Source organism: Haliotis cracherodii, unplaced genomic scaffold (genome assembly GCF_022045235.1).
Source record: "Haliotis cracherodii isolate W230 unplaced genomic scaffold, xgHalCrac1.p SCAF_7, whole genome shotgun sequence".
NCBI classification, from domain to species: Eukaryota; Metazoa; Mollusca; class Gastropoda; order Lepetellida; family Haliotidae; genus Haliotis; species Haliotis cracherodii.
In genome coordinates, this window is record NW_027266330.1 from 40,018,105 (window position 1) to 40,162,101 (window position 143,997).

The 143,997-nt window shown below is 41.8% G+C and overlaps 8 protein-coding genes across 8 annotated transcripts; 3 read left to right on the forward strand and 5 right to left on the reverse strand.

The window, feature by feature from the left end:
• Positions 1-14,106: 14,106 nt before the first annotated feature.
• Positions 14,107-49,829, reverse strand: LOC139448595 (adhesion G-protein coupled receptor D1-like). The gene is made up of 20 exons (XM_071230161.1): positions 49,760-49,829; positions 43,345-43,518; positions 27,632-27,838; positions 25,651-25,913; positions 25,085-25,294; positions 23,324-23,410; positions 22,029-22,110; positions 21,804-21,908; positions 19,948-20,135; positions 19,574-19,738; positions 19,246-19,349; positions 18,962-19,064; positions 18,402-18,628; positions 17,991-18,075; positions 17,159-17,244; positions 16,631-16,751; positions 16,065-16,106; positions 15,694-15,795; positions 14,946-14,994; positions 14,107-14,172 (listed from the first exon to the last, which is right to left on the reverse strand). The coding sequence occupies exons 1-20, from the start codon at positions 49,827-49,829 to the stop codon at positions 14,150-14,152; spliced, it is 2,493 nt and encodes an 830-aa protein (XP_071086262.1). The 3' UTR covers positions 14,107-14,149.
• A 4,026-nt stretch (positions 49,830-53,855) lies between these two features.
• LOC139447260 (ubiquitin-associated domain-containing protein 2-like) lies at positions 53,856-76,487 on the reverse strand. Its single transcript, XM_071228526.1, has 10 exons — positions 76,404-76,487; positions 73,584-73,711; positions 72,924-73,043; positions 71,208-71,311; positions 65,340-65,460; positions 63,987-64,034; positions 63,518-63,784; positions 62,512-62,590; positions 59,844-59,908; positions 53,856-56,667 (listed from the first exon to the last, which is right to left on the reverse strand). Exons 1-10 carry the CDS (start codon positions 76,432-76,434, stop codon positions 56,557-56,559), a joined length of 1,074 nt encoding a protein of 357 aa, XP_071084627.1. The 5' UTR covers positions 76,435-76,487; the 3' UTR covers positions 53,856-56,556.
• A 2,776-nt stretch (positions 76,488-79,263) lies between these two features.
• LOC139448009 (rab3 GTPase-activating protein catalytic subunit-like) lies at positions 79,264-83,355 on the forward strand. The gene has a single exon (XM_071229509.1). It carries the CDS (start codon positions 79,366-79,368, stop codon positions 82,486-82,488), a length of 3,123 nt encoding a protein of 1,040 aa, XP_071085610.1. The 5' UTR covers positions 79,264-79,365; the 3' UTR covers positions 82,489-83,355.
• A 3,699-nt stretch (positions 83,356-87,054) lies between these two features.
• On the reverse strand, positions 87,055-92,470 carry LOC139448030 (thialysine N-epsilon-acetyltransferase-like). Its single transcript, XM_071229531.1, has 5 exons — positions 92,398-92,470; positions 91,597-91,648; positions 90,340-90,411; positions 89,591-89,736; positions 87,055-88,428 (listed from the first exon to the last, which is right to left on the reverse strand). Exons 1-5 carry the CDS (start codon positions 92,461-92,463, stop codon positions 88,252-88,254), a joined length of 513 nt encoding a protein of 170 aa, XP_071085632.1. The 5' UTR covers positions 92,464-92,470; the 3' UTR covers positions 87,055-88,251.
• A 7,777-nt stretch (positions 92,471-100,247) lies between these two features.
• On the forward strand, positions 100,248-112,058 carry LOC139448613 (myosin-14-like). Its single transcript, XM_071230178.1, has 13 exons — positions 100,248-100,319; positions 101,651-101,972; positions 102,470-102,567; positions 102,851-102,980; positions 103,217-103,287; positions 103,668-103,767; positions 104,250-105,329; positions 105,593-105,645; positions 105,840-105,891; positions 106,089-106,180; positions 106,533-106,587; positions 107,503-107,559; positions 111,300-112,058. Exons 2-13 carry the CDS (start codon positions 101,699-101,701, stop codon positions 111,977-111,979), a joined length of 2,742 nt encoding a protein of 913 aa, XP_071086279.1. The 5' UTR covers positions 100,248-100,319; positions 101,651-101,698; the 3' UTR covers positions 111,980-112,058.
• A 3,132-nt stretch (positions 112,059-115,190) lies between these two features.
• On the reverse strand, positions 115,191-117,339 carry LOC139448883 (thialysine N-epsilon-acetyltransferase-like). The gene is made up of 3 exons (XM_071230403.1): positions 117,270-117,339; positions 115,888-116,033; positions 115,191-115,307 (listed from the first exon to the last, which is right to left on the reverse strand). Exons 1-3 carry the CDS (start codon positions 117,337-117,339, stop codon positions 115,191-115,193), a joined length of 333 nt encoding a protein of 110 aa, XP_071086504.1.
• LOC139448884 (thialysine N-epsilon-acetyltransferase-like) lies at positions 117,151-133,134 on the reverse strand. The gene is made up of 5 exons (XM_071230404.1): positions 133,129-133,134; positions 120,903-120,954; positions 119,814-119,885; positions 119,069-119,214; positions 117,151-117,885 (listed from the first exon to the last, which is right to left on the reverse strand). The coding sequence occupies exons 1-5, from the start codon at positions 133,132-133,134 to the stop codon at positions 117,709-117,711; spliced, it is 453 nt and encodes a 150-aa protein (XP_071086505.1). The 3' UTR covers positions 117,151-117,708.
• A 34-nt stretch (positions 133,135-133,168) lies between these two features.
• On the forward strand, positions 133,169-142,882 carry LOC139448612 (myosin-14-like). Its single transcript, XM_071230177.1, has 12 exons — positions 133,169-133,442; positions 133,940-134,037; positions 134,321-134,450; positions 134,687-134,757; positions 135,139-135,238; positions 135,731-136,810; positions 137,066-137,118; positions 137,313-137,364; positions 137,562-137,653; positions 138,006-138,063; positions 138,978-139,040; positions 142,188-142,882. Exons 1-12 carry the CDS (start codon positions 133,169-133,171, stop codon positions 142,880-142,882), a joined length of 2,766 nt encoding a protein of 921 aa, XP_071086278.1.
• Positions 142,883-143,997: the final 1,115 nt, after the last annotated feature.

Here is a 143,997-nt window from a genome sequence, read left to right on the forward strand (position 1 = left end):
GACACGCAGTTACAGCATGCGAAAAAGGGAAATTTGTCTGTTTAAGGAAAAACACCCTTCAGCAAGTTTGGAAACCATCAGTAAGCATTATGGCACTGAATTTGGACATACCATAGGAAAATCAACAATTGGTGACTTTTAAAAGACAAACAGAAGTGGCTTAATCTCCCGGAAAATTCAAATAACTTATAACGATCCCGTGTAGGAAAACACCAGAAGATGGAAGATGCATTATATCTTTGGTTGTGTGACATGACAAGTCGTAATGTGCCCGTTAATGATGAAATGCTGATAGAAAAAGCTCGCGATTTTGGTGGAAAAATGGACATTTCTGACTTTGCATATTCTCGTAGGTGGCTCACTCGATTCAAATCCAGACATAGTGTATCATGTAGAAAATTTCAAGGGGAGGCTGCTAGTGCGGACAAGGACGCTGTTGTGAGAGGAAGGGAAGATCTTGGAAAAGTACTGCAAGAAAACGAGGTGCAAGACATTTTTAACATTGATGAAACTGGATTAAAAGGATGTATCTGTTTGCTCTATCATCTGTCATGAGTTGCATAATTGAAGGGAAGTAACTCTTCCAGTAAGAAGCTGGTTTCAGTTATACGAAATTCGTTCATACGGACGAATTGAGAAATGACGCAAGTGTCCGTATAAACGAGGCACGACTGTATTGTGAACCGACTCTTGTAACACTATTTGTGATGGGCATTTTGTGAGCTGTACCAACTACACTGTTTAGTCGATGGACATAGCAAAGGGTCCAAAGTACATGAACAGTGAGAAACAGAAGACCAATTCGGTGTACTCCACGAGTTTGGATGGCCAGCATAATTGCTGACAGTGCGAATATTTAGTTAATCAGAACTGACCAGCTCAGCGGAATAATAATCGGTCAGCTGACATACTTACATGTAGATAACCAGCATAATTGCTGACATTACAAATATTAAGTTAGTCAGAATTGACCAGCTCAGCAGAATAATAATCTGCTGCCTTTAAAAGCAGGCAGGTTGGGGTAACAAGACAGAGCCGGCAACCATCGAAGAAGCGCATTCACAGCAGCAGAAAGGCAAACCAGGGACAAGGAGAGACGAACACAGACCAGCCAGTCCAGCCCATCAGCTGCCCAAGAGTCAACTTGCCTTCGCCGCCTTCCTTTGTCCGACTCTGACTCTGACACTGTTGATTGCCCGGTTCTGTGGGTTACTTTGCCACCACCACGACTTGGTGTTCAAGTGCACAGAGGTGTTCCACTCTTTGGGGTGTTTTTTTCGATTGTCTTTATTTTGGTGCTTTGGAATATGTCCAATTTCTCATGTCTAATTCATGTTCCGTCCTACCTTGTGGTCATTGACATCCAACAATAGTTTGCGTGTGTTATTCAGTAAGACTATGGTACTTGTCAAGGTCTCATCGCCAGCCTTAATGTAACAATTCTCTTTACAGTTTGCATTGACGATGCCGGTTGATAATAATCAGTACAGGCTGGCGGTGGCCGTGAGCTTTTGAATTGTTGTACTCGATAACCACATGCGTGAAATGAAAAACATTACTCGCTTCTTTGGAACGCTATGTCTTTTTATTAGCTTGTCTACTTTGTTGTGGTGAGGTTCATTCTAACCCAGGACCTATGTATCCTGCCGTCTCATATTACGATTTATTCCTTCAACAATGCCATTGATATAAGTAATAAACAATAAATGATCCAAAGTTATTGATAAAAATAGCAATATCCATTGAATTATCATACAACCTATCCCCAAATACAACTGGGAGAAATTGTGTCTAGCAGTTCAAAATTTAAGAATTCTTTTACTAAACGCCACCAAGCCACCGTACCTTCAGAACTATTAATTACAGTATCACTTTTAGATGCGCATGTTTTCTTTGCCTTACGGACATAGTAAATTACTTTATTTCTTAACAACCTAAACTTTGTCCAATCAGCTGAAGTAATACGTTTTTCTCATGTTGGAGATTTCGTTTTTCTTATTAAGGAGCGTATTTCATTATAGATCCACTGTGGATCCTTTGATCGTATGGTGATAGTTTAATTAGGTATATGTTTATCATAAACCTGTATTTTATCATTTGAAATGTAAGTTCATCGGTATTCACATCTCCCGAGGAAAAATAATAAACCACTATCAATATTCAGCAAGTCAGTGTTTAAACACTCTAGGTCTGCTAAGGTGAGGTGAGGTGAGATGAAATTGGGTTTAACGTCGCGTCCAAGATTATTGCACTTATATAGCGACGTGCATGCTTGTGTGTATGGCTGCTTGTACTAGTCCGGACTGATGCCGATTTATAGTGCTAGCTCACTGAGATACCATGCTGCAGTTTAACAGAAATACCCCACTCAGACACAGTATACTGACTCCGAGCCGACAAGTCCTTGTTTTAGCCCCTTAATGCCGAGGGCCAGACATTGTAACCATCTTTAAACGTCTTTGGTATGACGCGGCCGGGGATCGAACCCCATACTTTCCGCTCCCCGGGCGGACGCCCTACCACTAGACCACGGAGGCGGTCAGGTCTGGTAAGGAATAATTATACGCTTTACGTTTAAAGGAATGACATTTAGAGATTCTGTATTTTATGATTGCTCAAATTGGACAGTGGCCACTACAAACTGGATGAAGTACAACCGAGTCCCGTACACTATTGAGGTAGCTTGGTTTGGGACCGTTTTGCCTTGTCTGGGCGTGGTCCCGATTGCTACGCCACAATGACTAAGATAGTGGGGGAATTAACTTGGTAGAGCTGATTATTCGTCTATCACCTTAAAACAGAGAGAAGGCTGCTGCGTCCCTTAAAGTCTTTATTCATGGCCACTGGACTCCGTATATATATATATATTATATATATATATATATATATATATATATATATATATATATATAGGGACTCAGGCCTTCTGTAGAATGCGTTAGTTACCTAATGTTGCAGCTATAATCTAAATCTGTCAAATGTCAGGTGTATTAATTACAATTATTCGTTAGTTACGGAGTGTACTGACCCTGTAATATACTTATATTCCTAACCTGATATTAAATCTGATATTAAAATGATTGGGCGTCCGGTTATGCACAGCATGTTACAGCCTGGGGCATAACCCTAGAGTTTGGTAACCCAGCCTCACTGGCTTGTGTCGGTCAGTTACGTGGACGGCAGCTGACCAGCATTATCTGAAGAAGTATATTTAGGTTTCGCTAGTTGTAAGATACGATATTTGGGAAAATACAAAACTTATTATTGACATATGGCCACAATAATTATGGATTAAATATAGTGATTTTAGAACTATGACACTATCAACGTCTGTCATAAAAAGTAAATCTATGAACGTACTGGAATGTTGGGTGATCCTCGTAGGTTCTCTAATAATTTGTGAAAGTCCATCCATCATGTGCAAATATTCAATTTTTGGATTATTTTAATTGCGTGAGTGACTGGCATTTTGATCGAAATAGAATAGCATGTTTTAGGCTTTCAATGGGTATCGCGTGGGTGGAAGAGTCGTTAGTTTTAACTAATAATTTATACAGCGCTTAAGCGAAAATATATACAATGGGTATCTGCCACATTCCCCAAGTCCAACACCATTTGGGTGGAGGATCGAACGCCAAATACACGTTTACATGCATAAAGATGAACTTTTTATATACACTCATATTTCTGATCCATAATGTAAAATTGGCATTATCTTTGTATAAAAAATTTGGAAGTATAAATTACAGGGCAGATTATCATATGTTAACAAACTTTTTAACAATTGACATCAACACTTTCCTAGCTTTAACAGATGTAGATTCTAGATATGTATTCCAGCTCAAAGTCCTAGTAAACAATATTCCAAGGTAAGTATAAGATGAAACTACCTCTATATATGCATATTTCTATTTCCCACCGCTTTTAAAAACAAAAACTTTAGTTTTATTCAGATTGACGGACAGTCACCACTTGTCACAATAATGTTCCAAAATATTGATTTGACGTTGAAGACCAATTACCGAATCAGAGAAAAGGACAACATCGTCAGCAAAAAGTAAAAGGAATATTTCTATTAGATCTGGATATAACTGTATACCACTGAAAGAGAACAAGAATGGACGCAACCCTGACCCACTCCCAAAGGGCAATCAAACATACTTGTATTGTCCATTGTGGAATATCGAGCTCTTAATCCTGCCTGTTCTTGATATATGTTTCCCATTGCATCTGACCAAAACGTTAATCTGCCATTAAGAATCATGGTATATTATTTTCCAAAACAATTTAGTACAGACATTCCCCGATAGTTATCAACATTATCCTTATCACCCTGTTTATGCAATGGAACAATGATTGCTTCTGACCATTCTGAAGGAAAACCATATCATATAGAGCATTGAACCATACAAGTAAATATGGAACAAGGATATTATCTGAGCATTGAAACATTTCACTAATGACATAGTTTGTTCCAGCTGCTTTATTATATTTCAATATATCATTAAATATATCATCAGTGACAGACTTAACCCAATTAGTACCAGTATAGTCATCCGTAAGTACACTTTCAGTATTCAAGGTGGGTGTATCGTCTTCATAAAAAGTAGATATGTCTGGCTCTGCAAAACTGAACAGGTCTTTAAAATACTCGTACCAAGTCTGAATTTATTTTATTTTATCCTAAGTGGTACCTGATAAGCTTGAACTTTGTGCCAAAATGTTTTGGAATCCTTCATTTATTCTATCAATTCAGATTGACGTTTAATCTCGAAAGAGCTTTTAGCATTCCTACATACAGCTTTGTACTTATTTCTTGCAGCAAGATGGTGCTGAAGAGACACTTTGTCTTTTTATTTACGAAATACATTGCGATAATGACATCTTTGTTTTTTAAATCATTCACATTTAGCATCATACCAATCTTTAAACCTGAAAATGATCTTGCACAACGCTTCATACAATCAGCTGATCGCAAAAGGATATCTGTGAGTACCTTAATCCCGTAATTAATGTCTGTTAAGGCCATGTGTACCACATCCTCAAATTCTTCATTGAGCAATGCTAACATTTCAATGAATATATACCTCTTATCCTCATTCAATGAATACGTAGTAGTACTAGTCATATGGTCACCTGTAAACGGACCTCTGTTGTAGTCTCTGATAAATCAATATTCGTAGAGTGATTAAATGCTATATGGAGATGTTCTGATTCACTTCTTTAAACAATTTTCAAAGACAGAACTTTCTCAAATAACCAGCATGATCCAATGATATAATCAATTACACTGCATTCATTATGTCCAACAAATGTATAATCGCCTTTTCTTTGTCAGCATCACATAGACCATTTAGAATGTGCAAATCCAAAAATCGACACTCAACAATTACAGATTTTCCTCCTGGTCAGAGGAGAACCTAGGTCTGTCAAAACCATCTGATACTAGTTCCGTTATTAAATCATCATCATCTGTTAAATGTCTGAAATTATCATCAGCGTAATCATCAAGTCGTTCAGTTCTAGCATCACAAAGTATAGTTTCAACAGGTGGCAAGTTAGCTGTAAAATCAATATGAGTGTCTAAGACGAGGCCAAATCCATTTTCGAACGCTTATCGTCATACCATCTTGATCCTTCTGGTTGAACATATGTAAAGTGTGAGTGAATTGTGTTTAACGCCGCTTTTAACAGTATTCCAGTTATATCACGGCGTGTCAGCTTAATGTTGGAAGAAAGCCCGAAGTGGTGCAGATATCAGACGTTTACCACTTCGGTGAAACCCACGAGCACGGGTATGGTGCTGACAAACCTAGAAACATGATCGGGGCGAACCGGGATTCGAACCCACAATCATAGGTTTCTGGCGTGTCCGAGGGACGCAACTCTGCACAGCGAATTGTGGACCCATAGACGACTGGGCCATCCGTACCGCCGAACATATGTTAAGATACACAATACATGTGCATGTATTTCACATGAGAAATTATAGTCAAACAGCGTGAAAATAGCATTTTCAAAGTACCGGACACAATTGATATATTTTGACATAAACAATATTATACCTCCCGAGGCGCGTCCAAATTGTGATAGATTAATACCGGGTAAATGAAAGCATTTATATCCTGGAAGTGTGACCATGTTTCTGATAAGTGGATTTCATTGTATTGTGCAGACCAGAAATATTCCATGCCAAAGTCGACACATTGTTGACAGGTTTAATGTGCACCGCTGGTGACATAAGTCGGGCCCGGGCGTATCCCTATGGATGAGCAGATCTCTGTCGTGTCGTTCTGAAGAGTTGTGTTCCCTTATTGGCAAGGAGCATAACCACAACTTTAAGTTTCCCAGTTTTGTAGCAACCCCCTATATCTATCAAATCTCCTGCAATTACAGTGTACATATTCGTAACTGACGTTTCCTATTGACTGACCAATTAGTTCCCAATACGCTTCACTTTTATCTGCAAGATAAACGGATAAGATGAACATCTTCACAGCACAAGGGCAGTAATGAAAGGAAAATTACAAGATTACGACTAAACTATGTGCAATAGCCAACTGAAACAGCATTAGTTTATAAAATCTGAACGTACAAGTATGTATCAACTTGTAGATGTTTGATATCATGATTGCTAATTTTAGTTCGTTATAACCGTAGTTCGTTACACGTATATATACATCATATAAACAGCAAATGGACGGGACCCCCAAACAGTTCGTTATATATGTCAGTTTGTTATAAGCGTGTTCGTTATAAACGTAGTTAACTGTAATCAATACTGCTTTAAATTTCTCTTATCTATTCATAATCTAATGATTGTATTCTTGCTTAACTGATATTATTGAAGTGGAATCTGGTTTTAGCAAATAATATATATTTAAATTAATTGTTTACATTTGGTATGTCATGCAATATGTTTTCAAGTTTGTTTAATAAGAGCGGCATCAAGATAATTCATTTCATTATGAAATATATATGTTTAAAACACATTACAAAGGTTTATAAAAATATCAATATATTAATTATTTAAGGTATAATGTATCATTTATGTATAATATTACAAGGGAGATAATTTTTCTTGTGTAGTTTTTCTCACTAAATGTACCAAATGAATGTTATTTCGAAATATATTAATCTTCAAATGTGACAATTCATACATATGGGAAAACATCTTCGGGACGTCATCAAAATTATCACTGATTACAATTCAACAAAGTGGATAAACTTTGACATATTTCTTACTTTCCTCAAAGAAAACCAAACAGAAACTGATAAGCTGAAAGAAATAAGAAGATTTAACATTTTGAGGAACATTCAGACACAACCTAACAGTATTCGCACTATTAAACAGAAGCATTGTTGGTAAGGATGGATTAGAAAGAGTCTGTGAAGACGTTCAGATAACGTCTGTCGCCTTCATGAGATTTTGTTGTGATATACTTGATATACTTGAATGTTTCCAGATAATATTTTGCTTTTGTACCACCAGTGGTTGTTTATGGAGAAATGACACGTTCTGAAAGGTTGCCGGGGACATATTCTAACCTGGACTTCCCACGGAGCCTTTTGAAAACAAGTGAAAACGGATGATAGCGAAAACAGGTCCTCGTTGATACCTATTTGGCAAGCCACTGGACCAGTGAAGGTAATTCTTCCCATGCTTGTTTCCACCATTGAAAAGCCACAAAGTGTTCAAGAGGTTCCAGTCTCATTTTCTATTTGGCCACATGTCAGCTAAATGAAAACAACTCTTTAAGATCGTAATGAAGTCATTTTGTGTTCAAAATATAATGAAATTTGGAATATACTGGGAGTCACCACATATGTCCTGTTTATCGCAAAATCTTCTCTGAAATATGCCAGACCCAGGAAGTTGAACTTTGGCATGCATTGGACTTCTTTTGATCACGTCAAAAGTTTGTTCGATTCTAATTTAGTATTTGTGTTAGTCCTCAATACTTATGATGATTTTTTTTTAGATCTTAATGCTGACACCAACTTTTGTTAATTGTCCAATATGAAGATATTAGAATCTGGTACTGCCTGGAACTTCCTTGCTATCTGTAGTTCGGGATGACGCCACGTTGGCGTTAGCACAGTTCGTAATTGGAACAATGTACACAGTCGTATTTCATCACATTAGCGATGAGCCGTTAACCTTAGCCTGCTGAATTGTTTTCATGCTTCTTGCCCTGTCTGCTGGATAAATGTTAGCGTAAGGCGCTGCAAAGAGGGTGGGTGATTTTTAAACAGTCGAGGCTTCATTAAACATGACACGAATGAATCAATTTCGCACATTTGTTCCCGACATATCCTGACAGTTTCAAACACACACAGGTTAAGACCTATGCGATCATCAACGTGTAATTTTCTTGAACTTTCCCGAGCTACGTTTTGGGAAAGCGTTTCATATTAGGAACCTGTTAAAATCGTTAAATTTGTGCAATTTGATTTCGATAATCATATCTCCGACATTACAGTTTTGACATAGTATAAATTCCGTATTTGTTTATCGGCAAATAACAGCGCGACAATAAATTTTCAACCATTTCAGTAAATGTATCATGCAAACGTTATATACCTAGACAGAATAAAAACTCGTCCCAGTTGGCGATGTTGTAAATAGAGCAACACTTCTGAAAGGCTTTCTGGCCTGGCGACATCTACACCTTTGCCGCAAATGTCATGGGCGTTTGAAGCGACCCTGTGCTGGCGTTGTGCACACAATCATACCCTGCCTGCAACTCATTTGTTTCCTGTCGTCCGACGATGTCACTCGTTTTCTTACACACACATGGGTGAGAAATCTACTGGAGATAACTGCTGTCATTATTAATTGTGAGATCGAATTCCAGGTCTGTGATTGTCTACTTCAAGATCAGTCAATGACGAACTTCGTGATTGTAATTCAAATGATAAATTTCTCGTGCCCCAGTCGAATTCACCTCTACGTCTGTGTCGAAACATTATGAATTTCGAGTGTTTAATTTATGTTCTTTATCTTGTTTGCGTTATCACCATCGCCTTGATAATCCTCAGATATAGCTGCAACACTAGGTATGAGTAATAAGCAGTAAGATGGATGACGTCATTCATGACTCTTGTGTTTATATTAATACGTCACTGCGATCATGAGATTAGACAAAATATGCATCCATTAGATGCACTTGTTCCCGTAACACACCATTATCTTAAAACGAGTTGTTTCAAAGCGCATCTAACGTGCGACAGACACTCGTTTAGCGATCTCTTTACCCCGAAGTTTTGCAGAGTGTACAGAAACGTGTTCCGTGCGTACGTCACGTTTTATTTCTAGGTCATTTGCTATACAGGATTTGTTTTTCAAATTTATTTTGTTGGACTTTAAATTTTCAATTTCCAATTTCTTTTATATATTTTGTATACACATCAGGCAAATGCTAAACAGGTACATTTTTGCATTCAGTTTTGTGTTTTGCTCAGATTTCGTGTTTCTAAGGCAATAACAGTTTGACTAAGGTTCAAATTTAAGGTTCGTATTGGGGAGCATAACTCATATATTTCTCAAAGAAACTTTGTAAGCAGATGTACATCATACCTGTTAGCGCTTGAGAATTGGTCGTATTTTGTCTGGTGTTTAATGCTAAAATTGAATTAAGAAATTCGGTCCCCTTTTATTTTATTAATACTGTCCCATGATAATGATGTTAATCGACAGACGGTTGACATGTAATTATCAAGTCACGACTAGTTGTGACGTGACGCAAGGTTTCACGTGTGACGACACGATGATTTCTGTAGCTGCCATGTGTGGCAAAACCGACTAGATCAATGACATGGATCTGATCATCATCACTTATTTCTATTTATGTCTGGTATGTATTCCAATCAAACACCAGACTACGCCCTAGATCATGTTTACACGACTGTGTCATGTATGGGAACACTAGAAAGCCTTTTACGACAAGCACAGTCGCCTTTTACGGCAAGCATGGGTTGCTGAAGACCTATTCTACCCCGGATCTTCATGGATGTTGCAGTAAGTACACACGGCATGAAGGCTAAGAATTATTATATGCTGTATGTGTACAAAGTGAGACGGTATTATAAAGGTATTGAGTGAAGGGAGATAACTTATGCTGTCTGTGCTCCTCCATTCCACCTTGTGCACTATACGATGATTTCTGTTCCCGCCATGTTGGGCGAAACCGAATCAATCAATGCCACGGATCTGATCATCATTGCTTATTATTATTTTTTCGTTTCGGTCGGTGTAACATACTAGCTCGGGTTTTCGGGTTACAACAGGCGCCCAGTTACCTGTTCTTGTTTGGGGGGGCAACTGAATGGATCAGGGGGTCAAGCTTTGTAACTTCGTTGACTCTGTGACGACCATAGAGTGGGACGTTACTAATTATGCAGTGTTCATTGTAAAAAAAAAACCAAGAAGAACATCATACATCAATTCAGGAATTATTTAAGTTTTTGCTATTTTATAACAGAATTACGATTTTGAGTTTTGTTGAAAATATAACATGTAATATTAATATCATATGAGTGAGTGAGTGAGTTGGGTTTAACGCCGCTTTTAACAGTATTCCAGTTATATCAAGGCGTGTCAGCTTAATGTGGGAGGAAAGCCCGAAGTGAGGTTTCGGTGAAACCCACGAGCACGGGTATGGTGCTGACAAACCTAGAAACATAATCGGGGCGAACCGGGATTCGAACCCACAATCATAGGTTTCTGGCGTGCCCAAGGGACGCAACTATGCACAGCGAATCGCGGCGCCTTAGACGACTGGGCCACCCGTGCCCCCTAATATCATATGAAAAGTTCTGTGTGTTGAAAAGCACCATTACTTATCTATGTCCTTGGAGGGTATTGCAAAGAATAGATATAATCATTTGGTTTAGTCATCAAACATGATGCAAGTTGTAATCACAAGCTTTAGATTAACAATTTTATAATGGGAGGGCGTGGTATGATTAACGGGGACCTCTTCATGACAGGATTTATTTTATTGTCCACTCACACGTTTTTTTGTGTCTAATTATACTCTTGTGAAGCATGTCAAGACTCATGATGAAACCAAGACTTTCGCAAATTTCTCAAAAGAGCCAAGGATGTGGGACATAATCTCAATGTCAATGTTGATTTAGTTGATGGTTCTGTACTACTGGGCGGTACAGACATTAGTGTCAACCAAGTGACGTGCCATATCATATCAGCCCAGAGGAGAGGCTATCTGAACGCCCATGCATCGAGTTTATGTGCAATGTGTTAAGAATATCAGCAACTCTGCGGAGTCCTTTGAAGTCGGCTGGCCTGAACAGTGAAACAAAAGGTTTTATGTTTGCTGATGAGGACCAGTCTAGTTGATTTTGCATCCAAATGTAAATATGAAATGTAGATCATGCAATTAATTTAATGAGATTGTCCAACACATTGTCAGTGCCTGTCCAGCTTTTGCTCGAACACAGAATCTTAAGCGACGTGATGGAGTGGCTTGATCCTTTTATTACCTTCTTCGCCATTATGTGTTTTTTACACAGAGGTCCATCCATGGTGCGACCCAGAATATGTAGAGGGTGTCGTAGAAAATGATGAATACAAAATTGTTTGAAATAGGCCCGAATACAGCCTCAGACTTATCCAGGCCAATAAACCTGACGTCGTCCTTTTTTATAAATTTAATGAAATCATTTATATTATTGAACTTTCTGTCCCTTTTGACACTAAATGTGATTGGCAAGATTCAGGAAAAACATGGCAAATATGCGTACTTTGCTTTCGAAATGTCACGCTTGCATCCCAAGTACCAAGTTGTGCGACTCCCCATTGCTCTCGGTATCTCAGGTTTGGTACCTCCAAATCTTTTTGTCTGACATTAGGAGAAAACCCGGGCTTGCTGCCAGAAATACATCTCTTCTTACAATCTGGGTAATGCAGAAGGCTGCAGTGTTGGGGAGTCTTCACATTCTCCGAAAAGTTATTGGTTTGTTCGACTGGGCAGCACTTCCTGTGAGACGTCTCATTCGCTGTCTGGGCTGCGTGTAGAGTGGGCAAGGGCTCTGAGCTGATGATGTGTCTAAGGTATTTTCGAGTGTTAATAAATCGTAATTGGAAGGTGACTTTGCGTACATCCGGTAAACCCTCGTTCCGGGTCCTGACAACTTTGGAATCAGCGAGAGGTACTTTGTCAGTACCAAAGGCACCTTGGATCTTTGTTACCGTAGTTCACGCAACAATCATCAAAGGAAGTTCTCCTTCAACAGCTTTTATTCACACTTTGTGTAGCTGGTCAACCCACTCTACTAGTCACTCAATTAAGAGACTTCGGCCACAAGGCTTCAGTCTCAGCACAAAAGTCTGGTGTCTGAATATTATTGTTTCAGAGTACGAGTTTAGTGACTGTAAGGCAAGAGCGGACGCGCACCAGACTGCAGAGGGTCTTCCCTCACCTTAAAACCCGGTTCCTACTTCACAATATGTTATTTCTAACCTTATTATTCTTACCACGATACCTGATAGACCCCTTGACCTCGTGGCCTAGTGCTGCTTTCACCTCGAGTATCAACGGTAGGTGAATATCAACTCAAGCTATGTATTCCCTCATGTTTAATAACTTCATGATTTAGCTTCCCTTTAATTATCTAATTACATATTACAATGTCATGCCAATAATAGATGAGCCGAACCAGCCTGACTGCCAGGATCACCCAAACCTTTAAATGAAACACTGTATTCATTTATTTTCATTTGAATGTTGTTACAGTTATCCCCATTATTCCCAAATAGATTTATTACGTTTGCATTAATAAGAAATAAAATAGAGATCTACATAACTTGAAACATCATCCTCATTTTGTTAAGCACCAAAAATATACATTAATATGGGCTCATTAAACAGTGATATATATTGTTTCATAGTGGTATAAATTCTAAAGGTAGGCCGATATTTACCATGTCAACATAAAAACATCGACCTGTGTGTAAACAAACCGGCAAGATGGCGAGTGACGCCCCTTTTCTCTACTTATGTATAGGGGGTATATATTTTTATTTACTGACAAATAACGAGGATCTGTGATCCAAAGACTCTCAATGACCGACGTTTCTTAACTTCGCCTGATTTGTGACCTGTCCGCTCTGCACAGGACCATGTGCCACCACGTTTCAACATCGCCACACTTCGCTTACGCTCATCATTGTGGTGATTCATATGCACTGCACATTAAACCTGTTGACGCCGTGCTAGCGCGGATGGTATTTTGCATTCACTTAATAAATAATACAAAAGAATTCCAATTTCCAGTCGTGACTTGAATGGTCCGGGAACGTATTTGCACTGTGCAAGCGGAAACTAATCCGATAATATCAAAATCGCACAATAATATGTGCAACAGTGAACTGTTGATACTATTACAAAGATACTATTATTGGAGTACCCAGGTAATTAGATTAGTATGTTGTGAACGTGCGTAGGTGGCATTAGGGGTTGAACGCAGACATTGTGTGTTAAACATATCTCCTCGGTCGTTTTCAACCCACATGCACGTGACATACATTTCACGAAATCGTGTAATCGGTCAATGTGGCAAATATTCACTGATAATGGGGTTTTTAAAACTCTAAATACCTTACCTTGACTAAGTGAAATATGCTATGTCTATCCTGTGCGCTGTGAAGTGTGAATCGCTGCACAGGTCCGTCATGAGAGTGGTCTGTTTTGTTAGAGCTTTGAGTCCCAAGGGAAAGTTAGACTGATAGACTGCTTGACACGTAAACATGACAGCCAATGGGCTGTGCACGATGAATGCAGATCTAGGTGTACAGTTTCATACATACATACATTGCCGAGTTGGGGACGATCAATTTCCTAGTCGCCAAGTACAACGTTTCAATGCTCTAATCATAAACGATAGATGTTTTAATTGATATACGTAAATCATGTTGTGTTCGTAATGAGTTTTATTCCTTTATGAATGACACACATGTATGCGTGTAGCCTGTCAATATCCTTCAGTCCGACATTGAATCCACAACAATGGCATGGTCACTTGACGTAACCAGATAAGCCGCTACACACAAGAGTCAACATGTGAGTGGGTGAGACACTACATGTACGTAAGCACAATCCTTGGTGGTCGCTTAGTGTCTTTACGTTCATGTCCATGCGTGTCGGCGACCTACAACAAGAAAGACCCAGTTTTTGAATGGGACCTTGGTCAGGCAGTTCGTGATTCAAGTCCAAATCCAAATTCAAAATTGCCTCTGCTGACGCGCACTATAGTGATAAACGACTAACCTTTGCCCTTTGCCTTGACTGGAGGTGTGAGACTCCTTTAACTGAACGGAATTTCGAAGTTGGCGATACAAAATAGTGTTAACCCCCCACGCTTGATCACACATAGGTTCGAGGGGCGTTCAATAAGTTTTGCAACTTCAATATAAGACCAAGTCGCAGAATATCTTTTGCACTTGTATTTTTTCAATATAATCTCCATTCACCTCAATACACTTATTCCATTTGTCCTTCAAGCTATTAATACCAATTTTATAGAAATCCGCAGATTGGCCCTCTATCCACGCCTCTGTGGCAGCCTTTATGTCCTCGTTATCCTGGAAGTGTCTTCCACGTAGGGCTGATTTCATTTGCCGGAACAGGAATTAGTCTCTGGGGGCTAAGTATGGACTGTAGGGTGGGTGATTTAACTGTACAGCCCAGACTTAGCCCCCAGTGACTATTTCCTGTTCCGGCAAATGAAATTATATTGAAAAATACAAGTGCAAAAGATATTCTGCGACTTGGTCTTATATTGAAGTTGCAAAACTTATTGAACGCCCCTCGTATCTATAATGAAGTGCCTGTTCACTTGTTGTAAAACCACAACGAATTCCGTATTCTGACACTGAAACAACGAGTTCAGAAATAAGTGAGTCACATCATTTCAATATTCACCTGGTGGGTTGGGTTGACATCTGGACTGTACATCATCAAAGCTGAGAGCCTGAAACCGAATATTGAAACAGCCATGGGACATGTAATGATGTGCATTGTACGCGTATATAAATATGTAGGTTATTACCCGTATTGGTGACTTAAGGCGAGGTGTGTGCAGTTAAGAGATCTCGCATGACTGCCGTTCATGTGAATGATGAGATCCCATCTTCTTTCATAAACCTGTCGGTTCACTGAGGTCGATTCAACGAGTTTGTAGATGTAAAATACACATACGTATCCACTTTGGAAAAACAGTAGTTGTAAAGCTTGCAACATAGTTGTGAAGCGTTGAATTTTATATGTCTGTTTGTTGTTTCTTTGGGAATGTGCAAACTACATGTGTGACTACGCGTCTAGGTTTGCAACAGTGTCTGATATTTTGACCAACGCCCCATGTCGTCGAGGTACGATGACATGCAATAGGTCAGACACCGATCCCGACCACCCGACCCCTTTTGTCGTATCAAATGACAAGCAGAGATTGCTGGGGGACTTATTCTGAATGCGAGTCCCTGCGACAGGATTACATGCGCCTATTCCAGGCAACAGAGTGATTGAGAACATTTGTGTTGCTCTGTATCGACCTATCTGGGGACGGACGAACGTAGATTTAACAATACTATCAAACAAGCGATTGGTTCTCACCACACTGATGTTCAAACGTTCAAGTATAGAACAGTCTAGCGAGCTATATTATCTACCCTACCGCCGCCGACCGTCGACGTCTCCAAAATGCGCTATCGTCGATGTCGGAGGTGGCCGTCCCCATGGTGGGTGTGGCTCGCTTGGCAGCAAGGAATTTCCGTACCTGAATATATACAACGTCAAAAAGTTAGATTTCCTTTGGTGCCAGTTTATTAAGATTTACAATTCTGAACTAATTTTGTATTGTTAGAATTAGAACTGTATTAAACGTATTTGGTATTTGTTGTAACTGTCATAAATTGTGCTTGGGGTGGTTTTTTATTTACCTGCACCTTCATTGTAGTCATCAGAAAAACATATAATACAATACTATTTCCTGGGTGCACGATAACTGACATATAAGGTAAAGTCACAAGCCATGGAGGAACTCACCTCTTCATTGCAGAGACAGTGCAGGAAGAAAATCAACAACCCCTGAAACGAAATATCCAGTCTGTACAGTGATAGATAGTCATATATTTATAACCCTGATACATTTTATGGATGAGGTAATTTATGGAAACGTCGGCATTTGAGAAGTCATACTTCTTAAATTTTATGCAACCACGTTTCGTTAGGAGCAGTGTTCTATAATTAGACGGATGTGGTAAACGAGCATGTTCTAGTTGTTCTATTAACGATTACTTCACACTGATTCGCGTGCGAATTTAACGCCCTGCTGTACCTGGAATACTGGCGTAACACAACAAACAAAGCATAATATGCTTTTAGTTTACGATTTAATATATCTACATGGGCAGGTGCTGAAGTGTTCACCGGCAAAGAGATTCATATTTTTCTTAAGATTAGATTGAAAGCCTATCCGCATATAAACACTGTTACACCAGGGGAATTCATGACCCCGGCAACAAGCAAACACTGGCGATCTTATCCAAATATACTGTCGTTGTTGTTTATACTATATTTGACACTGGGCCAAGATATGTGTGTGTGTCTACCTGTAGAGAGTTGCCGATGACGAACAGATAGTGGAAGATGGTGCTGTAGGGAACGAGGATGCTGAGCAGCCACGTGACGCCTAACAGTGGCAGCAGCATGGACATGGCTCTCAGGCTGGCTCTGGGGATGACAAAGCGAGTTGGGCGTTGCTGCGTTGAACAGTAATTATCGTCAGTTTAATGTGTGAGTATTGCCTGACGTGATAACCGGTTTGCTCTGAGATGAACACAACCCAAGGATCAATTTCAGGGCAAGCCTTGGATTTCAACATTGCGTCAAAGGATCCGGGGACACTTGATTGAAACAATATATGACCTTGTGAAAAGTATGACACCTCATCTTCCCATGGCGTCGCAAATGATAACGTTACGTTATACACGTTTGTCACGTCCATGTTTCTTTCTGACTATGGGAAAGATGAGTACAGTCACAAATCGAAATTAAGGATCTCTGTCTGACTAAAAGACTCAGAACTAAGGAATTTGTAATTCCATGCAACACACTGGCGGGTAGTTTACTACGTATACCTGATCCGAGCAGCCTCTGACTTCTGAGAATTGGCCTTGAGAGTCAGAAACACCTTGATGACCAGACCCAGGATGATCAGGTTGAACTACAACAGCAGACACACAGATCACAGAGAGTAGAAGCCGATGGCAGATTTAATGTTCAGACTGGCTCTCGCTTCTTTGGCCGACACATATTATACAAGCAACATAAAACGCAGACGATTGTAAAGGAATAAAAGTCAGTTCACTGTCTGTTTTGGGGGAGTACCAGGAAGATGTTGTATTTGCTATTTGTCACATGGCATCAGCATCAATGCTCTTCGGTTTTATCCATTTGGCAGATCGTTGAGATTTGTTCCACCAAAACCTGCCACCAAATCAACTGCTACACTGACATATACTATCTCCAAATAGAAACAAATACGGGGATGTAATAAAGAAAAACTAGAGAGGTCTGGTAGGGCTTTGCAAGACACATTGAAATATCAAGACCACATGTTCTTTTTCACTGACAATTTTCACGTGTATACTACTGCACCGTGGGAATTCGGACATCTCCAGTGGTTCAATAACATCTTCAGTTTTCACAGCAGAACTATTGAACACGGCCATGTCAAGAATGGAGGATAACGTAGAAAATCAAGATATACGTCAATTCGAATATAGTGTAGCATAATCGTAGAAAAAACAGTTTAATGTAAGGATATGGTGTTGCGAAATGCCTAAAGACTAAAGATTGTAAAATGACCTGGTGAACATGAACACTAAAATAGTTGCAAATGCATTGATCAAGTCATTGATGGGATATGATTTGCTGCAGTGTAAGATAAGCAGAGTTCATCACACTTACGATGACGATGAGAAGCATGGGCGCCATGAAGGCCCAGATGAGTCCGTGTTCCGCAGACAGCCAACAGCTGATTGGTAATGAAGGGCTGGATTAGTAGAAGTCATGGAGGTAGATATTGATGGATCCGTATGTTGACGGTCACAGTACAACGATCTGGGAGTTGTGAGCTAAAACATCTCTATCGAGTTTCAGAACTCTGCACTTCAGCAACTGTGTACCCATTTCTATTCAATCCAACATTATTAGACGCTGCCATAAATTACATATCATCACATACCATACGCTTAACCATATTAAATCACACACACAAATTAAAAATCATCATTCAACGACACAACCTACCATTCACAATGAACAGCACACTGCATTCAACACTATGCATACTAAGCACCGTAATCTCGTATCACCCACCTGTCCCCGGGGCCGTCGCCGTAGTGAGGGAACTGTATACCTACGGAGAGGATGACAATGATAATCGGGACACCCCAGCCGATGACTGCGTATTTGAGGCGCATGTCACCGTAGATGTGGTGACTTCGCAGACAGCTGAGATAAAGACAAAGTCCTTCAAGCATCATCCACGTAAAGCCGGCCATGAAGAAGAAGTGCATCAAAATCGCCACCACCTTGCACAGAACCTACAGTGCGGGAGGAACAACGTAGCAATGCAATGACTTGATCAGATGAAGCAATGGTACAATTCTGTAAAAGCACATGTTAAGCATTCGTAGTCTAATGAAATGATGCTTGGACAGGGCAACCGTCAATTCCCTATCGGTATTCTTATTCATATGTCTGTCACAAAAAAGGAAGTGACAAATTCAAGACCATACACAAAGTACTCTTTTGTACCAGGAAAATGTGTAGTCAAGAGCTTAGAATGGCAAAGTCATCCTTAGACCGTTGATGATAACAGATACATGACAGTCATGCTGTAGGTAGTCAAGAACGAAGGGTGGAAGAAGGCTTACCTGACTCTTGTGGGCGTCACTTGAAGCAACGAAGATAATCTGAGCAAACATCAGAGAACCTGCAAGATTTGCATGGATCAAGATCCGCTCCCGATGCAGCATCCTGTATTACAGGCAGCTTGTTAGTTACAATGTTTGAAGTATGCATTTGTAGTGTTAATAATCAATCTGTCGATGCTTATGATGCAATGTATTTTAGAGAGGCATGTGTTACGTCCTGCACGGACATCAGATAAACATGCAGATTACATTACATGCGAGGGAGGGTTCTTGCACACCAGTACCTGAGATAGGTGAAGCTGAAGAGGGTCATGGCCAGCCCCAGGATGGACAAACTACATCCTACCGCTGACAGGATGTACAGCACTCGCTCGTTGATGTCAGATAACTAAAGACAGAGGTCGATCTCATTTATCAGTTCGTAAAGCAAGTTCAAAACTGTGAATATGTGAATATGTTTCGTGTCGCAAGACCAGAAATTATTATTTGGAAGTAGGATAGCTCCATGTCTAATTTACCATTGTGTTCCAAGCAGTGCAAGGAATTCTTTGTAGTTGAGTGATTTATTTCAATTTTGTGCCATATATCATATATTTGACACAAATAACTTACTTTATCATCATTGTAGTACAGGACAAGAACAGCGAAGCTTGTGAGATGGTCGCACGCGCAGGTCGTGTGGGTATTATTCTGACTCAGTAGATGACACCCGACATCTGACCATTCAGCCTCGTGGGTGTTCCAGAAGGCACAGATGCGCGTTTTCTCCTCCTCGCTCTGCCAGACACATATATATATTATGCAACAGACAAATATACACATAGATTTCACATATAATGAGTTTTCACACTGACAAACACGTCTGTATTTCCCAAGCAATTACTTTTTTGAGTGTCATCAACATGGCTAAAAGGGTATATTCTAGATTTCTGCATTAGGAATATGTGTTGGTACTTTTTTACGTATACACATAAGCCATTGGCAACCTTTCTGTCAACTCGTGCAACTGTGAAGTTGATTGCGTTTGGTGTTTCTACTTTCGTCTTGTGAGGGGACTTCGCATCTTGCACAGACACAGAGATGACCTTGCTCCCCAGCTTGGCCTTTCGGTACTTCCGGCTCCTTTTTGACATCTTCCGGTGCAGGTTCTGGTATACAACAGTGGATACTCGCCCTGGTCAAAATCACGGAAGCAGTCAACAAGGGGGGACGTGAGAAGTGTGATGGTGGTCATCGCCGTCCCTATACGATAGTCATGTGTTTGATTGCATAAGTTAAGAGTCGCTAATGAACTATTATTTACAGTAGATACATAATAAACGGTACAAGTGAGGTTACATTCTATACACATACTCTGCAAAAAATAAAGAAGAAAAAAAAGTAGTAAAATCATTAATATCTGACTTGGTGTTACCGACATAGATACAAAAATAATACCAAACACGAATTGGTCATCTCTGCATGGATTGGGATTCATTTGTGTAGAAAGAACGAGGTACCGCAGAAATTTGGTGAAAAGATGGGAAAATCACAAGAATATAACCACGTTAGAGCCTGGCGCCGAAACACACAAACATGACATGCACGTACAACATATCTTGTTTGAATCATCATTTGCATGCCATCACAATCTTACAGCAAGAGAACGGCGAAAACATTCCACAACTGACGAAAGGAAGCCCAACGCAACAACGCCATCGGTCGACTGCAAACGAGAGTCACTTTCAGCTGTAGCAAGGATTTTCCACTCAGCAAACGTTTTCCAGTCATTACAAAACTGTGGAACCGTTTTCAGACGCACGGGACCTTCCCAGATCCGGTCGACCACGTATCACTACTACAGCATAGGACAGATTCAAAAGGCTACGTCATGTACGTGAAAGAATCACCACGGCAACTTCTACAACAACAGAAATACCAGGATTGCGTAGAATATCACCCCAGACAATAAGGAACCGTTTAAACGCTGTAAGTATTCGCGCTAGACGACCAGTTCGAGATGTCATTTTGATGGACCCGTGATCTCGGCTGCAGCGTCAATGGTGTCAAGGTCACAGAGTGACAAATGCGAGGGAGACCAGTTTTATGCTTCACCGTGCGGATGGTAGCCGTCGTGTTTACAGGCGTCGCGGGGAATGTTATGCACGAAACTGCATACAGAAAGTGGACAGATTTGGTGGTGGCAGTGTGATGATGTGGGCGGTAATCTCCTATCCTGGTAGAACAGACGTTTTGCAAGTTCTGGGGAATTTAACGGCACAACGTTAAACAGGTGAGATTTTTCGGCCACACGTTCTTCCCATTATGCAACAAGCGAACGCCATTTTCCAACAAAACAACGCCCGGCCTCACACGGCAAGACTGACAACAGTCTTTTTCAGGAATCGCAACATCAAGGTCCTGTCATGGCCCTCCAAGTATTAAACCCAATCAAACATTTATAGGATGTACTTGATCAACGACTGCGAGCACGTTAGCAACAACCAAAGAACCTCCGACAGTTGGCACAAGCACTGCAGGCAGAGTGGGTGAACATTCCTCATGCCACAATTCGGGATCTGATTGCTTCCATTGGACGACTATGACAGTCACTCTTAGACTCTAATAGTGGGCCATACAAGATATTGAGAACAGATGACCTTCACCTTGACAATCTACTGTTCCATCTGTGCCATATGAAACCTGAGTCAATGACAATGATGTGTGCCAATTGTGAACAATCGATTACCATCTGTTGATTACTTATATGATATATTAAATATACATCTAAAATCACTTTTGCTTTTCTTTTAATGCAGAGTATATATATGTAAGGCTCATTTCAGATGTCAGGTCTATTTACCATATCCGGCAGTGACCGAGGATGACAGTTGTATGTGATCAGAGTAGTTCCCCTCATGGATGTCCAGTTCGTCCTGGCTGCCATTCAATGATACGATCTGGATACCTGCGTACATCCAAAACTAACTCACTGATACATATCTAATGAAAAGGGTATTTTTTCAATGTTTGGGAAAGCATATAGCTAAATTGTCTACCTGTATATGACACATTGGATACTACTTACAGAAGCTGTCATATATCTCCTCCATTGATAATATCCTCGTCGCGAACAGCACATGCTCCATGGCTTCCAGAATTGCATCAGGCTAAATAGATTGCATAACGTTAGCATAAGTGTAAGTGGTACAATCATGATAACATGACACATCCATCGTACACATTTACGCCCACACTCCTAATACACTTCCACATGACAATTAACCTCCACCTTCACAATCTTATCCACCAGTCATCTCACAGTTATACATCCACATCCATACCCACTTCCACAACACATCAACGTCTACATCCACGGACACATTCACCTACATATCAACATCCACCAACACATCAACGTCTGCAAGAACCGACACAACCACATTCATCCACACTTCCACAACACATCAACGTCTACATTCACCGACACATTCACCTACACATCCACATACATCCACACTTCCACAACACATCCACGTCTACATCCACGGACACATTCATCCACACTTCCACAACACATCCACGTCTACATTCACCTACACATCCACATTCATCCACACTTCCACAACACATCCACGTCTACATTCACCAACACATCCACATTCACCTACAGATCCATATCCACCAACACCTCCACGTCTATATTCACCTACATATTCACCGACACATCCACATCCATCCACACTTCCACAACACATCCACGTCTACATTCACCAACACATCCACATTCACCTACAGATCCATATCCACCAACACATCCACGTCTACATTCACCGACATATTCACCTACACATCCACATACATCCACACTTCCACAACACATCCACGTCTACATGCACCTACAGAACCACATTCGCCAACACATCCACGTCTACATTCACCGACATATTCACCGACACATCCACATCCATCCACACTTCCACCAACACATCCACCTATACATCCCAATTCACCTACACATCAGCATCCACATATTCATTCATATCCACCTATACATCCGCCTTCACCTATACATCCCCATCCACCGAAACATCAACATCCACCGAAACATCCACCTCTAAATCCACATCCATCCATACATCCACATACACTTGCACATCCACCCACACATATCCATACAAATACGCAATCACAACCACTCACACATCAACATCAGTATACACATCCACATTCACATTCACCTCCAACTACATCCATACATGCACACTTCCAAATGAAGTACATAAATCTATGCACACACCTCCTTTCACAATTGTTCGACCTCTCACACTATCATGAAACACATCCCCAAACCTCCACTGTGTGGACCACACGTTGCCTGACCTGTCCGTCCCGTGCCACACCGCCATTGTCCTGCTCCTGATGTGGCTCCATCATGGTCAGGACGGTCGACACGCTCGTGGCATACATCTGAACACAAGTCCAACAGTGTACACGGAGGTTGCACTGTACACCTTAATGCGTACGATGCTGATACAAATGTGAGCAAATAACGGGACAGTATAGTTTCCGTGACCAATTGAATACCTTATAAGTTGACATACCTCTTATGTAGATACTTTCCTTTAGTCCCGGCATCCTCACAATATAATTATCAAGTCTTTAAAAGGCATTTAGAAGTGATACACATAAGGAAGAGAATTATTGAATGTCAACATATTTATTATGGGGAACACAACAACAACATCCACTTGCCAACCTGATGCCCACAGCAGTGAACTGGACCATCTCAAGGAAACCTTCACTTCCCTCAACATTCACCCTGCCCTCCTAGTTTCTACAAAACCCTCATCCGCAAAACCCTCAAGAACTCCGATCCCAGGCCCAAACCTTCCCCATCGCCCATCAGAATCACCATACCCCACAACGGCCCTGTCATTCATCAGATTTCCCACCTCATCAAGAGCAATGCCAACATAATATCACCTTTTCCAAGTCCATCAAGACCAACCAATAGCAGAGGCACAAGCAGCGCAAGTCCCTAGAGGATGTATGTACTAGATCCCCTGCAACTGTGGCCACCAATACATTGGAGAAACCCTTAGACCGCTCAACACCAGATTCAAAGAACATCAGACCTCTGTCAACAAAGTAGACCAGAAGTCCGCTATTTCCGACCACATCATCAAGACACCAACCTTCATGTAGGAAACCACCTAAGTCCTGTCTACCAACAACAACAACAAGCCATTGACATCAGGAGTCACCATCCAGCCATGAACCGTGACAAGGGATCACATCTGCCCATTGCTTGGGTTTTGTTGCTTTGATCATTGTCGGTGCTAATTATCTAGATGTGTCCCTCGTGATAAAGAAGTTGATATCCATAACTTCTCTTCGTTTTATACAATTATCATTATTTTAAATCTGGTGTCGAAACGCTTGATATCTAGCTACATTCCCTTGGTCCCCAGAGACACGTTACGTAGTAAATTCGACATGATAAGTTGAATAGCTGTCAGTGTGGTTGTAAATTCACTTCTGACTAAGCCGTCAATACTCCATTGAATAATAAAAGCATATCCCCACCCGGTAATACCTGCCATGTTAATCCCTAAACCATACTGGGTTTACATTAAGTTCATCTCGCTAAGGAGCTCTGAAAAGGTAATACACATCAAATTGTGTTCTGGAGTGAAAATGTTAAAACTTATTCAATTCAGAATTAAATTTAAAGATGAAATACAGACTGAAAAACGTCATGACTATTATGTAAGTTACATATGTCTCACATCAATGTTAAGAAGAAACAGTCCAGGTCCCTTCATCAGGGTTTCACTGTCTATACAAATGGAAACTAGGCTTTTTTCATCGTCATACAAATATATACAATCGAACCTCGCTATGTTGAGCTTGTGGGAACCTGAAATAAAGTTCGAGTTATCCGGGGTTCAAAACATCAGGAAAATTATATGCTTAATTTGGATAGTTGGGATATCGAAGTTCGACACATTGAGGTTCGTGTGCATGTCCAAGCCAAACTTTCAGACGGCGGAATCGACTGTGTAGAACAATGTTCTAAAACTAGTGCTTTATATTTAAATTAGTGTCTATGACTGGATTCACTCGCTGTCATATATTTACCTGAAAGGTATTTTTATCACATGTTTCCATTGCTGATAACTTGACTATTGCATCCGTCATTTTTCGGACATCTGATTGGCTTGCAGCGCCAACGTTAGAAACAACTCTACTAAACTGTGTGACAAGGGCCTTCACCTCAAAGTCGGACATGTTGGAAATTGGTGACGAGGCGATGTTAGTCAGCGTATCTTCCATCTCCTTATTAGGAATCTGCAGCAGTCGAAAATAATATTTAATATCATCCATGGGTCATACTTACCTAGAGTACTATACGTCGAAGTTAAGTTACCAATCCACCGATGTCCGTCCATCGGTAGTTCATGACAATACTGCGTGTGCATGATGTTAGTGTCGTGTTGGAAGACATAATCAAATTATTGACCAATGCATGACAACGGTGGCGTACAGCAAATTAACACAGGGAAATCTGTAGGATATTAATTATATTTGATTTCCATGTATATAATACGGGAGTATTTAGACAGGATATTCAGAAATATATTTCAATGTGTTAGATTGACTACAGATTAGACCATAGATGTGAACAATGTCAATGTGTGAAGCACCTGCGATTTTCTAAATTGCGTAGTCCTGTCATGTGTGGTTACCATGGTTACATCAGTGATGATACCAGGTGTTGTGTCCGTAGCAGTCGATGTTGACGTGGTGGGGGTGGTGACATAGCCGATGGTGGGTGTGTTGGCTTCATATCTGGGGGTGATGAAGGTCTCCCCACAGCCTGCCCCGGGCATAGCGGTGACACACCCAGGCGTTGTGGATGAGGCCGCGTTAGTGGAGCCGCTCGACGTGGGCAGGGGGGCGCTCATATCTGATAACAGTGACATCACTAGGTCACCTTTCCTGAGTTTTGATGTAACATATTATTGAGTGAACTTGGTGTGCGACGTGTAAAAGATAATCACAACTGAACTGGCTGTCAACATTCAGAAATCGGAACATTTAACATTGCAAAGTAATCATTTCAATATCACGAAAATATAGTAAGGCATAACATGTTTGAGAGAAGATTACAAATAATATGTTGTATATATAGGGAATAGATACTCAATATGTGAGAGGGGTGTGAAATTCCTCTCGGGCTCGTAGGCAGCTTGGGTTGTATACTCCCGAAGGAGTTGAGAATGATAACTGGAATACAAACGGATCCACTGGTCGGGGAACAAATAAAACCGCATTTGAGCAGATACTAGTACGTGGATACCTGCGGTATATAAATGTAAAATATATTAAAATAATAATTACGTTTACTGATGTAGCGCCTACGTTATCAGATGACCAGGAGTCAGTGACAAGGCCTAGATTATATTTTCCTTATGTATGTGTCGTCTGTGGTATCATATGACTAGAACTAGGTGATATTACCCTTATGTATGTGTCGTCTGTGGTTTCAGATGGCTCGGATTTGTGACATTACCCATATGTATGTGCCTTCTGTGGTTTCAGATGGCTAGGATTTGATGACATTACCCATATTTATGTGCCTTTTGTGGTATCATATGACTAGGACTAGGTGATATTACCCATATGTATGTGCCTTCTGTGGTTTCAGATGGCTAGGATTTGATGACATTACCCATATGTATGTGCCTTCTGTGGTTTCAGATGACAAGGATTTGATGACATTACCCATATGTATGTGCCTTCTGTGGTATCAGATGGCAAGGATTTGATGACATTACCCATATGTATGTGCCTTCTGTGGTTTCAGATGGCTAGGATTTGATGACATTACCCACATGTATGTGCCTTCTGTGGTATCAGATGGCTTGGACTTGAGGATATTACCCTAATGTATGTGCCTTCTGATGATAAGGACAAGTTGAAACTGCCAGATCCCCCGACAAGAAGAAGCAATACTTGAAGCAAAATACCATGCTCGTGTTTAACGCGGAGAAAATTAGTTAAACAAGAGCAGAAAAGTCTTACTCTGACACATTCAACGAGTAATGAGTGTATTTGTGTATATATGTCGTTACGTTTAGTATTCTACAGTTACCAATGTGGAAAACACACAGGTATCTGATCCAGGGGTAACAAAAATAACACTTGCCTCTCACACACAAGTCCCTGGTCCAGGAGTTACACGAACAACACCTTCCCCTGTCAAACAGGTATCTGATCCAGGGGTCAAAGAAACAACACCTTCCCCTTTCACACATGTATTTGATCCAGGGGTTACACGAACAACACCTTCCCCTTTCAAACAGGTATCTGATCCAGGGGTTACCCGAACAACACCTACCTCTCTCACACAGGTATCTGATCCAGGGGTTACAGAAACAACACCTACCTCTCTCACACAGGTATCTGATCCAGGGGTTACAGGAACATCACCTTCCCCTCTCACACAGGTGTTTGATCCAGGGGTTACAGGAACATCACCTTCCCCTCTCACACAGGTATTTGATCCAGGGGTTACAGAAACATCACCTTCCCCTCTCACAGGTATTTCATCCAGGGGTTACACGATTAACACCTACCTCTCATACAGATATCTGATCCAGGGGTTAAAGAAACAACACCTACCTCTCTCACACAGGTATCTGATCCAGGAATTGCACGGGATGGCTCTTAAGTCGTCCGATATAAAAGCGAGACATGTATGGTTTATCTCCAGCTGATCTGTTATGTTGTCCCATCTGGCGAAGAAGGGCTCAGTTGTCGTGTCCAGCCAGTAGTAGGTCATGCTGCCGTTCACCTCCACACGGGTGGCTCCGATAATCACATCCGTCACTAAGGAGCCGTCAACATAGAATTAGAATTAAGCATTGGTACACCCAACTAGAAGTGTCTATATTATCTTATTATGTTATCTCCTCCTCGGTTCTGGAGGAACATGTAAACACATGAGAAGGGAAACATTGAAGTGAGTAATTTTCTTGCAATGGGTTAAAATTATGTTAGTGATGGCCGTCATTGGATGTGCGTGTATGCATGCTTGCATGTGCTTGCTCTCCAACGCCGCACTCAGCAATATTCCAGCTATATGGTGACGGTTATTGAATGCCGTCGGGGTTCGGTTATCGTTTGACAATTTGAAAGCTCTCACTCATTTGAAACTTGAGTATTCATTTGAAGCTTTTTAACTGTTTTTAAATGATCCCGGATCTAAACATATATAATGGGCATACCTCTTGTCAAGGGTTCAGCGTGCAACCCGTTTCACAATTTTTGAGAGCGTAAAAACATTTGAGGGTTCTTCTCATTCAGACTTCTACATGCCTTAACCAAAAATCGAAGAAGATTATATGTTGTAAGCTGTTTCTCACATTTATGAAAATATTCGCCCGACTGATGCAATGGTGTCGATGCCACGAAAAGTATCTTTCACTTACTCAATTTCTTAAAATAGACCGCTGCACATTTGCCCCATAAACCTATTTAACAATATGAGATGAATATAGACGGGGAACCCGCAATATTTATCTTTGATAATGTTGTTCCATATTTAGTACTCTGAAGTAAAAGTCTTTCTTTTTCTATTCTTTTTATAATTTTATTTACCATATATACCAAATCTGTATTTCTTTGTTTTCTGTTTTCTTTTCTTTTCTTTTCCCTTTTTATCATTTTATTTTTTCTATTCTTATTTTACCAAATATATAAAAAAAAGAATTCCTTCTATCTTATCATTTTATTTACAAAATATACCAACTTTTTTTCTTTCTTTCCTCCTTCTGTACCAATGTATTTACCAAATCTTTAATTTATTTGCTATCAAAGGTGCAGGGCGTGAAAAAGTATCCATTAATATTTCAACAGTAACTGTTTTTGAAAATAAATTATGTGATATCAACTTATCCTTATAGTTATTTTAGCGTTGTCCATATCTTGTGAAGACATAATAGAGGTTGAAGGAGAAAATGTCGCAAGTACATTGAGTAGATAATATCGGGTTCAATATTTATTTATGTATTTGTCATATGTGAACGTATCATACCAAAACATTGACTATAAATCCAGTTTGCTTTGACAAAGATCAGATTAGTACACTTATCTTTGGGTCTTAAGCTTTTGTTTCCATTTTCTAAAATGATTATCATTTGTCAAAGTTCCACATAAACAAACCAGTAAAGTTAATTTGCTTTCTTTTTTACTTCAATGTATATGTACATCTGAAATGCATATGTAATGATATTACATTTTAAAAACATTTGATATATATGTATATTTGCACTTGCTTGACATTCAGCAGTCATTATCAGTATCATCTAGTATACTCAACAACAAAAGTTCCTGTGACACCAATATTGTAGTGTATTTTTTCAAACAAGTAACGTTTGGTTTTCAGTATTGTAGTACATGTATGGAATCAAGTCACAAAAACGAAACTGCTACAGAAAAGCATGCATTCCATGCAAAAGTTTACTTTTATGCAAGCCCATTGCATTTCACTACCCAAGAATGGGTATAAAAACATATGCGTTAACGGGATTCCATATGCATTGATAAGCATCGTGCTGACAACAACCACTCAGAAAAACAACAAAATTACGCAATTATTCAACAAGAATGTTGCAAGGCAATTTAACGTTCACAGAAAAACCATTTGATGTTTATGGCAACGTTGGCAACAGACGAATGCAGAAAGAGACCATCCTCGGAGTGGCAGGCCACGCGTAACCAATAATCGACAAGACAACTGGATTCGAACAACACACCTACGAAATCGATTCCAGCCAGCAACAGTGACTGGCATCCCTGGCCTTCGACGAATGTCTTCACAAACCGCACGTCGCCGCCTCAGATGTGCAGGGATTGTCGCCAGAAGACCCGCCAGATGTCCCATTTTGACAGGAAACCACCGTCAAGCATGTCTACAGTGGTGCAGACAGCGTCTACCCTGGACGGCCATGCAGTGTGGACAAGTTCTATTCACTGACGAGTCTCGTTTTCACCTCAGCCATAGCTATGGTCGGATTCGAGTGTACCGACGTCGAGGTGAACGTTACGTCAATCATTGTGTCATGGAAGAAGATCGGTTCGGGGGCAGCAGGGTTATGGTATGGGGTGGATTACAGCAAGACAGTGGACCCGTTTGATAGTGGTAGAGGGAAATCTCAATGGACGTTTTTGCGTCGTCATGGCCCAGACATTACCTTTCAACATGACAACGCCCGGCCTCATATTGCTGAACTTGTTCAGGATTCATTTCAACAACGTGAATGTCGTCCCCTGGCCGGCTCGCTCCCCTGATCTCTCACTAATCGAGCACATGTGTGATGAGATTGATTGGCGCCTTCGACGTCAACCACGGTTTCCACAGACACTCCAGGAACTTCGAAACATGCTCCAGCAGATATGGACAGATATCCCACAGGACGCCTTGTCCATTCCATGAGACGAATATGTGTTGCTTGCATCGCAACCAGAGATGGAAACAAACGCTATTGATTTGTAAATTGACATTTTGGCATGCTCATGGATTTTTTTATGAAATCACGCATTTTCTGAAGACTGTATGGCAAATTAAACCATTTGAACACTTACAGGAGTGTGTTATCTGTTGTAAACTGAAATTGTTTCAGTTTTGGTAAAAACATAACTTTGCATTAATTCTTATTCAATGTCACAGGAACTTTTGTTGTTCAGTATATATTCAAAAATATCTCCTGCTCATTAACGTCATATACACATTGAATGATTATGGAAATAACTTTGAATAAATGTTGAAAAATATTAGAGTATAGGCAGATATTATATGGAAACAAATCATATTTGCTACATCAGGCCTGACAAATAGACCTGAATACTACAGATGAGAAAAGGTGCTGTCTAGTGTAAGTCAGGATATCGGCAGGATGCGACACGTGTTGTAAGGGAATTTATGGGTCATGAGATAAAATGACATATTTAATAACGACAGAATAAACAAATTATATCGAAACTACACTACTGCCTAGAAGTTCATTCCCCTTACACGCATGGGCAACGCGTTACGCAACCAGTGTGCATCGGGTTGGTCACGCGTGTGATACCCGTGTGCAACGCGTTGCACACGGGTGTGCACCCCGTCCGCCACTCGTGTGCAACGCGTGACACACTCATTAGAGGGGGAACAAACTTTTGACCAAAGGGGGACCCGTCTTAAGCTGACCCTGGAGGTGGTAACAAGGAGAGAAAATTTTGTTATCCTGACGAAAAATGATAATACACATGTATTTGCTAATGTCTCCTTTCTTTATGTGATTTTGTGGGAATAACATGAATACTGTTGTGTTTAAATAGATCTGTCTTGTTTTATACGACCATTGCTTCTAAATCCGATGGTGTTATAAGAGAATACATGGTCCTGGAACATGTTATTGCAATTGAAATGCTTTTATTGTGATTTGACATTAACCGTCTGTAGTACGACTTTCAGTGATAATATGTATGAGGTTTGGCGGCGCATTGTTTTTATTGGACCCTAATTACTTTATGATGACTTGGACTCTTTATCTCAGCTCCATAGCAGTGAGGCTGGGAAAGAGCAGCATGTAATTAATGAGGGTGGGTTATATCATTGAGGATACACTTGAGGGAGAGAATACTAATTACCGTACTACAGGAAGAGACCTGTAGACGTAAGCGCGGGGTTGTGTTTTAGCTGGCCGTTCGATAATGGCCGCCAGGAGAAGTGAGCTTTGACTGCGTCATCTAAAATAAATAGTAAGAAACAGCAGTGTTATTTTCACGGGTCTGTTGAATAAACTCCCAGCGCTACGGTCAATGTATCTTCTACTTGATCCTTGATACATCATTTTGGCATTCACAATATATAGTATTTCAACGTACAAAGGAGCACTGATCTAAAGCAATTCCGCAGGAGTAGTTGTTACCTGTGCATTACTGTATTTTCCCAGTGAGTACCCGGATGATATAGCAGAAATCTAGACTTGTTCGCGACCTGTGCTCGCCATTCGTAAGCGCATTTTTATTGAAAGTAGAAGGACGTATGGTCACATTGATCAACAAAAATGAAATACAGTTTTGGAAATGTAGGTATATTTGTGGGGAGCATCGGTAATGGTGATGCAGTTTTGGTAAGTCACTTGCTTGGTAATTGTGCGATATTTGTGTACACTATTTTGACTTGCAACACAAAGTAAATATTTCATCTGAACATTGCTTATTTTACCGTGTGTATATGTTTACATTCAAAATGTAAACATATTTCACTAAGGAAATTTATTAAACGCCTAAATATTCAGTTTAATTTACAAATTAACTGAAAAATATGTCCATCTTTATTAATATGATAACGAATTCCAAATATTTGTTTATGTTTAATATCATCACCAAGTACAGTTCTGTATTGTTGGGCTTCTTTTCTTAGCATAATTAATATATTGTGATGTGTTTAAGCTCTTTTGATCGTCTTTATCATTTTTAGCCTGTCGGTTAAATAAATGAATGGATTATTCAGTCAATTTGTAAAATGACTGAAATATTTAGATATTTAATAAATTGCCTGAGTGAATCATATTTTACACATTGACTGTAACATATACACGCTTACAAAAGAAAATACTTGTGAAAACAACGTCTATCGCGCATCGAAAAACTTCCCAAACAAACGGAAAGGAACAAGAATGATTCTGTTCAAAGCTGCAGCGAATGAATGAAAACAAAATGCAAATATAATTATAACAACCTACCAAAGTTATAATGTATCCGGGAATATCAACATAAAGGAACAATATCCATTGCGTCTGCAGCTGTACAAAAATACTTATTCGATGTCAAATGTCTATGTGAGAATCAAATACTTTAATAATAATTATTTGGAAACAATATTTGGAATATATATGAAATATATTAAAATATTTAAATATATCATTTTAAACGTTATTCAAATGTATCGAATATTATAACCCGTGTTTGTTTCTTAGCTGATCACTTAGTTTGTTTCAATTGTTTCACATAGCTGCCAAGTTAGCTGAGAAAGCCCACGTGACAACTATTTTTATAATGTCCTCGGTTCTTAAAAACATACATTGAGTTAGATAACAGTGAACAACCAGTCAGTGTATTATCGGTTACCCTTTGAACAAAGTACGTTGTTTTTACATCTGTACTTCACGCCATGATATGAGTGTATTGCCTAGGTTTAGTAAACCTACCTTCACATGTAAACACTTACTTTTGACATATCCACTGTGCAAGATAACAGTAATTAATCAATCAACGTATTTCCTGTTGATCCTTTGATGTCTGGGAATGATCAGTTGATTTACAAAAAAAGTAAAGCAACTGACCATACATCTCTTGCTGGGCTGCCACGTGCGTATCACATAACTCACATTCCACCTCACTTCAAACCTGGATTTAGATTGAATAATTACCCCAGGTACAAGAAAGACCAAATTTGAACCTTTATAATCTGAGTGGTGCTACAACTAAGTATACATGTTATAAATTCATTAACTGAGCAGCAAGTGAATTACGACAAATACACAAGTGTAGGGTTATACCAGAAAATGTGGATGACAACAAGGGAGTAGTAATTGTATCATCCACGCAATCCGAAATCCGCAAATGCTTTCACTCAGGGATACTTTTTTATTATTAAACTGTAACCATCAGGGGTATTTCCAAATAACGACATCCGATGAGCTTTCGCCGTTATGTGTCTGTTTGTTCAGGCTGAAGAAATTAATTACCATGCGCCCTTTGTTGAAATCTTCATAGATCACGGGTAACCAATCAGTTTTCAAAAATGCGTAAGCTTATTTAGCTGTCCTTGCAGACTGGTAGCCCAGTCTCTTGTCACGCTCGGTTGCGTTAACGAGCAAATTGACTCACGGCATCTAGAAAGCCCAAGCGGAAATCCAAAGGTCGTATTACTTGAAGAATCAACCTTCATTTGCGAAATATCTACTGCTCTCAAAATTAAAGTCAGAACTTTCTAACCAAGGATTACCAGTTGAAACAGGTCGATGGCTGAACATTCCCAGGGAAGACAGCCAGTGTCCACTCTGTGAATCTATCGCTATGGGAGATGAATTGCATTAGTTATTCCAATGTGAAGCTTTTCACCAACGGCGATATGAACTCTTAAATAAGCAATATCTTAAGTTTCCAAACATTTAAGAAAATTATGACCATTAACAGTGTAAGAAATCTAAAAGGCCTATCTAAATTCCTTAACAATGTGTACAATACAATTGGTAAATTGTATTAGTATCCACGTATCCTATTTTTATTATTTTTGTTAAATTGTACATAATAAAAATTGTAGATAATTGTATGTCATGTTATTCTAAGAATAAATGAGTTTGAGTTTGAGTCCGACACCCGAGAAGAAGCCAGAGATTAGTGCCCCTTTGTGAATAGTTTACAATCATGTGTTTTAGGGTTAGCTGTGTTGGCTTAAACGTATTTTTATTTCAAAAGAAATCTGGATCGGTAAACAAGCAAAACTTGCTTATGTAATACCACTCCAGGTAACAACTTAACAACAGCTGGATATATATAAGAGAGTGATGAACATAAACATACAAAATGCACAAATGAAATACACGAAGCCAATACACTGAAGCAAGTGGTGTCTGTGAAATAAGGTAATGCAGTTTTCCTTTACTACATGCATAAAATTAAGCTACTCAAACCTTTTGCTTTTGACAATGATGTCGTGAACTGATTTAAGAAGAGTCATGTTTGTAGAACTGCTTAACTACTGCCACGTAATATCATTTTTAGACCATACCCATGTGTGTAGAAATACACAGTGTTTCTGATATTATCGTATTTTTTGACAGTTATAGAAAAAGTGAATTGCATCTTCAAGGTGATATCCACAAGTGCAGTCTGGTATGTCTGATACATGTCGTCTAAACTTATCAGCGTTTAAGTCACTGCAGCCGAGCCTAAGGCGACAGTGGACAATTTGGCATGATCTATGAAAATATTTGAAGTCAAAATTATTAGTAATTGCATCAGAACGATTAATTAATGATTTGATTTCTTTTAATGAGCGAGCATTAGTTACTTCATCGGATAGAGGGTTCCGCAGGTTGATCATATCCAGAAGAAATTATTATTAAGCATAGGTCTGTGTTCTACATTTGATTGTTTGTATGTTGAATCTATTTCTAAGGTTATATTTGCTGTTATCAGAGAATTGAATATACACTTTTCAAATATTTTGGCTGAGCAACTTGTGAGTGCTACAGGTCTATAATTTGAGCATTCATGTTCATCGCTGACACTGACACCGCATCAGCCCGGCAGTGGACTTGACACAGTTATTTGCGCACCGATTATATAACTCCTACAGACAGGGTGGGGTGGTTGTTTAAAGCGAAACGGACGACCCCGTCTGTTATCTAATAAATGCTGTGCGGCGCCTTTGATCTTGCCTCAAAACATACACCTTATAGTAGTAAACGACGATCAGGATGGCCTGGAAATAAACACAATTCTGTCTGCCCAGTGTATCCACAATTAACTAGAATGCTTCATATCCACAAATATATATATAGAAAATAGATATTTGCCCACAGCAAATATTCATTTGCTTAATTGCATCAGTATGGTTTATCAGAACATGTACAATGCTTTCTTACGCTTGGTGAGGCAGACTGAAATTGAACATTAGGATAACGTCAGCAGGGATAAAAGAGGTCATACCAAAGAACTTTAATTACTAGTGGAAAAGTCAGACATTCCGATCAACCACTACCAGGCCCGGCCGGATCACAAGGTTGACCAGATCAACACCCCAAAGGAACATCTCTACGCCAAACAAGGAGTCCCTTTCGTCATGGTGCACAAGAATGGGGGACAGGACATCGAGTACGACATCACAAACTACACAGACTTGTACTACTTCTTCCAGAGTAGTGGCGTACCGACCTCAAACCACTTCGTCACCAATACCGCCGCCCTCCTTGCCAAGAGTCTCTACCAGAATCCCAACCCCCAGGATGAGAAGCTGACTAAGAGACTACTAGAAGGATACCGCCGCTAGACTTCTAGCCACACATGCTCGCCAGCCGACGCCGTGCCTTCCCACGCTTGCCCCCCCACCCCCAGGCCCAAACTTTTCCATATTATTGAATATTCTTTTATCACCCACTCCCACCCAGCCAAACCCCAACCCCTTTAACTTTATTACAATAGGCTGTAAACTTATATTTTTTTCGTGGGGGGGGGGGGGGGCACTTCTTTATTTAATCATTACGCTTTTTTACCCTAATAGTATAAGTGCTTCCCCGTGTGCGAGATAGGCTTAAGTCGGAAAGCGCACGTTAAATCTCCGGGGTACCTATCTACCAGAACTTTATTTGCTGTTCTGGTCATACATAAATATATGTAAGTTACGTACATGGGGAGGCTAGATTATTTACAGCTAACAGCAATATAGTGCAAATATTATGTTCAATAAAAGAAAACGTTGATAGATCTATAACACACTTTTTGTACTATTAAACAAACTGTGGACTTTTAAGACATTTTCGCTTATTGTAATAACATCTAGCTAACAAATCATGTCTATCTCTGAAATCCACAAGCATAGTTGCTGTCAAACCTAAAAAACATATTCAGGGAGGTCAGTTTTGACTTGCCAAGCACTTTAAGGTGAGTTTATTTTTAAACTGTCAAAAGCGATTGTCCCTTTAATACTAGTATATGGCTGGAAGCTGTTTCTCGGACTGTTATGAGTTATGATGTATTTTATGATATTACTGGGGAATGTTCAAATTAGTTAATGTCATTTAATCCAACGTTCTAACTGTCAACTGTCTCAACAGGACCATAGGTTTGGTTATATATCTCCTCCCTATCTCTATGTCTTAAGTTGTTAATCGGTAACTGCGGTCCAAATGTATCAACTTATTCGTCTATTGTTGCAAACTTGACTGATTTAAACATATCTAATTGATCATGAACTACTCAGTCAGTCAAGCACCTGTATCAGAAATGTAAAACCAGCCATGTTTCATGTAGTCCCAATATCACTGAAAAATGCCGATGAAAAGTGACATATAAATTTACTCACAGACAATATATTTTTCGTGAGAGTGAAGCACAATTTTATTAAAGTTTTATTAACAATTTCATAAACTATAATAATATTAATATTAAAATTCATCATCACTTGCCAAGTTTATGAACATGTCCCCATTTGAGAGATGTCACATATAAACAAGGATTCGAACTAAGTTTAATCGTCTTTGACACTGAGGTTTATCCCCACTTTGCCAGCAAACTGCAGAAGATTAACAGTGAGTGAGCATCGTTTCTATGTTTATACAAGAAAAGATGTTATGCCAAAAACGCTCACAGTAGTTAGTGAGTAAACTCACGACCTGTCATGACCTGGTTGAGTGACTTCGTCCAATCAACGTGAAAGGATTACCCACAGAGAAAGAAAGGATTAAAGTCACCCATAAATCTTATCCTAACGTAGTACTCCAACTTCTAAATGCCTCCCAAAGAAGGATTAAAATCCTAAATATATCCTATCTACGTGGTATAGGTACTCACAACCTCTAATAATAAACTGTTACGTTTGGTATCCCCAGCAATACTCACTATGGTCATTGGGCAAATGTAAAAATCACAAACCCTAACGAGATTCTGTCTACATGGTCACACCCGGTGATTGTGAAGATCTCAAATTCTATCAACAGTCAGACATGACGTGCCCCGCATGGCTGTTCATATTCATTTACAACATCCTCTTATAATTAGTATAAAAGTGTCCCACACAAAACCTTCTTTTTCGACAAAACCCACCACACCATGTCGGCTATCGACTTAACAATATGTACGCCAGACTTAGCACAAAGTCTGATGTGGGACGTCCACCCAGTACCTCTAGGCAGCGACCACTTTCCCATAAATATAACCCTAGGAAATATAAAAATACCAAATCAAACCCCTAAACAGGAACCTAAATTTCAGTACAAAAACGCCAACTGGGACCAATTCCAAGAATTATGCAACGAAGCTAATCTAAACGATTTAGAAACAACAGACCCCGAAACATTCTGTCAAAACCTAACTAACTTCATAATCAACGCAGCCAAATCCGCAATCCCCTTCAAATCATCCAACCCAGGAAAACCCACTGTCCCTTGGTGGAATGAGGAAATAGAGCTAACTAGACTAAAACGCAAATCAGCTTTCAACAGAGCTAAACGAGACCCCTCTCATCTCAAAACAGCTCATGAACTTAACCACCAAGTGCAATACCTAGTTAAAACTGCTAAAACCAAAAACTGGAAAAAATTCTGTGAGGAGCTAAATCACCACACCGACGCTAGGAAGGTGTGGCGCAAAATTCACGCCATCCGAGGCATCAAACGGCACAAAAAAAGCCCCAATATAAACAACTCAACTAACCCCACCCAAAAGGCCAACAACCTAGCCAAACACTTCTCTAAAGTTAGCAGCAACAGTAACTTCAGTAAGAAATTCCAAGATAAACTAAATAAAGAAACCAAATTCTCCAAAGAAAACAGACAAGACAACCTAGAAATAAATCAACCTTACACCATAGAAGAACTAAATCACGTACTAAACAATAGAAAAAAAGGAACAGCCCCTGGCCTAGACCTCACCTCTTACCAAATAATCAAACACTTACCTACCAAACTACTCCAAACTTTACTTAAACTATACAACCTAGTCTACCTAAACGGACAGGTCCCAACCTCATGGAAGGAAGCTCTAGTAATCCCAATACCTAAACCAAATAAACCAGCAGATCAGGCAAACTCCTATAGGCCCATCTCCTTAACCTCAAATCTCTGCAAAATAATGGAACTTATGACTAAAAATAGGCTACAGCACTACCTAGACCAAAACAACATCATAAATCCTGACCAAAGCGGCTTCACTCCTGGCCGATCAACTCTCGATAACCTTGCCCGACTAGAACAGGATATAAAAACAGGACAGCTAAACAAGCAATACACCATAGGCATATTCCTCGACTTCTCTAAAGCTTTCGATATGGTATGGCACCACGGGCTAATACAAAAACTAAAAAAAATAGGACTAAAAGGTCAAATAATAAACTTCATCCAAGATTTCCTAAACAATCGCAAAATTACCGTGGGTATAGACCATACACTATCGGACCAGTGTCCCCTAGAAAATGGCACTCCCCAGGGCAGCATCCTCAGCCCAACCCTCTTCAATATAATGATAAATGATCTATTCGAGGGATTATCCCCTAAACTAAACACTTCAAAATTCGCGGATGACGGAGCCCTATGGATCCGCACTAAAAGCATTAAAATGGCAGAAAACTTAATCCAAAAATCTCTAAATAAAATACAACAATGGGCAGACAAATGGGGCTTCTCCCTTAACTCAGATAAAACAACAGGAGTAGTATTCAAACATAAAAACATGAAACCTGCCTACCCAATCCTCCAGCTAAACAACCAAACAATCAAATTCCAAAAACAAACAAAATTCTTAGGACTTATTTTCGATCAACACCTCACCTGGGAGGCTCACGTCCAAAACCTAAAAACTAAATGCAGCAAAGACCTTAACACATTAAGATGTCTCACCGGCTCTAACTGGGGAGCCTCCAAAGATACCCTCCTCTCATTATATACAACACTAATTAGATCAAAACTAGACTACGGCTGTGCCATATACAATACCCTAAACAACTCTCTTTCTAATAAACTTGACTCAATACAATATCAGGCTCTCAAACTAATTACACGCACCCAACATGGCACCTCCTACACCTCACTTCAGGCCCTTACAGGAGAAATGCCACTAAATCTACGCAGGGAACATCTAAGCCTTAATTTCTGGGCCGCGTCCCAAACAAACCCTCTCATCCAAAACCTAATTAACCAAAACATTAGCCCAAGAAACCAAGCTCTAGCTCGCAAACACCCCTTACTCACCCCAATATCCCAAAGAATAACTAACTACCTCAATGAACACCAAACTCAAAATCTTAAACAAAACTGCAAAAAATCAAATATCTTCACCCCTAAACTCAAAATACCCCAAATAGACACAACGCTAGCTTACCAAATAAATAAACAAACCGACCCAAACATAGCTAAAACCACCACACTTGCATACATACACGAAAATTGGCCAAATTGGTGTCACATATACACTGACGGATCTTCAGACCCGATCTCCAACCACACAGGCTTCGGAGTCCATACCACACAACCAGTTATGTCCACACAATCTTACCGACTCCCTAACAACCAATCTATATTCACGGCCGAACTTATGGGCATGGCCTCAGCCCTGCATAACCAACAATCTAAAAACAACAAAAAAATCCTAATTCTCACTGACTCCCTTAGTGGACTACAAGCCCTCCAAAACAAAAATACCAAAAAACGACCTAAATTAATAAACCAAATACTTAAAAGCTCCAACGACCTAACAAAAGCAGGCAAACAAATAACCTTCTTGTGGATCCCCGCCCACGTAGGAATTTACGGCAATGAAAGCGCCGATAAAGCAGCTAAATTATCTCTCAAAATACCAGAAATAAGCCTAAACCTACCCATCTCAAAATCAGAAATTAAAAGTGTAAACAAACAAAAAATAACCAAAAAATGGCATAATCAATATCAAAACTCAAATAGCCAAATCAAAAAAGTGCTCAGAAAACCACTAGCCAAACCTAAAATCCTACACCCCTATAAAAAAATTGACAGATTAATTACAAAACTCCAAACAGGACACACCAACCTAAATAACCACCTAAAACAACTTAAAAGACACACCACAGGCAACTGCCCCCACTGCAAACAACCCGAAACCACAGAACACGCACTCATTCACTGCACCCACTATCAAACACACAGAACCACACTACAAACCGCCCTCAATCTAAATAAGGTTCCTACTCTAGATGAAATACTAAACCCTCAAAATAAACTAGAAAACTTCAAGGCCCTAGGCGTATTCCTAATCAAAACAAACCTAATTAAGCGCATCTAAAAATTAATTAATCTACCAATCCAAAATCCAATAAACATACAAACACCCACCTCACCCGGCTCCCTTAGTTCCCTCCTCCACCCACCTCGGCATTAATTCCAAATTTAAAAATTTCAAAAAATCAATATAAGCAACCCCTAAAAGCCCCCTCTTGGGTTGCACACACCACTTTCACCCTTCTCGGAATACACTAAATGGTCCGACCAGGCCCGTGTGCGAAATACGCTGTAGTCGGAAAGCGCACGTTAAATCTTTTATATCAGTCAGTCACCTTCTTTTATTTATTCTTTCAAAATACAAAACAGAAAGTGGGGTGTGGGGAAATGGGACATATTCCTACGTGAAATAATGAGACATTAGTAGTGGTGACGGCTATATCATAATTGTACTGTCTAAAGTATACATTTGGCGAACGAAAAACGTTATATTTGCAATCAAATGGAATGACTCGTGTGGGCAAATGAATATGTTCGCAAATCCACAAACAATCATTTTATTAATGGCGAACATTTATCAACCCGCGACAATCGTGTCAACACGGGGGTTCCCCTAGCAATAAACTTGCATCTAAATTCACTACTGTTCTACTGTCGGCTAGCCACAATGGCTAGACTGGACCCTAGTGGAATGGTTCATGCCATAAAAGTCTAACAACCGAACACTGATTAAGACGGGCCGACCTTGTATTTACGGTCTGGTGAACACAGCTCAATGGCCGCTCATTTACTCAAATTTCACATCTCACTGTTTTGTTTTATCTCACTATTCATTTGATAATTTTGTCAACTTCAACTGGAACCTGGTCCCGTGTTACACGCGTGGCACACGCGTGTGCAACGGGTTGCACACGCGATGCACACCCGTTTTCACACCCGTGTGCAACGGGTGCTCACCCCGTGTGCAACCCGTTGAGCACCCGTGTCACATGCGTGTTACACGCGTTCTCAACGCGTGTTAGGGGAATGAACTTTTATGCAGTAGTGTATGTCTATAGGTATCCATATTGCACTTGATGCACAGATGGTAGATCTATCTGGTATATTTGATTTACTGCCACACTTTCATCTATTACTAAAACAGGTGTGAAGGGAAATGCTGATGTCCATGTGTTGCAGATGTATGTAAGGTTACACTACCAATATAGTATTTATAACAACCGTGCTCTACTGTTTTGTCATATTTCCATAAAAAAAACACCAGTCATTTCTGGTGGGTTGTGCTTAATATATGATAATATACATAATCCATGGAGATACAAATGAATTGTCATGTTGTCCCACCATGTCATTCTTCCTGATGAAGAGCAAAATGTAGTCCTGAAAGGCTGCGTATGTATGATAAAGAAGTTATCACCCATAGTATTCCTTGTCATAGTTTAACAAATGTATCAACCGGTTAATTCATGGTAACGGTTACGGATAGTTTGTGCATTGATGATGATGATGATGATGATGATGATGATGATGATAGTTTGTCCAACTTGCAACCTTCCGATTGCCTCATGACGTTGGTTTAGAGGCATTCCGCGTCGGTACCCCATCTGAGCAGCACTCCTTGTGACACTCGTTTACTCCTAATGATTGTCTCAACATTGTTTGAAGGACACAATGATTTCTAAATGCATTTGCCCTCGTATTGTGTGACACCAAATATCGCGGGCTGCACGCTCGTTTCTCAAAAAAAGAATATCAGTGGTGTTTCACGTCAATACAAATGAAGAACACTCTTGAAAACAAGATAACGCTATTATAAATAAAAATAAAATCTATCAATATCGATTTTCTTAGTATAACATAAAAGAGTTTTGCTTAACTTTTTTGCGCAGTATGGTATTTGTTGGATTTGAATCCAAGTGTATTGCTTTCATTGGATCGATCTCATCCCAGGTTCACAGAATGCAAGTTGTTTCCTTACCTTACAGAAGAGGTAGGGCAATACACCATCGTGTCACTTCGTGTCTTAGATGCAAACTGATCAGTAGTTTATATTCTAAAGCTTCACAACAAACTCTGCGCTAGTGTCAGACATTCAGTAGAAAACGACCTTCTTTGGATGAAGGTGCAACAGAGAACAGTTTAGGCTTGGCTCCGTCTCTACACGTCCCAAGTTGCCGTAGCAGCCAGCGACGGAAGCGACAGGATGGTCGTTGATGTCATTCAAAAGATAGCTATCGCCCTGTAGATCGTCAATTCGTTTATTCCATACTCTTGTCTTGTAGACGAAATACTTGTTAACCAAGACATGTCTAAATATGCATCTAAACCTTGCATAACATCTTTCTATCTATCCAGTTCGTGGTGACTCACCTAACTTTGTGATGGTCATCATCGTCCGGATCTCCGTCATGTTGCTGAATGTGACCAGACTGCCTCCATACCGCCTGCATGTTGCCTGACTATCTTGTATACCCTTGCCGTTGTCGTTATCCTTGGTCCAGATGCACCTCGACCCATACACCACTCCATACGGGGGGCAGGTGGCTGTGCCGCAGAATACACAGTACGGTGATAAACTTACAAGATATACATAGACTGTGTACACCTGTAAGGTAGTGTGAGGCGTACAAGCTGTACAGAGAGTTGGGAGACATACATAGACTGTATACACCTGTAAGGTAGTGTGAGGCGTACAAGCTGTACAGAGAGTTGAGAGACATACATAGACTGTGTACACCTGTAAGGTAGTGTGAGACGTACAAGCTGTACAGAGAGTTGGGAGACATACATAGACTGTGTACACCTGTAAGGTAGAGTGAGACGTACAAGCTGTACAGAGAGTTGGGAGACATACATAGACTATGTACACCTGTAAGGTAGTGGGAGACGTACACGCTATACAGAGAGTTGGGAGACATACATAGACTTGTACACCTGTCAGGTAGTGTGAGACGTACAAGCTGTACAGAGAGTTGGGAGACATACATAGACTGTGTACACCTGTAAGGTAGAGTAGGACGTACAAGCTGTACAGAGAGTTGGGAGACATACATAGACTGTATACACCTGTAAGGTAGAGTGAGACGTACAAGCTGTACAGAGAGTTGGGAGACATACATAGACTGTGTACACCTGTAAGGTAGTGTGAGACGTACAAGCTGTACAGAGAGTTGGGGGACATACACAGACTGTGTACACCTGTAAGGTAGTGTGAGGCGTACAAGCTGTACAGAGAGTTGGGGGACATACATAGACTGTGTACACCTGTAAGGTAGTGTGAGACGTACAAGCTGTACAGAGAGTTTGGGAGACATACATAGACTGTGTACACCTGTAAGGCAGTGGGAGACGTACAAGCTGTACAGAGAGTTGGGAGACATACATAGACTGTGTACACCTGTAAGGTAGTGGGGGACGTACAAGCTGTACAGAGAGTTGGAAGACATACATAGATTGTGTACACCTGTAAGGTAGTGGGAGACGTACAAGCTGTACAGAGAGTTGGGAGACATACATAGACTGTGTACACCTGTAAGGTAGTGGGAGACGTACAAGCTGTACAGAGAGTTGGGAGACATACATAGACAGTGTACACCTGTAAGGTAGTGTGAGACGTACAAGCTGTACAGAGAGTTGGGAGACATACATAGACTGTGTACACCTGTAAGGTAGAGTGAGACGTACAAGCTGTACAGAGAGTTGGGAGACATACATAGACTGTGTACACCTGTAAGGTAGTGTGAGACGTACAAGCTGTACAGAGAGTTGGGAGACATACATAGACTGTGTACACCTGTAAGGTAGTGGGAGACGTAAAAGCTGTACAGAGAGTTGGGAGACATACATAGACTGTGTACACCTGTAAGGTAGTGTGAGACGTAAAAGCTGTACAGAGAGTTGGGAGACATACATAGACTGTGTACACCTGTAAGGTAGTGTGAGACGTAAAAGCTGTACAGAGAGTTGGGAGACATACATAGACTGTGTACATACACCTGTAAGGTAGAGTGAGACGTACAAGCTGTACAGAGAGTTGGGGGACATACATAGACTGTGTACACCTGTAAGGTAGTGGGAGACGTACAAGCTGTACAGAGATTTGGGGGACATACATAGACTGTGTACACCTGTAAGGTAGTGTGAGGCGTACAAGCTGTACAGAGAGTTGGGAGACATACATAGACTGTGTACACCTGTAAGGTAGTGGGAGACGTACAAGCTGTACAGAGAGTTGGGGGACATACATAGACTGTGTACACCTGTAAGGTAGTGTGAGACGTACAAGCTGTACAGAGAGTTGGGAGACATACATAGACTGTGTACACCTGTAAGGTAGTGTGAGACGTACAAGCTGTACAGAGAGTTGGGAGACATACATAGACTGTGTACACCTGTAAGGTAGAGTGGGACGTACAAGCTGTACAGAGAGTTGGGGGACATACATAGACTGTGTACACCTGTAAGGTAGTGGGAGACGTACAAGCTGTACAGAGAGTTGGGAGACATACATAGACTGTGTACACCTGTAAGGTAGTGTGAGACGTACAAGCTGTACAGAGAGTTGGGAGACATACATAGACTGTGTACACCTGTAAGGTAGAGTGGGACGTACAAGCTGTACAGAGAGTTGGGAGACATACATAGACAGTGTACACCTGTAAGATGGTGTGAGACGTACAAGCTGTACAGAGAGTTGGGAGACATACATAGACTGTGTACACCTGTAATGTTGAGAGAGAAGCTTGAAGAAAATGACTACGGTTTAGTCGCACAGAGAGGCAACACACTTGTGACTGATCAGCATGCCTAGTTTAGGAAGTTTCATACTTCCAATGATATTCCGTGCTTGCATGAGTTGAAACAGGTCCCCGGTCCCCGATTGCAGGTGGTAGGAAGTGACCAAAGGTCATGGTATAGGTGGAACATTGTTGAGTGCCGCGTCACGCAATATTCACCCACTGACTCATTATTTCATTGCTCCATTTAATATTATAAAGCAGCGTATATTTATGATGAATATGTCACTAAAATGATTGTTGAAATTATTAATATCATCATCATGACTATTATAATTTTGCTCATTTCTGTGTAACTAATACCATGTGTATTTCTTGTCCGTGTGCCATGTTGTGCAGTACGTGAACTTACTGTGCTCCTCTACCATATATTCACGCAGTGACTCAACTTGAAACCATGATATGATATGCGCCTAGGCTTCTGATGCAAAATTGAGGCTCTGCTTTGAACGTCCTACAATGTGGGTTTGCCATTTTATCACTGCGGCAATCATGTGGTTTCCGTACACAACCTTAATGTACACGTGTGTGTTGCAGGTACTGTATGTGCAGTGCACGTACACAACCTCACTGTGCACGTGTGTGTTGCAGGTACTGTATGTGCAGTGCACGTACACACCCTCACTGTACACGTGTGTGTTGCAGGTACTGTATGTGCAGTGCACGTACACAACCTCACTGTACACGTGTGTGTTGCAGGTACTGTATGCGCAGTGCACGTTGACACCCTCACTGTACACGTGTGTGTTGCAGGTACTGTATGTGCAGTGCACGTACACACCCTCACTGTACACGTGTGTGTTGCAGGTACTGTATTTGCAGTGCACGTACACACCCTCACTGTACACGTGTGTGTTGCAGGTACTGTATGTGCAGTGCACGTAGACACCCTCACTGTACACGTGTGTGTTGCAGGTACTTTATTTGCAGTGCACGTACACAACCTCACTGTACACGTGTGTGTTGCAGGTACTGTATGTGCAGTGCACGTAGACACCCTCACTGTACATGTGTGTGTTGCAGGTACTGTATGTGCAGTGCACGTAGACACCCTCACTGTACACGTGTGTGTTGCAGGTACTTTATTTGCAGTGCACGTTGACACCCTCACTGTACACGTGTGTGGTGCAGGTACTGTATGTGCAGTGCACGTACACAACCTCACTGTACACGTGTGTGTTGCAGGTACTTTATTTGCAGTGCACGTAGACACCCTCGCTGTACACGTGTGTGTTGCAGGTACTGTGTGTGTTGCAGGTACTGTATGTGCAGTGTACGTACACAACCTCACTGTACACGTGTGTGTTGCAGGTAGTGTATGTGCAGTGCACGTACACACCCTCACTGTACACGTGTGTGTTGCAGGTACTGTATGTGCAGTGCACATAGACACCCTCGCTGTACACGTGTGTGTTGCAGGTACTGTATGTGCAGTGCACGTAGACACACTCACTGTACACGTGTGTGTTGCAGGTACTGTATTTGCAGTGCACGTAGACACCTGAAGATGACTATCACAACTATACATAAGTGTATCCCTTCTGACGTGGAGTAACGCTATTTTAAATCAATACACTGTCCTATGCTCAACGCTGCAGAAATTCCAATTTCATATGCTTCGCCATCTTAATGACTGAAAACAGTATCTCACTCCAAAGTACACTGATTAATAACACCTAGTTTATTCATGCGAGATATTCTCTCTATGTGTGTATATACATGTAAGCAGTGAATGTTGAGTGAGTGAGTCTCTCTGTGTGTACAAATGGCCTTCAAAAATAGAAACGAGTTTGGAAAGCACCAGAACAGGAAGTGAAACATGTCATAGCCGTGAAGGTCTGAGATGGATGTAAAACGGAAAAATAAAACACAGGAGACCACGTGGATATTGAGGATGACAGAATATGAATAATTTAATAATTGTGTTGTACAGATATCCAGACACAGTCCATCAAGGCAAGTATGTGTTAATAGTTTGTAAACACAGGATATGCATTCTACGCATTATTCCGATTAATTAATCTGTTCAACGTTTGTAAATGGCAGGAAGATTTATGTGATAAACACGGGAACATGGCTTGTTTCAGTGCAGTAAGTGTGATCATTGTTTCATATCTGCATTATCTTTTCGATCAGATAAATTTAGATAATATATAAACATTCAGAGACATTTAGTGAATCATACTTTTCTGCGTTGTATCATGAATATTAATCATGATACACACAAGTACCACAGAAAGTTTTAAGGTCTCGTATAAGAGTTTACCATCCTCGAAAATGATCATATATACACGTTGCATAAGTTAAGCATCACCCGATGTTTATATTCATATGTGAGCTAGCTCATCACAAAGAACAACGAAAAACGAGGCCTGGTTTATTTCAGGATTAAAAATGACTAGTATTCTACCATGGCATCATTTCTGTGTATTCGAACACATGATCCCAACCTGAAGATGTTGTACATTGGATGACGCTATTTTTGAGAGGGTAGAGAGTTGTTGCCCTTAGATGTATCTGGGCAACGCAGATAAGCACGAAGGCCGAACGATCTCACCCAAAAATGGGCCAGATATATCAATCTGTAATGGGAGAAAAGGTACAGATAATGGCTGTCTATAGTTTGTGTTTGTGAGAATATTCAGGAAATACCGATTTTTTTAGATATTTAAATAATTATATCTACATATATAGGTTACAAAATGCAAAGTTGCGTTTACTATGGTTTTCAAAGGATGTGTGGCAATACATTTCGTGCAGAAAACATGATAGAAACCTACAAACTGTATTGTAGTTGTTTTTGTTGTCAGCAATATTCCAGCTATATGACGGCGGTCTGTAAATAATCGAGTCTGGATCAGACAATCCAGTGATTGGCAGCATGAGCTTCGATCCACGCAGTGAGAATACAGTCCGCGAGCCTGACCACAATATCCCGTAAGTCGCCTCTTACGACAAGCATAGTCGCTTTTTACGGTACGCATGGGTGCTGAAGGCCTTTTCTACCCCGGATCTTCACGGGTAAGAATGTATTGTACGTTTTGGGGACAACAGAGATAATTTGGCACTTTTCTATATACAACTGTGACGTCATATCTTTTGCGTCACAATAAGTGATATGACGTGATAATGGTGACTTGCGGTGTAGAACGAAATGCTTTGCAAAGCCTGCTTAGATTCCTTTAGGGGTTCCCACCTCATGCTTTCATATGTTCGAGTGAAGTATTACGATCTAAACAAACTGCTTGAGCACATGTAACGCCATTGAAAACACAGTATGTTCATATCCTAAATAAAACAATGCAGGGAGAATACACCACGCAGCCCCTCCTAATTTATTCGTTCTGCAGAGTTTCACTGAACGATAAACACACACACACACACACACACACACACACACACACACACACACACACACATACATTATGGATTATACGACATCATGAGTATGAGACGGTGAATCACTAACAAATAGCGATGATACCATTTGTTCGCGAAAAGGTGAGCGTGTCCTGCCCCACCGGTGGCACTTGTCACAAACACATGCAGAAGCAAGTCAATTGTTAGCTTAAAAAACACGGAAACAAATAGTACAAGTCACGATAGGGAATAGCATCGGATATCATTTCAAATTTGGAAATGTCTTCCACATGTCTAACATAAAAATCTTCACTGATGCCTTGAATTTTGTAACCTTGACCAAACACCTCCTGAGCTCGGTTGTATCTCAAAACACCAAGGGCTGGAGCTGCAGGAATATTGCTTAACATGAAGGGGAAGTTGATGATTGGAAAATTGAAGTCATCCCTCCAGTCATACAGGAAGCAGTTGAATGGGTAATAAAGTGGATGATCGATTTCTATAATCTCTGTATTTCAATATTTTACACAATGTACCCATTCGGGGAATCGAACCCTGATCTTTGGCGTAACGAGCGAACGCTTTAACTACTACACTACCACACCACCCCACATGTATTACAAACTCACCTTTCTGTCCTAGAATGCCACACGTACTCCCTGCTACAAGATATACATACAGGCCTATAAGCCTGTCCATGACGGTGTCTCACCGCAAACAACTCATACAAGCATTGCAAAGTCAGAAGAAAAAGGACTGTTATCTCTCCAGCAAATAGGGAAATCACGAAACCTTTCAAACACCGACACCTTATAATCGATCAGATTTCTACAAATCTTATTTATGGGACTAAGGCGAGATTAAGAAAAGGGAATTATTACTAAATCATCTACGTGGATGACAAGGTTTAATCTGGGCAGAGGACGGAGTGGCGCGGAGCTCATCCCCTGTGGGAGTTGGCCATCTGAGGCCCCAAGGTATTGCAGAAACACTTTCAGACATGGCCATACGTCATGTCGCCGCTCCTGGGCCTCCCTGAAAGCAAGGTGACTCGGACAGGATCTGGGATTAGAAAACAAACATAATGTCTCACATTGTACCCAAAACAATTTGCTCTACAGGATCGATCAGAATTGTTTATCGATCTATATTACAATGCTCCGTACTTTAATTATCAAGCGTTGCCGTGAAATTTTCGGGTGTCCATGCTGCAATATCTGTCAAAGTTGGACTGATTCCAATAAATTACAAAACTGCTTTTTCTGTTTATCATAGTTATAAGATTAATATTGAAACCAAATAGCACGGGTATGGTGCTGACAAACCTAGAAACAAAATCGGGGGCAACCGGGGTTGGGACCCACAATCTCAAGTTTCTGACGTGCCCAAGGGACGCAACTCTGCACAGCGAATTACGGCGCCTTAGACGACTGTGCCACCCGTGCCCCCTCATTTAAATAAGCCCATGGTGACATATAACTGTCATGAGGCTTTTTACTATCCCCTTCAACGGCTTAATTCCTCTGATTCTTTGCACCAAATACAAAAGGTACACGTACGTTGGGATAGAAGCAGACAGGGGTGTTGGAAATCAAATGCAGTAAATAGCTATTACACCCATCACGTGGCCATGTGTGGTCGCTAGTACTTGGAGTAGCCAAATTCCGGAGTACTTTTATGAATACTTAACCCTTAATTTGTCAACCCCCTCCTCTGTGCGACATGACCTAGAATGGTCAGCGGTTGCTATAGATACCTTGGTAACTGAGTGGGTCATTGGATTGTACACTGTGATCAGCAGCCATCAGTGGTGTAAGATCTTCATCAGATCTGAGCTCAGGTGAATGGGGTTTAACGTTGCGTGTCCTGACTAAGATTATGATTTTTAATAACGCTAGCCAACTGAGTTACCTAGCCGCAGTTTAAAATGAATACCCCATTCAGACACTGTATGCTGACTCCCAGTCCTTGTTTTAGGCCCTTAATGCCGAACGTCAGGCAAGGTAACAACAAATACAATCTTTCGACGTCTTTTGGTTTAACGCGGCCAGGGATCGAACCTTCGACCTCCCGCTTTCCACTAGACCACGAAGGCGGTCGATCTTCATGAGATATTCTATCGGTGTGCAATGCTCATCATGATCAGGTGTCAATTCTGAAACTTGCTCTGGAATGAAGGTTACAAGTTAAAAGACCGCCCTTGCCCTTACTGTTAATATTCTAAAAAATATAGCTGGAATACTTTTAATGGCGATATAAAAAGTGGCCAAGATCCCTGTGGCAAACAGAACAATAATTTGTGAGGATGGATACACTCAACTAGTCCTTTTAAAGTTATATTTTGAGTGAGTGAATTGGGTTTAACTCCGCTTTGAACATTATTCCAGTTATATAACGGCGCTTAATGCAGGAGGAAATCCTAGAGTGATGCAGATCTCAGACCTTCACCACTTTGGTGGAACCCATAAACACGGGTGGGACCGGACTTGTGGCGACAATGTATGGGATTAAACTCAAGCAAGTCTTCACTATAAATCGGTCTGGAATGTCTGACAGTTATCTCATTTGGATGGCCCATTATTTTAAATAACTTGTAAAAGTAGTTGCTTTCTGCTGAGCGTGTTACCCATTGTATTATAAATGGTACAGAATTACTTGTTGGGAGAGAAAAATATATTATTGTGATAAAAGAAAGTCACCCAAATGAGGAATAGATACTTGAAGCAACTAGGTACAAAAATAAAATCTGCCAAGTACTATATGTGGCCTTTGTTTGATCAAGGTCACTATTATTAAGCAGGTGTGCAAGATTCCATACGACCTAGCCACCTCATATGAGCGAACGTTCGGAGGGAGCTTAATAATACGATCCCAACAATGCAAGCAAGCAAGCGCGGCAGTGGAAACCCAACAACAAAGAGAAGCCCACAGAACCTTATTCTATCCTTCACTCAAAACATTTAACCAACATGGGGATTAGAACCTCAACATGCGACATGATATTTTGAGACTGTTCTACACAAATTGTCTTCATGCACACCTCCTGCATTGAGGCCTTATGGATAGAATGGTAAGATTTTCAAAGCCAGATTTTGGAAAGATTTCAGACTTTGCATGTGCACATCATCATGAATGAGACAATTACTTATTACAATGCTACAAAGGTAATGGCATTTACAAATTGTAACTATGCAAACTTTTTTGAGTCTCGTGTCTTTCTCCCAAATTTTGTTTAAAATCAGTATGTAATACATACTGATAGTCACGTTGACTTTATAGGCAAGAATTTATATCTATAACATATACCACAATTTTATTGACATGACATGTGTATATATATGTTGTACCTGCTGAGGTGAATACAGAGGGAAAGAAAGGTTTCTTCTTCCTCAGTGTTCCAGGCTATCAGTGACAGGAAGCACTGTTTGAGCAGTCTTAGATGTGCGTCTCAGTTTCCTCTTTCTCAGTGTTCCAGACTATCAGTGGATGGAAGCACTGCCCGAACAGTCTTAGATTTGCGTCTCTGTTTCCTCTTTCTCAGTGTTCCAGACTATCAGTGGATGGAAGCACTGCCCGAGCAGTCTTAGATGTGCGTCTCTGTTTCCTCTTTCTCGGTGTTCCAGGCTATCAGTGGATGGAAGCACTGCCTGAGCAGTCTTAGTTGTAGTCTCCGTTTCCTCTTTCTCAGTGTTCCAGACTATCAGTGGATGGAAGCACTGTTTGAGCAGTCTCAGATGTGCATCTCTCTTTTCTCTTTCTCAGTGTTCCAGGCCATTAATGGATTGAAGCATTGTTTGAGCAGTCTTAGATCTGCGTCTCTGTTTCCTCTTTCTCAGTGTTCCAGGCTATCAGTGGATGAAAGCACTGTTTGAGCAGTCTCAGATGTGGTCTCTGTTTCCTCTTTCTCAGTGTTCCAGACTATCAGTGGAGGGAAGCACTGTTTGAGCAGTCTCAGATGTGCGTCTCCGTTTCCTCTTTCTCAGTGTTCCAGGCTATCAGTGGATGGAAGCACTGTTTGAGCAGTCTTAGATCTGCGTCTCTCTTTTCTCATTCTCAGTGTTCCAGGCTATTAATGGATTGAAGCACTGCCCGAGCAGGCTCAGATGTACGTCTCTGTTTCCTCTTTCTCAGTGTTCCAGGCTATTAATGGATTGAAGCACTGCCTGAGCAGTCTTAGATGTCCGTCTCTGTTTCCTCTTTCTCAGTGTCACAAGCTATTAATGGATTGAAGCATTGTTTGAGCCTCTCTGACTCTGAGATGTACGTCTCTGTTTCTTCTTTCGTGGTGTCCCAGGCTATCAGTGGATGGAAGCACAGTTTGAGCAGTCAGATGAAAGTCTGTTTCTCTTCTTTTCTCAGTGCTCCATGCTATTAATGGATTGAAGCACTGTTTGAGCAATCTGAGATGTACATTTCTGTGAGTTGAGATGTACGTCTCTGTTTCTTCTTTCTCAGTGCTCCAGGCTATCAGTGGATGGAAGCATTGTTTGACCAGACTGAGGTGTACATGTATGTCTCTGTTTCTCTTCCTGGCTCCAGGCTATCAGTTGATGGAGGCACTATTTCAGTAGTCTTAAAAGTACATCTACGTTTCTTTTTATGGTGGAAGCCCATCTGTGCAAAGAACAATCATCATTATTAGAGTTTTGACTTCAATCCTTTCTTGTGATTTGTTGCTTTTGTATTGAACATACAATAAACAATTATCTCTTTGAAAGCATTTATTCACAATTGAAGTCCCTCATGCTCTACATTCATTCTCCCATGACATCAACTGACAGTCTGTGGTTATTGTTTAGTGAGTGGTGGTGACATCGGAACTGGCCCGAGATCCTACTACAATTAATTCACACATCAACCTTATTGTCATATACTGTCAGCATTTATTACATTCGAAAATACCACAGACTGAAAAACCATAAAATAGTTACCTTACTCAGATTCATTTCGCTGCGATGTATTCTTTGTTAACATGAGTGAGTGAGTTAGGTTTAACGCCGCTTTTAACAGTATTCCAGTTATATCGCGGCATGTCAGCTTAATGTGGGAGGAAAGCCCGAAGTGATACAGGTCTCAGACGTTTACCACTTCGGTGAAACCCACGAGCACGGATATGGTGCTGACAAACCTAGAAACATAATCGGGGCGAACCGGGATTCGAACCCACAAACATAGGTTTCTGGCGTGCCCAAGGGACGCAACTCTGCACAGCAAATCGCGGCGCCTTACGGCGACTGGGCCACCCATGCCCCCCTTTGTTAACATGATTCAAGCAGTATTAATGATCTTCTGTTGCAATATAGCACTTGTGTCAGCTAATCAAGATGTTTGATACAATATTTACTACATTCACAACAGGATCTCAAACTTTCTACCCACCTTACATTCAGCTGCCTTAGGGGATAAAGTCACATGTCCATCCAAAATGTCACATGTCAACACAAAAAGTCACATGTCAACCCAAAAAGTCACATGTGAATCCATAAAGTCACATGTCAACCTATGAAGTCACATGTCAACCCATGAAGTCACATGTCAAACCCATGAAGTCACATGTCAACCCAAAAAGTCACATGTCAAACCCATGAAGTCACATGTCAACCCATTAAGTCACATGTCAAACCCATGAAGTCACATGTCAAACCCATGAAGTCACATGTTAACCCATGAAGTCACATGTGAACCCAAAAAGTCACATGTCAAACCCATGAAGTCACATGTCAACCCATGAAGTCACATGTCAACATAGGACCTTACAGTAAGAATATGGAACAAGGAACTCACACAACACACGCCACTGTGGAACCTTACAACTGTCATCAGTGTTCTTATTAGTGTTCCTATTAGTATTATGCAAAGTTACAAAGTTACTATTAATCACCAGTGTATGCTGTGCAAGAGTCAAGGTTCAGAATATGATAGCTTCATAAACAGACTTGTATTTATAACAGGGATGCACTGTCACGCTGACATGATACACGATGTATCAAGGTAGGACTACAATACACAAGAACCTGATAATTTAATCACCACAGACAATTAACTTTTACACTGATAAATAGAATATAATTCATTGCTTCATGACCTCATGCCATAATACTCCTAGCATGGAGAGGCTTACGGATTCAGCTCAAGGAAGTCCAAGAGACCTGCCATTTGGTACTTCTTCATCACGGACAGTGACGTCACTCTACTGCACCCCAATGCCTGTGTAGAACATTTTGTCATCACGGACAGTGATGTCACTCTACTGCATCCCGATGCCTGTGTAGAACATTTTGTCATCACGGACAGTTGTGGTCACTTCAGAAGTCTCATTATGTTTCCCTCACTTCATATAAGGGTGCCATTTTAATTATGCTCAAAGATTAACTAGGCTACATATTGAGAATGTTTATCCATGTGCATCAGGACTATTGATCCATATACAGTAGAACATGACTATAAACGAACACGGTTTTAACATAATAACACCTATGGTAACTGTTTCTAAAGTCCTGACTGCTATATATTATCATGTAAAATTCATGTGAGTAACAAATTCTGAGTAACAAACCAAGATTTTTCACACCAAAGAGTCATAACTCTTAATATATTCTAACATGAGTGACAAACTCCATCAGTGTCAGTCCGCAGTGAACCATCAAACGTACATGGAATATACTCACTGTAGTTCAGTACACAAACGGATTAGTGAAACTGAGTGAGTTTCAATTACTTTCATCTGTGAATCAACAGTGAATCCAATCTGCAACGTATCAACATTGCCACTACAGTAAACAAACTGATTAGTGAATCTCAATTGGTATAAATTACTTTTATCTGTGAGTCAGCACTGAAATTGTGACAGTTTACATTCGCAGCCTTCACGTATGATCCTAAAACTAAATACTCAATACCTTTCCCCATCACCTTTGTTCTCCGAGGCCACCAGTACTCTAGTATCTGTCTGTACTTTAGTATCTGTCTGTACTTCAGTATCTATCAGTACTCTAGTATCTGTCACTATTCTTGTATCTGTCAGTACTCTGGTATATAAGCACGTGTAATGACTGACTGATGTCACACACACAATCACACTCAGTCACACAGACAGTCACACATAGTCACACAATGGGTCTGGACCATGAGGACCTGGCCAGGTTCCCGACACAGCATGTTAATTCTTTTCTCGGCAAGTTAACATCCATGGGGTAAATCTAAAATGCTGACCCACACGTAAACATGCTAGGAGAGTGTTGAAAGTAATTGGTCCAATCAAATTTCATGATTCAGAGTAAACTTCCACTTCCTCCAATGGCATGCAGCAACACAAGTGAGCGGTGTTCATTATCAGAAGTGCAACTTCCATCCCAGCAAGTACTGTCCATGTAATCATCTATGGCAGTTTAATAAAACATCCCTGCTTGACATCATCAATCCTGTGTTATGTCTCCTGTAGAAGAACATTGGTTGCCATGGAAATGTCATTGTTGGTAACCTGGAGAGCATGCCTTACTCGGTCCTGGCTAAATCCCATCTCTACAAGTCGTTGCACCTACAAGGAGAAAACCAAACTAGCTACAAAAAACAACAATTGTACAAATGTTTAAGTTCAGTTAAGCTATAGCAGCATGATCCACATGCAGTGTTTGAAACTGAGGGGGTCCTGATGTTTGTAAGGTTTGCTCCTATGGTATTTGAATCTGGGGACCCCCTAACTCTTTCACTTTGACCTCAGGTCTACGACAACCTTGACATTCATGCCTAAAAATCCAAAAATTGTGAAGGTGTTTTTATTTATATTTCCAACTTTATCTCCCTGCTTGTAAATACTCTTGTCATATCAACAGTGAAGCTTTTCAATTCCAGTCAGAAAGAAGTTTTTTGAAGCCACGATGAAAAACCCATTCAGAGCACCTTGGAGGTCATCGTTGTCACTGTACTGTTTTCCACAAAGGTGTTCTTTCAGTTTAGGAACCGGTGGAAATCAGCCAGATGAGAGAAGTGATTAGAGACACATGAAGACATGCTGGAGGAGAGATGTGATTAGAGATACATGAAGACATTCTGGAGGAGAGATGTGATTAGAGACACATGAAGACATGCTGAATGAGAGAAGTGATTAGAGACACATGATGACATGCTGGATGAGAGAAGTGATTAGAGACACATGAAGACATGCTGGAGGAGAGATGTGATTAGAGACACATGAAGACATGCTGGAGGAGAGATGTGATTGGAGCAATTGATGACATGCTGGATGAGAGATGTGATTAGAGTGATTGATGACATGCTGGATGAGAGATGTGATTAGAGTGAATGATGACATGCTGGATGAGAGATGTGATTAGAGTGATTGATGACATGCTGGATGAGAGACATGATTACAGTGAATGATGACATGCTGGATGAGAGACGTGATTAGAGTGAATGATGACATGCTGGATGAGAGACGTGATTAGAGACACATGATGACATGCTGGATGAGAGAAGTGATTAAAGTGAATGATGACATGCTGGATGAGAGATGTGATTAGAGTGATTGATGACATGCTGGATGAGAGATGTGATTAGAGTGATTGATGACATGCTGGATGACAGACGTGATTAGAGTGAATGATGACATGCTGGATGAGAGATGTGATTAGAGTGATTGATGACATGCTGGATGAGAGACGTGATTACAGTGAATGATGACATGCTGGATGAGAGACGTGATTAGAGTGAATGATGACATGCTGGATGAGAGACGTGATTAGAGTGAATGATGACATGCTGGATGAGAGACGTGATTAGTGACACATGATGACATGCTGGATGAGAGACGTGATTAGAGTGAATGATGACATGCTGGATGAGAGACGTGATTAGAGTGAATGATGACATGCTGGATGAGAGACGTAATTAGAGACACATAATGACATGCTGGATGAGAGACGTGATCAGAGTGAATGATGACATGCTGGATGAGAGACGTGATTAGTGACACATGATGACATGCTGGATGAGAGACGTGATTAGAGTGAATGATGACATGCTGGATGAGAGACGTGATAAGAGTGAATGATGACATGCTGGATGAGAGACGTGATAAGAGTGAATGATGACATGCTGGATGAGAGACGTGATTAGAGACACATGATGACATGCTGGATGAGAGATGTGATTAGAGACACATGATGACATGCTGGATGAGAGACGTGATTAGAGACACATGATGACATGCTGGATGAGAGATGTGATTAGAGACACATGATGACATGGTGGACAAGAGACGTGACTAGAGACACATGATGACATGCTGGATGAAACGTGATTAGAGCGCATGATGACATGCTGGAAGATAGACATGATAAGGGCACATGATGATATGCTGGATGAGAGATATGATTAGAAACACATGATGACATGCTGGATAAGAGATGTGATTAGATCGAATGATGACATGCTGGATGAGAGACGTGATTAGCGACACATGATGACATGCTGGATGAGAGACGTTATTAGAGACACATGATGACAAGCTGGATGAGAGTGAGTGAGTGAGTGAGTTTGTGCTTTACTGCTGGATGAGAGACGTGACTAGAGACACATGATGACATAATGGATGAGAGACGTGACTAGAGACACATGATGACATGCTGGATGAGAGACGTGACTAGGGACACATGATGACATGCTGAATGAGAGACGTGACTAGGGACACATGATGACATGCTGGATGAGAGATGTGATTAGAGACACATGATGACATAATGGATGAGAGACGAGATTAGGGACACATGATTACATGCTGGATGAGAGACGTGACTAGAGACACATGATGACATGCTGGATGAGAGACGTGACTAGGGACACATGATTACATGCTGGATGAGAGATGCGATTAGTGACACATGATGACATGCTGGATGAGAGACGTGATTAGGGACACATGATGACATGCTGGATGAGAGACGTGATTAGGGACACATGATGACAAGCTGGATGAGAGATGTGATTAGTGACACATGATGACATGCTGGATGAGAGACGTGATTAGGGACACATGATGACATGCTGGATGAGAGATGTGATTAGTGACACATGATGACATGCTGGATGAGAGACGTGACTAGAGACACATGATGACATGCTGGATGAGAGACGTGATTAGGGACACATGATGTCATGCTGGATGAGAAACGTGATTAGAGACACATGATGACATGCTGGATGAGAGACGTGATAAGGGACACATGATGACATGCTGGATGAGAGATGTGATTAGGGACACATGATGACATGCTGGATGAGAGATGTGCTAAGTGACACATGATGACATGCTGGATGAGAGACGTGACTAGAGACACATGATGACATGCTGGATGAGAGACGTGATTAGGGACACATGATGTCATGCTGGATGAGAGACGTGAATAGGGACACATGATGACATGCTGGATGAGAGTGATTGAGTGAGTGAGTTTGTGCTCTACTGCTGGATGAGAGACGTGACTAGAGACACATGATGACATGCTGGATGAGAGACGTATTAGGGACACATGATGTCATGCTGGATGAGAGACGTGAATAGGGACACATGATGACATGCTGGATGAGAGTGATTGAGTGAGTGAGTTTGTGCTTTACTGCTGGATGAGAGACGTGACTAGAGACACATGATGACATGCTGGATGAGAGACGTGACTAGGGACACATGATGACATGTTAGATGAGAAGGGTGCTGACCTGTTCCTCCAGCTGTGGTCCTGAGAGGTCGGAGGCAGAGTTGTGGTTGTCAGGGGGAACATCGTCTACACACAAAATACAACTGAATGACAAGAAGACTGAGGCAATGCTGGTAGGCACAAGATCAAACTTTCATGCAGCGGGGGTTAATGGTATTCTAATTGTGACACCCATTTCATTTTTATGAGTATCTCTTGATCATGGACGAACTGTGCATCATATTGCAAAGCCAAACTTCTTTCATCTTTCAGAAAAATCAGGAGCATCTGACATTATCTTGCACTTGTGGTACATCAGACATGTCAGAGTGGGTCTCGGATGACTCAGACAGACACACAACACACAAGGACATGTCAGAGTGGGTCTCAGATGACTCAGACAGACACACAACACACAAGGACATGTCAGAGTGGGTCTCAGATGACTCAGACAGACACACAACACACAAGGACATGTCAGAGTGGGTCTCAGATGACTCAGACAGACACACAACACACAAGGACATGTCAGAGTGGGTCTCAGATGACTCAGACAGACACACAACACACAAGGACATGTCAGCGTGAGTCTCAGATGACTCAGACACACAAAACACAAGGACATGTCAGCGTGGGTCTCAGATGACTCTAACACACAACACACAAGGACATGTCAGCGTGAGTCTCAGATGACTCAGACACACAAAACACAAGGACATGTCAGCGTGAGTCTCAGATGACTCAGACACACAACACACAAGGACATGTCAGCGTGAGTCTCAGATGACTCAGACACACAAAACACAAGGACATGTCAGAGTGGGTCTCAGATGACTCAGACAGACACACAACACACAAGGACATGTCAGCGTGAGTCTCAGATGACTCAGACACACAAAACACAAGGACATGTCAGCGTGAGTCTCAGATGACTCAGACAGACACACAACACACAAGGACATGTCAGAGTGGGTCTCAGATGACTCAGACACACACACAACACACAAGGACATGTCAGCGTGAGTCTCAGATGACTCTAACACACAAAACACAAGGACATGTCAGAGTGGGTCTCAGATGACTCTAACACACCACAACAAGGACATGTCAGGGTGGGTCTCAGATGACTCTAACACACCACAACAAGGACATGTCAGGGTGGGTCTCAGATGACTCAGACACACACACAAAACACAAGGACATGTCAGCGTGAGTCTCAGATGACTCAGACAGACACACAAAACACAAGGACATGTCAGCGTGAGTCTCAGATGACTCTGACAGACACACAACACACAAGGACATGTCAGCGTGGGTCTCAGATGACTCAGACAGACACACAACACACAAGGACATGTCAGCGTGAGTCTCAGATGACTCAGACACACAAAACACAAGGACATGTCAGCGTGAGTCTCAGATGACTCAGACAGACACACAAAACACAAGGACATGTCAGCGTGGGTCTCAGATGACTCAGACAGACACACAACACACAAGGACATGTCAGCGTGGGTCTCAGATGACTCAGACACACAAAACACAAGGACATGTCAGCGTGAGTCTCAGATGACTCAGACAGACACACAAAACACAAGGACATGTCAGCGTGGGTCTCAGATGACTCAGACAGACACACAACACACAAGGACATGTCAGAGTGGGTCTCAGATGACTCAGACAGACACACAAAACACAAGGACATGTCAGCGTGAGTCTCAGATGACTCTAACACACCACAACAAGGACATGTCAGGGTGGGTCTCAGATGACTCTAACACACCACAACAAGGACATGTCAGGGTGGGTCTCAGATGACTCAGACAGACACACAAAACACAAGGACATGTCAGAGTGGGTCTCAGATGACTCTAACACACCACAACAAGGACATGTCAGGGTGGGTCTCAGATGACTCTAACACACCACAACAAGGACATGTCAGGGTGGGTCTCAGATGACTCAGACACACACACAAAACACAAGGACATGTCAGCGTGAGTCTCAGATGACTCAGACAGACACACAAAACACAAGGACATGTCAGCGTGAGTCTCAGATGACTCAGACACACAAAACACAAGGACATGTCAGCGTGAGTCTCAGATGACTCTAACACACCACAACAAGGACATGTCAGGGTGGGTCTCAGATGACTCAGACACACACACAAAACACAAGGACATGTCAGCGTGAGTCTCAGATGACTCTAACACACCACAACAAGGACATGTCAGGGTGGGTCTCAGATGACTCAGACAGACACACAACACACAAGGACATGTCAGCGTGGGTCTCAGATGACTCAGACACACACACAAAACACAAGGACATGTCAGAGTGGGTCTCAGATGACTCAGACAGACACACAAAACACAAGGACATGTCAGCGTGAGTCTCAGATGACTCTAACACACCACAACAAGGACATGTCAGGGTGGGTCTCAGATGACTCAGACACACACACAAAACACAAGGACATGTCAGGGTGGGTCTCAGATGACTCAGACACACACACAAAACACAAGGACATGTCAGAGTGGGTCTCAGATGACTCAGACACACACACAAAACACAAGGACATGTCAGCGTGAGTCTCAGATGACTCAGGACTCAGCAGGTGTCTTAATTATTGTCAGCATCAATCACAGGGACATTGTATTAATCCAGGCAAATATCCATGTACCTACCCATGTTATTGCGCTGACGTAAGCCAGGTGGTAACAGAAAGTCAGGGTTACCAAATATACCAGGACCGTTTGCTACATTCTGTAAAGACATGGAAGTATGCATTACTGGCATGAGTATACAGGAGCCATAACAAACTTTTTTGAGAGGAATTATTTAAAAGTTGGATCTCTAAGTAAGTAAAGACATGTATGAACAACTTCATTTTTTACAATTAGGAGCAAAGTTTAAGTGAAGGTGCTAATACTAGTACTGTTATCCAGCAAGTCATAAAGTATTTATTTTTATTTGTATCATGTTCTTACTGCTTTGCGTCTCATCAAAATACTCTGTGGGGATGGGGATTACAGATTAGAAATGGTCCCTCGCTTTGTTTGTTTGTTTGCTGTTTAACACTGCACTTGGCAATATTCCAGCTATATGACGGCGGTCTGTAAATAATCAAGTCTGGGCCAGACAACCCAGTGATTGACATCATCAGCATCGATCTACGCAACTGGGATACCATGACATGCATCAACCAATTCAGTGAGCCTGGCCACCCGATCCCGTTAGTCGCATCTTATGGCAAGCATAGTCGCCTTTTACGATCTTACGAAAAGCATGGGTCGCTGAAGATGTATTCTCTACTTGGATCTCTATGGATGCGGTCCCAAGCAACCTATCTGGTCGTAAGAGACAACTAAGTGGATCTAGTGGTCAGACTCAGTGACTTGGTTGATGACATGTATGACATATATCGTTGCTCATAATATCAATCACTGGATTGTCTGGCCACTGTCATAGAGCTTGAATGTTGCAATAAACCCTCATTCCCCCACGAGAGCATTTGGTTTAGCACAGCTAAGTATGGTACAAGTATGGTACTGACATTCTTGGTAACACATAACTAGGTTGAATCTGGGATTCGTGCCTATGTTCATGGCAGCTTTCTGGCAGGTAGGAATTGGGGCACCTCATATGGCTTGCCGACTCCCCCCCCTCTATACGGACAACAAGAGAACGCACCAGTGGCTGTGGCCTGGGGATATCGATGTTTGGGCGGTGGGCCGGCTGTGAGTTCTGGAAGGCCATGACCATCTGCTGCTCCAGCCGGTCCAGCTGCTCCTGTCTCTGCAGCTCCAGCGTGGCGCCCATCGGCAGCTCCGGCGTCTTCGGGGGTGGCGACTGCAGCACCCGCCCCAGCGTCGCATCCAGCATGGAGGCCACACACCTTGGGATCACCACCAGGGACTTCACTTTCAGAAAGTTCAGTCTCCACAGCAACCCACCAATCTAGGGGGGAAAATAGATGGACTATCTACAAAGTAGTCTTACTTGAACATGATATAAGATATTCTCAAATAAATATTCAGGAAAAGAGCAAACTTAACATAGATGTAAGTTTACATAAAAATAGCAGATATAATGAATGTCTAAAAATTGATTGATTTTCAGTTACTATTAAGTGGATTGCTATAGCTTATGTCTGACTTACAATTCCACAGACAGCAACAAGTCTTGTCTCAAACGTGGGACTCGCAACCTGGTGACAGAATCAGGATGTGATACACATGCGTTCATTTTAGAAATCAAACAAAACAGGTGGCACCATGAACAAACAGTTTGTGAATCTGCATAACGTAATGTATTGAATTAATGTTATGTCAGAGCAATCCCAATCTTACAATCTTACATGGAGGAGCATGTTTTGCTGAACATGTAACACCAGAAGAGTGAGTGAGAGAGTGAGTTGTGTTTAACGCCGCTTTTAACAGTATTCCAGTTACATCACGGCGCGTCAGCTTAATGTGGGAGGAAAGCCCGAAGTGATGCGGGTCTCAGACGTTTACCACTTAGGTGAAACCCACAAGCACAGGTATGCCCAAGGGACGCAACTCTGCACAGCGAATTGCGGCGCCTTAGACAACTGGGCGACCCGTGCCCCCTAACACCAGAAGAAGCATGTCAACAAATCTGTACTGAAGTACACAAGTTAGTCCTGTTATTACGCTATCTGGCTATAAAAGTGTTCATTATATATCTGGACTTATTCCAGATTTCATTCAATATTAGTTACATTAATTTCGGCACAGTCGTGTCTGAACTGATCCGCACATTGCACCAACTCACCATGAACTCTCCGTGAACAGGAACATAAGTCACTGGAGATACAACAATGTACAAAGCCTCCTAATACTGCATTCAAAATTCTTTTCAGTTATGGTATTGGCCATAACATTAAGTATGTTTGTAACTAATGCAATACACACATGCAGTATCAAACTCTGCATATAAAACATTTACTTGTCATTTGGTGTAAAGATAAGTATTTGTAGTTGGTAAATAACATTTGGAAGAGTGCAATAGTTTACGTAAACAAAATGCTGAGTCATCACTTCAGCGACCTCTCGTGGGCTGAAACCACTGCTTTGATTCGTGACCTAATTTTACATCAGAATACATGTTCAAACCTTATGGCCTCTCTCGGTACCAAAGTCATCATCATGCTTTAGTGCCAATTTCATACTTCCACTGACCTAATGTTCAAACGGCAAAAGCAACACACAAACTCCTACAGCGCTGTGACCATTACACAAGATGCACAGTGAGGCAGTGTGCATGAAAAGGGAAGAAACAGCACTCTATATTGCATTACCTTATTTTATTTTTTTAAGTAGAGCAGCATTTCACTGTCGGGGTCATGTGTTCAAGATGAAGAATAAGTACCTACTTGAGACAGACTTCATGATGAAGGGGCAGTGCCTGAGAACCGACACTATGTATTTTAGCCATGTATTTGCCATCAGCTGATATCTTTCCCTGGCATCTAAGACGAATCCAGACTCACCTGTAGACCCAGGATGTAGGTCAGCGTCTTCCCTGTGACTGGAACGCCCAGAATGTGAGTCATGGCGACACGTGGAATATCAAAGTAGTACGGCACAAACAGAGGAAACACGAAGCAGATCCTAGACAAAAGATTTACAGAGGGGATGTTAGAGCAGTATACTTTTCAATCGGCTAAAAATCAAGCAATTATGTAAGCATCACCTTTACATTGCAAAAGAACTTGATTTGTATGTTCCCTATATCGGTGATAGGGGATTGTTGTCGGTAAGACATTTGCTATGGGTAAGAGGTGGTTGTGGGTAAGTGTCGGTTGGTTATGGGTAAATGGTGGTTGGTTGTGTGTAAGTGTGTGGAAGGTGAGGTGAAATAGGGTTTAACGTTGCGTCCGAGATTATTGCACTTATATAGCGATGTGCATGCACATGTGTGTGTGTGTGTGTGGCTGCTTGTACTAGTCCGGACTGATGCCGATTTATAGTGCCAGCACACTGAGATACCATGCTGCAGATTAACATGAATACCCCACTCAGACACAGTATACTGACTCCGAGCCGACCAGTCCTTGTTTTAAGCCCCTTAATGCCAAGTGCCAGTCAGGGTAACAACAAGTACCATCTTTTAACATCTTTTGGTATGACGTGGCCGGGGATGGAACCCCGGACATTACCCTCTCCGGGCGGACGCTCAACCACTAGACCACAGAGGCGTGTGTGTAAGAGGTGTTAAAGGTAAGAGGTTGGTGGGGGTAAGAGGTGGTTGGATCTAAGTGAAGGTTGTGGGTAAGTGGTGGTTGTGGGTAAATGGTGGGTGGTTGTGGGTGAGTGGTGGTTGTGGGTAAATGGTGGTTGTGTGTAAGTGGTGGCTGTGGGTAAGTGGTGGTTGTGTGTAAGAGGTGTTAAAGGTAAGAGGTTGGTGGGGGTAAGAGGTGGTTGGATCTAAGTGAAAGTTGTGGGTAAGTGGTGGTTGTGGGTAAATGGTGGGTGGTTGTGGGTGAGTGGTGGTTGTGGGTAAATGGTGGTTGTGGGTAAATGGTGGGTGGTTGTGTGTAAGTGGTGGTTGTGGGTGAGTGGTGGTTGTGGGTAAATGGTGGTTGTGGGTAAATGGTGGGTGTTTGTGGGTAAATGGTGGGTGGTTGTGTGTAAGTGGTGGTTGTGTGTAAGTGGTGGTTGTGGGTAAGTGGTGGTTGTGGGTGAGTGGTGGTTGTGTGTAAATGGTGGTTCTGGGTAAGTGGTGGTTGTGGGTAAATGATGGGTGGTTGTGGGTAAATGGTTGGTTGTGGGTAAGTGGTGGTTGTGTGTAAGTGGTGGTTGTAGGTAAATGGTGGGTGGTTGTGTGTAAGTGGTGGTTGTGTGTAAGTGGTGGTTGTGGGTAAGTGGTGGTTGTGGGTAAATGGTGGGTGGTTGTGGGTAAATGGTGGGTGGTTGTGTGTAAGTGGTGGTTGTGGGTAAATGGTGGTAGTGGGTAAATGGTGGGTGGTTGTGGGTAAATGGTGGGTGGTTGTGGGTAAGTGGTGGTTGTGGGTAAATGGTGGTTGTGGGTAAATGGTGGGTGGTTGTGGGTAAATGGTGGCTGGTTGTGTGTAAGTGGTGGTTATGGATAAATGATGGGTGGTTGTGGGTAAATGGTTGGTTGTTGTGGGTAAGTGGTGGTTGTGGGTAAGTGGTGGTTGTGGGTAAATGGTGGTTGTGGGTAAATGGTGGGTGGTTGTGTGTAAGTGGTGGTTGTGTGTAAGTGGTGGTTGTGGGTAAGTGGTGGTTGTGTGTAAGTGGTGGTTGTGGGTAAATGGTGGTTGTGGGTAAATGGTGGGTGGTTGTGGGTAAATGGTGGCTGGTTGTGTGTAAGTGGTGGTTATGGATAAATGATGGGTGGTTGTGGGTAAATGGTTGGTTGTTGTGGGTAAGTGGTGGTTGTGTGTAAGTGGTGGTTGTGGGTAAGTGGTGGTTGTGTGTAAGTGGTGGTTGTGGGTAAGTGGTGGTTGTGGGTAAGTGGTGGTTGTGGGTAAATGGTGGGTGGTTGTGGGTAAGTGGTGGTTGTGGGTAAGTGGTGGTTGTGTGTAAGTGGTGGTTGTGGGTAAGAGGTGGTTGTGGGTAAGTGGTGGTTGTGAGTAAGTGGTGGTTGTGGGTAAGTGGTGGTTGTGGGTAAATGGTGGGTGGTTGTGGGTAAATGGTGGGTGGTTGTGGGTAAGTGGTGGTTGTGGGTAAATGGTGGTTGTGGGTAAATGGTGGCTGGTTGTGTGTAAGTGGTGGTTATGGATAAATGATGGGTGGTTGTGGGTAAATGGTTGGTTGTTGTGGGTAAGTGGTGGTTGTGGGTAAGTGGTGGTTGTGGGTAAATGGTGGTTGTGGGTAAATGGTGGGTGGTTGTGTGTAAGTGGTGGTTGTGTGTAAGTGGTGGTTGTGGGTAAGTGGTGGTTGTGTGTAAGTGGTGGTTGTGGGTAAGTGGTGGTTGTGGGTAAGTGGTGGTTGTGGGTAAATGGTGGGTGGTTGTGTGTAAGTGGTGGTTGTGTGTAAGTGGTGGTTGTGGGTAAGTGGTGGTTGTGGGTGAGTGGTGGTTGTGTGTAAATGGTGGTTCTGGGTAAGTGGTGGTTGTGGGTAAATGATGGGTGGTTGTGGGTAAATGGTTGGTTGTGGGTAAGTGGTGGTTGTGTGTAAGTGGTGGTTGTAGGTAAATGGTGGGTGGTTGTGTGTAAGTGGTGGTTGTGTGTAAGTGGTGGTTGTGGGTAAGTGGTGGTTGTGGGTAAATGGTGGGTGGTTGTGGGTAAATGGTGGGTGGTTGTGTGTAAGTGGTGGTTGTGGGTAAATGGTGTTAGTGGGTAAATGGTGGGTGGTTGTGGGTAAATGGTGGGTGGTTGTGGGTAAGTGGTGGTTGTGGGTAAATGGTGGTTGTGGGTAAATGGTGGGTGGTTGTGGGTAAATGGTGGCTGGTTGTGTGTAAGTGGTGGTTATGGATAAATGATGGGTGGTTGTGGGTAAATGGTTGGTTGTTGTGGGTAAGTGGTGGTTGTGGGTAAGTGGTGGTTGTGGGTAAATGGTGGTTGTGGGTAAATGGTGGGTGGTTGTGTGTAAGTGGTGGTTGTGTGTAAGTGGTGGTTGTGGGTAAGTGGTGGTTGTGTGTAAGTGGTGGTTGTGGGTAAATGGTGGTTGTGGGTAAATGGTGGGTGGTTGTGGGTAAATGGTGGCTGGTTGTGTGTAAGTGGTGGTTATGGATAAATGATGGGTGGTTGTGGGTAAATGGTTGGTTGTTGTGGGTAAGTGGTGGTTGTGTGTAAGTGGTGGTTGTGGGTAAGTGGTGGTTGTGTGTAAGTGGTGGTTGTGGGTAAGTGGTGGTTGTGGGTAAGTGGTGGTTGTGGGTAAATGGTGGGTGGTTGTGGGTAAGTGGTGGTTGTGGGTAAGTGGTGGTTGTGTGTAAGTGGTGGTTGTGGGTAAGAGGTGGTTGTGGGTAAGTGGTGGTTGTGAGTAAGTGGTGGTTGTGGGTAAGTGGTGGTTGTGGGTAAATGGTGGGTGGTTGTGGGTAAATGGTGGGTGGTTGTGGGTAAGTGGTGGTTGTGGGTAAATGGTGGTTGTGGGTAAATGGTGGCTGGTTGTGTGTAAGTGGTGGTTATGGATAAATGATGGGTGGTTGTGGGTAAATGGTTGGTTGTTGTGGGTAAGTGGTGGTTGTGGGTAAGTGGTGGTTGTGGGTAAATGGTGGTTGTGGGTAAATGGTGGGTGGTTGTGTGTAAGTGGTGGTTGTGTGTAAGTGGTGGTTGTGGGTAAGTGGTGGTTGTGTGTAAGTGGTGGTTGTGGGTAAGTGGTGGTTGTGGGTAAGTGGTGGTTGTGGGTAAATGGTGGGTGGTTGTGGGTAAGTGGTGGTTGTGGGTAAGTGGTGGTTGTGTGTAAGTGGTGGCTGTGGGTAAGTGGTGGTTGTGGGTAAGTGGTGGTTGTGAGTAAGTGGTGGTTGTGGGTAAGTGGTGGTTGTGGGTAAGTGGTGGTTGTGGGTAAGTGGTGGTTGTGGGTAAGTGGTGGTTGTGGGTGAGTGGTGGTTGTGTGTAAGTGGTGGTTGTGGGTAAGTGGTGGTTGTGGGTAAGTGGTGGTTGTTGGTAAATGGTGGGTGGTTGTGGGTAAATGGTGGTTGTGTGTAAGTGGTGGTTGTGGGTAATTGGTGGTTGTGGGTGAGTGGTGGTTGTGTGTAAATGGTGGTTGTTGGTAAATGGTGGTTGTGGGTGAGTGGTGGTTGTGTGTAAGTGGTGGTTGTGTGTAAGTGGTGGTTGTGGGTAAGTGGTGGTTGTGGGTAAATGGTGGTTGTGGGTAAATGGTGGGTGGTTGTGGGCAAATGGTGGTTGGTTGTGGGTAAGTGGTGGTTGTGGGTAAATGGTGGTTGTGGGTAAGTGGTGGTTGTGGGTAAGTGGTGGTTGTGGGTAAATGGTGGGTGGTTGTGGGTAAGTGGTGGTTGTGGGTAAGTGGTGGTTGTGTGTAAGTGGTGGTTGTGGGTAAGTGGTGGTTGTGGGTAAGTGGTGGTTGTGAGTAAGTGGTGGTTGTGGGTAAGTGGTGGTTGTGGGTAAGTGGTGGTTGTGGGTAAGTGGTGGTTGTGGGTAAATGGTGGGTGGTTGTGGGTAAGTGGTGGTTGTGGGTAAGTGGTGGTTGTGGGTGAGTGGTGGTTGTGTGTAAGTGGTGGTTGTGGGTAAGTGGTGGGTGGTTGTGGGTGAGTGGTGGTTGTGGGTAAGTGGTGGTTGTGGGTGAGTGGTGGTTGTGGGTGAGTGGTGGTAATCGACTTTGGAGGTAAGAGGTTGTTGGGGCTAGGGGATTATCATGAACATGATGAAGATGTTTTTTTTCTCACCAATCAGGTTAATAAATCTACTCATCAGAAAAAGACCGTTAATATCTACGGTAGCTGATAATACCAGGTATACGGAAGAGGGGATATGGTAACTGGGGACAGGGTTCAGGGGGAATCACTAACAATGTGGGGAGGACCTCAGAAATATTTGGCTCTGTCTATCCAACATTTGGCTATTTAACTGCACTTTCATTCACTTGAAGGAGTCTCTGTACACCATAATGCACTGGAAAACAAAATCTGTACCAATCTCTGTAACACTGATACCCTTGTCCTGGGACCTACAGACAAGTGGGCGTTGCCTGTAACACTGACAACAAAGTCTTGGGACCTACAGGCTAGTGGGCGTCCCTGTAACACTGAAGGACTAACAGACAAGAGGGCGTTCCCTGTAACACTGAAGGACTAACAGGCTAGTGGGTGTTCCCTGTGAAACTGAAGGACTAACAGACTAGTGGGTGTCCCTGTAACACTGAAGGACTAACAGGCTAGTGGGTGTTCCCTGTGAAACTGAAGGACTAACAGACTAGTGGGTGTCCCTGTAACACTGAAGGACTAACAGGCTAGTGGGTGTTCCCTGTGAAACTGAAGGACTAACAGGCTAGTGGGTGTTCCCTGTGAAACTGAAGGACTAACAGGCTAGTGGGTGTTCCCTGTGAAACTGAAGGACTAACAGACTAGTGGGTGTCCCTGTAACACTGAAGGACTAACAGGCTAGTGGGTGTTCCCTGTGAAACTGAAGGACTAACAGACTAGTGGGTGTCCCTGTAACACTGAAGGACTCAAAGACTAATGGGCGTTCCCTGTAACACTGAAGGACTAACAGACTAGTAGGCGTTCCCTGTAACACTGAAGGACTCACAGACAAGTGGGCGTTCCCTGTAGCACTGAAGGACTAACAGACTAGTGGGCGTTTTCTGTAACACTGACAACATGGTCTCGGGACCTACAGACTAATGGATGTTCCCTGTAAGACATTTTTAATCAATTCTTAAGAAACATCCTGAGTAAAAGCCGGGTGGACTGACTGAGAAGCAGCGTAACTTACGGTCCTGTTGGCAGATTCTCCACGGATATCTCCAGGTGTTGACACACCCACAGTGACACCAACTCCACACCACAGGCCAGGGCTCCTGACGACATCAGGTACGACTGAAATACATGACAACAATAAATCAAGACAAGTATTTGATCTTCTCCATTTTGTCAATTGTATACTGTCTTCTCAGGCTTGGTTGAAGCAAGCTCTATGATCATGAAGTCTAATGCTTCAAACAAAGATACAACACTTTATCAAGGACCATCGCAAAGCGCCATCTTTCTTTGTGGTAAGGTAAGCAGTAAATGTATTAAGGAGTAATGCAGGAAAAGTTAAAAATATGTGTATTACTACTGTTTGGGTTAGGACTTGAAGACAGTTCGTTATCATGATTACGGATATACAGACACATCGGAGGCAATCTTAAAATTAATCCATTAAGTTGTGCTTTGATAATTCTCAGGCAAAATGAATTAGAGACTGACACAACATTCAGGCAGTTATGTCAGCCATTTAACTATCGCCATAAAACTCGGTGAAAGCTATAGATCACTAATCTACTGTATACATAGATGTAGTGCTTGTTCTGGGGATAACATGGAGCTGGTGGATATAACAGGACAATTTGTAGTGCTTGTTCTGGGGATAACAAGGAGCTGGTGGATGTAGCAGGACAATTTGTAGTGCTTGTTCAGGGGACAACAAGGACCGGGTGGATGTAACGGGCCAATTTGTAGTGCTTGTCCTGGGGATAACAAGGACCGGGTGGATGTAGCAGGACAATTTGTAGTGCTTGTTCTGGGGACAACAAGGACCAGGTGGATGTAGCGGGACAATTTGTAGTGCTTGTTCTGGGTACAACAAGGACCTGGTGGATGTAGCAGGACAATTTGTAGTGCTTGTTCTGGGGATAAGGAGCAGGTGCATGTAGCAGGACAATTTGTAGTGCTTGTTCTGGGGATAACAAGGACCGGGTGCGTGTAGCAGGACAATTTGTAGAGCTTGTTCTGGGGATAACACAGAGCTGGTGGATATAACAGGACAATTTATAGTGCTTGTTCTGGGGACAAGGACCTGGTGGATATAACAGGACAATTTGTAGTGCTTGTTCTGGGGATAACACGGAGCTGGTGGATGTAACAGGACAATTTGTAGTGCTTGTTCTGAGGATAACAAGGAGCTGGTGCATGTAGCAGGACAATTTGTAGTGCTTGTTCTGGGGATAACACGGAGCTGGTGCGTGTTGCAGGACAATTTGTAGTGCTTGTTCTGGGGATAACACGGAGCTGGTGGATATAACAGGACAATTTGTAGTGCTTGTTCTGGGGATAACACGGAGCTGGTGCATGTAACAGGACAATTTATAGTGCTTGTTCTGGGGATAACAAGGAGCTGGTGCGTGTTGCAGGACAATTTGTAGTGCTTGTTCTTGGGATAACACGGAGCTGGTGGATATAACAGGACAATTTGTAGTGCTTGTTCTGGGGATAACACGGAGCTGGTGGATGTAACAGGACAATTTGTAGTGCATGTTCTGGGGATAACACGGAGCTGGTGGATATAACAGGACAATTTGTAGTGCTTGTTCTGGGGATAACAAGGAGCTGGTGCATGTAGCAGGACAATTTGTAGTGCTTGTTCTGGGGATAACAAGGAGCTGGTGCATGTAGCAGGACAATTTGTAGTGCTTGTTCGTGGGATAACAAGAAGCTGAAGACCACATACTACAAACTTTCTGGATCCAAATCTGCGTTCAAAGATCCTGAAGTAATAGACCAGCATGCAGCACACAAACAGATCCTTGAGATCAAGAAAGGCCACGCGGGAGGAGAGAAGCCGCCATATCTGAAACAAAACCCACACCACTTGACATGTGCAGCTGATTGAAGCACGACAGTATGTCTACCTAATCCATCCATAAACTAATATGTAATGAGGTTGCAACTTGTTTAAATTACATATATATTACATATTACATATTACAATTTCTCTCACACTGTAAACTCTGCAATGTAGAATGGACCAATAGCCTGCACTACTGCATTATCCACAACCAAACTGTCCTCTGTTTGAATGACCTCAGGACAATTCACCTCTGAGCATAAACAGCCATGAGTATAAACTGCCTTTGTATAAACAGCCATGAGTGAAAACTGACATGAGTATAAACTGATGTTAGTATAAACTGCCTTTGTATAAACAGCCATGAGTGAAAACTGCCTTTGTATAAACAGCCATGAGTATAAACAGCAAAGAGTATAAACAGCCATGAGTGAAAACTGCCTTTGTATAAACAGCCATGAGTATAAACAGCAAAGAGTATAAACTGACATGAGTATAAACTGCCTGTGGGTCATACAGGTACATTGTGGTGGTGTGTGTTACCTGGTGTTTCTCCAGCAGCAGCTGTGGGTTGTACAGGAGGTAGCTCTTGTAGTGCTGTAGTGGGAAGGAGAAAGCAAAGGATGCCGCCAGGGACAGCCACACAAGACCCTTACTCACTGGAGCTTTGTCTGGAAACAGAGCAGCATTACCATGACTAGTCACACTATGTTACTGATAATTGACATGATGGTGGCCACTAGTACTTTAAACAAATTCAAGCATCAACAGATATTATCTGTGTATACTACATGCTGTTCTTCTAATAAAGCTATCACCACAGAAACACAGAATAGAACTGTGCTACTTGCTGTATCTAACCATTTCAGGACATCCAAATGACCGGCATTCACAGTTACCATGGTTACACTCCTCTCACGTCAATTGCAACATCAAATGGTTGTTTACGATGTTTACTTATTTCTATGTTGTTTACTCTATCTTGCACAAAAACCCAATAAGCACATGACCACTGTCATGCTGTGATCAATGTTTATCCTTGCCCTCTGATGTGTGTGTTTATTCAGATGATGGTCCCTAGGATATATAGCAATCAGTGGTTCCCATTTGGCATTTTTCAGGTTGGGGGTAATTATTCAATATAAGATTGGGTTATAAATCCAGGTCTGATGTGGTGAATTAATTCCCTGTTGAGCAATATGCACACGACAGCACAACAAGACAGGGATTATCAGTTGTGCTGCAAAACAAGGTTTAACAGATAAAAAGTTGATTGATCACTGTTTTCCAACTCAAAGCATTTTTACAAACAAACATGAACATCATGAAAAAATAGTTGTCACATGTTCTATCTCAGATGACAAATCGACAAATACCAAACCTGGTAATAGGAGACAAAGCAACATGCCCTAAAAGAGGGGTGGTGTATCAACTCAATTAACAATGTCAATATTGGGTATGATCACCATTTGAGTTGATACCGGCAAGGCAGCGGTAGTGCATTGAAGACACCAGACGATTGAAAACAGCCTGGGGGATGTTGTTCCAAATGTCAACCAAAGATTGGCCCAACTGAGCTAGTGTTACCGGTTGGTTGTAAATAGAGGTGTAACGCTACGGGAGGGTCGCGATACGATACGTATCGTGATACACGGGTCGCGATACGATACGTATCATGATACAGTGTTTACTGGTACAAGCTAAGCCAAGTTGATGTCTTTCTGCTCTCTAAAAGATGTGACAAGTACAGTTGAAGAAGATTTAATGTGTTTATTTACTGTTATAGCAAATTGTCAGCAATACAGTATGTTTTACTGAAACAACAAACTGGCTTTGAAACTGTTAAACGTATTTCATGTATTTTCTTGTGTATAGTGCGCACCAATGTATAATGCGCACCCCCCTCTAGCGGGTTCAATATTTTGGAGAAAAAAAAAATTGAATATTATGCGCAGAAAAAATTACACTGTACTCCTTCAGCGAAGTCTGGCAAACGAACGGGTGATGAGAAACTTCGCCAGTACAAATTCGAAATTTGAGATAAAAAATCACCAGACATGTTGATTTACCGTTTAAATTGTATTTTTTGTTCAGCTAGGCATTGTTTTATATCCAGGGATTAAGATTACCTTGTGTATTTTCTCGTAAACTAAGCCGGACAAAGCAATCAGCTTTACACACGTTTTCTTGGAATCTACCAGTGATTCGGTCAAGACACACCCAATGATATAACTTTACAGGATGTTAATGCAAGGATCGGCAAAAGTTGTATCTGAAACTATTTTTTTTATCAGGAATAATATATTCCAATATCTTGTTAATTTATGTGCAGCTTTTACTAAACATATTTAAAATAATAATAACCCTAAGCGAAGCAGCTGATCGCTATTGCCGGGTATTATTTTTTACATGCAACCAGTCTGACCAGTCACCGTCAAGGCTCCCGTGCACGTGATCGCTTGATCGCAAGAATTACGTGTTGACATAGAATCGTCCAACAAAAACAAATATGACTTTTAATGAATGACGAAAAGTATGGCATTTATGACATATGTATCCATTCACTGTCAACTAAAGTTCGCTTAAAGGCGTCAATGGCGGTAATCTGACCATGGTTGCTGTTAATAACGGTGAGTTGTGCGATCTTCCGATCGCTTCACACACGATTTCGCCGAAATTAATTAAAACAATATTATAAGGAATTTTGAATAAAATTAATTAAATAAGTTACAAACAAAAGACCAGATATACAAAGAACACTTTTTATAGCCAGACAGTGTAATTACACGAATAATTTGCGAACTTCAGTATGGATTTGTTGACATGGTATTTCCAGTGTTACGTGCTCACAGTAATGTCTTTCCATGGGGGAAAAAAATTCAAAACTCATTAATTCGTGTATAATGCGCATCCCCTTCTACACAGCTGTATTTTTTGAAAAAAAGTGTGCACTATACTCAAGAAAATACGGTAAGTAAAACTGTTATGAAAATATCGTATGTATCGCGATACATGCTTTCCAAATCGATGCATCGTATCGTGGGCTGTGCATCGGGATACAATACTGTATCGCCGTATAGTTACACCACTAGTTGTAAATGCACTATAATCGTTTTCTTCTTTTTTTAAGGTTTGGGAAAGAACATGTTCATTATCCCACTAAAGAATTATATTCAATAGAGCAAATTACAAGACGTTCACATATCACAGAGTAATGTCACTGATTGTATGTGTAAAATGTTATAGCTTTTATAAAGCGTGTTTCAAGTCACTGTCACTCAGTGAGGTGACACGAATATTTAGAAATTCTTTTAATTCCACAATATCACAGTTTGTGACCCCGTTTGTTCGTGTTACACTTACAGAATCCCGAAGATCCGTAAACTGATAGCATTTGGACACAGTTATTCTTCTCCACGGTCAGATTTGTCTGTATCTGTAATCTAAATACGGAAGCGGAAGCACTTTGCCCTCGGTGCTCGCGCACTTTGATTACATCATTTGCATCGCTTACGGCAATGAATCGCATTACACACTAAGCATGACACAAGCATTAGTCGAACGATCATTCTCAAAAGGAACATGGATTGGCTAGGTAACTTAGATGTCTGTTTAAACGGAATAGCACCTTTAAACTAATAACATCATTTTTATTTGCTTGAGCGATATATATGTAAGGGAGATAACACAAGCTCCTCACAGCGATAGTACGTTCCCGGAGCTCTCTATACTATCGCTGCCACCAGTCAAAACTCCCCACTGTGAATAGGTGGCCACAAACCTGCTTGGAGTTGAACTCGCAACCGAATGACCGTTGTGTTTACAAACAAGTGTCGACTGTCGTGCGCCGAATACACTTATCGCTGCTAAATTACTTTCTTCGTTTGTCAGTTTGAATTTCTGTTTCATTAAAACTATCGTGTTATTGATATAATAAGAATGTAAGGAAGAAGTTGGTTGATTTTCCGTTAGTCTGCAATCTCGAACCAATCTGTTTATCAAAACAACAAAGTAAATTCGTCTGGAAAACATGGTCAGTCGTAAACCTTTTCAAATTGAAATATGATGGCATTCCCAAAGACATAAACAAAAGTATAAACGTTACTACATATGGGGTTGGAGGGCAAATTTCAAGATTCTTGTAATGGCCGCGCCCACACTGGTGGCAGCGATGTTACCGAGAGTGTAACGAAGGTGTCACGCGCTGGGAAGGAGCTTGGGAGATAACAATGTCTATATATTATATTCTGTACAACTTATTACATTATTAATCACAAATATGAAGGTCACGCTTGACCTCCGCTGTTGTGTCAGTAGTGAAAATGAATAGATTGTGCACAGTAAAATAAATAGTTTTTAAGTGTATAATTCGGAATAAAATAGATTATTGTCAAAGCAATATGTAAAGATTATTCGAAAAAACATTCCCAGGCCCCACCATCCCAGCCCCCTTCACCACATATCCCAAATCAATGCAAAATGCAAAATACGTCATTTAGTTGAAGTGTTCTGTATTCCTTTTGTAATCAACTATACCTTACTTTTAACTTTAACAGGAGTTCACTCAGCACTTTATGCATCTTTTATTAGATATAAACTTAACCAATGCTTGCCGTAATAGTCGTAAGAGGCGACTAACGGGATCTGATGGTCAGGCTCGCTGACATGGTTGATGCATGTCATCTTATCCCAATAGCGTGGATCGATGTCCATGATCAGTGTTAGAAACTAACAGTTTTAGTCCTTAGCCCTTATAATGATAGCATATAGCAACACCCTTAAAAAGGGTAAATTTCTACTAGTCCTTATGATACCTGAACTATTGGGGGGGTTGACAAGGACAACAGAACTAGTGCTAATTTCTCAGGCTGATGATGTCAATCACTGGATTGTCTGGTTCATCTCCGATTGTTTACACGTCGCCTTCATATAAATGGATTATTGCTGATTGCGGCGTTAAACAACAGTCAATCAACCAAACAAGCACGTTCCATAGTTGGAATCCCACTCAGTAGGTAACGCTGATCAGCTGGAAGAATCCTTGATCAATATATATCCTTTCTTGATGCCAAGGTGAAGTCTGTCGCAACCCGCAACAGAAACACTGCGGATAGAATTATCACTTGGCACTGAGTACCTGAATGAGTAAGTATATTTAAACCGACTATTGACGCCAGTGAAGGTTAAGTGTTACCCATGTGGTTTGTTATGCTAATATTAACAGTATGTTAGTGTCTTCTATGATTCTGGACCAGCAGACTTGATGACGTCATCAGCTACTTGCCTTTCTTGAGAAGCATCTGTGTCTGACAATCGACATGGAGTGAGATGGATGCGGTAAAACACTTCTTGGAATAATTTAATATCATTATAATTTTATGACACAGAATATATTTGATTACCAATCCAGGCTTCGACAGTCGACCAACGATTCCTACAAATTCGGGGAAAAAACTGTACTTAATGTTTATTCACTAAGCATGTGTCCAATTTGACAATGAGGCGCTATGTAGACAACCAGGTCTTGGCGAGTAATGGTGACGTTCAGACCAAACTGCCTAGGGTTGGTTCAGTCTGAATGGTATTCCTTGGGTTTTTTCTTATTTGTAACATGTATGATCTGGATATGAAGCTGGTAATTCTATTCACATTCTCTTATTTATTGTAACTGTCAGGTTTTGACTTTTACCGCCATTTTATTACTTTGAAAAGTACTATTACAATTATTGGTTGAAGGATACTGTATTTCTCCAAATGAGAAAAGTGGATAAGACAAAGATATTCATTCCATTACGAAAAACGACGAATAATTTATTGTACACCACTCAGAGTTCAATGTGGGTCCGATATGTATTTGCATTATTATACATACAAGATATATAGTTTCCGTTAGTAACAAAACCATAGACTATATACATGTACCTACAAAACGCATTATATAATTCAAAAAGCAGCTTGGCTTTTAAAACGTCGTGAGAGATTTGAGCAGATCTTCGCAAGGACCGGGCATAATTCCTCATATTGACAGTCATATTGTCACATGATATAGCATAAACACCACAGACATTGGCACGGACATAATTTAATATCCTACCCTTACCATAACCTTTAATGTCGTGAGTTATTTCATATTCCATCTAGAGTTTCTTGCTGTCAATGTGTATGTGAACTAGTCGTAACGTAAATACGACAAGTTTGTTTTGAGTTACTTCCCCTTGATGATTTGTCAACATATGCCAGACTGAAAGTATTTTCTGATTTTGTTATCAAATGGAAACATTTGACAGGATACAGTCTGCGTATTGCATGGGGTATCAATGAAGATATGCGAGATATGAATAGAATGAATTCAATCGGGGCGGATGAGGATGCAGACGTGTTTGAAATCACTGACTTTACAACTGCGTCAGATTGGGAGAGGTTCATCGCTCGCTTCGAAGAAATCATCCACGAATGGAAGTTAGCCAATCGACCGCCACTCCCCCCTGCGCCAAAGGACGAATATTCAAATGGAGCCTGGGATGAACGTACTGAAGAGCTACAATTTGCTGATTTCAAATTTAAGATTACCCATAAATTCCTGAAATCGTGCGTTGTGACAACTGAAGGTAGAAGTTCAGAGGAGAAGGATGGAGCCCAGGACAACGACGACACAGAAGATTTTGACGAGAAAACACCAACAGTTTATTCTGATTTAATGAACCTTGACAATGATTTTCCTTCCCGTGCACACCCACTGTGTAGGTGGTATGGCCTCCAGGAATTCCTCACCTTATCACCAGCAGCTAACAATGAGATTATTGATACTGAAAGTAGAACCAAGCTGCTTCTCAGCTCCGCCTCCATTGCTATGAGCAACACCACCTGCAGTGTGCCAGTGTTTGTACAGCAGTCGCACAACTGGAGGAAACTATACTGTGGAACATGTGTTGTTCCTGGAGCAATTGTTGAATTTGAAATGGTTCATCTGAAAAAGATTCCCTCCCAATACGACCATCTAGCTGGTCTCCTAGATGTGTTCAAATCTAAACTAGGATGTGTGTATATCTCTATGCCTCCAGTGTCAGTATCTGTGAGATTCACATACATCTTGTCTGATTGGTCATGTTCTGCCTGGCCCCAGGCTCCTCCAGACTTGTCGTCATTGATGGAAGATGAAGTTGGCTGTTCTGATTTTGGCAACCTTCCTTTCGGAGCATGTGAGGACCCAGTGAGTGACCTACATTTATCTTGCACCTGGCCAAGTCTCTCAGAGGATATGATTGTGGAGAATCATGTTTACTCGGATCTTGACCCCCTACAAGCGCCACAGTGGTCTGTTCGAATCAACATGGTAGATGATCCACTGTGTCTCCTGGGGGATTATATCAGAGAATTCCTTACCCTTACTGAGAGAAAGGAAACAACAGATGAACTCCTTGGAAACCTTGTGTCTGACGATGGAGAAAATGCAGACCTTAGCCAGGCTTTGCAACGTTTGACTGAACCTAACATGCCATATGCCATGCCTTCCATCGGATCTGTAGTGTCAACTGCAACTACACGACTGAAAATAAAACCAGAAGAAGCACCAATAGCTTCGGACATGCTAAACCAAATACTACTATTTCTATTTCCTGATGCCAAAGGGCCAAAATGTGAAGGGGAGGATGAGAATGGAGATGAAGAAGTTAAAGAAAAAACTGCCAGGTACATAGATGTTTTGGCAGAGCTAAAGAAACAGATGAAAACTGCACCTCTTGATAGTTTAACACATCGCTTGGCTGTATGTTTTTCTATAGTTAACCATAATTATGGTGGTTTAAGAGCTGTTGCACACTTGTGGCAAGAGTTTGTCTTGGAGATGAGATTTCGTTGGGAGAATAATCACTTTGTATCAGGAGTTGAAAAGTGTCAACCCAACCTTGGAGCTTGTCTTCTGCACCAGAAGCTTCAGATGCTTAACTGCTGCATCGAGAGGAAGATGAAGAGAGAGTCTTTGGGTTACGGGTATGGTTCAGAATATGACAACTCTGCTGGAGCATCCCCTGATAGTCCTGGTGATCCTTTCAGCAGTGTGTCCGACAAACAAGACACCTCCCCAGCTGAAGGTCGAGTTGATGAGGTAATTGCTGAACGTGTCGGCAGTATAGGAAGTGTTAGTGATGATGAATTCTACGACTGTGATGATGATGAAGATGATGATGCAGATGGAGCTTCAGTCCCAAAGGAGAAGACAAAGTCTGACCGAAAGAATAGCAGGAACAGGGACAGCTCAGAGGACAGAGCCAAGTTGGAGGAAAGTATCGAGTCAGCATCTGTTGCCAGCGAATCGTCCTTTAAAGACAGTGTTTCCCATAAACCTGAAGGTAGACTTGCACCTTTTAAGAACATGAAACTGCAGGGTTCTAGTGAGCAGATGTATGTCCCAATCACACAGGAACCATCACCTATGACAGAAGACATGCTTGAAGAACATGCTGATGTTCTCTCTAAACTTGGATCATCTCAAGAAAGCACACAGCTGCGTGCCAGAATGCAGAGTGCCTGTCTTCTCTCCGATATGGAGTCTTTCAAAGCTGCTAATCCTGGTTGCACATTGGAAGATTTTGTTCGATGGTATTCCCCACGAGATTATATTGAGGATGAAGTCGAAACTGAAGATGGTAAAAAGGAAATAAAAGGCTGCCTTAGTCAAAGAATGCAAATCCCTGGAAACATGTGGGTGGAAGTATGGCAGAGCGCAAGACCAGTTCCTGCAAGACGACAAAGAAGGTTATTTGACGATACAAAAGAAGCTGAAAAGGTCCTCCATTGGCTTAGCTCCATGAAGCCGGCAACTGTTGTTTTTAACTTAATGCCAATGTTAACGCATGCTGCTATAGTAAAGGTCCTTGACAATGAAGATGCCGATGTGCCTGCTGTGAAGACTCTGGTTGACCAGATAGTGTCCAAGGGGGCAAAACTGACAAGAAACCCAATGGCTGATGTCAGAAAGTATGAACATTTGGTCCGACTCATCGAAATGGCAGAGACCCTGATAGCAAGAACAGTGTCCTTGAGGTCCAAATTTTCTGAAGACCTTCTCGAACAACGAGGTGCCGAGAGTGAACTCCATCACTTTGTGTCCTGTCTCCATCAACACCCAGAGGTTACAGTCCGAGGTGGTCCGTGTGGTCCTGTAGGTGCCATCATTCACAAACTGTTTGTCCAGTCACAGAAGGCTTCCTACATGTTGCTAGATGAGGATGAGGAGCCGACTGAAGAAGTGGAGAAAGATGCACATAAACCTGCTAGCACTGTCCCCGACTTCCCACGACCAACAGCCCGCGAATATATACTGAGAGCTATGGTACCAAGGCCTGCTCCTTACTCAAGGGTGCTTCCACAGAAGATGTTCTGTGTTCTGGTAGAAAATGACCACTTTCGGTTAGCAGGAGCATTTTCTTCTGATACAACTTTCCAGTGATAATTTTGCTGCCGACTTAGTGAATTATCATTGCTTGAGTGGTCTGCAACTCACTAACAAACTCTACTGAACAGAATTGTGAGATCATGTTTTAACTCCTCAGAATAGTAAACACAGTTAACAGATCCTGTGTTGATATCAAGATTGTTGGGTGTTATTTATTTGAATGGGTGTGGCAGTTGCTTTATCGTGTTGCCCTTGATTGTCTTACTCACATAATGCAATATGATCTGCTTATATTCTATGCTTTACCAATATAGACATTTTAGATGCAAATTTTGTATTTATTTGTTTTTGTTCTGGAGACATTTGAATACTACTGTTACATATGTTCATAAAATCATCCAAGGCACAGTTTGTCATGACTTCAGTCTTTCCTTGAGATGAACATGGAAGTCTTTCATACCATGCTGTTCTATGCCACAAAGAGAATATTTTCTGTGGGTAAGGCTATCCATATTTTTTACATGTTTCTTATCTCCAGCCTCAAACATCAAAGCAGGCTTGTGAAAAAAAATTAAAAATCTGTTTTTCACTAATTGTGTAACCTACTTTATGACATTTTAAGAACTAGAACATTTGGTACCAGTCCAGTGGATTTGCTTTTGTTTGGAGACTTATAAAGTTGACCTATTTTTTATGAATGTGCAATAGTAGGAGCATTTTCTTTTATCACTTTGGGGCATTAATTTCCACAGCAGCATGGAAAATTGAGATATGATAACTACTTATTTCACGTTGGAATGAATATTCAAAGCTTGCAGGAGATGGGAAACACCAAAACAAATATGGACAGCCTTGTATGTAGGATGTGTAAATGAGTAGAAAACTACAGATTTACTTATAGTTGAATACTGATTATGATGACATGCATAATAAAAAGCTAAATATGCTAATGACTTATCTTGTTAACTCTTTGTCAAACATGAATGTTTGTTTTTTAACACCACACTCAGCAATATTCCAGCTATATGATGGTGGTCTGTAAATCATCAAGTTTGGGTCAGACAAACCAGTGATTGATATGATCATCGATCTAAGCAAATGGGATAAGATGACATGCCATCAACCAAGTCAGTGAGTCTGACCACCTGATCCCTTTAGTCCCCTCTTACAACAAGCATGGGTTGCTGAAGACCTATTCTAACCCGGATCTTCATGTTGGTTAACATAAGTTTTGATGCATTTAAATCTGTGTCCGTAACTTTCCTAAATGTGTTTTGTTGATGTCCACAATGCACAATGCCCATCTTGTACCTTCAATTCCATTCAGTTGTGATAAGTACCCTGGACTCATTTGATACCATATCCACGTTCCCAGCATGATTCAAGTAGTACATCTTTAGTAATACTTTCACAAGCAAGAGGATTTCTGAGCTAGCTTAGAGATAACAGCATTCCAGGTTGTGGCGTCACTTCCGAAATAAATAGGTCAGGGGTGTTTTTAAAATAGAATAGAGAAGTAATATCCTGGATTAGCGAGGATGGTTTACGCCCAGTCTGTCTGAACATATGGCTTTTTCTTGAAGAGGAATTATTTTGGATAAGTCAACAACCAGACCCATAATGAGAGTGCAGTTTGCAGTTGTCATGGTTACTGTGTCAGAAATCTAGTGGAATGCCTGATGAAAACACATTATTAATTTGTAAGTATGTGATATTGTGTGAATCAGGCTTGTCATTAAGCAATCACATGTAAATGTGTATTGTCTATACTTTACAGTTTTGTCACAATTTGACCACCGTTACCACACTTGTTCAAAATCGTGCAGTATTTGGACATCTCAGGAATGTCCTCACAAGTATGTCTTCTTTATCAAGTCTATCTTCTATGTTACGTCTATCTGTATGTCAAGTATTTTTTCTACTTTACCAGTGCAATATGTTTCAAGACATTGTTTGGTCATGTGAAGAATAAAGTTTGTCTTCAAGGTCATTGATAGCCCTGAAAAAATGTGTTTACTGTAGGTCAGTGAAGCTTGGTACAAGATATATAGAAGGTCATTGTAAAATATGTTTGCAATTTTCACTGAAATACCTTTTCCTGCAAATGTACGTACATCATTTTTAGAAACATGATTTCTCCTTACATTAACAGGAGTAATTCTGCAATACAAGCAAGTTTTGTTTGTTTGTTTCTTGATTTACACCGTACTCCGCAATATATTCCAGCTTTATGTGGCGGTCTGCAAATAAACAAGTCTGGACCAGACAAGTCAAGTGATTGACATCATGAGCAACTGGGATATGTTGACATGTACAGTTGTATCAGCCAGGTGACAGTCTGACCACCTGATCCTGTTAGTCACCTCTTACGACAAGCATGGGTTGCTGAAGACCTTTTCTAACCCGGATCTTCATGGGTCGGCAGAGCAAGTAGTGTTGTACTGTGACTGCTCATTGTGAATTATATATATGATTACACAATAGCAAGAGAAATAAAGCCCTGTTTATTTGTGGAGAGGCCTATTTTACAGGAACCAGTAAGTTGGTTGACTTCCAGGTCCTGGAATTGGTAGAAGCCATATGGGGGGTTCAGTTCCAGGCCCTGAGATTTGAAGAAGCCATATGGGTGACATAAATTGTTCGATAAAGGTACTAGCATCTGTACCAAAATGTGGCATTGAAAGAAAGAGCAATATAATAGAAGAAGAAGTCCAACTCCACTCTGTCCTCATTGCTACTACAGATTCTGTAGTGCCACTGTAATATGATTCCCAATTTGTCGGCCACTATGGCTGAAATATAGCCAATGTGATGTAAAGCGTAAACTCACGCAGTCTGCCACTGAGTTAAAATGTTAGTTCAAACATTGTAAGTTCACAATAAATTAGTTATGAGATGTTCATACATAATTTTTTAAAAGTCTGAGGCGATTGGCATTTCATTTTTGGGTGAAACTTTTCAAGGAATTTGTGTCTATGAACTGTTGATGGATGTGATTCACATCAAGCGTGGCTGTAGGATAGGGCATCTTGTGACAATATGATGTGAGGCAGGGTTTTGGTAGTGAGATGGGTAGGGATGAAAGTCTCCTGGCGGCCAAATAACATCTGAAGGGCCAAATACATTCACAAAGAAACAGATAATGCAATGAAGTGGAACATCGTTAACCAAGCTTAAGAGGGACATAGCATAACTCATCTTCACGAGCCAAGGGAGGTAACTGACTAAAAGTCCCATGGAAAGTGGACTTTTATAGTCAGTTAACTCCCTTGACTTGGGAAGATAGGGTGGTCGGGTAAGCTATGTTGGGTGATCAGGCTCATTTAGTTAGCTGATTGGGTGGTCAAACTTGCTGGATTTACTGATTGGGTGGTCGGGTTTGCTGGGTTGGCTGATCCAGTGGTCAGGCTTGCTTGGTTGGCTGATTAGGTGGTCAAGCTTGCTGGGTTGGCTGACTGGGTGGTCAAGCTTGCTGGGTTGGCTGACTGGGTGGTCAGACTTGCTGGGTTGGCTGATCTGGTGGTCAGAATTGCTGGGTTGGCTGATTGGGTGGTCAAGCTTGCTTGGTTGGCTGATCTGGTGGTCAGAATTGCTGGGTTGGCTGATTGGATGGTCAAGCTTGCTTGGTTGGCTGATTGTGTGGTCAGACTTGCTGGGTATGCTGATTGGGTGGTCAGGCTTGCTGGGATGGCTGATTGTGTGGTCAGGCTTGCTGGATTTGCTGATTAGGTGGTAAGACTTGCTGGGTATGCTGATTGGGTGGTCAGACTTGCTGGGTATGCTGATTGGGTGGTCAAGCTTGCTGGGTTGGCTGATTAGGTGGTCAGGCTTGCTGGGTTGGGTGGCTAGGCTTGCTGGGTTGGCTGATTAGGTGGTCAGGATTGCTTGGTTGGCTGATTAGGTGGTAGGCTTGCTGGGTTGGGTGGTCAGGCTTACTGGGTTGGCTGATTGTGTGGTCAGACTTGCTTGGTTTGGTGATTATTATTGCTATCATTATTATTATAATTATACCACAGGTATCCAGGTACTAGTATCTGCTCAAATGTGGTGTGGTTTTATTTGTTCCCTGGCCAGTTTGCATTCCAGTTATCATTCTCAACTCCCTGGGGTGTATACAACACAAGCTGGCTGCCAGCTGTAGAAGGTTTTTACACCTACCTCACATGTTGGGTACCCATCCCCTGCAGGGTGAAAAGAGGCACATTTGAACTGAGTCACTTGCCCAGTGTGACACCACACGTTCTGACACTTGTGTTTCGGGTGTATGTACGTATTCGTGTTTCCACCATCGGACGAGTGGGTTTGGTTCTTTTGAGTGGACAGGGCGAAGGTACTGTTCACAAGGGGCTGTTGACATTTTAATCTTACTTTTAGTTATTATTATTTCATTCTGTTCTTGAAACTGATGGTTTGTGTATATGAACCCAACAATAATTTCAAAACTAATTGCTGACTTTACTTGTCTATTATAAAAAAATAGCTGCCACATTGAAAGCGTCTGCATGTATCATTATACACGTTTATGAGCAGTAAGTAAATGGTATGTTTTTTCTGAATTTGTAGATTCTGCCTATCCAAAAATAAAGAAAAGTGGAAACAAAAATATTTCCTGAAAGGCACGTTTTATTTCCACTGAAGTTCAACTTATGTGTTCATCACAAAACCAATTTGCGTACAAGATGACAACCTCCGACACTGAAGGGACAAACTTTACTTACACTGCTCACATGCCAACATATTCAGAGAACAATTTGGAGAACGAAGAACTGGAATGTCGTTTTTTTTTATTTTTCCCGCCTGTTGACCAGGATTTTAAAAAGATCTAATATAGCTACAAGGCTCAGAAGTTGGCCTGACCAATCAAGAAATAATTTCATAACACTTCATCCTTCTATTGCTACAAAAATCCAACATGTCTTTCCATTGCCCTCATGTTCATGGTGCTGATCTGTTGTATGGACGCCTTTGTCGTTTGCTTGCATATTCCTGTTTACCATTTTATTGTTACCTTATTATCCCCACGCCCAACAAAGTTGGCGGGGGATATAGAAACGGGCTCCGTCAGTCCGTCCGTCACGTTTCGTTTCCGGAGCACAACTCATAAACCGTTCAATATTTTTTTATCAAACTTTGCAGGTCTGTCAGATACATGCTGAACTGGTGCATTTTGCTATTTAGAAATTTTAGATTTTTTTATTTTTTACGTTTCCATGGCAACAAGATGGACTTAGGTTCCAAACTCTATTTTTTTTACAATTTCCATGACAAGTTCCACCTCGGTTAAAAAAGGTTCGGGTTTGTTTAGATTTAATTATCTCATAAATTCTGCAACAGGGGCAGGGAATATAGCCACGTTAGTGGTAAACTCTTGTTTAACTAGTGTTGCAGATGTTCCAGAAGAAATGTCGTGAGACACAGTCTCTTGGCCAAAACCGATTCCCGACATGGGTACAATGTGTGAAGCCCATTTCCGTGATATTGCTGGAATATTGCTAAAAGCGGCGTAAAGCCATACTCACTCACTCACTCTTGGCCAAAACATATACATTTCATTCCTTATGAACAGCTCTACCCGTAGTGTTGAAACAACATATTTTCCATTTTGAATATTGACAAGGTGAAGCCTAATTTTTTAATAAGCACTATCTTTTCCGTCTACAGGTACATTATCTGAATAGGTTCGACTGGCCTGGTGACATGTAAGCTGTCTGTGGATTGCAACACTACTTGAAATTGATTAACTCATTCGTCCCATATTTTGCTATAAAACACATATAGCTGACCCCCATGAGGTCAACGTGTTCAGAGTTCACTACTTCAATCTGATACTATCTTTGAACAGGCCGTTGTCATGGCGTCTTCGTCTAACGTGAATGTCATAAGGTTATCCGTGTTTGTTTCCACAGCACCTAATTGTTTGTAGAAGTTGATACCGCTTGTGTTCCCTCGTTTGGCCATCCACTGCATATATCCGCAACCCCAGGACAGGGCTAACTGCAAAACAACAGTGAAAACGATGGCAGTGAGGATGAAACACAAATAGAGTCAGGCAGATAGGGTGAGATTACTGCATATATTTCATAGTAAACAGGTCACGCTGACACGACGACAGGAAACCAGCCTTGACCTACTTACGCGGCTGTGGTTGACAACTGTTATAAGAGTCGCCAAATGCGGTTTTATTTGTTCCCCGGCAAGTGGATCAGTTTGCATTCCAGTTATCATTCTCAACTCCCTGGGGAGTGTACAACATAAGCTACCTTCGAGCGCTAGAGGGTTTTTAACACCCGCCTCACATGTCGGATACAGAGGCACATTTGAACTAAATCACTTGCTCAGGGTGACACCACACGTTTTGACACTTGTATTTCGGGTGTATATAGTATTCGTGTTCCACCATCTGGTCATCTGCCAGTGGGTTATTCTGAGTGCACCGGGTGTATGTACTGTACACTGGGGGTATTGACAACTTTGAAAAGACATGTGAACATTGTTGGAAGGGTATGATCTAAGCACCTGGGACATGCTAGCCTGGCTCTTTTGACCGCTTGCCCACTCCGCCCTTGTCTGTCGATGCTCCATGCTGTCTCTCGCTCATGCGTCCCTGACAGATATAGTTTACCAACTGACCTCTTTACAAGTGTACAATGTTATCTATCCACCTCACGTCACACGCTCTGTGTATCAGGTAAACAGGCCTAGCCACAGTTTAAGATAACGTACCGAGGACTCAGTAAACGCCCTACTGATGCGGGAAGTGAGCGCATGTTGTTTAACGCGTCATTTAGAAATAATCAGAAAATGTATCACAAAGGCATGTATAGAATCAAAGAGCCTTGCCATCGTGTATGATGTACACTCAACGAAGCCCGACCAGTTGGCTATCACAACAACCATTAGGTATAATGGGGGCCTAATGTGACCCGGAATCCCCACAACATAAGGCATATCTCAACCCTCACTTCAGTGTCCATGGATGTGCATATCCTCACCCTAAAGCCCTGTAATGGTTTTTAATTGTTATCGTTTTGAAACAATTTAATTCATGCATTTTGCTTATTATGTGTTAATATATTGCTAAATGCCATATGAAAGTTGCAGGACGCATGCAGCTGGAGTCAAGCCCGTCATACTCTGCACTGTTGGATGATGTTACCTTCATTGCAGAGGCCCACAGTGCTGATCCGACCCCCTTCCTCCTGAAGTCCCTTTCCACAAACAGGTCCTCCACGTACAGGAAGCGCCCAGTCAAGGTGGTGAAGGACCACATGTACATCAGGTAGCCAACAAGCCGGGATCTGCCTGGAAGAGATGAAGTCAGACCTCATGGTCACGTAATGGGAGGGTGGAGAAAGGGCTTCCGACGTCAATTGAGGCTGTTCATTTTAGTTGCCACACACAAAACCACAAACTAACCTAGGTACAAAAACTTGGTGATACTAAGCACAATTATGCTGGCATCTTAATTGTATTACAGTCAGTACTTGTGACTAAACATTCCATGTCATACACCATCATGCTGGCATCCAATTGTATAACAGTCAGTACTTGTGACTAAACACCCCATGTCATACACCAATAGCGTTACATGTTGTTCCAAACAACAGATGCAAAAACAGTCGTCAGTGTATCGTCGTCAAGTTGTGGTTGTTCGGCGAATCTGAGTTTATGAACAATATGCTTGGGATATGACGTTAGTGCTTTGCTTCACTTGATACTGATGGGTGCAGTGAGTCGGGGAATTCATATATATATATATATGTCGCATTTAGAAACACTAGCGATTGACAACCGAGTTCAGAGCACGTCGCGCTGACCGGGACTACAGTCGACACATTACACGTCCGTTAACACGGTGTTCTGTAGAACACATCAGTGAATCAAGGTGGGCTTGACGTGACTCACCTGTTGATTGTGTCTCTTCTGCCACGAAACAATCGAACACCTTCTTCTCTCCAAAGCCATCTCTTTTCAAAGCTGGAATGATTTCAGCCAGTGAGTTTTAACAGTCCCCCTACACAGTACACATGCAGTCAGATGAAGAATTTATCAACCCCCTATACCAGAACTCAACACCACCAATATGTCGTCAGTAGAATATAACATCTATTTCCTTGAAGAACAGCTTCTGCTAAAGCTCCTCTCCTGGAGAAAAGATATTGCTACTATTATATGATGGATTAATGCCGCATCAATCACCATGGTGACAGCATCTAATACTGAGAAGTCCAGTTTATCCTTGGATTCCCTGCTACAGTTGCAGGGTTAACTTCATAAACAAATTGAAGGTCAATACAGCAAACTACGGTTATAACGAACTAAAAGGAACCACTAATTTTAGTTCGTTATAACCGTAATTCGTTATAAACATATATACAGCATATATACCGCAAATGGCTGGGACAAAAAAACCAGTTCGTTATATCCGCCAGTTCGTTATAAGCGTGTTCGTTATAAACGTAGTTTACTGTATATTTGAAATGGTCTCACATACCATGAGTGCACACCAACCACTGGTGTCAGTGCCCCAGACGAGACTGCACACTTGTAGACTGCACATCAACCACTGGTGTCCGTGCTAGTGCTGTTGCTACTACTGCTACTACTGCTACTACTGCTACTGCTACTACTACTACTACTACTATTACTACTACTACTATTACTACTACTACTATTACTACTACGACTACTACTACTACTGCTGCTGCTCCAACTTCTACTGCTGCAAGTACTACAACTACTGGTGCTGCTGCTGCTGCTACTACAAGAACTACTACTGCTGCTGCTGCTAATGCTGCTACTACTACAACTACTACTGCTGTTGCAACTTGTACTACAGGCTGCTGCTCCCACTACTACTACTGCTACTACTACAACTACTACAACTACTACAACTACTACAACTACTACTACTACTGCTACTACTACAACTACTACTGCTGTTGCAACTTGTACTACAGGCTGCTGCTCCCACTACTACTACTGCTACTACTACAACTACTATTACTACTACTACAGCTACTACTGCTGCTACTACTACTAGAACTACTACTGCTACTACAACAACTACAGCTGTTGCAACTAGCACTACAGGCATGTTCTGCTGAGAACGTTGGAGGCAGAATGTTCGTAGTTTTCTATTGAGAAACAAAGCTCACTTACTCTTGACATTGGTCTTCAAGAGATGAAGGTTGCCTTCGTGTGTGGCAAAACCCTGTAAACACACATACGGACACCCTTAACATGGACTACAAAAGGACTGCAGGTTAAGTATTAGGAGATGTGTTTTTTTACATAATACGTGACAAGAGAAGGATTAAACATAATTAAAATGACAGGTAGTGGTGTATGCTTTCCATATCATACGACAAACATAGAGTGCTGGTGACCTGTTCTACCCCGGAATGTGCACTGAGAGTCTTGGATACTTCATAGACAAACACAGAGTGATGTGACCTGTTCTACTCCGGAATGTCCACTGAGAGTCTGGGACACTGCATGGACAAATATCGAGTGTTGGGTGCATGTTCCAAGCCGGAATGTCCATTGAGAGTCTTGGATACTTCATACACAAACATAGAGTGATGTGACCTGTTGTAGCCTGGAATGTGCACTGAGAGTCTGGGACACCACTCTACCTATGTATGCCTGTGTCTACCTATGTATGCCTGTGTCTACCTATGTATGCCTATGTCTACCTATGTATGCCTGTGTCTACCTATGTATGCCTGTGTCTACCTATGTATGCCTGTATCTACCTATGTATGCCTGTGTCTACCTATGTATGCCTGTGTCTACCTATATATGCCTGTGTCTACCTATGTATCCCTGTGTCTACCTATGTATGCCTGTATCTACCTATGTATGCCTGTGTCTACCTATGTATGCCTGTATCTACCTATGTATGCCTGTGTCTACCTATGTATCCCTGTGTCTACCTATAGCTCAGCTTGTTTCGCTCACCTGCATCAACCGTACTATCTCATCACAGTCGTCCTCGCGAGCTTCTCTCACTGAAAAGTCGGCCATACTTGAAGCTGTATTATCACATTGTGATCACTCGTTTCCGTGACCTACGAAAGATAGAGTTATCCAGGGCGGTGTTCCAGCATCAGACGAGAAAAGACACCCCACGAGTGTCAGTCAACAGAGCCAAGAGGACGTCTACTCGAGTGTGTGTGTGTGTGTGTGTGTGTATGTTGGGGGGGGGATAATTGTACAGGTCAGTGTGTGTGGATATGTGTACAGGTCAGTGTGTGTGGATATGTGTACAGGTCAGAGTGTGTGGATATGTGTGCAGATTAGTGTGTGTAGATATGTGTACATGTCAGTGTGTGTGGATATGTGTACAAGTCAGTGGGTGTGGATAATTGTACAGGTTAGTGTGTGTGGATATGTGTACAGGTCAGTGTGTGTAGATATGTGTACAGATCAGTGTGTGTGTGGATAAGTGTACAGGTCAGTGTGTGTGGATATGTGTGCAGGTCAGTGTGTGTGGATATGTGTACAGGTCAGTGTGTGTGTGGATAATTGTACAGGTCAGTGTGTGTGGATAATTGTACAGGTCAGTGTGTGTGGATATGTGTGCAGGTCAATGTGTGTGGATATGTGTGCAGGTCAGAGTGTGTTCGGATATGTGTACAGATCAGTGTGTGTGTGGATATGTGTACAGATCAGTGTGTGTGGATATGTGTACATATCAGTGTGTGTGTGGATATGTGTGCAGATCAGTGTGTGTGGATATGTGTGCAAGTCAGAGTGTGTGGATATGTGTACAAATCAGTGTGTGTAGATATGTGTACCGGTCAGTGTGTGTGGATATGTGTACAGGTCAGTGTGTGTGGATAATTGTACAGGTCAGTGTGTGTGGATATGTGTAGAGGTCAGTGTGTGTGGATATGTGTACAGGTCAGTGTGTGTGGATAATTGTACAGGTCAGTGTGTGTAGATATGTGTACCGGTCAGTGTGTGTGGATATGTGTACAGGTCAGTGTGTGTGGATATGTGTAGAGGTCAGTGTGTGTGGATATGTGTACAGGTCAGTGTGTGTAGATATGTGTACCGGTCAGTGTGTGTGGATATGTGTACAGGTCAGTGTGTGTGGATAATTGTACAGGTCAGTGTGTGTGGATATGTGTACAGGTCAGTGTGTGTGGATATGTGTACAGGTCAGTGTGTGTGGATATGTGTACAGGTCAGTGTGTGTGGATATGTGTACAGGTCAGTGTGTGTGGATATGTGTACAGGTCAGTGTGTGTGGATATTTTTTTTCTGACACAAATTAACATATCAAACTGGTGTGTATAAACGTTCACAGCTGTTATATCAATATTTGTCACTTTTTAGTAACAGGACTATTGCATCAACAAACCCCTGGTTTAGATGTGTTATGGATATACTAGACACCATTGGATTATCTTATGTATTTAGCAATCCGTCAATTTGCACCACAAAGTGGCTAGTGTCAGAAGAAAAGCAAATACTTAAAGATATTTTTTTTTCAGAAATGGAGAAGTGACGTTAATTCTAGTTCTAAAGGATTATATTATAAACATTTAAAGGACACTCCGGTTCTCGATAAATATCTTCTATTACCAAAACGAATATCAATTCCAGTACTACGATTTCGAAGCTGTAATCATAATTTATCTAATGAGACTGGTCGATGGAAAATAATCCAGGAAAATAGAACCTGTAAATTATGTAATTCTCCATCTATTGCTGATTAATTTCGCTACTTTTTCAGATGTAATTGTTTTGAAGAGAGAGTCAAACATTTTGATCATCATACTATACTGAATGGCCAAATATTATAAAATTTGTAAAACTCTTATCAACAAAAAACACACAGGATCTAAAGAATTTATCGAGATTTATTGAACAAATGTCTATTAGTATTAAAAATGCTAGGTAATCACATGTTGTTCTTAACTGCGATCTTGTCTGCTATTTCTACATATAAATACTTATTTATTTAATATGTTTTGTACCACTTTTTGTGGTTTTTGAGAATAAACATATTCTGATTCAGTGAAAGGTAGTATACTGACCAGCAAAAGAAATTACACTATGTGATATCATACCATGTCAGAGATCTGATTGGTCTACGTGATCTTGATAAAATACTTTATCACACCTCCTTGTCAGAATGATGAGATCTGATTGGTCCATGTGATCTTGATAAAATACTTTATCATACTTCCATGTCAGAATGATGAGATTTGATTGGTCTACGCGATCTTGATAAAATACTTTATCATACCTCCATGTCAGAATGATGAGATCTGATTGGTCTACGTGATCTTGATAAAATAGTATGTTTCCAGCCTTGGTGGGAATTAATTTCTGAGAGGCAGAATAAATCCCGTATACCCCGACATCGAAGATTTTTCCGAATCAGTGAAAGTCATGTGACATAGCACAAGCTATCCTCTTCTCAATCGATCAATTTTTAATTTGTTTCAATTCTTTTACACTGTTATAATAAAACATGTAGGTAAGATATGTTCGTTGTAGCAGGATCACTCAGGGCACGTGGGTTTTTATGCGTCCCAAACCTAACGCGCGACTCCCCGTGTACTCCTCGTGATACAGCTACAACCGTAAAACCAATCGCAGAAAATCAACAGATATGGCGCCAACTGAATATATTTTAATGTAGTTCACTGAATTCTGTGTAAAGTCACGTGCGCGAACAGCATGGTCACAAGATACATATGGATATATAAAGAACAACTCACAATATTCGTCAAAGCAGAAATTCGCCCAGACATCAACGGTAACATGCCATGGGTATCGGCAGAACAGAGAGTATTGGTATGTGACTTGTGCGCCATGCATGACATCGTTGTGGGACACTCGTACAACAATCACAAGGTTGATGTCACGATGCCCACAGACAGGGCCGACTCAGGGAAGGCAGACCGCGTGTTACACCCAACAAACATCCTTATTTGCCTACTCTTCATTTGAGGAACCGCCTCTTGGTTGTGACGTTATCAGGGTCAACTGCTCTCGACATGTTGTCAGCCGCGTCGCTGTATCCGTGGTATTCAAGCCCAGAGGATCACGATAGTGATTCATAAACACATGCTCATAATATAGTCGGAATTGTACAATGGACTCTGCTTCATGCAGAGATTTCTATTGGGTATGGGAAGGGTTTTGTCGCTTTATTTGGCAGCATCGACGTCAAAGGACCGAGGTAGGCGCGCACTGTACAACTATAGAAGAACAGGAACTGTCATTGAGTCATGTTTTCTGAAGACACCAGGTTCCAGCTCTTCAGAACAGATACGTGTGTATCGTCGTCGGGAAGAAGGCACGGCACGTTCTTGTGTCAGAGGACAGTATTTTGGACGTGGCAGCAGAATGCTTTGAGTCGGGATTTGTGGACAGGAAAAGACGGAACTTGTGGTGTTGAATCTAGCAGCACAATGTGACACCGACGTAGTGTTGTGTAGTTCTACCTTCCAACAACAGAAGCCACGTTCCAACATGACAACGCACGTCCATATACAGAACGTATCGGCCGTTGCATTCAGCAGGTCAGTAACCTGGTGGTTAAGCGTCGCTCTCCTCAATTGTCGCCGATTGAAGATCTTTAGGACCATCTTGACCTTCAGATTGGAACACGACCTCACCCTCCTACAAGCATAGGAACATTGATACGAGGGGTGTTCAAAAAGTTTTGCAACTTCAAAAAAAGACCAAGTCGCAGAATATCTTTTGCACTTTCATTTTTCAATATAATCTCCATTCACCTCAAAGCACTTATTCCATCTGTCCTTCAAGCTTTTAATACCACTTTTATGGAAATCCGCAGATTGGCCCTCTAACCACGCCTCTGTGGCAGCCTTTATGTCCTCGTCATCCTGGAAGCGTTTTCCACGTAGGGCAGATTTCATTTGTCGGAACAGGAAATAGTCACTGTGGGCTAAGTCTGGGCTGTAGGGTGGGTGATTTAACTGTTCGAATCCACATTCACATATGGCGGCCTGTACAATTCTTGACTTGTGAACCGGAGCGTTGTCATACAAAAGCAGAACACCACGTGTTAACATCCAACGGCGTTTCTCGCGAATAGATTTTCGCAATTCTTTCATTACATTAGCATTATACTGTCCATTGATTGTAGGTTTTGGTGGCATGTAATCAATCAGTACTAAGAGTCTTGCATCCAAAAATATGGTGGCCATTACCTTCCCAGCCGATAGTTGTGTGCGAAAAAGGCGGAGGCGGAAAATTGGGGTGCTTCCATTGCAACGATTCAAATTTAGCTTCTGGGTCCCAGTGGTGGATCCATTTTTCATCACCTGTCACCAGACGAGAAAGAAATCCAGCTCCATCAGCAGTATAGAGATCCAGGAGGTGTCAACAACTTTCAGTTCTCTGATAGCGATCTTGAGCGTTGAGGTTTCTAGGTACCCATCTTGCAGAAACCTTAAACATACCAAGATGCTCATGAATAATGGTGCCAACTGATATTTGGAATTCCCTAGAAAGTTCAGATACTTTCACCCGTCGGTCAGACAAAATTCTCCTCTCTATAACAGCAATGGTTTCCGGTTGGGTGGCATCTGAAGGCCTGCCTGACCTTGGGTCTATGGACTCCCTACCCCTTTTAAACTGCAGAGACCAACGGCAAACTGTGGAATAGTCAGGAGAATCCTTACCCATCACTTTACACATGCGACTATGGATTTCTTTTGTTTTGCATCCCTCCTTGGTAAGGAACTTTATTACAGCGCGATGTGCATGTTTGAGAGAATCCATGATTGTGACCACCCTTAGGCGAATGAAGCCATTACTTATTGTTGTGTCTGGAACTTGTTATGACTAGTGTCATACCTGCCACAAGTTGACATTGTTTGTGTAAACACAAATGCCCAAGTTGCAAAGCTTATTGAACACCCCTCGTATTTCGGCGTCTAATGCACTCAGCAAGACAGCGGACACGAACGCTATCGACTGTGACTATATGGATTCCTTTAATGCAGAGGAATTTTAATTTCAATCATATTGTGTTTCACTATACCCCGTGTCCTTGTTGTCCTGGGTCCTGTATTGTCGCTACCGGTGCATTATAACTCTGTATCCCTTTGTCCTTGTTGTCCTTGGACCTCTATTGTCGCTGTCAGTGCATTGTGACTCTGTATCCCTTTGTCCTTGTCCTGGGACCTCTATTGTCGCTATCAGTGCATTGTAACTCTGTTTCCCCATGTACTTGTTGTCCTGGGACCTCTATTGTCGCTACCGGCGCATTGTAACTCTGTATCCCTTTATCCTTGTCCTGGGACCTCTATTGTCGCTACCAGTGCATTATAACTCTGTTTCCACACGTCCTTGTTGTCCTGGGTCCTGTACTGTCGCTATCAGTGCATTTTAACTCTGTATCCCTTTGTCCTTGTCCTTGTCCTGGGACCTCTATTGTCGCTACCAGTGAATTGTAACTCTGTTTCCCCATGTACTTGTTGTCCTGGGACCTCTATTGTCGCTACCGGCGCATTGTAACTCTGTATCCCTTTATCCTTGTCCTGGGACCTCTATTGTCGCTACCAGTGCATTATAACTCTGTTTCCACACGTCCTTGTTGTCCTGGGTCCTGTACTGTCGCTATCAGTGCATTTTAACTCTGTATCCCTTTGTCCTTGTCCTTGTCCTGGGACCTCTATTGTCGCTACCAGTGAATTGTAACTCTGTTTCCCCATGTACTTGTTGTCCTGGGACCTCTATTGTCGCTACCGGTGCATTATAACTCTGTTTCCCCACGTCCTTGTTGTCCTGGGACCTCTATTGTCGCTACCAGTGCATTAAAACTCTGTTTCCCCACGTCCTTGTTGTCCTTGGTCCTGTATTGTCGCTACCAGTGCATTATAACTCTGTTTCCCCACGTCCTTGTTGTCCTGGGTCCTGTATTGTCGCTATCAGTGCATTGTAACTCTGTATCCCTTTGTCCTTGTCCTGGGACCTCTATTGTCGCTACCGGTGCATTATAACCTATTTCTCGTTTCATGATCACAAACGTTACATTTGGAATATCTTCTTGTCCGTTGTTTAGTCACGTCTGAGGTTGATATAGTTTATGTTGCTCGTCAGTGTAAAACATCCCATGTAGTGAAACTATGAAATATTTCTTTCCACACCTTCTGTCGTGGTAAGAGAAACAAGGATGATACACCTTTATATGAGTGCTGATGTATACAGATGGATGTTTGTGAAGTCGGTATTTCTCTACACCATTCAATAGCTACACGGACAATAGATCCCTTACCGTTCTCTACCTATCAGTGAATCAGTGTATACACTTGTACGTCACCAAGCATTACTGTCAACTTTGAGGGAAACCAATACATAATAATATGTATGTATTGGTGCAACGATACATTCTGCCGGGATATCAATATATAGTGTATAGCATACCCCATGTATGGATCACGACGCTACCCTACCTAGATTTTTATATACAGCTAACACATTATCTGTTCACAGCATGTCTACCCGCGACTACCAGCACAACGTGATGCATTGCGTGACTTAACTATCAATGTCAGTTGGTGTATTTTGCATTAGTATTTGACAGTGTGTTTGGGCCGTCACAGTTACAAAGGGGCCTAGTATTCCGTTCTTGACAGGAGGCGTAAAACCCCTGGCCAACATTAGCCTTCTGTCATCCTTGGTTTCAGATCATGGCTGCGTTCAGGTGACATTATAGCAGAGACACATCTTGGTCCCTCTTTAGATATAAGTATGTTCAAGTATGGTTTCTTCAACTGGTGATTTTAAAGAACCACACGAATTCAAATCTATTTGCCACGTATAAACAATATCTGTAGCTATAAACCTAGTGGAGTGGATAACGCCTATTCCTTGGTCTGTACCACATGAACCCTACCACCGTGAGGCTATAACTCAGCCTGCATTCGTATCACCACATATAATGTAGGTAACAAAAACAAATATTTCTCATTTCAAACACAAGTTGGCAGAGGTTTTGGAGTTTGCCTACCTATGTTTGCAAAAAGATGCTGTCGACTTTAAACATCGCTTCGTGGTTCCAGCACGGGTATGTCACCCCATGCTACAGTAGACTTGTAAACGTGCACACAAAGTGAAGACGGTTGTGTTGTCACCGACATCAAACTCACGAAATCTCAACTGTGTGTAGTTCAACACTAGTGCCAGGGTTAATAATTAGGACTGTGGCATAATCGAATAAATAATATGTTTAATGAATTGCTTACGATTCACTTTGATTGAATGAGTGCTTTTAAATCACCAGGTAATGTGAGGACACTGAGAATCTGGGACGATTCATACGACATACATAGAGTGTTGGTGACCTGTCATACCCCTGAATATTGCTGGGTGCTGGGTTTAGAACATCATCTCGGATCCATATTTTTGTTTTGTATTGAAAATCCCTAAAATGTAAAAGATTATTACTCGTTAATGTGATATAGAACCACTTCAGCCTTGATCATCATCCGGGACTTAGTCTGAGTTTAACGTCACTTGTGGACAATATTTTAGTTACATGACAGTCAAAGTTGTTAGTACATGTATTGATAGAAACCCATTCCAGATTAGAGATTTATGTTACGATGCATGTCGTTCAGCATGTATACTGATGATAAACAATATGAAATAGTGAAACCAGAATGGGAATTGCGATCGACCACGAGGTTTCTGATAACAGCTAAACTGGTACTGTGCTACTGGGAAGGCAACCCTGTCATTGAATAACCTGACAATGACGACATGTTATCTTTACCCAATGAAGGCAGGTGTCTAGAGCATCACGCGAGTAGGCAACACTCAAAGTCCAGGTTTCGTTTTGTAGCTGAACAAGGCGACGGCCATAATTGGGTTCTTGTTTGTTTCTTGTAAGTGAAATATATCTATTCATTTCTGTTGATTATATTATCATCTTCTTAACATATATTATGTTTTGCCGCTTGATAAATGTTTACAGCTGTATGGCTTTCATTATAGATCTTAAAGCATCAGTATGAACTAGTTGTGTCTAGTGTGTGTGTGCTTATGAGGAGGAATGCAGTGGGTGTAGGTCGGGTTGGGTGGGGTGTTGATAGGGAAGGTGGACACAACAGTGTTGGTAAAACGTCACCTTATAGCCCAGGATTGCAGTTATTGTCAGTTAAAGAGTCAGCATATCAACACAGTTTCTTGTATCGTGTTGTATGTGGATACATCTGCTACTCTCGTCAACTGCTTGTGTGAACAGTATATGTACACTCGTTAGACGTGAAGATCTGACCATGTCAAACACGGATCATGTCCCACCCTGTATTTTTTAGATTTGGAAAGGGTGCCAAGGATCAAGCAACTTTGTTTGCAGACACTTTGTAAGCAGTGTACAAGTAGTGGTAGAATGATGGGAACGGCAGGCCATGTTGTAACACAAGCTGGCCACGCCTGGTGCTGAAGTCATTCTATGGGTATTCATGGCTGCCACACTGACGTCACCTTCGTCATGCCTGTCAAGTGCACGAACTGCAGTGATGTGTTTCTAGAGCGGCACAGCCGGGGTATTGTAAAGTCGGGTCACTCATGTCATCTGCTTAGCTTTACAACGAATGCAACGAACACAGCTTCACACATAGCCACTTTGCTGTGCTGTGGTTGAAATCTATCCCATGTTTGACATGTAAATTAACTGTGTAGACATTTGTTCAAAGGGTTCTGTCGCTTTATTTAATTATTTAGTATTGTATTGAGACTGCAATCTATATATATATAGCAGCCCTTAGAAGAACTTACATATTTTATTGAAGATTTATTTCATTCAAATCTACATATAACTAGATGAGTGGGTGAGTTTAACGCTGCGTTTAACATTTTTTCATTTATATCACGGCGTGTCAGCTTATTTGGTTGGAAAGCCCGAAGTAATGCAGGTCTGAGACGTTTACTCCTTTGGTAAAACCCACGAGCACGGGAATGGTGCTGAAAAACGTAAACACATAATCGCGGCGTACCTGGATTCAAACTCACAAACATAGGTTTCTGGCGTACCCAATGGACGCAACTTTGCACAGTGAATCACGGCTCCTTAGACAAATGAGCTACAACATGGAGAATTGCAATCAAAAGTACGATTTTCGCAAGGAAGAATTTGACCAGGACTTCTAACGCAGTATAAAAGCGCATTATGAGTTTAATGTTAAGTTATTAATGTTTCCCTTTTACTTTTTAGAACTGTACCTTCATCCTAGCGACATACCCACACACCTGACGTCAGAAGATGGCTGCCCCCCACGTTGTCGTCATCCAGAGGAACCATAAGTTCCTGAAGGAGTACCTTCAGGTGGACCCTGTGCTGGACGCTTTGTTGGAGGACGGTGTCTTCACACAGGCAGACTATGACAGGTGTAGACAGGCTGGGCCGGAAAAATGTGAGAGGCTGTTAGAAATATTAAAGAAGAAGGGACCAGAAGGGTACCGGACACTGTGTGCTGTCCTTGATTCCTCACAGCCGTTCATCAAACAACGGCTTGATGGAACCTCCATGGAAGCAGGTATGTAAGTAAGGTTGTCACAAGCTGCCAGAACTGCCAATAGCATACAGCTATCAGTTGGACTAGTATTTCTGTAACTGTGTTTTTTGTGCATCAGAAATGTAATTTGTTGTTTGGAGAACTAAATCCTGAACGTTGCCACCTACCAGGTCACCACATTAAGCCTGGATATTACACTTAGATCACAGCCAGAAGGTCACGAGGTCACACATCGTTTCATTCTCTCCCACTCAACAAATGATATCTGACGTTGTATATCAATACATTGAAGTAAGTGTATGACAGTACACATCAACATTCAAAGTATAAAATATGATATGATTAAAAAAAGATGAATGCACTGCAATATGGTATGATGCCGATAAAGAGAAGTGCTATCAGCCACAGATGTGTCTTGTTAGTAGCTACTCTAACCAAAGAAACAAAAAGTCTTCAAACAACGAGTTATATCTCATTTCGTGCTGTTATTACTACATGCACAATGTTCTACTCTTCAGGTAGTTCAGATCTAATCTATGTCAACAAGTTCAAGCTGGAAGCTCAGTACAGAAAGGAACTTGGTTATAAAGAGGACCAGATAGCTGAACTGCAATCTGTGAGTAGTCCGAACACAGTTAAAACTTGTCTGCTCATCATGTTAAGATACCCCTGTATTCAGATGAGATAGATATGTATGAATTAGTACTGCACATGTATTAGGTATCAGATGTGCAATTTTAGTGAATGTACGCTTCCTGCAACTCTCTTAAACATCAAGTTTATATTACATGTTCAGAGAAAAGTGAAACAGGCACCTCATGTGATAAGCTGCAATGTCTAGGTGTATTTATATGTTGTGGATGTTCAGGTGATCACTCCTCGTTCACATCTGTTGTCAGGCAATGGAAAGACTTGAGGAACAACTAAAACAAAAAAACTTGGACCAAGCTGAACGGGAGGAAGCAATGAAAAAGGAAATAGAGGGACACATAGCACAGATAGAAAAGCAGAAGGAGGAAGTTGAAGCTCGTAAGCTGATGTTTCCCTTCCGGTTTTAAATGTATCTTTTATTTGCAACTTTACTTTTGCCTATGCTGGCAGTGCAGCATTGCTGATTTCCATTGACCTGTATAGTATTATTAACCACACGGTGCCATTGCTGGAGATACTTTACCTCCACATCTACAATAAAACATACCATGGAATTTGTATTTTGATCAAAGAAGCAATTGACTGATGCGATCCTTGCAACTTTCTCATTTCAGTGAAAATGAAACTGTCAAAGTCAAACGATGATTTGCAGCAGAGTCAAGCAGAATGTGACGACGTGAAGAAGGTAGGAATGACTGAGTGAGTTGGGTTTAATGCCGCTTTTAACAATAATCCAGTTATATCGTGGCGTGTCAGCTTAATGTGGGAGGATGCAGGTCTCAGACGTTTACCACTTCAACCCACGAGCACGGGTATGGCGCTGACAAACCTAGAAACATAATCGGGGCGAACCGGGATTCGAACCCACAATCATAGGTTTCTGGCGAGCCCAAGGGACCCAACTCTGCAGAGCGAATCGCGGCGCCTTAGACGACTGGGCCACCCGTGCCTACAGGAAGGAATGATGTTATCCTGAAGGAGATACTCGGAAATAGAAACACTGTTGCACAACTACACATATAACATAAAAAGGACAATATGAATCAATGGTACTTGTCATTTCAGAGACTGCACGAAGAACAGCAGGCAAACGAGGCCTTGACAGGGGACCGTAGGGTACATTCCCCAGATATGGAAGACATTGCAGTGCAGGTCCAACATACAGGTACACTGAGAAAAGGGATAAGGGTAAGGGTAAATAGTCAGAAAAATAATCATAAAGAGGTGGGGAGAAATGGGGCTAAGCTTCGCGAATACTTGCGTGCGTGTGTGTGCATGTGAGTGCGTTTGTGTGTGTGCGTGCGTGCGTGTAAGCATTTGCGTGCGTATGTGGCTGCTTGTACTTTTCCTGAGTAATGTTGATTTTACAGCGCTCGTCCCATGAGCCGCAGTTTAGAATGAATACCCCTATCATACAAAATATACAGACGCCGAGCACACCAGTCCTTGTTTAAGCCCCTTAATATCGAGATCCACCCAGGGTAACAAGTACCATCTTTTAACGGCTTTTGGTCAGGGATCGAACCCCCGACCTTTCGCTCACCAGAAAGACGCTCTATCCACTGGACCAAGGAAGCGGCCTAATCATGAAGAGCTCAGTATGATATTGAATATATACATCTTAATGTGTTGCTTTTTTACTCCAAGGTTCCAGTGACAGAATGTGCCAGTTTTCAACTCAATCCTGCTGTGATGAAAGTCAGCTTTGTCTCCTGCCATGCCTTCATTCTGCCTGCAAACCATGCATTGATCACCGCACCGCCCTAGCGAAGCAGAAGTGCCTCCAATGTCCCTGTGGTCGTGAGTTCAACACGGAACAGACTGAAGTAGATCATGTTGGACGCAATGAGGCTGCCTATGCTGCCAACGTTAAGGGAGACAAGAAATGTAACTACATCGAGGGAGATCATGACGCAAAGGCTGAGGTGTACTGTCACGAATGTGATAACCTGCTCTGCTCCGACTGTCATAAACATCATGACGTGCCGAAACGGAATAGAAACCACAGAGTGGAGGAGGTCAACCGGACAGAGAATATGCCCAGGAGGCACTGGCTGAAGGAACCTAATTGCAGAGACCACCCTGAGAACAGGCTGCAGCTGTATGACCACACATGTAAGAAGGCTATCTGTACTGTATGTCTACATGGGGCCCATAGATATCACAAGAAAGAAGATTTGAATCATGCCCATGAAAAGGCAAAAGGTCAGCTGGAGGAACAGTTGCAGAATCAACGACGTAAACTGAAAGATGTCACAGACAGAATTTCAACTGTCAACAGTCACCAAGATGAACTGGGAGATAAACAGAGAAAGCTGGAACAAGATGTCACTGCAGTTTGCAAAGATGCAGCTGTGAAGTTCCTTCACCGACTGCGAGAACTGAGGGAAGAGGTCAAAATGAGTCTGGAGGCCCCAAATAAAACAGTTCAAGAGACACTTGACACTATACATGACGTCCATACTTCCATTACTTCCACGATAGACTACACACAGAGAACACTGGAATCCACAAGAAGAGAGGAGCTCATCACTCTCACTGCTGCAATACTGAAGAAATGTGATGAAAATCTCAAGAGGGAACTTCCAGAAGATGACACAAGAGATACAAGGATCCTCCTTTCCTTTAAAGGCCAGAAAGCCCTGGAGGAATTCATCGATACATTTGGTGGCCTTGTCTCCTCTCTTGACTTGGATCATATTCCAGACACACAGCCTACGTATCAAGGTAGGTATTCCAGTATATTTAAGAACATTCATGTTTAGATAATACTCAGCAACCCACTCACCAGTTTCTCATTCCACTGCTGAAACATTTGCTTAAATGCCTCAACTGCACTTATTCTTTATGGTCACATCGGTACTAAAGCATTTAATCCAAGATGTTGGTGTAACACTTATCTATAAGTCGTAAGTGACTTTGTAAACATTGCACGTTAGATATACATTACAAAAAGCCGATGCATATATCTGTTCCATATTTGTCCTCAGATCTGCTTCAACAGATACACCTGCTGACACATAGAGAACAAGAAACAAACGCGGTAATATGTTGTTTAAAAGGAAATTAAATGTATCTAAATACGTTGAATGCAAATATTGTTGGAATCAATTAGAATATTCGGCTGATGAACATGGTTGGGAGTTCTATACCAGTTCTATGTTATATAATAACGTCACATTACAGTCTCTCAGATGGTTGAATGCCTACAGGTATACATTGTGGTTGTCGTTTCAGCTGCATGAAGGACGATGGCGTCAGCTTCTCCAGATTATACATCGCATCACAGGTATTGTATGATACCCGGATGGAGGTTGGAAGGAGCAGATTAAATACATCACTTATTCTATTTCAGTCTTTATAGCAAAACATCAATGTACCTAACGCATACGTGAACGACTCGAAGTGTAGGATTTAAGTAAACATGCTTAAACAATTTGAGTCAGGTAAAAAAACGTTCAAATATGTTTGTTTGTCTTCCAACAGGAATCAAGGAATCCGACTCTACTGTATCTGGATCACAGGAACTCCAGCCTGCACAGCTGACATCACAAGACGTTTATGAAGCTGTCACCAAAGTACGTTTAATAACCCCATATGAATGCGGGTCTGAATAGGCCCCCAGAACCAATGCTGATTGTAAACAGGCGAATAGATGGATCAGGTGATCAGGCTCGTTAATGGCGTGTCATTGTTCATCGGTTTGTTTGGCCCTGATACGATTATTTACATGCCGCTGCCATATAGATGGAATATTGCTGAGTGCCGTGTTGAACAACAAACCAAAACGTCCTATCACATACTCATGTTCTGTCGCTGAATCTTCAGTTGCATTCAGTAAAGGTAAATCAATCTCTAAGTTCAAATTGTCCATCCTATAAAATAAAACAGCTTACACTATATAACAATCTCTTAACACCTTTGTTTCAGCTCACAATTGGAGCATGCATCTCCACTGAGACAGTACGTGAAATCTTCTTGCGAGGTTCGTGCAGGACAACTGATTTTAGACTAAAGTCAAAACTTTATTCGAGTTACTATCAGTATAGAAGATGCCACCTGTTCCATCTAGAGTGCTACAATATCATTTATGTATAGTAGATAGGTCATTTGCTTAGATTGTGTACGACTGACACTATACCTAAACTACCACAAACAGATTACTCAGAGGTCAATCAATTCTTCTTTCTATTCTCTTGTTACAGCATTTAATGTTGGTCACATTATGAAATGCAGACGGGATTGTGTAATGGCAGCACATATTTCGTTAATGCAGAAACCTTTGGCATTTTTGTATATCGGAAGTGTGTTCAATGCACACGTGTCAGCCTTAAACTTAAGGAATTCGGATGCCGACAAGTAGGGATACGTAAAAAAACCAAAATGTTATAACGTTGTTTCTTACCCATTCAATATCAGGCAATGTGAAAATCCTTACGAATTGAGAAATGTGGGGCAATAAAGACACAACCCGTCATAGACTTGGCAAATATCTGTTTGAAAGAATGGTGTCTCCACATGGCCACGTCGCTTGTGCAGTAGAAGGAAACACATTTTATATAGCTGTTCAGTTCGTGTTTGACGACAACACGAGGTCAGCTATTTGTGTTGGTTGAAAAGAAAATTATGAAACTACAACATGACTAAGCTGTGTGTTTCACTTATGTGAGGGTGCTTAACCACTGTGCGGGACACGGTTGACCCAGTCCTCTGAAGCGCAACAATTCACACCAAGCTGACACTCCATGATATAACTGAAATACAGTTTTTTAAAAAAACACCTCACAGATTGACTGTCTTCTAACTGTGCAGGTCATCTGGGAAAACAAACCATATTCACATTTCTTCAGAAGCAAATGCGCCAAAGTTGTGTGTTACATTGTAATCTATACTTTTGCAGGCTTTTCTAGCACAGTGCACATCGTCAACGGGGACAGCGGTGTCACATACTTCATGTGTAAGTACATTTGAATCATAGCGACAGCAGTCCGCTCTGCCAGGCAGTCGCATCAGTAGTAAAAAAACACTTCAATGAAACTCAACCTGAATGATAGTATGTCATCACGCACTGACGTCATGGATCCTTGCTGTTCACTACTGGTGTCTTGCTGTGTGGACGGAGAACAAGCCATGTATTCGATGATTGTATCCCAGTTGTACAGAGTGAGTGAGTGAGGGAGGAAGGGAGCCAACAGAGGGAGCAATACTCAAGGTGTATCAAGTACCCTTTTCGGGAAACGAACTTTAGCCACCAGGTTTTTTTCCATTCGTTGTAATATCCAGTGACCCGTGAAGATCCGGGGTAGAAGAGGTATTCAGCAACTTGGTTGATGCATGTCATCGTATTCCAATTGCCTAAATCGATGCTCTTGATGTCAATCACTTGATTGTCTGGTCCATACTCGATTATTTACAAACCACTGTTATATAGCTTGAACACTTCAGCAACTCATGCCTGCCGTAAAAGGCGACAATGTTTGTCGTAAGAGGCGACTAACGTGATCGGGTCGTCAGACTCGCTGATTTGGTCGATGCATGTCATCGTATTCTAATTGCCTAAATCGATGCTCTTGATGTCAATCACTTGATTGTCTGGTCCATACTCGATTATTTACAGACCACTGTTATATAGCTTGAACACTTCAGCAACTCATGCCTGCCGTAAAAGGCGACAATGTTTGTTGTAAGAGGCGACCAACGTGGTCGGGTCGTCAGACTCGCTGACTTGGTTGATGCATGTCATCGTATTCCAATTGCCTAAATCGATGCTCATGATGTCAATCACTTGATTGTCTGGTCCATACTCGATTATTTACAGACCACTGTTATATAGCTTGAATACTGGGGAGTGCGGCGTTCAACAACAAAGAAGAAACTGTAATAGCCAGTATTCCAATTGCATGGAGCCGCTCAGTTGTTTTCAGTTGGCGCATTTTTGAGAAGTTTCATTCACGATTGTTAACAACAACAAAAAAAACGTCCGACTGTTCTCTTTAGTATTCGCCACTTAAAATAGAATCACGAAATATAAATCTTACAAAGACAGCTACTAAATAGTGAAAACAAGTCATTCCGCCGATAAGGAACAAATTGAAAGAAAAACGTGCAGATGTAGTATTTTACGCTATTGATCAAGTTAACTGCTAAATATAACCGCTCGCCATTACCTGACTGTCGATTCCTACCCGAATTGTAACAATGAGATCACAACTCAGTGATGATGTTTGTCGCAAGCAAAATGGTTATTTCTAGAAAAGCGCACTTTGCTATATTTTGCCATTACTGTAAGTAAAATTGCTTGTTTTTACTTCTAAAGTTTTATCACACATGCTCCTATCTTCGTTAATCAATCATTGCGATATTTCGTCATTCTATTTCACGTGATATAGATGTCTATAGATGTTTTAAGTATGTCGGAACTAAGTTGTACCGCCTCCCGTCATCCTTGTATGGTGTGCACTGAAGAATGACATGGATAACATTTATAATACATTCCGTATATCATAACTATGGATATGTATTGAAAACGTTAAACTAAAACAATCTGTAACAAACAAGTCGATTCACAAATTCACGTAAGAACTATGACATTGCAGATTTCAGTTTATCAGTTCACCTGACGGAGTTTTCCCTCTTGTCGAGGAGGTTAATGAGACTGAGAAATATTATTACTGTAAAACACTTAATCGTGTACGTTTACGTTTATCCGTTAACATTCATCTTCAATACTGTTTCTAAATGCTGTGAGGTGAAATGAGGTTTAAAGTTGCGTTCAAAATTATTGCTCTTATACAGCGACGTGCATGTACGTGTGTGCGCGCGCGTTTGTGGCTGCTTGTACAAATTTGGACTAATACCGATATCAAAGTGCTAACTACCGTGCCGCAGTCTAACATGAGTACCCCACAGTATACTGATTCCATCTTTTACTACCATCTTGCCGTAAAAGGCGACTATGCTTGTCGTAAAAGGATCGGGTGGTCAGGCTCGCTGACTTGGATGATGCATGTCGTCGATCCCAATTGCGTGGATCGATGTTCATGCTATAAATCACTGGATTGTCTGGTCCATACTGGATTATTTACAGACCGCCGTCATATAGGTGGGATATTGCTGAGTGCGGCGTAAAACAACAAACCAACCATATTTGAACGTCTTTTGGTATGATGCGGCCGGGTAACGAACCCCGGACCTTCCACTCCCCGCATGGACGCTCTACCATTGGACCACGGAGGCAGTCTGTTTCTGAGTATAACATAATTTGACATATTGGTTGTAATATTGCATTTCATCCTTTTTGGACACATTATTATACTTTGTGTCAGTGCTAATGGCATATATTATGCGTAAATCCGAAATTCTAATGCGGATTTCAGTATTATTGTATTATCACTTTTAACGGCGCCACAACACTTGTCTGACAATAATTGTAAAGGTTTATAAGTATTAACAAACCCATGTATTCTGATGTCCATGCCTATCGTACGTGTACATATGTGTATGACACTGATGATGAAGGCCGTACCTGTTGCTATGGCAGCAATATTGGGACGGTGGCTGGCTAGTGGTTAAAGCGTCCGATCGTCACGCCAAAGACCCGCGTTCGACTTCCCACTTGGCTGAAATGTGTGAAGCCCATTTCTGGTATTCTCCGTCGTGATATTACCGAAATATTGATAAAAGCGGCGTCGGTGTTCAACATTAGAAAACAATTCTGATTACTGATTTCTGAATTTTAGTTCTGGTAAATGGGTAAAATTTTTGATGTTGAATGCAAATAAAAAGAGTTGGAATTCGCTGCCTAGATCTATATACTGAATTACTGTCATTATTGTTCTCCAACTTCTAAATCTGTTCAACTCTGTGAAACTCAGGGCCGGGTGATTGGTGAAAGAAATAACAACACAACGGCAAGTTAGTCAGTTAACATTTAGCATTGTTGACTTGTCTGTCCTCAGGATAATATAGGTGTTAACACAATGTAGATCGTTGTTATCATATATTGTTTAGTTATTTTATGTTTACGTCTGTGGGAACAGTTTCAGAAGTGGGTGTATTTAATACTGAGAATGTATTAAATTATATCTTTGTCAACATCTTTAATAATCGTGACGATAATCTACATCGTGTCCCAGTCACAACACAAAACGCGACATCCTCCCGCCCAGCGAGTGTGCTGAAACTGTGGCCGGTGACTGAAGCGGACGTAGAAGTTACCTGTTCACACTGTGTCTGTTGAACACTCAAGTGTAAAAATATCGTCAAGCAGGTTTTTCCATCTTATTGTTTACAAAATTGGACAAGAAGAGTTAAGAATTGCCATGATGATAGTTTTATCGTGAAATAATGTGAAAACACTTGTATATTTAGGCCGTTGTCGTCTATTTCTGATTGCTGACACAAACCAGCTCAACTACAACTTTGTTTAAACGAATTTTTCGAAACAGCATTCATTTGTTTATAAATGCACACAAAAATGCATGACAAACATTTTGAATACCCACTCAAATAATTTCCCAGCGTTATTGCTACTATTAAGGGCATTGTTATGTTGAAATTCACAGAGAGACGAAAATGGCAGCCGATCGTTCAGTGCGGTGTTTTGTAAACATTGAAACGAGGTTCACAATAAAATGACCAATTTGTTATCTGAAGTCAGGAAATTTGGTAAACTGTAAACAAAATGTATATTTCCAGGTCCTAAACTACAACTGGACACTGCTCGAGCCAACACAGACTACTGCCACGTAACTACATACGGTGAGCTGGTCAACTCGCGGTCCGCAAAACGACACAGAGACAGCGGCAGGTTACAGAGATACATGGGCACCTGTAGTTCCACCTCCATCCCCCTTCCTCAAGCCCCCTCTAATGTCACCCCTGTCCCACACACACCACGATACTGGGAGACCCACTCCAGGGTGGGTGTGGTGGGTGGTGAGTGCTGGCCTGTCCTGGAGATGGGTGTGGGGGAGGAGAGCCAGGTGGACAGTGAGTGGTATGTTTATGAACAGCGCCGCTCCTGGTGTGTCGTTGTAGGGAGGTGTGACACACACCAGGGGAGTATCTGTACCAGGGTGTGTCAGCCGGGGGAGTGGGGGAAGTGTTACAGTGACACAATGTCTGCCAGACCCGGCACACAGGCCACCCTCCACTATGGCGTTGTGCTGGATGTGGCGAGGGGGAGACTCGGCTTTATGGATCTCCACAGGGAGATTGTTTTGGCCAAGTTGAATGTTGAGTGGAGGGAGTCTCTTCTCCCCATGTTTACTGTTGGGCTGCCAGATGACTACACAGTCAACATGGAGGTGGTCAGCGGGGTGGACATCACCATGACTGACTCCAAGATGTCACTTATTTATAACGCCCTCACATAGGAAATAAAATGAACATGACATTGTGTAAACTTGTAAGTGTGACATATTTATTCAAACTGTCAAATGTAGTGTGATTGTATTGATTGGGGCGGACATAGAAGTTACCTGTCTGTGTTGTTTGTTGTGTACAAGAATGTAACAAGGTTAGCATCCTCACATTTTGCATCCTCACATGGGTATTGTTATGATTATTAATCTGCGGTAATCGATCAGTTTATCACACATTTCCTACATTTCTGGGAAATGGCACAACAAACAACTGAGTGCACAGATTCATCAAAAGTTGTTACAAATCATGAATTTGTTGACATGGTCCGTTTCTTCTCTGTAATATAATTGTTTTAAATCCCCACATGAATAGTGTTGTGCTGAAAGTATTGCAGTTGTGCCGCCACATTGCCACATTTTATGTCAGTGAAGAAAGGGGATGAAAGTGATTGAAGCGGACATAGAATGTACCGGTGTACCTGTGACGTGTGTACAGAAATGTTACAAAGTTGACTGAATATTTTGTTCCTCTGTTCTCATGTGTCATGCTGTGTGTGAAAAACACTTAGAATACCCACTGAAATGTGTTTGTTTAATTATCTGCTCTGATTATGTCAAGAGGTGACGGACACTTACGAAGGTTACGGGTAGGCATGGTGTCTCGTGACTTTAGTCTACGGACACTTACGAATGATCCCTATGCCATTTGGTATACTCGTCCCATTTCGTAATCTAATAGATACGGAGTGGTGAGGAATGAGCCGATATGGCGCGAACTGAAAAACGGCTCCAGGCGTCAGACGTCAGACGTCGAACTCGCGAGTACGCATGAATGACATGGTATTTAATAATTCGATTTTGTGACAGAAATGTGTGGTTGGGAACACTGTAAAGATGATATGTTATTTCCGACACTGCTGATATACTCTCAAAGATGAGCACGATAATAATTAACTGTCTTCTTTAATAGATTCGGATTTTACCCCTAGATGCCGAGTTATTTTTCTGACGCACAATTTTAGCAATTTTAAAAGTGGAAATTGTGAGAGAATCGTCTTCGTGTGGCACTTGATTTACCTCTATACAATTCAGCAGGGAGACAGAATGTAAACTTTAATATCATGCAGTATCATATCACAACTATAAGACTGATTTGAAAAGCAGACAGTCATGAATCGTGTCCAATATTTCGTTCTTCGTAAAGTAACACAACAAAGTTTGAAACTTTCAATAGTTCACCTATAAAGGCACTTAATTAGTACCAGAAACTTTAATGTGACATCTTCACTGACACCGTGAGCGGAGGAAATAGTGTTCTATATATGAACGACGTGCTAATGCAATACATTTGTATGGTTATGTATAAAGGTACACATACAAAGCAAAGAATAACTTTTTTTTCCGAAACGTGACTTGCTGTCAAATCATTTGAACCATTTGGGGAACAGAAAGGGGGCACAACTCCGCTATGCCTAACTTAACTGTAGTCTATTGTTTCCATGCGGTTCTAGTGAAACTTTTATATGGATCATCACGGTGCTATATGTTCTCAATGCTTTGTTCGCGAGTACCCAGACTTTTCTGCAACATTTATAAATATTGAAATAGTATATTCTTAAGGTGTGTTAGTTGACATCAATTTTGATGAAATTGTAATGCAAAGAGTGACATGACAAGTAGCCATGCTTCACCAGACTGTGTCTGTGCACTTTCTCCCCTCTTTAATCAGATCGTGTCTGTGTAACGTGGCCCTGATTCACCAGATCGTGTCTGTGTGACGCTGCTATGATTCACCTGATTGTGTCAGTGTACTATGGCCCTGATTCACCTGATTGTGTCAGTGTACTGTGGCCCTGATTCACCTGATTGTGTCAGTGTACCGTGGCCCTGATTCACCTGATTGTGTCAGTGTACTGTTGCCCTGATTCACCTGATTGTGTCAGTGTACTGTGGCCCTGATTCACCTGCTTGTGTCAGTGTACTGTGGCCCTAATTCACCTGATTGTGTCAGTGTACCGTGGCCCTGATTCACCCGATTGTGTCTGTGTACTGTGTCCCTGATTCACCTGATTGTGTCAGTGTGCTGTGACTTTGATTCACCTGATTGTGTCAGTGTACTGTGGCTCTGCTTCACGTGATTGTGTCTGTGTACTGTCGCCCTGATTCCCCTGCTTGTGTCAGTGTAATGTGATCCTAATTCACCCGATTGTGTAAGTGTACTATGGCCCTGATTCACCTAATTGTGTCTGTGTAACGTGGCCCTGATTCACCTGATTGTGTCTGGGTAACGTGGCCTTGATTCGCCTGATTGTGTCAGTGTACTGTGGCCCTGATTCACCCGATTGTGTCTGTATACTGTGGCCCTGATTCACCCGATTCTGTCAGTGTACTGATTCACCTGATTATGTCAGTGTACCGTGGCTCTGATTCACCTGACTGTGTCAGTGTACTGTGGCTTTGATTCACCTGATTGTGTCAGTGTACTGTGACTTTGATTCACCAGATCGTGTCTCTGTAACGTGACCCTGATTCACCCGATTGTGTCTGTGTACTGTGAGCCTGATTCAACCGATTGTGTCAGTGTACAGTGGCCCCTGATTCACCTGATTGTGTCAGTGTACTGTGGCCCTGATTTACCCGATGGTGTCAGTGTACTGTGGCTCTGCTTCACCAGATCGTGTCAGTGTACTGTGACCCTGATTCACCTGATTGTGTCAGTGTACTGTGACCCTGATTCACCTGATTGTGTCAGTGTACCGTGGCTCTGCTTCACCTGATTGTGTCAGTGTACTGTAGCCCTGATTCACCTGATTGTGTCAGTGTACTGTGGCCCTGATTCACATGTATCAATGTGGGGGAGAGAAATGAGCCTCAGACATTGTACCCATGTTGGGAATCGAACCCGGGCTTTCTGTGTGATGAGCGATTGCTTGTCCTATGACGTCACTGCTTAGTATGTTCGCAGATTGTTAGTAAAACTCAGAGCGCTGCTAACATCCCCACCGAGAGAGCATAGTAACATGTTGTCAATATCGATCACATCTATAGAACCAGCTGGGGTATCGTGTAGACAAACAAAATATGATAATCAAGACACAAATGATGACCAGTGGGCCCTGGGACACAGCGCCTCGCAAGTATACCTCCAACATTGACAAGGTCAGTCGCGTGATATCCTTGAATATGCAGATTTCATAGAGTCTTTGTTCAGCATAAATGAGATTTATTCCTCGTTCTTCCCCAGATTCTCTGATCCTAACGTCTTGTAGAAATTAATGGCGGATGTATTCCAGCCGGTCACACACCACTGCATCTGTGCACTGCGCTTGTCCAAGGCGACCTGCAAGGTGCACACAGTATATGGAAACATGACAAGCGCTGTGACCCGTTCGAGTGTTACATATTTTTACAAAGAATCAGGAACATTACACGTCCATGAAGAGTAGACAATAAACAGTAGACTACAGGTTCGCTTAACTCACTGAACATGCTGTATGTGATGTTATATTGTGCACTACTGCAATTATACTCCTGAAAGATCGTTATGCGTTCCTTTAAAATTAATACTTTAACAACAACCAATAGGAACTACAAAATCGTATTACTACAAATGTCTTTGACAAACAATTATTTGAGAGCAAATAACTTTGTCTATATGTTGTTTAACGCCAGTGACACCCAGCAATAGTTAAGCAATGTCGTGGTGGCTTGTAAATGTTCCGAGGACTGGACCAGATAAACCAGTGATTGATATTATGAGCCAAGGCCCACGCAGTCAGATACGATGCCAAGGAATAAACCAGGTATCGAGCCTGACCAACGGATCTATTTCGTCACCTCATAAGACAAGCCTGGCTGATGGGGACGTATTCTACTGGAGAAGGAAAGCAAACGGGTGAGGAATGAGGCTGTGTCCGCACCTTCATTGCACAGGCCCACAGTGCTGACCCAACGCCCTTCCTCCTGTAGTCTTCATCAACACAGAGATCCTCCACGTACAACACACGTCCAGACAGTGAGAAGAAACACCACACATACAACAGGTAGCCTACAAGCAGGGGTCGGTCTGAAACAGAAGGGTCAAATACAAAAATACGCAAATAGAGGAAACATGTTTGAACATGCAACATAATTCCAAATAATCATTTATATATGTGCAAATTGCAGAGTTAATTTTAGTCAAGGTGGTGAAATTGTAAAACGCAAATAAAGGACGTTGTAAAACTGATGGGAGTGTGTGATGCATTCTGACAGCGACCATTAGCCGAGTTGATATACTTTGGTTCCGACAGCGTTCTGAACAATCTGCTATCTGATATTGTGCACACCACACCAACTGGAGATACCACATCAGGTCATGTCATATATTTGCCATGGGTTTTTTTGTTGTTTTTTTATCGTATTATTATTATTATCATCATCATCATCATCATCATCATCATCATCATCATCATTATTATTATTATTATTATTATTATATACCATAGGTATCCAGGTACTAGTATCTGCTCAAATGTGGTTTTATTTGTCCGCTAGAAGGTTTTTACACCTCACACATCGGGTACCCATCCCCTGCCGGGTGAACAGAGGCACATTTGAACTAAGTCACTTGCCCAGTGTGACACCACACGTTCTGTTTCGGGTGTATGTACGTATTCGTGTTTCCACCATCGGCCGAGTTGGTTCTTTTGAGTGCACAGGGTGAAGGTATTGTACACGTGGGCCTGTTGACGTCTTATGTTGAGTTAATTTTATTTCATTCTGTTCATGAAACTGATGGTTTGTGTGTATAAACCCAACAATAATTTGTAAAATAATTGCTGACTTTACTTGTCTATCATAAAAAATAGCTGCCACATTGAAAGCGTCTGCATGTAGCATTACACACCTTTATGAGCAGTAAGTAAATGGTATGCAGAAAAAAAAATATTAGGCAAAGTTTTTCTGAATTTGTAGATTCGGCCTATCCAAAAATAAAGAAGAGTGGAAGCAAAAATATTTCCGGGAAAGCAAGTTTCATTTCCACTGAAGTTAAATATATGTTTTATCACAAAACCAATTTGCGTACAAGATGACAACCTCCGACACTGAAGGGACAAACTTGCCTAACACTGCCCACATGCCAACATATTCAGAGAACCTTTTGGAGAATGAAAAACTGCAATGTCTTTTTTTATGTTTCCCGCCTGTTGACCAGGATTTTAAAAAGAATTAATATAGCCACAAAGGCTCAGAAGTTGGCCTGACCAATGAAGAAATAATTTCATAACACTTCACCATTCTATTGGTACAAACATCCAACATGTCTTTCCGTTCCCCTCATGTTCATCGTGCTGGTAGGTTGTATGGAAGCCTTTGTCGTTTGCTTGCATATTCCTGTTTACCATTTTATTGTTTCCTTATCTAACTAATGTTGCAGACTTTCCAGAAGAAATGTCGTGAGACACAGTCTCTAGGCCAAAACATATACATTTCATTTCTTATGAACAGCTCTACCCGTAGTGTTGAAACAAAAGATTTTCCCTTTTGAATATTGACAAGGTGAAGCCTACTTTTTGAATAAGCACTATCTTGTCCCTCTACTGGTACATTATCTGTATAGGTTCGACTGGCCTGGTGACATGTAATCTGTCTGTGGATGGCAACACTACTTGAAATTGATTAACTCATTCGTCCCATATTTTGCTATAAAACACATATAGCTGACCCCCATGAGGTCAACGTGTTCAGAGTTCACTACTTCAATCTGATACTATCTTTGAACAGGCCGTTGTCATGGCGTCTTCGTCTAACGTGAATGTCATAAGGTTATCCGTGTTTGTTTCCACAGCACCTAATTGTTTGTAGAAGTTGATACCGCTTGTGTTCCCTCGTTTGGCCATCCACTGCATATATCCGCAACCCCAGGACAGGGCTAACTGCAAAACAACAGTGAAAACGATGGCAGTGAGGATGAAACACAAATAGAGTCAGGCAGATAGGGTGAGATTACTGCATATATTTCATAGTAAACAGGTCACGCTGACACGACGACAGGAAACCAGCCTTGACCTACTTACGCGGCTGTGGTTGACAACTGTTATAAGAGTCGCCAAATGCGGTTTTATTTGTTCCCCGGCAAGTGGATCAGTTTGCATTCCAGTTATCATTCTCAACTCCCTGGGGAGTGTACAACATAAGCTGCCTTCGAGCGCTAGAGGGTTTTTAACACCCGCCTCACATGTCGGATACAGAGGCACATTTGAACTAAATCACTTGCTCAGGGTGACACCACACGTTTTGACACTTGTATTTCGGGTGTATATAGTATTCGTGTTTCCACCATCATCTGCCAGTGGGTTATTTTGAGTGCACCGGGTGTATGTACTGTACACTGGGGGTATTGACAACTTTGAAAAGACATGTGAACATTGTTGGTCCCACGTCACTGGAACGATATGATCTAAGCACCCGGGACTTGCTAGCCTGGCTCTTTTGACCGCTTGCCCACTCCGCCCTTGTCTGTCGATGCTCCAACCAACGTGTCTCTCGCTCATGCTCTCTGACAGATATAGTTTACAAACTGACCTCTTTACACATCTACAAGTGAACAATGTTATCTATCCACCTCACGTCACACGCTCTGTTAATCAGGTAAACAGGCCTAGACACAGTTTAAGATAACGTACCGAGGACTCAGTAAACGCCCTACTGATGCGGGAAGTGAGTGCACGTTGTTTAACGCGTCATTTAGAAATAGTCAGAAAATGTATCACAAAGGCATGTATATAATCAAAGAGCCTTGCCATCGTGTATGATGTACACTCAACGAAGCCCGACCAGTTGGCTATCACAACAACCATTAGGTATAATGGGGGCCTAATGGGACCCGGAATCCCCACAGCATAAGGCATATCTCAACCCTCACTTCAGTGTCCATGGATGTGCATATCCTCACCCTAAAGCCCTGTAATGGTTTTTAACCGTTATCGTTTTGAAACAATTTAATTCATGCATTTTGCTTATTATGTGTTAATATATTGCTAAATGCCATATGAAAGTTGCAGGACGCATGCAGCTGAAGTCAAGCCCGTCATACTCTGCACTGTTGGATGATGTTACCTTCATTGCAGAGGCCCACAGTGCTGATCCGACCCCCTTCCTTCTGAAGTCCCTTTCCACAAACAGGTCCTCCACGTACAGGAAGCGCCCAGTCAAGGTGGTGAAGGACCACATGTACATCAGGTAGCCAACGAGCCGGAATCTGCCTGGAAGAGGTGAAGTCAGACCTCATGGTCACGTAATGGGAGGGTGGAGAAAGGGCTTCCGACGTCAATTGAGGCTGTTCATTTTAGTTGCCACACACAAAACCACAAACTAACCTAGGTACAAAAACTTGGTGATACTAAGCACAATTATGCTGGCATCTTAATTGTATTACAGTCAGTACTTGTGACTAAACATTCCATGTCATACACCATCATGCTGGCATCCAATTGTATAACAGTCAGTACTTGTGACTAAACACCCCATGTCATACACCAATAGCGTTACATGTTGTTCCAAACAACAGATGCAAAAACAGTCGTCAGTGTATCGTCGTCAAGTTGTGGGTGTTCGGCGAATCTGAGTTTATGAACAATATGCTTGGGATATGACGTTAGTGCTTTGCTTCACTTGATACTGATGGGTGCAGTGAGTCGGGGAATTCATATATATATATGTCGCATTTAGAAACACTAGCGATTGACAACCGAGTTCAGAGCACGTCGCGCTGACCGGGACTACAGTCGACACATTACACGTCCGTTAACACGGTGTTCTGTAGAACACATCAGTGAATCAAGGTGGGCTTGACGTGACTCACCTGTTGATTGTGTCTCTTCTGCCACGAAACAATCGAACACCTTCTTCTCTCCAAAGCCATCTCTTTTCAAAGCTGGAATGATTTCAGCCAGTGAGTTTTAACAGTCCCCCTACACAGTACACATGCAGTCAGATGAAGAATTTATCAACACCCTATACCAGAACTCAACACCACCAATATGTCGTCAGTAGAATATAACATCTATTTCCTTGAAGAACAGCTTCTGCTAAAGCTCCTCTCCTGGAGAAAAGATATTGCTACTATTATATGATGGATTAATGCCGCATCAATCACCATGGTGACAGCATCTAATACTGAGAAGTCCAGTTTATCCTTGGATTCCCTGCTACAGTTGCAGGGTTAACTTCATAAACAAATTGAAGGTCAATACAGCAAACTACGGTTATAACGAACTAAAAGGAACCACTAATTTTAGTTCGTTATAACCGTAATTCGTTATAAACATATATACAGCATATATACCGCTAATGGCTGGGACAAAAAAAACAGTTCGTTATATCCGCCAGTTCGTTATAAGCGTGTTCGTTATAAACGTAGTTTACTGTATATTTGAAATGGTCTCACATACCATGAGTGCACACCAACCACTGGTGTCAGTGCCCCAGACGAGACTAGTTACAGGTCGCCGTCTTACAGCTGCACACTTGTTGACTGCACATCAACCACTGGTGTCAGTGCTACTGCTGTTGCTACTATTGCTACTGCTACTACTACTACTACTACTATTACTACTACGACTACTACTACTACTGCTGCTGCTCCAACTTCTACTGCTGCAACTACTACAACTACTGGTGCTGCTGCTGCTGCTACTACAAGAACTACTACTACTGCTGCTGCTACTACAACTACTACTGCTGTTGCAACTTGTACTACAGGCTGCTGCTCCCACTACTACTACTGCTACTACTACAGCTACTACTGCTGCTACTACTACTAGAACTACTACTACTACAACTGCTACTACAACAACTACTGCTGTTGCAACTAGCACTACAGGCATGTTCTGCTGAGAACGTTGGAGGCAGAATGTTCGTAGTTTTCTATTGAGAAACAAAGCTCACTTACTCTTGACATTGGTCTTCAAGAGATGAAGGTTGCCTTCGTGTGTGGCAAAACCCTGTAAACACACATACGGACACCCCTTAACATGGACTACAAAAGGACTGCAGGTTAAGTATTAGGAGATGTGTTTTTTTACACGTCACGTGACAAGAGAAGGATTAAATATAAATTAAAATGACAGGTAGTGGTGTATGCTTTCCATATCATACGACAAACATAGAGTGCTGGTGACCTGTTCTACCCCGGAATGTGCACTGAGAGTCTTGGATACTTCATAGACAAACACAGAGTGATGTGACCTGTTCTACTCCGGAATGTCCACTGAGAGTCTGGGACACTGCATGGACAAATATCGAGTGTTGGGTGCATGTTCCAAGCCGGAATGTCCATTGAGAGTCTTGGATACTTCATACACAAACATAGAGTGTTGGGGACCTGTTGTACCCTGGAATGCCCACTGAGAGTCTGGGATACTTAGTGCGAAAAGGATATGGAGTGATGTGTCTTGTTCTATCCAGGGATGATGGGTGCTCTTTCTTAATTTAGGTTTTGAGTGGAAAATAACCCCAACTGTACAAGATGAAATGCTGATCTTCCTCGGTAACTTTTATACAGTACTTATTATATGACAACGCAACGTGTTAATACATGTATTGATAGAAACTCATTCCCGATTCGAGAACCGGTAAATTGAACGATGCACATCGTTTAGCATGTTTGCTACTGATAAACAATATGATGTAGTGAAACCAGAATGGGAATTGCGGTTGGCCATGAGGTGTATCAGAACTTGTTTCTTGTTTTTTATTTAACGCCGCTCTACCTCTCTACCCACGTGTGCCTATCTACCTATGTATGCCTATGTGTACCTATGTATGCCTGTGTCTACCTATGTATGCCTGTGTCTACCTATGTATGCCTATGTGTACCTATGTATGCCTCTGTCTACCTATATATGCCTGTGTCTATCTATGTATGCCTGTGTCTACCTATGTATGCCTGTGCCTACCTATGTATGCCTATGTCTATCTTTGTATGCCTATGTCTACCTATGTATGCCTGTGTCTACCTATGTATGCCTGTGTCAGCCTATGTATGCCTGTGTCTACCTATGTATGCCTGTATCTACCTATGTATGCCTGTGTCAGCCTATGTATGCCTGTATCTACCTATGTATGCCTGTATCTACCTATGTATGCCTGTGTCTACCTATGTATGCCTGTGTCTACCTATGTATGCCTGTGTCTACCTATGTATGCCTATGTCTACCTATGTATCCCTGTGTCTACCTATGTATGCCTGTGTCTACCTATGTATGCCTGTGTCTACCTATGTATGCCTGTGTGTACCTATGTATGCCTGTATCTACCTATGTGTGCCTGTGTCTACCTATGTATGCCTGTGTCTACCTATGTATGCATTTGTCTATGCATGTGTGTGTGTGTGTGTGTGTGTGTGTGTGTGTGTGTGTGTGTGTGTGTGTGTGTGTGTGTGTGTGTGTGTGTGTGTGTGTGTGTGTGTGTGTGTGTGTGTGTGTGTGTGTGTGTGTGTGTGTGTGTGTGTGTGTTGGGGGGTTGGGGGTGGTGGGGTGGGGCGTGTGTGTGTGTGTTGGGGGGTTGGGGGTGGTGGGGGTGGGCGTGTGTGCGTGTGTAAGGGTAGAATAGGTCTTGAGCAACCCATGCTTGTCGGATGATGCGACAAGCGGGAATGGGTGGTCAGGCTCCGTGACTTGGTCGATGCATGTCATGGTATCCCAAATGCGTTGATCGATGCTCATGATGTCAATCTCTGGATGGTCTGGTCAAGACTCGATTATTTACAGACCGCCGTCATATACGAGCCGTTACTGTAATTTTGCTGAGTGCGGCGTTAAACAACAAGCAACCATCCAGTGTGTGGATATGTGTACAGGTCAGTGTGCGTGGATAATTGTACAGATCAGTGTGTGTGTGTGGATATTTGTACAGGTCAGTGTGTGTGGATATGTGTACAGGTCAGTGTGTGTGGATGTGTGTACAGGTCAGTGTGTGTGGATATGTGGACAGGTCAGTGTGTGTGGATATGTGTAGAGGTCAGTGTGTGTGGATATGTGTGCAGGTCATTGTGTGTGGATATGTGTACAGGTCTGTGTGTGTGTTGATATGTGTACAGGTCAAAGTGTGTGGATATGTGTGCAGATCAGAGTGTGTAGATATGTGTACAGATCAATTTGTGTGTAGATATGTGTACAGATCAGTGTGTGTGGATAATTGTACAGGTCAGTGTGTGTGGATATGTGTGCAGATCAGTGTGTGTGGATATGCGTGCAGATCAGTGTGTGTGTGGATAATTGTACAGATCAGTGTGTGTGGATATGTGTGCAGATCAGTGTGTGTAGATATGTGTGCAGATCAGTGTGTGTGTGGATAATTGTACTGATCAGTGTGTGTGGATTTGTGTGCAGATCAGTGTGTGTGGATATGTGTGCAGATCAGTGTGTGTGTGGATAATTGTACAGATCAGTGTGTGTGGATATGTTTGCAGATCAGTGTGTGTGTAGATATGTGTACAGATCAGTGTGTGTGTGGATAATTGTACAGATCAGTGTGTGTGGATATGTGTGCAGATCAGTGTGTGTAGATATGTGTACAGATCAGTGTATGTGTGGATATGTGTACAGATTAGTGTGTGTGTGGATAATTGTACGTGTCAGTGTGTAGATATGTGTGCAGATCAGTGTGTGTGGATATGTGTGCAGATCAGTGTGTGTGTGGATAATTGTACATGTCAGTGTGTGTGGATATGTGTGCAGATCAGTGTGTGTGGATATGTGTGCAGATCAGTGGGTGTAGATATGTGTACAGATCAGTGTGCGTGGATATGTGTGCAGATCAGTGTGTGTGTGGATAATTTTACAGATCAGTGTGTGTGGATTTGTGTGCAGATCAGTGTGTTCGGATATGTGTGCAGATCAGTGTGTGTGTGGATAATTGTACAGATCAGTGTGTGTGGATATGTGTGCAGATCAGTGTGTGTGTAGATATGTGTACAGATCAGTGTGTGTGTAGATATGTGTACAGATCAGTGTGTGTGGATAATTGTACAGATCAGTGTGTGTGGATATGTGTGAAGATCAGTGTGTGTAGATATGTGTACAGATCAGTGTATGTGTGGATATGTGTACAGATTATTGTGTGTGTGGATAATTGTACGGGTCAGTGTGTAGATATGTGTGCAGATCAGTGTGTGTGGATATGTGTGCAGATCAGTGTGTGTGTGGATAATTGTACATGTCAGTGTGTGTGGATATGTGTGCAGATCAGTGTGTGTGGATATGTGTGCAGATCAGTGGGTGTAGATATGTGTACAGATCAGTGTGTGTGGATATGTGTGCAGATCAGTGTGTGTGTGGATAATTGTACAGATCAGTGTGTGTGGATTTGTGTGCAGATCAGTGTGTGTGGATATGTGTGCAGATCAGTGTGTGTGTGGATAATTGTACAGATCAGTGTGTGTGGATATGTGTGCAGATCAGTGTGTGTGTAGATATGTGTACAGATCAGTGTGTGTGGATAATTGTACTGGTCAGTGTGTGTAGATATGTGTGCAGGTCAGTGTGTGTGGATATGTGTGCAGATTAGTGTGTGTAGATATGTGTACAGGTCAGTGTGTGTGGATATGTGTACAAGTCAGTGTGTGTGGATAATTGTACAGGTCAGTGTGTGTGGATATGTGTACAGGTCAGTGTGTGTGGATATGTGTACAGATCAGTGTGTGTGTGGATAATTGTACGGGTCAGTGTGTGTGGATATGTGTACAGATCAGAATGTGTGGATATGTGTGCAGATTAGTGTGTGTAGATATGAGTACAGGTCAGTGTGTGTGGATATGTGTACAAGTCAGTGTGCGTGAATAATTGTACAGGTTAGTGTGTGTGGATATGTGTGCAGGTCAGAGTGTGTGGATATGTGTGCAGATCAGTGTGTGTGGATATGTGTGCAAGTCAAAGTGTTTGGATATGTGTACAAATCAGTGTGTGTAGATAATTGTACAGGTCAGTGTGTGTGGATATGTGTACAGGTCAGTGTGTGTGGATAATTGTACAGGTCAGTGTGTGTGGATATGTGTAGAGGTCAGTGTGTGTGGATATGTGTACAGGTCAGTGTGTGTGGATATGTTTACAGGTCAGTGTGTGTAGATATGTGTACAGGTCAGTGTGTGTGAATATGTGTACAGGTCAGTGTGTGTGGATATGTGTACAGGTCAGAGTGTGTGGATATTTTTTTTCTGACACAAATTAACATATCAAACTGGTGTGTATAAACGTTCAAAGCTGTTATATCAATATTTGTCACTTTTTAGTAACAGGACCATTGCATCAACAAACCCCTGGTTTAGACGTGTTATGGATATACTAGACACCATTGGATTATCTAATGTATTTAGCAATCCGTCAATTTGCACAACAAAGTGGCTAGTGTCAGAAGAAAAGCAAATACTTAAAGATATTTTTTTTTCAGAAATGGAGAAGTGACGTTAATTCTAGTTCTAAAGGATTATATTATAAACATTTAAAGGACACTCCGGTTCTCGATAAATATCTTCTATTACCAAAACGAATATCAATTCCAGTACTACGATTTCGAAGCTGTAATCATAATTTATCTAATGAGACTGGTCGATGGAAAATAATCCAGGAAAATAGAACCTGTAAATTATGTAATTCTCCATCTATTGCTGATTAATTTCGCTACTTTTTCAGATGTAATTGTTTTGAAGAGAGAGTCAAACATTTTGATCATCATACTATACTGAATGGCCAAATATTATAAAATTTGTAAAACTCTTATCAACAAAAAACACATAGGATTTAAAGAATTTATCGAGATTTACTGAACAAATGTCCATTAGTATTAAAAATGCTAGGTAATCACATGTTGTTCTTAACTGCGATCTTGTCTGCTATTTCTACATATACATACTTATTTATTTAATATGTTTTGTACCACTTTTTGTGGTTTCTAGAATAAACATATTCTGATTCAGTGAAAGGTAGTATACTGACCAGCAAAAGAAATTACACTATGTGATATCATACCATGTCAGAGATCTGATTGGTCTACGTGATCTTGATAAAATACTTTATCACACCTCCTTGTCAGAATGATGAGATCTGGTTGGTCCATGTGATCTTGATAAAATACTTTATCATATTTCCATGTCAGAATGATGAGATTTGATTGGTCTACGCGATCTTGATAAAATACTTTATCATACCTCCATGTCAGAATGATGAGATCTGATTGGTCTACGTGATCTTGATAAAATAGTATGTTTCCAGCCTTGGTGGGAAATTAATTTCTGAGAGGCAGAATAAATCCCGTATACCCCGACATCGAAGCTTTTTCCGAATCAGTGAAAGTCACGTCACATAGCACAAGCTATCCTCTTCTCAATCGATCAATTTTTAATTTGTTTCAATTCTTTTACACTGTTATAATAAAAAATGTAGGTAAGATATGTTCGTTGTAGCAGGATCACTCAGGGCACGTGGGGTTTTTATGCATCCCAAACCTAACGCGCGACTCCCCATGTTCCCCTCGTGATACAGCTACAACTGTAAAACCAATCGCAGAAAATCAACAGATATGGCGCCAACTGAATATATTTTAATGTAGTTCACTGAATTCTGTGTAAAGTCGCGTGTTCGAACAGCATGGTCACAAGATACATATGGATATAAAAAGAACAACTCACAATATTCGTCAAAGCAGAAATTCGCCCAGACATCAACAGTAACATGCCATGGGTATCGGCAGAACGGAGAGTATTGGTATGTGACTTGTGCGCCATGCATGACATCGTTGTGAGACACTCGTACAACAATCACAAGGTTGATGTCACGATGCCCACAGACAGGGCCGACTCAGGGAAGGCAGACCGCGTGTTACACCCAACAAACATCCTTATTTGCCTACTCTTCATTTGAGGAACCGCCTCTTGGTTGTGACGTTATCAGGGTCAACTGCTCTCGACATGTTGTCAGCCGCGTCGCTGTATCTAGACGACGATGTTGACCATGGTATTCAAGCCCAGAGGATCACGATAGTGATTCATAAACACATGCTCCTAATATAGTCGGAATTGTACAATGTACTCTGCTTTATGCAAAGATTTCTATTGGGTATGGGAAGGGTTTTGTCGCTTTATTTGGCAGCATCGACGTCAAAGGACCGAGGTAGGCGCGCACTGTACAACTATAGAAGAACAGGAACTGTCATTGAGTCATGTTTTCTGAAAACACCAGGTTCCAGCTCTTCAGAACAGATACGTGTGTATCGTCGTCGGGAAGAAGGCACGGCACCTTCTTGTGTCAGAGGACTGTATTTTGGACGTGGCAGCAGAATGCTTTGGGTCGGGATTTGTGGACAGGAAAAGACGGAACTTGTGGTGTTGAATCTAGCAGCACAATGTGACACCGACGTAGTGTTGTGTAGTTCTACCTTCCAACAACAGAAGCCACGTTCCAACATGACAACGCACGTCCATATACAGAACGTATCGGCCGTTGCATTCAGCAGGTCAGTAACCTGTGGTTAAGCGTCGCTCTCCTCAATTGTCGCCGATTGAAGATCTTTAGGACCATCTTGACCTTCAGATTGGAACACGACCTCACCCTCCTACAAGGGGTGTGCAATAAGTTTTGCAACTTCAAAAAAAGACCAAGTCGCAGAATATCTTTTGCACTTTCATTTTTCAATATAATCTCCATTCACCTCAATGCACTTATTCCATCTGTCCTTCAAGCTTTTAATACCACTTTTATGGAAATCCGCAGATTGGCCCTCTAACCACGCCTCTGTGGCAGCCTTTATGTCCTCGTCATCCTGGAAGCGTTTTCCACGTAGGGCAGATTTCATTTGTCGGAACAGGAAATAGTCACTGTGGGCTAAGTCTAGGCTGTAGGGTGGGTGATTTAACTGTTCGAATCCACATTCACATATGGCGGCCTGTACAATTCTTGAACCGGAGCGTTGTCATGCAAAAGCAGAACACCACGTGTTAACATCCAACGGCGTTTCTTGCGAATAGATTTTCGCAATTCTTTCATTACATTAGCATTATACTGTCCATTGATTGTAGGTTTTGGTGGCATGTAATCAATCAGTACTAAGAGTCTTGCATCCAAAAATATGGTGCCCATTACCTTCCCAGCCGATAGTTGAGTGCGAAAAAGGCGGAGGCGGAAAATTTGGGTGCTTCATTTGCATCGATTCAAATTTAGTTTCTGGGTCCCAGTGGTGGATCCATTTTTCATCACCTGTCACCAGACGAGAAAGAAATCCAGCTCCATCAGCAGTATAGAGATCCAGGAGGTGTCAACAACTTTCAGTTCTCTGATAGCGATCTTGAGCGTTGAGGTTTCTAGGTACCCATCTTGCAGAAACCTTAAACATACCAAGATGCTCATGAATAATGGTGCCAACTGATATTTGGAATTCCCTAGAAAGTTCAGATACTTTCACCCGTCGGTCAGACAAAATTCTTTTTTCTATAGCAGCAATGGTTTCCGGTTGGGTGGCATCTGAAGGCCTGCCTGACCTTGGGTCATCGTCTATGGACTCCCTACCCCTTTTAAACTGCAGAGACCAACGGCAAACTGTGGAATAGTCAGGAGAACCTTACCCATCACTTTACACATGCGACTATGGATTTCTTTTGTTTTGCATCCCTCCTTGGTAAGGAATTTTATTACAGCGCGATGTGCATGTTTGAGAGAATCCATGATTGTGACCACCCTTAGGCGAATGAAGCCATTACTAATTGTTGTGTCTAGAACTTGTTATGACTAGTGTCATACCTGCCATAAGTTGACATTGTTTGTGTAAACACAAATGCCCAAGTTGCAAAACTTATTGAACACCCCTCGTATTTCGGCGTCTAATGCACTCAGCAATGCAAGACGTCGTCAATGGCGGACACGAACGCTATCGACTGTGACTATATTGATTCCTTTAATGCAGAGGAATTTTAATTTCAATCATATTGTGTTTCACTATACCCCGTGTCCTTGTTGTCCTGGGTCCTGCATTGTCGCTACCGGTGCATTATAACTCTGTATCCCTTTGTCCTTGTTGTCCTTGGACCTCTATTGTCGCTATCAGTGCACTGTAACTCTGTTTCCCCCTGTACTTATTGTCCTTGGACCTCTATTGTCACTACCGGCGCATTGTAACTCTGTATCCCTTTATCCTTGTCCTGGGACCTCTATTGTCGCTACCAGTGCATTATAACTCTGTTTCCCCACGTCCTTGTTGTCCTAGGTCCTGTACTGTCGCTATCAGTGCATTGTAACTATGTATCCCTTTATCCTTGTTGTCCTGGGACCTCTATTGTCGCTGCCAGTGCATTGTAACTCTGTATCCCTTTGTCCTTGTCCTTGTCCTGGGACCTCTATTGTCGCTACCAGTGAATTGTAACTCTGTTTCCACACGTTCTTGTTGTCCTGGGACCTCTATTGTCGCTACCAGTGCATTAAAACTCTGCTTCCCCACGTCCTTGTTGTCCTGGGTCCTGTATTGTCGCTATCAGTGCATTGTAACTCTGTATCCCTTTATCCTTGTCCTGGGACCTCTATTGTTGCTACCAGTGCATTAAAACTCTGTTTCCCCACGCCCTTGTTGTCCTTGGTCCTGTATTGTCGCTACCAGTGCATTATAACTCTGTTTCCCCACGTCTTTGTTGTCCTGGGACCTCTATTGTCGCTACCGGTGCATTATAACTCTGTTTCCCCACGTCCTTGTTGTCCTTGGTCCTCTATTGTCGCTACCAGTGCATTATAACTCTGTTTCCCCACGTCCTTGTTGTCCTGGGTCCTGTATTGTCGCTATCAGTGCATTGTAACTCTGTATCCCTTTGTCCTTGTTCTGGGACCTCTATTGTCGCTACCAGTGCATTATAACCTATTTCTCGTTTCATGATCACAAACGTTACATTTGGAATATCTTCTTGTCCGTTGTTTAGTCACGTCTGAGGTTATTATAGTTTATGTTGCTCGTCAGTGTAAAACATCCCACGTAGTGAAACTATGTGCTTGTAAAAGATTTACCAAAGCTGACACAAAGCCTCCTCATTGCACTTATGAAATATTTCTTTTCACACCTTCTGTCGTGGTAAGAGAAACAAGGATGATACACCTTTATATGAGTGCTGATGTATACAGATGGATGTTTGTGAAGTCGGTATTTCTCTACACCATTCAATAGCTACACGGACAATAGATCCCTTACCGTTCTCTACCCATCAGTGAATCAGTGTATACACTTGTACGTCACCAAGCATTACTGTCAACTTTGAGGGAAACTAATACATAATAATATGTATTCATTGGTGCAACGATACATTCTGCCGGGATATCAACATATAGTGTATAGCCTACCCCATGTATGGATCACGACGCTACCCTACCTAGATTTTTTTATACAGCTAACACGTTACGTGTTCTCAGCATGTCTAGCCGCGACTACCAGCACAATGTTAGGTGATGCATTGCGTGACTTAACTATCAACGTCAGTTGGTGTATTTTGCATTAGTATTTGACAGTGTGTTTGGGCCGTCACAGTTACAAAGGGGCCTAGTATTCCGTTCTTGACAGGAGGCGTAAAACCCCTGGCCAACATTAGCCTTCTGTCATCCTTGGTTTCAGATCATGGCTGCGTTCAGGTGACATTATAGCAGAGACACATCTTGGTCCCTCTTTAGATATAAGTATGTTCAAGTTTGGTTTCTTCAACTGGTGATTTTAAAGAACCACACGAATTCAAATCTATTTGCCACGTATAAACAATATCTGTAGCTATAAACCTAGTGGAGTGGATAACGCCTATTCCTTGGTCTGTACCACATGAACCCTACCACCGTGAGGCTATAACTCAGCCTGCATTCGTATCACCACATATAATGTAGGTAACAAAAACAAATATTTGTCATTTAAAACACAAGTTGGCAGAGGTTTTGGAGTTTGCCTACCTATGTTTGCAAAAAGATGCTGTCGACTTTAAACATCGCTTCATGGTTCCAGCACGTGTATGTCACCCCATGCTACAGTAGACTTGTAAACGTGAACACAGGGTAAGACGGTTGTGTTGTCACCGACATCAAACTGACGAAATCTCAACTGTGTGTAGTTCAACACTAGTGCCTGGGTTAATAATTAGGACTGTGGCATAATCGAATAAATAATATGTTTAATGAATTGCTTACGATTCACTTTGATTGAATGAGTGCTTTTAAATCACCAGGCAATGTGAGGACACTGAGAATCTGGGACGATTCATACGACATACATAGAGTGTTGGTGACCTGTCATACCCCTGAATATTGCTGGGTGCTGGGTTAAGAACATCATCTCGGATCCATATTTTTGTTTTGTATTAAAAATCCCTAAAATGTACAAGATTATTACTCGTTAATGTGATATAGAACCACTTCAGCCTTGATCATCATCCGGGACTTGGTCTGAGTTTTACGTCACTTGTGGACAATATTTTAGTTACGATGTACATGACAGTCAAAGTTGTTAGTACATGTATTGATAGAAACCCATTCCAGATTAGAGATTTATGTAACGATGCATGTCGTTCAGCATGTATACTGATGATAAAAAATATGAAATAGTGAAACCAGAATGGGAATTGCGATCGACCACGAGGTTTCTGATAACAGCTAAACTGGTACTGTGCTACTGGGAAGGCAACCTTGTCATTGAATAACCTGACAATGACGACACGTTATCTTTACCCAATGAAGGCAGGTGTCTAGAGCATCACGCGAGTAGGCAACACTCAAAGTCCTGGTTTCGTTTTGTAGCTGAACAAGGCGACGGCCATAATTGGGTTCTTGTTTGTTTCTTGTAAGTGAAATATATCTATTCATTTCTTGTGATTATATTATCATCTTCTTAACATATATTATGTTTTGCCGCTTGATAAATGTTTACAGCTGTATGGCTTTCATTATAGATCTTAAAGCATCAGTATGAACTAGTTGTGTCTGGTGTGTGTGTGCTTATGAGGAGGAATGCAGTGGGTGTAGGTCGGGTTGGGTGGGGTGTTGATAGGGAAGGTGGACACAACAGTGTTGGTAAAACGTCACCTTATAGCCCAGGATTGCAGTTATTGTCAGTTAAAGAGTCAGCATATCAACACAGTTTCTTGTATCGTATTGTATGTGGATACATCTGCTACTCTCGTCAACTGCTTGTGTGAACAGTATATGTACACTCGTTAGACGTGAAGATCTGACCATGTCAAACACGGATCATGTCCCACCCTGTAATTTTTAGATTTGGAAAGGGTGCCAAGGATCAAACAACTTTGTTTGCAGACACTTTGTAAGCAGTGTACAAGTAGTGGTAGAGTGATGGGAATGGCAGGCCATGTTGTAACACAAGCTGGCCACGCCTGGTGCTGAAGTCATTCTATGGGTATTCATGGCTGCCACACTGACGTCACCTTCGACATGCCTGTCAAGTGCACGAACTGCAGTGATGTGTTTCTAGAGCGGCACAGCCGGGGTATTGTAAAGTCGGGTCACTCATGTCATCTGCTTAGCTTTACAACGAATGCAACGAACACAGCTTCACACATAGCCACTTTGCTGTGCTGTGGTTGAAATCTATCCCATGTTTGACATGTAAATTAACTGTGTAGACATTTGTTCAAAGGGTTCTGTCGCTTTATTTAATTATTTAGTATTGTATTGAGACTGCAATCTATATATATAGCAGCCCTAAGAAGAACTTACATATTTTATTGAAAATTTATTTCATTCAAATCTACATATAACTAGATGAGTGGGTGAGTTTAACGCTGCGTTTAACATTTTTTCATTTATATCACGGCGTGTCAGCTTATTTGGTTGGAAAGCCCGAAGTAATGCAGGTCTGAGACGTTTACTCCTTTGGTAAAACCCACGAGCACGGGAATGGTGCTGAAAAACGTAAACACATAATCGCGGCGTACCTGGATTCGAACCCACAAACATAGGTTTCTGGCGTACCCAATGGACGCAACTTTGCACAGTGAATCACGGCTCCTTAGACAAATGAGCTACAACATGGAGAATTGCAATCAAAAGTACGATTTTCGCAAGGAAGAATTTGACCAGGACTTCTAACGCAGTATAAAAGCGCATTATGAGTTTAATGTTAAGTTATTAATGTTTCCCTTTTACTTTTTAGAACTGTACCTTCATCCTAGCGACATACCCACACACCTGACGTCAGAAGATGGCTGCTCCCCACGTTGTCGTCATCCAGAGGAACCATAAGTTCCTGAAGGAGTACCTTCAGGTGGACCCTGTGCTGGACGCTTTGTTGGAGGACGGTGTCTTCACACAGGCAGACTATGACAGGTGTAGACAGGCTGGGCCGGAAAAATGTGAGAGGCTGTTAGAAATATTAAAGAAGAAGGGACCAGAAGGGTACCGGACACTGTGTGCTGTCCTTGATTCCTCACAGCCGTTCATCAAACAACGGCTTGATGTAACCTCCATGGAAGCAGGTATGTAAGTAAGGTTGTCACAAGCTGCCAGAACTGCCAATAGCATACAGCTATCAGTTGGACTAGTATTTCTGTAACTGTGTTTTTTGTGCATCAGAAATGTAATTTGTTGTTTGGAGAACTAAATCCTGAACGTTGCCACCTACCAGGTCACCACATTAAGCCTGGATATTACATTTAGATCACAGCCAGAAGGTCACGAGGTCACACATCGTTTTATTCTCTCCCACTCAACAAATGATATCTGACGTTGTATATCAATACATTGAAGTAAGTCTATGACAGTACACATCAACATTCAAAGTATAAAATATGATATGATTAAAAAAAGATGAATGCACTGCAATATGGTATGATGCCGATAAAGAGAAGTGCTATCAGCCACAGATGTGTCTTGTTAGTAGCTACTCCAACCAAAGAAACAAAAAGTCTTCAAACAACGAGTTATATCTCATTTCGTGCTATTATTACTACATGCACAATGTTCTACTCTTCAGGTAGTTCAGATCTAATCTATGTCAACAAGTTCAAGCTGGAAGCTCAGTACAGAAAGGAACTTGGTTATAAAGAGGACCAGATAGCTGAACTGCAATCTGTGAGTAGTCCGAACACAGTTAAAACTTGTCTGCTCATCATGTTAAGATACCCCTGTATTCAGATGAGATAGATATGTATGAATTAGTACTGCACATGTATTAGGTATCAGATGTGCAATTTTAGTGAATGTACGCTTCCTGCAACTCTCTTAAACATCAAGTTTATATTACATGTTCCGAGAAAAGTGAAACAGGCACCTCATGTGATAAGCTGCAATGTCTAGGTGTATTTATATGTTGTGGATGTTCAGGTGATCACTCCTCGTTCACATCTGTTGTCAGGCAATGGAAAGACTTGAGGAACAACTAAAACAAAAAAACTTGGACCAAGCTGAACGGGAGGAAGCAATGAAAAAGGAAATAGAGGGACACATAGCACAGATAGAAAAGCAGAAGGAGGAAGTTGAAGCTCGTAAGCTGATGTTTCCCTTCCGGTTTTAAATGTATCTTTTATTTGCAACTTTACTTTTGCCTATGCTGGCAGTGCAGCATTGCTGATTTCCATTGACCTGTATAGTATTATTAACCACACGGTGCCATTGCTGGAGATACTTTACCTCGACATCTACAATAAAACATACCAAGGAATTTGTATTTTGATCAAAGAAGCAATTGACTGATGCGATCCTTGCAACTTTCTCATTTCAGTGAAAATGAAACTGTCAAAGTCAAATGATGATTTGCAGCAGAGTCAAGCAGAATGTGACGACGTGAAGAAGGTAGGAATGACTGAGTGAGTTGGGTTTAATGCCGCTTTTAACAATAATCCAGTTATATCGTGGCGTGTCAGCTTAATGTGGGAGGATGCAGGTCTCAGACGTTTACCACTTCAACCCACGAGCACGGGTATGGCGCTGACAAACCTAGAAACATAATCGGGGCGAACCGGGATTCGAACCCACAATCATAGGTTTCTGGCGAGCCCAAGGGACCCAACTCTGCAGAGCGAATCGCGGCGCCTTAGACGACTGGGCCACCCGTGCCTACAGGAAGGAATGATGTTATCCTGAAGGAGATACTCGGAAATAGAAACACTGTTGCACAACTACACATGTAACATAAAAAGGACAATATGAATCATTTGGTACTTGTCATTTCAGAGACTGAACGAAGAACAGCAGGCAAACGAGGCCTTGTCAGGGGACCGTAGGGTACATTCCCCAGATATGGAAGACATTGCAGTGCAGGTCCAACATGCAGGTACACTGAGAAAAGGGACAATCAATCTCACAAACGTAAATAGTCAGAAACATAATCATAAAGAGGTGGGGAGAAATGGGGCTAAGCTTCGCGAATACTTGCGTGCGTGTGTGTGCATGTGAGTGCGTTTGTGTGTGTGTGTGCGTGCGTGCGTGTAAGCATTTGCGTGCGTATGTGGCTGCTTGTACTTTTCCTGAGTAATGTTGATTTTACAGCGCTCGTCCCATGAGCCGCAGTTTAGAATGAATACCCCTATCATACAAAATATACAGACGCCGAGCACACCAGTTCTTGTTTAAGCCCCTTGATATCGAGATCCACCCAGGGTAACAAGTACCATCTTTTAACGGCTGTTGGTCAGGGATCGAACCCCCGACTTTTCGCTCACCAGAAAGACGCTCTATCCACTGGACCAAGGAAGCGGCCTAATCATGAAGAGCTCAGTATGATATTGAATATATACATCTTAATGTGTTGCTTTTTTACTCCAAGGTTCCAGTGACAGAATGTGCCAGTTTTCAACTCAATCCTGCTGTGATGAAAGTCAGCTTTGTCTCCTGCCATGCCTTCATTCTGCCTGCAAACCATGCATTGATCACCGCACCGCCCTAGCGAAGCAGAAGTGCCTCCAATGTCCCTGTGGTCGTGAGTTCAACATGGAACAGACTGAAGTAGATCATGTTGGACGCAATGAGGCTGCCTATGCTGCCAACGTTAAGGGAGACAAGAAATGTAACTACATCGAGGGAGATCATGACGCAAAGGCTGAGGTGTACTGTCACGAATGTGATAACCTGCTCAGCTCCGACTGTCATAAACATCATGACGTGCCGAAACGGAATAGAAACCACAGAGTGGAGGAGGTCAACCGGACAGAGAATATGCCCAGGAGGCACTGGCTGAAGGAACCTAATTGCAGAGACCACCCTGAGAACAGGCTGCAGCTGTATGACCACACATGTAAGAAGGCTATCTGTATTGTATGTCTACATGGGGCCCATAGATATCACAAGAAAGAAGACTTGAATCATGCCCATGAAAAGGCAAAAGGTCAGCTGGAGGAACAGTTGCAGAATCAACGACGTAAACTGAAAGATGTCACAGACAAAATGGCAACTGTCAACAGTCACCAAGATGAACTGGGAGATAAACAGAGAAAGCTGGAGCAAGATGTCACTGCAGTTTGCAAAGATGCAGCTGTGAAGTTCCTTCATCGACTGCGAGAACTGAGGGAAGAGGTCAAAATGAGTCTGGAGGCCCCAAATAAAACAGTTCAAGAGACACTTGACACTATACATGACGTCCATACTTCCATTACTTCCACGATAGACTACACACAGAGAACACTGGAATCCACAAGAAGAGAGGAGCTCATCACTCTCACTGCTGCAATACTGAAGAAATGTGATGAAAATCTCAAGAGGGAACTTCCAGAAGATGACACAAGAGATACAAGGATCCTCCTTTCCTTTCAAGGCCAGAAAGCCCTGGAGGAACTCACCGATACATTTGGTGGCCTTGTCTCCTCTCTTGACTCGGATCATATTCCAGACACACAGCCTACGTATCAAGGTAGGTATATTTAAGAACATTCATGTTTAGATAATACTCAGCAACCCACTCACCAGTTTCTCATTCCACTGCTGAAACATTTGCTTAAATGCCTCAACTGCACTTATTCTTTATGGTCACATCGGTACTAAAGCATTTAATCCAAGATGTTGGTGTAACACTTATCTATAAGTCGTAAGTGACTTTGTAAACATTGCACGTTAGATATACATTACAAAAAGCCGATGCATATATCTGTTCCATATTTGTCCTCAGATCTGCTTCAACAGATACACCTGCTGACACATAGAGAACAAGAAACAAACGCGGTAATATGTTGTTTAAAAGGAAATTAAATGTATCTAAATACGTTGAATGCAAATATTGTTGGAATCAATTAGAATATTCGGCTGATGAACATGGTTGGGAGTTCTATACCAGTTCTATGTTATATAATAACGTCACATTACAGTCTCTCAGATGGTTGAATGCCTACAGGTATACATTGTGGTTGTCGTTTCAGCTGCATGAAGGACGATGGCGTCAGCTTCTCCAGATTATACATCGCATCACAGGTATTGTATGATACCCGGATGGAGGTTGGAAGGAGCAGATTAAATACATCACTTATTCTATTTCAGTCTTTATAGCAAAACATCAATGTACCTAACGCATACGTGAACGACTCGAAATGTAGGATTTAAGTAAACATGCTTAAACAATTTGAGTCAGGTAAAAAAACGTTCAAATATGTTTGTTTGTCTTCCAACAGGAATCAAGGAATCCGACTCTACTGTATCTGGATCACAGGAACTCCAGCCTGCACAGCTGACATCACAAGACGTTTATGAAGCTGTCACCAAAGTACGTTTAATAACCCCATGTGAATGCGGGTCTGAATAGGCCCCCAGAACCAATGCTGATTGTAAACAGGCGAATAGATGGATCAGGTGATCAGGCTCGTTAATGGCGTGTCATTGTTCATCGGTTTGTTTGGCCCTGATACGATTATTTACATGCCGCTGCCATATAGATGGAATATTGCTGAGTGCCGTGTTGAACAACAAACCAAAACGTCCTATCACATACTCATGTTCTGTCGCTGAATCTTCAGTTGCATTCAGTAAAGGTAAATCAATCTCTAAGTTCAAATTGTCCATCCTATAAAATAAAACAGCTTACACTATATAACAATCTCTTAACACCTTTGTTTCAGCTCACAATTGGAGCATGCATCTCCACTGAGACAGTACCACGTGAAATCTTCTTGCGAGGTTCGTGCAGGACAACTGATTTTAGACTAAAGTCAAAACTTTATTCGAGTTACTATCAGTATAGAATATGCCACCTGTTCCATCTAGAGTGCTACAATATCATTTATGTATAGTAGATAGGTCATTTGCTTAGATTGTGTACGACTGACACTATACCTAAACTACCACAAACAGATTACTCAGAGGTCAATCAATTCTTCTTTCTATTCTCTTGTTACAGCATTTAATGTTGGTCACATTATGAAATGCAGACGGGATTGTGTAATGGCAGCCCATATTTCGTTAATGCAGAAACCTTTGGTATTTTTGTATAACGGAAGTGTGTTCAATGCACACGTGTCAGCCTTAAACTTAAGGAATTCGGATGCCGACAAGTAGGGATACGTAAAAAAAACAAAATGTTATTACGTTGTTTCTTACCCATTCAATATCAGGCAATGTGAAAATCCTTACGAATTGAGAAATGTGGGGCAATAAAGACACAACCCGTCATAGACTTGGCAAATATCTGTTTGAAAGAATGGTGTCTCCACATGGCCACGTCGCTTGTGCAGTAGAAGGAAACACATTTTATATAGCTGTTCAGTTCGTGTTTGACGACAACACGAGGTCAGCTATTTTTGTTGGTTGAAAAGAAAATTATGAAACTACAACATGACTAAGCTGTGTGTTTCACTTATGTGAGGGTGCTTAACCGCTGTGCGGGACACGGTTTACCCAGTCCTCTGAAGCGCAACAATTCACACCAAGCTGACACTCCATGTTATAACTGAAATACAGTTTTTAAAAACACACCTCACAGATTGACTGTCTTCTAACTGTGCAGGTCATCTGGGAAAACAAACCATATTCACATTTCTTCAGAAGCAAATGCGCCAAAGTTGTGTTTTACATTGTAATCTTTACTTTTGCAGGCTTTTCTAGCACAGCGCACATCGTCAAGGGGGACAGCGGTGTCACATACATGTACATCATGTGTAAGTACATTTGAATCATAGCGATAGCTGTCCGCTCTGCCAGGCAGTCGCATCAGTAGTAAAAAAACACTTCAATGAAACTCAACCTGAATGATAGTGTGTCATCACGCACTGACGTCATTGATCCTTGCTGTTCACTACTGGTGTCTTGCTGTGTGGACGGAGAACCAGCCATGTATTCGATTATTGTATCCCAGTTGTACAGAGTGAGTGAGTGAGGGAGGAAGGGAGCCAACAGAGGGAGCAATACTCAAGGTGTATCATGTACCCTTTTCGGGAAACGAACTTTAGCCACAAGGTTTTTTTCCATTCGTTGTAATATCCAGTGACCCGTGAAGATCCGAGGTAGAAGAGGTATTCAGCAACTTGGTTGATGCATGTCATCGTATTCCAGTTGCCTAAATCGATGCTCTTGATGTCAATCACTTGATTGTCTGGTCCATACTCGATTATTTACAGACCACTGTTATATAGCTTGAACACTTCAGCAACTCATGCCTGCCGTAAAAGGCGACAATGTTTGTCGTAAGAGGCGACCAACGTGGTCGGGTCGTCAGACTCGCTGACTTGGTTGATGCATGTCATCGTATTCCAATTGCCTAAATCGATGCTCATGATGTCAATCACTTGATTGTCTGGTCCATACTCGATTATTTACAGACCACTGTTATATAGCTTGAATACTGGGGAGTGCGGCGTTCAGCAACAAAGAAGAAACTGTAATAGCCAGTATTCCAATTGCATGGAGCCGCTCAGTTGTTTTCAGTTGGCGCATTTTTGAGAAATTTCATTCACGATTGTTAACAACAACAAAAAAACGTCCGACTGTTCTCTTTAGTATTCGCCACTTAAAATAGAATCACGAAATATAAATCTTACAAAGACAGCTACTAAATAGTGAAAACAAGTCATTCCGCCGATAAGGAACAAATTGAAAGAAAAACGTGCAGATGTAGTATTTTACGCTATTGATCAAGTTAACTGCTAAATATAACCGCTCGCCGTTACCTGACTGTCGATTCTTACCCGAATTGTAACAATGAGATCACAACTCAGTGATGATGTTTGTCGCAAGCAAAATGGTTATTTCTAGAAAAGCGCACTTTGCTATATTTTGCCATTACTGTAAGTAAAATTGCTTGTTTTTACTTCTAAAGTTTTATCACACATGCTCCTATCTTCGTTAATCAATCATTGCGATATTTCGTCATTCTATTTCACGTGGCAGAGTCTATAAATGTTTTTAGTATGTCGGAACTGAGTTGTACCGCCTCCCGTCACCCTTGTATGGTGTGTGTGAAAGGATGACATGGATAATATTTATAGTTCATTCCGTATATCATAAATATGGATATGTATTGTAAACGTTAAACTACAACCAACTGTAACAAACAAGTTGATTCACAAATTCACGTAAGAACTATGACATTGTAGATTTCAGTTGATCAGTTCACCTTGTCGAGGAGGTTAATGAGACTGAGAAATATTATTATTGTAAAACACTTTCAGTTAATTGTGTACGTTTATCCGTTAACATTCATCTTCAATACTGTTTCTGAATGCTGTGAGGTGAAATGAGATTTAACGTTCAAAATTATTGCACTTGTACAGCGACGTGCATGTACGTGTGCGCGCGCGCGTTTGTGTCTGCTTGTACAAATCTAGACTAATATCGATATCAAAGTGCTAACTACCGTGCCGCAGTTTAACATGGATACCCCACAGTATACTGATTCCATCTTTTACTACCAACTTGCCGTAAAAGGCGACAATGCTTGTCGTAAAAGGCGACTAACAAGATCGGGTGGGCAGACTCGCTGACTTGGTTGTGTCAGTGCTAATGGCATATATTATGCGTAAATCCTAAATTCTAATGTGGATTTCAATATCATTGTATTGTCACTTTTAACGGCGCCACAATAACAATAATTGTAAAGGTTTATAAGTATTAACAAACCCATGTATTGTGATGTACATGCTTAAGGTAAGTGTACATATGTGTATGACACTGATGATGAAGGCCGTACCTGTTGCTATGGCAACAATATTGGGACGGTGGCTGGCTAGTGGTTAAAGCGTCCGATCATCACGCCGAAGACCCGCGTTCGACTTCCCACTTGGCTGAAATGTGTGAAGCCCATTTCTGGTGTTCTCCGTCGTGATATTACCGGAATATTGATAAAAGCGGCGTCGGTGTTCAACATTAGAAAAACAATTCGGATTACTGATTTCTGAATTTCAGTTCTGGTAAATGGGTAAAAGTTTTGATGTTGAATGCAAATCAAAAGAATTGGAATTCGCTGCCTAGATCTACATACTGAATTACTGTTGTTCTCCAACTTCTAAATTTGTTCAACTCTGTGAATCTCAGGGTCGGGTGACTGGTGAAAGCATTGTTGACTTGTGTATCTGCAGGATAATATAGGTGTTAACACAATGTAGATCGTTGCTATCATATATTGTTTAGTTATTTTATGTTTACGTCTGTGGGAATAGTTAGAGAAGTGGGTGCATTAAATACTGAGAATGTATTAAATTATATCCTTGACAACATTTTTAATATTCGTCATGTGACAATAAACTACATCGTGTCCCAGTCACAACACATGACGCGACATCCTCCCGTCAAGCGAGTGTGCTGAAACTGTGGCCAGTGACTGAAGCGGACGTAGAAGTTACCTGTTCACACTGTGTCTGTTTAACACTCAAGTGTAAAAAAATCGTCAAACAACAGCTTTTTCCATCTTATTGTTTACTGTATTGTACAAGAAGAGTTTAGAATTCCCATGATGATAGTTTTATCGTGGAATAATGTTGAATATTTAGGCTGTTGTCTATTTCTGATTGCTAACACAAACCAGCTCAACTACAACTTTGTGAAAAAGTATTTATAACAGCATTCATTTGTTTACAAATGCACACAAAAATGTATGAAAAACATTTTGAATACCCGGTGAAATAATTTCACAGCTTTATTGCTATTAAATAGGGCATTGTTATGTTGAAATTCACAGACAGACGAACATGGCAGCCGATCGTTCAGTGCGGTGTTTTGTAAACATTGAAACGAGGTTCACAATAAAATGACCAATTTGTTATCTGGAGTCAGGAAATTTGGGAAACTGTAAACAAAATGTATATTTCCAGGTCCTAAACTACAACTGGACGCTGCTCGAGCCAACACAGACTGCTGCCACGTAACTTCAGACGGTGAGCTGGTCAACTCGCCGCCCGCCACACGACACAGCGACAGTGGCAGGTTACAGAGATACAGAGGTACCTGTAGTTCCACCCCCATCCCCCTTCCCCCACCCCCCTCTAATGTCACCCCTGCCCCACACACACCTCGATACTGGGAGACCCACTCCAGGTTGGGTGTCGTGGGTGGAGGGTTTGGGTGGCCTGTTGTCCTGGAGATGGGTGTTGGGGAGGAGAGCCAGGTGGACAGTGACTGGTATGTTTGTGTACAGAGCCGCTCCTGGTGTGTCAGTGTAGGAAGATGTGGCACACACGGGGATAGTATCTGTACCTGGGTGGATCAGAAGGGGGAGCGGGGGGAGCGGGGGAAGTGTTACAGAAACACAATGTCTGACACACCCGGCACACAGGCCACCCTCCACTATGGCGTTGTGCTGGATGAGGGGAGGGGGAGACTCGCCCTCATCGATCTTGACAGGGGGATTGTTTTGGCCAAGTTGGATGTTGAGTGGAGGGAGTCTCTTCTCCCCATGTTTAGTGTTGGGGAGCCAGATGTCTACACAGTCAACATGAAGGTGGTCAGCGGGGTGGACATCACCATGACTGACTCCAAGAAGTCACTTATTTATAACGCCCTCACTTAGAAAATAAAATAAACATGACATTGTGTAAACTTCTAAGTGTGACATTTATTAATGTGATTGTATTGATTGAGGCGGACATAGAAGTTACCTGTCTATGTGTTGTTTGTTATGTACAAAAATGTAACAAGGTGTCGTTTTCTTGACTGGTTTCCGTTGTGTATTAGAAACATTTTGTATCCTCACATGAATATTGTTATGATTATTAATCTGCGGTAATCGATCAGTTTATCACACATTTCCTACATTTCTGAGAAATGGCACAACAAACAACTGAGTGCACAAATTCATGAACAGTTGTTACAAATCATGAATTTGTAGACATGGTCCGTTTCTTCTCTGTAATATAATCCCCACATGAATAGTGTTGTGCTGAAAGTATTGCAGTTGTGCCGCCACATTGCCACATTTGATGTCAGTGAAGAAATGGGATGAAAGTGATTGAAGCGGACATAGAATGTACCTGTGTATATGTGACGTGTGCACAGAAATGTTACAAAGTTCACTGAATATTTTGTTTCTCTATTCTCATGTGTCGTGCTGTGGGGGAAAAACACTTAGAATACCCACAGTAGTGTTTGTTTAATCATTTGCTCTGATTATGTGAAGAGGTGACGGACACGAAGGTTACGGGTAGGCATGGTGTCTCGTGACTTTAGTCTTCGGACACTTACGGATGATCCCTATGCCATTTGGCACACTCGTCCCATTCCGTAATCTACAAGATACGGAGTGGTGAGGAATGAGCCGATATGCCGCGAACTGAAAAACGGCTCCAGGCGTCAGACGTCAGACGTCGAACTCGCGAGTACGCATGAATGACATGGTATTTAATAATTCGATTTTGTGACAGAAAAGTGTGGTAGGGAACACTGTAAGGATGACATGTTATTTCCGACACTGCTGATATACCCTCAAAGATGAGCACGATAATAATTAACTGTCTTCTTTAACAGATTCGGATTTTACCCCTAGATGCCGAGTTATTTTTCTGACGCACAATTTTATCAATTTTAAAAGTGGAAATTGTGAGAGAATTGTCTTCGTGTGGCACTTGATTTACCTCTATAAAATTCAGCAGGGAGACCGAATGTAAACTTTATTATCATGCAGTATCA

Excerpts from the sequence above, each read along its gene's own strand:
- LOC139448884 (XM_071230404.1), bottom strand. Across the intron at positions 119,886-120,902 it reads CTTGAAGACCAATGTCAAGA|CTTTGAAAAGAGATGGCTTT; the intron begins GTAAGTGAGCTT and ends AAATCATTCCAG. Across the intron at positions 117,886-119,068 it reads TGTGGGCCTCTGCAATGAAG|TTAGCCCTGTCCTGGGGTTG; the intron begins GTAACATCATCC and ends GTTGTTTTGCAG.
- LOC139448009 (XM_071229509.1), top strand. The coding sequence starts at position 79,366 with ATGCGAGATATGAATAGAATGAATTCAATCGGGGCGGATGAGGATGCA.
- LOC139448883 (XM_071230403.1), bottom strand. The coding sequence starts at position 117,339 with ATGCAAGCAAACGACAAAGGCTTCCATACAACCTACCAGCACGATGAA. Across the intron at positions 116,034-117,269 it reads TGAGGGGAACGGAAAGACAT|ACCGACCCCTGCTTGTAGGC; the intron begins GTTGGATGTTTG and ends CTTCTGTTTCAG. Across the intron at positions 115,308-115,887 it reads TGTGGGCCTGTGCAATGAAG|GTCGCCTTGGACAAGCGCAG; the intron begins GTGCGGACACAG and ends TGCACCTTGCAG.
- LOC139448612 (XM_071230177.1), top strand. The coding sequence starts at position 133,169 with ATGGCTGCTCCCCACGTTGTCGTCATCCAGAGGAACCATAAGTTCCTG. Across the intron at positions 134,758-135,138 it reads AATGTGACGACGTGAAGAAG|AGACTGAACGAAGAACAGCA; the intron begins GTAGGAATGACT and ends TTGTCATTTCAG. Across the intron at positions 137,365-137,561 it reads GATTATACATCGCATCACAG|GAATCAAGGAATCCGACTCT; the intron begins GTATTGTATGAT and ends GTCTTCCAACAG.
- LOC139447260 (XM_071228526.1), bottom strand. The coding sequence starts at position 76,434 with ATGCTATCAGTTTACGGATCTTCGGGATTCT. Across the intron at positions 65,461-71,207 it reads GAGAATCTGCCAACAGGACC|GATCTGCTTCGTGTTTCCTC; the intron begins GTAAGTTACGCT and ends TCTTTTGTCTAG. Across the intron at positions 56,668-59,843 it reads GACCACAGCTGGAGGAACAG|GTGCAACGACTTGTAGAGAT; the intron begins GTCAGCACCCTT and ends TTCTCCTTGTAG.
- LOC139448613 (XM_071230178.1), top strand. The coding sequence starts at position 101,699 with ATGGCTGCCCCCCACGTTGTCGTCATCCAGAGGAACCATAAGTTCCTG. Across the intron at positions 105,330-105,592 it reads CACACAGCCTACGTATCAAG|ATCTGCTTCAACAGATACAC; the intron begins GTAGGTATTCCA and ends ATTTGTCCTCAG. Across the intron at positions 106,181-106,532 it reads TTTATGAAGCTGTCACCAAA|CTCACAATTGGAGCATGCAT; the intron begins GTACGTTTAATA and ends CCTTTGTTTCAG.
- LOC139448595 (XM_071230161.1), bottom strand. The coding sequence starts at position 49,829 with ATGGACAGGCTTATAGGCCTGTATGTATATCTTGTAGCAGGGAGTACG. Across the intron at positions 19,350-19,573 it reads TGTACTACAATGATGATAAA|TTATCTGACATCAACGAGCG; the intron begins GTAAGTTATTTG and ends CTCTGTCTTTAG. Across the intron at positions 16,752-17,158 it reads TCAGAGGCTGCTCGGATCAG|AGCCAGCCTGAGAGCCATGT; the intron begins GTATACGTAGTA and ends TGTCATCCCCAG.
- LOC139448030 (XM_071229531.1), bottom strand. The coding sequence starts at position 92,463 with ATGGCCGACTTTTCAGTGAGAGAAGCTCGCGAGGACGACTGTGATGAG. Across the intron at positions 91,649-92,397 it reads AGATAGTACGGTTGATGCAG|GGTTTTGCCACACACGAAGG; the intron begins GTGAGCGAAACA and ends GTGTGTTTACAG. Across the intron at positions 90,412-91,596 it reads CTTGAAGACCAATGTCAAGA|CTTTGAAAAGAGATGGCTTT; the intron begins GTAAGTGAGCTT and ends AAATCATTCCAG.